A 144,179-nucleotide genomic window follows, 5' to 3' on the forward strand; every position below is an offset into this window, starting at 1 on the left:
AGCGTGAGATGGCTCCTTGACCCACACTAAAACTAGAAAGGGAGATCAGTGGAGCGCAAATGACCACTGGGAGGTACAAGTTAAACCCTACCTCCCAACATACAGTATGTGTTTGTGATGACATTGATTTGGCATTGTGCACATACTGTACATGTATGAAAAGCTACAGACAGGCGTCTTCCCAGACTCACTGAAGACGGCCGTAGTCAGGCCCCTACTAAAGAAACATAATCTGGATCCCTCTGTTTTGGGTAACTATCGACCCATTTCGAATCTGCCCTTTCTGGGCAAGGTTTTGGAGAAATGCATCTCTCATCAATTGGATGTATTTCTACAGAGCAATGATGTGCACAACAAATTCCAATCTGGCTTTAGGAAAAATCATAGCACAGAAACTGCCCTTGTAAAAGTAATGAATGATCTTAGGGTGTCTGCTGACAAGAAACATGTATCCGTTCTCCTACTTCTAGATTTAACGGCTGCATTTGACTCGATTGATCATTCAATTTTAATACAGCGTCTGGAGCACTGGATAGGCCTGTCTGGTACGGCCCTGTCCTGGTTCTCCTCCTACCTTTCAAACAGAAGTTACTTTGTCAATCTAGCCGAGTTTGACTCAGACAAACACGACATCAGTTCTGGTGTCCCACAAGGCTCGATTCTTGGTCCTCTGCTGTTCTCCTTGTACATTCTGCCATTGGGCGAACTCATTACCAATCACGGAGTCAATTTTCATTTCTATGCTGATGATACCCAACTATATCTTGCTGTGGCCCCAGATGATCCCTGTGCTTTAGACCCGCTGTTGACCTGTCTGTCTAGCATCAAATGTTGGATGAGTGAGAACTTTCTCAAACTAAATGAGGATAAGACAGAAGTTCTCATAATCGGTTCTAGCGAGCAAAAATAATCAATAATTAGCAGACTTGGCAACCTGACTGTAGAAAGTAACAGTACAGTAAAGAACCTGGGGGTTATTATTGATTCTGAATTGAATTTTTATTCACACATTAATCATGTTACCAAGATTGCTTTTTTTCACCTTAGAAATATTGCACGGATCAGATCCTATTTGTCCTTGGACGATGCAAAAACGCTAATCCACGCCTTTGTTTTTTCTCGGCTTGACTACTGCAATGCACTCTTTTCAGGACTGCCTAAGAAAACGACTGACAGATTACAACTTGTCCAAAATGCAGCAGCTAGAGTTTTAACTAGAACTAAGATGAGAGAACATATTACTCCAGTTTTGGCATCACTGCACTGGCTTCCGGTTGTTTTCAGGATTGACTTTAAAATTCTGTTACTTGTCTATAAAGCTCTCAATGGTCTCGCACCTCCGTACCTCCGTGACTGCCTACCTAGATATGTCCCTAGCCGCCCCCTCAGGTCCTCCAACGCTGGCCTACTTGAAGTGCCTAAAAGAATGTGCACAAAAAAGTACGGTGAGGCAGCTTTTTGCTTCTATGGCCCAACAGCCTGGAATAAACTTCCATTCGAGCTCAGACACGCACCCTCTGTAGACATTTTTTAATCTCAACTCAAGACTCACCTCTTCACCCTTGCTTTTAGTTGAGTTTTATTTTTTTATGTGTTTTTATTTATTTTATGTTCTTATATTCGGTTTTGTTCTCTGCTATTGTTCTATCATTTTAACTACTTGTGTTTTATTGTATTTTATTTTTGTGTCCTGCCCTGTGAAGCACTTTGAGCTGCATTCTATGTATGAAAAGTGCTATACAAATAAAGTTTATTATATTAAAAGTGCATTGGATGTATGGGGAGGCTATGGTAAAGGATACTGATTGTTGTGTCAATTCTGTTTGTACAGGACCAGACTAGAAACACAAATCAGGGCGAGGAATGATAGCAGACCCCCATGTACTACATTACTGTACAGTACAGTTACAGTATGTACATAGATTGTAAAGAAATTCTGGCCTAAATAACAGACTATATGAGACCAATTCATGTAATACAAATGTTCTGAGATTGAGTTAAAATCTTATCAAATGTAGGTCCATGGAGTAATGCATATCAAATTGGGCAACCTTGAGATTTAAAAGGTTACATCACAAACAGCTCCAAATTGGTGATAGGCCTGGTCACTGATAACAATGAGGTTGAAGACATTTTACTGTGCAAAATGCATGACAAGCATGACCTTGGGTATGTCTTTGTGATGTATTTTACTCGTTAAAACCGCTCTGAGCTAAAAAGCTGTTGTGCTGACTTTCTTTTACTCTATTACTTAACCTTGTCCTGCACCAGTGACAAATGGGTGCGCATAATATTTTTCTTTCAAGGAGAATACCCTATCACAACATTGACAAGACCTCAGGAGCTGATCGCAGACTATGCAGAAAGGAGAGAGGCTGGGCCCCACCTACATCAATGGGTCTGCTGTTTAGAGTCAGTAGTAAGTTCCTCAGCATCCACATCACAGAGGATCCGTGATGCCCGAAGGCTGGCATTTATGTTGGGTGAGTGCGTAGTCTACTGTGGAGCATGCATTTATTATATTTTTTATTTTTATTTCATTTAATAAAAAATAAAGTTTAACACTTGTGAGAGCAAAGGACCTTGGTTTGAACAACTCTATATCAGACCTATATGAATATACAGTACACTGGGGCATAATCTGATAATGTACACATACTATGTAAATTCCCACACATCCATATATCTCATCACACAATTTAGTAGCTATACTGATGAACACCTTCCTTTTAAACAAACAAGTGAAAAATGGAGAGATGACACATGAATAAGACACTTATTCCAGTCAAAATATCTAGAGCAAGTGAAGCATACACCGTAACTACTAAGTACATTAGTACTCTACTTGAGTAAGATTTTGAGGTATTTTTAACTTTACTGGAGTATAGATTTTTCAGTACTTTTACTCCTCTATATCTGAGAGGCAAATATTGTACTTTCACTCCACTACAATTATTTGAAAAGTTTAGTTACTTTGTAGATTTTGATTTATTATTACAAAACATACATTAACCACTTCAAGCCTATATACATTCCGGCCATTTGAAAAAAGCAGATATACAAGTTCACAATAAGTCGCGATGTGATGCATTGCGAGCTTGTAGATCTGCTATTTCCAAAAGATTCGTATACATTTTGTACTGAGTACTTTCTACGGTTGGTACTTGAAGTACAATTTGATACTTTTAGTTAGTTTAATTGTTAGTTTTTTCGCATACAAACCCTACTGAATTTATTTGAATATATTTACGTTGCAAGTAAAACATTTGAATGCTTTTCCCACCACTACTTTTACCCAGCTTAAAGATTATAGTTAATTGATAGGGTGGCCGTCTATGAAGAGGCCTGGAACCCTCCTTTATAATGATTTATCACCACCAATAACCAGCTATCTGATTAATACTGTTTTTCACCCCAGAAGAAATCCTAGTAGGAAATTAGTGAACTTTCAGAATGTATCAATTTGAGTTTAGAGAGTTCCTTCCTGGCTTTTAACTAAGACTCTAGCCCCACCTACTGACAATTCGCAGTATTGCAGTCTTGAAAATCTAGTCTAGCAGGCTCTGTTGAATACTAGGCCTACTCCTGTGAGCTAACGACGTTGACACACATGAGTCTGTCCTATAATGCCTTTTTAATTATATGTTTACTTAAAGATTATTTAGATACCTGTGTAAACATAGAATTATGTCTAGACTCTAGACATCCTAGTAGACTGCCTAGCAACATATAACATAAGATGTATTGTAAACACAACTTATGAAGTTATGTAGGTTATACATTGACCCGTATCGTAGCACTGCATAACTGTTGCCTGCAGCTTTTGGCAAACCCATGTTGACAAGGTACAGTATGTAACAGTCATATCGTCTATCTATGTCGCTGCATGGAGACCTCCAAAACATACTTTTCAGGATTACAAATCCAAAGTAGCACTAGCAGAGCTACAAGCAAAAATACAAAAAATACAAATTAAAGTGTTTCTTCCCACTTGTGGATCTCTCTATCTCCAAATATATTATACTAGCACAAAAGGTTCAGAAATGGTTTGGTAGCCTAATGATATATTGTTTAGTCTAGTAGTGCATAATGTGCATTAATTAATTTATTAATTCATTGAATAGGCCTACTTTAATAATAGTTAGCAAAAAAGGCACAAAAGTAGACCTACAGTTTCATCCAAATGCAATGTTAAAAGTATTGAACCATAGAAACCACTATGGCTTGTTTCCGAATTTGGGGTCCTGTGTATTCAATTCATTGAAACATTGACACACAGAGCCCAGGTGGTTCTCAGTGGTTCTCAACCTTTTCAGGCAATGACCCCCCCCCCCCCCCCCCCCCCCCCCGGCCCGAAATAATCATATTTGAACTGGAGACCCCAACATAATCATATTTGAACTGGGGATCCCCCCAAAATAAATTTAACTGGGGACACCCCACCCTGACAAGCACTTTGGAATTGTAGGAGTTGAGACATTAGATTTAGTTTGACCCAGTTCCACGGTTAAATATCTTATCTAACTATAAATGCACCACGTCTCTACGATACGTCTGTAGCCTACGTCTGTAATCTACGTAACTCGAGAACCGTTCACCCCACCGACTTCAAATTCCACCACAGGGAGTGTAGTGCCGGTCGGACCCAAGGTTGTCCAGAACCGCCACAAAAGGTCTTTGCCTGGACCCCTGCCCAGGCTCCATATATGGAGCTGGCCTGTTCTGACATCACCACACTCCATATTTGGGCATGCCTGATACAGAACTCCATATATAAGAATAAAGAGCCACAGAGAGACAGATAGGAAATCTCCCTATATGGGCATAAAATGGACAGATGCGTGGAACGGGTACTCTGACACGGGTACAACGGGTATTGCATAGCCGGTAAGACGGGTGGGGCATGGATCTCCAACTTCCATCGTTACTGACCCGGTGCTCTACAGCCAGGCACCGGTTTAGTAGTGACAATAGCCGATCTACAAGCTCACAGAAGCTTGCAGTGTTGTTTTTTTGCCTCTTTCTTACATTATATGACAATTCGGGCCAATGTTTGACCAGTGTTATGGTATAGATTGTTGATTACTTACTTTTGATGCAGTAATGGTCTTTTTCCTCACTTAAATTGTCACTTCACTGTCATCTTATAGGAGAGAGGGGGGGGGCAACATCATGTTGGGAGAAGAGGTACAGAACCACTGCTATAGATAGGGCATAGCAGTGGTGGCCATGTTGTGATGCCACAGATAGAAAATAAATTATTTTTTATATTTAAATTATTTTAAGTGTGGAACCAAGCCATCCAGGCTCTTGGTGAATCATGACCATAAAACATTTGATTCTGTGTCAAAAACGCATTTGAATATTTAATTTAATTATATATAGTGTGTGTGTGTGTGTGTGTGTGTGTGTGTGTGTGTGTGTGTGTGTGTGTGTGTGTGTGTGTGTGTGTGTGTGTGTGTGTGTGTGTGTGTGTGTGTGTGTGTGTTAGTGGGATCCTATGGGGAGACACGGAGCCCCCTGTGTACACCATGTACGCCAGGTTGTAATACGGGAGACGGGACTTAGCGACCGACTAAGTCAATGGCCATTCTTGACCTCTTGCTGGAGAGTACAGCAGATAATAAGCTGTTTGGCATTGTATTGGCAGAGATTCTTCATGGGTGCAACCAGCTGTGCTGCTCATCCCACAAATGCATGTTCCCTACAAATAGGGCAACATTTAAAATGGAAATAAACAGACTTAACAACAGTATAAAAGCTATTGCAAAACATACACACACACACACACACACACACACACACACACACACACACACACACACACGTGCATGAACGTGTGCAATGTGCATGCGTGTGTTTGTAGTATTTCTGGAGGGAGACTAGAACAGTGAGTTGGCACTACACGTGTGTGTGTGTGTGTGTGTGTGTGTGTGTGTGTGTGTGTGTGTGTGTGTGTGTGTGTGTGTGTGTGTGTGTGTGTGTGTGTGCCAGATGACCTCACTAATAGGGATTGATTAAGTATGAGTGTCACGTGAAGGGGACGTTGCTGCCTTGTCATCATGACATACACCGTAAAGTCCTCAGTGAGCATTTAACTCTCAGGAGTGTAAGAGCACTCGCAATTTGAATTCACATTGAGGACTTGACCTTGTATGCTTATCCAGCAGTTCTCAGTATGGGGGTCAGGACCACCCACAGGGGCATTAGAGGGTCTTAAAAGGGTCACATTGTGACTTGAGGCAGTGACTTGCATCACATACCATAGAGATACTAATTACCTTTCCCCTCTCTGGTTGAACATGATTAAAATCAGCTGATGCGTTTTTTGGTTGGAACGTTCATCCCTCCTTTGCACCTGATTGGATAGATCTAGTTTTTCATTCTTCTTCAGAGCAATCTGACAATATTGATAAGTCATGTACCGGTAATTTGTTTGATATCATTATTCATCGTTTTATGTGTAAACTATTTATGTTTGTGCTTGTTTGTGTTTCAAGCAGGAACTGTGCCTGTTTAAAATAATTGGGTACACTGAGTACCAGAAAATGATTTGTACTCCGAATGTCAGTGGTGACAGTCGATAGAATTGATAGAACAATCGATAGAACTTTTATGGATGCATTTCTTGCAGTTGAAACACTTGAGTCACAGTCCTGCCTCAGTGCCTGGGCCCCCAGAGCTGTACTGGAGTCAAGTGGCTGTAATGCATAAGTGGCAGGGATTTGAGCTTAGCCACAGCTCCCTGCTTCATTCTTAGAAAGTGCTAATGCTGGCAGGATTTATGTGGTTCATTCACAACAACAGTTCAACTTCTATTGCAAAAGCTTTGTCTCTTGCTGTCACCCTCGATACTGTGTGTGTGTGTGTGTGTGTGTGTGTGTGTGTGTGTGTGTGTGTGTGTGTGTGTGTGTGTGTGTGTGTGTGTGTGTGTGTGTGTGTGTGTGTGAGTGTGAGTGCGTGCGCACACATATATACTGTACATACATAATGTGTGTGTGTGTGTGTGCATATAATGTGAGTGTGAGTGTGAGTGTGAGCGTGTGCGTGCGTGCGTTTCTAAGGTTTATTGCTATTCCACTTTCATCTTTTCCTAATTACTTGTACACAATTGACTAGCTCTCTGGTGTGTTGCTATCGCTCTCTCCCTCCCTTTGTCTATCCGAGTCTTCCTTTTGCTCTCGCGGCATCTCTTTCTCTCCTGCTCTGTTTCTGTCATTCTGGATGTCTGTGTATGTGTGTCGACTCTCCTCTCCCACAGTTCCATCACAGCTTATTCATCCAAGTCTCTTGCTTGATCTTTCATCTCAAATCTCCCTCTGTTAATATAAGGTCTGCAGTAGCTTTTCTGAAGCGTGAGTCTTGAGGCTTTATCTCCCTCCCTCTTAATTTCTACATCTCTGTTTGTTTGTCTGTCTGTCCACCCATCTGTCCTCTCTCTCAACCCCTGTGTCACTCTGAAGGACTTAACAAAACCAACTGTCCCACAATGTTGCGTGTTCCCTCTGTACTTGCCCTACATTTCTGAATAGATGCTGTATGGTGAATGAGCAGACAATCACCCTCGCCATCAGGCAGGGTGACTGCAGTCTCTACGGGCATGGAACCGTTTCACGTGCATTGTATTGTGTACGCCTGTTCGTGTACACGCATGCACTGCATGTATTTGAGTCTACATTTGCACGTGCGTGCGTGCGTGTGTGTCTGTGATGAGTTTGTGCAGACTCGTTTGAAGCACTGTGTGTAGTTTAGAAGTTCCATGTAACAGGATTTTAAATGGCAGAAATTGCTGTAATGATGGTGTGGCATTGTCGTGGGTTTGTGGTACTGTACTGTGGTTACTATGCACAGTATTTATGTATGTACACATGTTTATAGGTCACGCTTGAATGATTGTGCACACAAATGCTATTTACTGTATGTGTGTCGACTACATAAAACTGTGTGTGTGTGTGTGTGTGTGTGTGTGTGTGTGTGTGTGTGTGTGTGTGTGTGTGTGTGTGTGTGTGTGTGTGTGTGTGTGTGTGTGTGTGTGTGTGTGTGTGTGTGTGTGTGTGTGTGTGTGTGGGGGCATGCGTGTGGGTGTGGGTGTGTGTGTGTGTGTGTGTGTGTGTGTGTGTGTGTGTGTGTGTGTGTGTGTGTGTGTGTGTGTGTGGGGGCATGCGTGTGGGCGTGTGCGTGGGCGTGTGCATGTGTACGCTATAGGCCTGTGATAGTGGATTTCTTACAATAAAGTTCTATTTGTGGTCCGTACAATACTGTACTCTGTGTGCCTGTGCGTGCGTGAGTGTGTGCGCACGTCAAGGGATGAGCAGGGTGTCTGCTATAGTCAGTGCACACACGTACAGCTTATGTAACGCGCCCCAGCGTGTTGTGGAACGCTGCGGTATATAGATGCTCGCTCTTGTGCTCTTCGCCCGGTTCCAGAATATTCGTGTATGTGAGTGCATACATTAGTAGTACCCATTGACCTGGGTGGGTGTGGGACGTGTGTGTGGGTGGATGGATTGTGTGTGTGTACGTGTGTGCGTGTGTGTGCGCACGCGCGACAGTGGCAGTCTGCAGTGCTGCATCCTCCCGGCTCTGTATTTAAACACTGACCACACACTGAACCATCTGTGGCTGTCAGCTGTAGGGCCAGCCTGTCGCACTGCTACAACAACAATACCCATGGACGACGTCTCACGTGCACACGCATGTGCATACGTGTGTGCATACGTGTGTGCATACGTGTGTGCGTGCGTGCGTGCGTGTGTGAGTGTGTTTGTTTGTGTAGAAGTGGTGGGTCACATTGGTACAAATACAACACAGACATGAAAGTGTGAGTGTGTGTGTGTGTGTGTGTGTGTGTGCACACACTCGTGCACAGTGAGTGAGTAAGTGTGTGGGCTGACTGTGCTCCTCATGTGATGGTATGCAACTATGCATTAGTGCCTGTGTGCCTTTCTCTAAGCATCTCTTCTCGAAGAAAAAAAAAAGGCATGCTGTTTGTGCACAGCACACGTTTGCATGCTTCACCGACATGCACGTGTCCTGCCTATCCCGTTGTGTGTTTTAACGTGTGTTTGCGTGTGGTGCCGGAATGTATATATGGGTCATTCTGGAAGTGTAATCCCAGGTTTACTTTAGACCAATTTACACTCTGGGTTCCCACTCTTCCTGTTTGAGCAACCTGATGGCAACAAGCTCACAATGACCTCACCACAGCATGCAGTCATTGGCCTAGAGACCTGCCATCTGTCGGCCAATCACAGGCGGCTCTGGTGACGTACAAGCCTCTGAAGTCTGAGGTGATTGGACGGGGAGGCGGGACGTAGGATTCTAATTGGCCGCTCGGCCAGAGAGAGCGTATAAAGCCAAGGCATAGTGAGGATTTGGGAGTTGGTGTTCTTATGGCCACTTTATAAAACTACACCTCATCTACCTGTAGCTTACACACAGTGTGATAAATTGCACTTTAAAGTGAGAAAGCAGGATATAGAATATGTATAGGCTACTGGATGTGGAAACAGTGACGCTATACGAGTTTCTGTAGTCTGGGACTTGATTAAACAAACAAATTAATGCAATGTGATGAAAAGAAAACAAAGACAAACATCACTGACTGTTCCTGCACTTGCATGTCAGTTGCCTGCATGCCTGTCTGTCTGTCCCTGTTTGTTTGTAGACTGGGAGACAGAGAGAGAGAGAGAGAGAGAGAGAGAGAGAGAGATGGAGATGGGGGAGAGAGAGAGAGAGAGAGAGAGAGAGAGAGAGAGAGAGAGAGAGAGAGAGACCGAGGGGGGATAGGGAGGGAGAGAGAAAGAGTTGCTGTGACGCTGGACCATCATTGGCCCTCGCAACCTCGGTCCCTAACAGCTGTTCTGTGTTTTCCCACACGGCGATTGGCCCAAACGGTGCGTCTGTCAATTTTTCTTTGGCCCGCGGCGCCGCCCTGCGAGGCTCCCATTGGCTACTGTATGCGTTCGTGCTTCCCCATTGGCCGAGCGGCCTGGTTGTCAAGGCTTTGCGGCTTCATTCACCATTTTGCGACTGTAGTGTAAGAAGGCACAGGGCAGTCAGCATAGTTTTTCCTCCTTTTAAGTTGCTTTGCTGGAAGAAACACGTAGCGGGCCGTTACATATTCCCAAGCGGCTGGACATTAAGCGCGTGTTCTGCCCCGTCCATCCCGCTGACTCGACAGAGCACCTTGGCTGCAGCAGGACTGTCTTGTTCGGGGTGAGTAATAATAAAAAAGCTTGCCCACAAATCTTTCTCCTCCTGCAGCACTGCAGTAACAGCTTGTTGTTGCCTTTGGTCGGAGGTGCTACGTCGGTACATGTTTACTGTCACAAACAGTCTAACAGTACGGTGGATATATCTATGGGTTCATTGTTGTGTCTGCTGTCATTTCAGCGAGGCTGCGGATGAGGAATATCGAGGGCGGATTGGGTGTCTGGGTGAAAAAAAAGGGAGCGGTGCGGACGGTTGTAGTGAAGCTAGAAACTTTTCCACTAGAAATATATTCAACGCCATAACTGCCATTGGACTTCCTACAACTGTTCTCCCCTGTACAATTGCGACGAAGCTTCCAAAAACTACGCATGTATTTGAGCTCTCCTTTTCTCACGAACATGGATATAAATAGGCTTAGTTTCTTCCTCTTTTAATGAATCAATGTGGCTATTTGGTCGTAGCTTTCGCTTTGGGGCGTGCGATGCGGGGCCTTTCTCTGTTTTTCGGCGACTTTTTCTTGTTTGTTTGTTACAATATTATTACGACTTTCCCCCAGAGGTCTGATACAACGTCGTTACAATAGTACACACACCCGGAGGATCGATACAAAGTTGCACCAGGGCTTCGGCGATGTTTCACAATGACTGTCACTTTCGGATTGGCAACAATAATTACTTTACCTGCTGTTCGCCGCCGCGTATGTAGACTATAAGTGACCGGATTGACAAAGTACGTTGTTTTCCATCGGTGACACTTTGATACCGTCGTGCACAGCGACGCACACAACGCTATTGGATGAGATCACGGCTTAATATAGGTGTTAAAATGCGTTTATTTGCCGTTATTTCCAAGCGGCCTGGTGTGTACCAGTGAGGCCTGCTGCCCTGTGCACGCACCGTCCACGGCCTGTTGTGTAGTAAGCAGATAGTAATCGCAGCACTACGAGGGCTTGACACATATACGGTACTATTGAGCTAAAGCAGAGGTGACGACATTCCTCCGGTTTACTTTGCATTTTGCAGTTAGTGCCTTGGCTTGCACATGCAGATCAAGTTCTCTAACTGTGGTTGGAGTGTAGGCTATACTTATTACACATGTAACCGTTACCAAATGGACCCTCGGATTACATTTGTGTTCGGAGTTTCAAGTGAATAAAAAAAAAACACTGAGGATTTTACTGTGTGTGTGTGTGTGTGTGTGTGTGTGTGTGTGTGTGCGCGCGCGCGTGTGTGTGTTTATTTCAGCCCAAGTGTGGGCTATACAAATACATGTATGATTGCGCCATTAACTTAATCGACGCTATATATGAACTGCTATATGGTCACGTTGCTCAAAAACTATGCTGTCCTAATGTTGTGCTGTAGTATAGTAGCCATTTACTACCACTATTCCACCACACCTATTAGCTGCGCATGCAATAACATGGTCATTACTATTCGAATAGGACTTGTGGGGTCAGTGGTTGCCATAGATAATACAATACGTTTCCCATATAGGCTTCTATCTATCTATGCTCCATATTTCCACCAAGGCAATATATGTGTTGCATCAGTATATCTTGTAAAGCTGTTATCATGACTCTGACACCAGCTGTTGTACACAGTACACTAACCCTACTGAGTAAACACATGGAGCATACTTCTATCGTGACCAAGTAAGGCAGCCTGCCAAATTATTTTATGGCGGCTGTTCTCTACGAGTCCCCTGTCCTAAATAGGAATTTACATATAGCACACATCATGCAGGCAGTGATGATCACTGCTCTCTCTGTGGGCTCTAGAGTAAGTAGGCCTATATAAACTACCGCCTATATCATTGGATAGGTGTTTGCTATCTCTCTCGCTCCCTCCCTCTGTGTGCGTGTGGCCTTGGAACAGAAGGGCAGCTAGCTACTCATCCTCTCTGGAGAGTGGAGATGGATGTTTCTCCAGCCGACATGACGCATCCCACATTGAAAGGCAGGGGTCATCGCCATGCTGGCTTGTGGTTGTGGTGGACATTTTTTCGTCAAAATGCATTTTTTTTCCACGGTCACAGAAATGAGTGGACAATATTATTACCGATAAACACATAAAGAGCTAAAAATTGCCTTTAGAGGTCTGTAACTCTGAGAGTGCACAAATGGAACCAAATGGACCCTATAGTGTCGTAGTAAATCAGTGACATATAGGTCTACAACTCTATATACACGAGGGAAACCTGGAGGCTTACATTCAGTAATTGGGTCTCATGATCAAAATAAGAACATTATAATAATCCATTCTGAACGGGCACCCATTTTGGTGTCAGCATCATGTTATGCTTTAGCTATTGAAAAATAGCAGATCTACAAGCTCATATCGCGCCACCGAGTGGCGCGATACGAGCTTGTAGGTCTGCTATTTTTGAATAAAATCGAAGAACGACTGACATTTTTAGAATCTGATCTCAGGTCAGAATGGGTTAATCAGACCAGTGTGTGTCCAGTGGAAACGTCGTATGAATCTGATCTCAGGTCAGAATGGGATAATATGTAAAAAGAAAATGCCACTTTCCAGGGACACATTTGTCTGTATTGTCAGTCGGACACATTGATGACACCCCCTTTTAAAAGGACATCAGCTTGAACAGAAGATGTGCTGAAGTCAGACTGGCTGTCAAGCAGGCAGACACATACAGTACAAAGAAAGACAGAAGAATGGTGCGAGTAAACAGAGACTAGCCGTATACTTAAAAACCTATAGCCTTTCTTGACTGGAGTCCCACAGGGGTTTACTTTATACTATGGACCTTCCTTTTTGCACTGTTACATAAAATATTATTTTGCCCCAGGAATAGGGATGCTACAGGGTTCATATGTGGTTACATTACAGTAGACATACAGGCTACATGAGGACAGATGTGCAGATAGACAGAGACGTATAGGAAGACAGACAGGCAGACAGACGAGTTGATAATATGATAATAGAGGTAGGCGGACAATGAGACTGGTGGGAGGATACGGGGAGAGGGAGACAGAGAGACCAGCAGACACCTGACCTAGGCAGGGCAGGCAAAAGGGTGTAAGCAAGCAGGTGGACATGCAGGCAGGGGCATATAAGGCAAGAGAAACAGATGGAGATAGAGAAAGACAGGCAGTGTGTAAAATGTCGACAGCCCTAGAGCAGTGGTTCCCAAACGTTTTAGCTCAAGACCCAAAGGGGGGATTTGATTTATTCATTAAATTCTTTTGAAGAATCATTTAATGTATTCCTAGTTCACGAAAAAAAAAACAGCATTTGGTTAAAAAAAAAAAAAAAAAATATTTGGGAAGAAATTGTTTGGGGAAAATGTTTTGAGATAATAATTAAAAACGAAATGTAGGAAACATAATAAATAAAGGGATATTTATACTTGTGACCCATAAAGATGTGTCTGCGACCCACATATGCCTCCCGGCCCAGTGTATGGGAAACAGTGGAAATGGGAAACAAAGAAAATGGACCCGTAAGGGGCGGACAAGAGTGTGTAGAGAGACAATCTTCTAGATATATTCAGACAGAGACGGAGGGGTGTGTAAACAGCCAAGTGATCGATGAGATAAGGCACTGTCGTACAGTTAGTTGTTGTTGATGTCTGGCCGTAGCTCGGAGCTCGATGGAAACTCCTATGCTGGAACAAATGAGGCAGAACACACACACAGTGACCTGGGCATGCCCTGCACATACAGTATCACACACACCCTCACACACACACACACACACACACACACACACGTATACACAGTGCCGGAGGATGGAAGAACAAAGAGCAAACACAACCTACTCCTTTTCGAATTACAGGCATTTCTCACGCAGGCCTGTGTCAGCAAAAAAACAACAAAAACAAAACACACACACACACACACATATATATATATATATATAGTTTTGTTTTTGTTGAATAAGTGTGTGCTAGTAGCCAGAGGGGGGTTGAAGGGAGGGTGGTTGAAGGGCGGGGGGGGGGGGGGGGTGAAGTTAGGTAATGGTCTTTGACAGGAAGTGAAGATTGTAGGGGTGGATTTACTTGGGTATGAAATACACAGATAAAGGTCATCACCGTGTGTGTGTGTGTGTGTGTGTGTGTGTGTGTGTGTGTGTGTGTGTGTGTGTCTGAGTGTGTGTGTGTGTGTGTGTGTGTGTGTGTGTGTGTGTGTGTGTGTGTGTGTGTGTGTGTGTGTGTGTGTGTGTGTGTGTGTGTGTGTGTGTGAGAGAGAGAGAGAGGAGGGAGTACACAGATATGTAGAAATGGAGAGAGGTATACAGATCACACTATGGAACAACAGTGAGAGAGGCATAGTAGACAGACAGAGGGAGCCATAGTCACTATAGGGACAGAGAGAGACAGATGGCAATATCTATAGAGTCGGAGAGAGAGAGAGAGAGAGAGATGTGCACACAGAAATACAGAGAGAGAGAGAGAGAGAGAGAGAGAGGCGTATACAGACAGAATTGTAGAGACAAGGGGAGAGATAGTGAGAAATCTTGCAGAAGATTCGGTAGGGGGAAAGAGACACAGACTGACTACGTGAGAGAAAGAGAGAGAGAGAGGAGGGAGGGAGGGAGAGTTTCAGAATGCGAGTGAACAAGGAATTCCCCTGCCTCTACTGCCCTGGCCAAGAAACCGTGTGTGCGTGTGTGTGCGTGACTGCGTGTGTGTGTGTGTGTGTGTGTGTGTGTGTGTGTGTGTGTGTGCGTGTGTGTGTGCGAGCGCGCATGCACGTGTGCGCGTGTGTGTGTGCGCGCGCACATGCACGTGTGTGTGTGTGTGTGTGTGAGTGAGTGAGCAAGTGTGCGCACATAAAGGCTTGTCTGGGCAAGCACTAGTAAAGTGCTCCTCACTATTTCCATACCGTGTTGTAAGCCCATACTGTGTTTACCCTAAAATATGGCCTTCTGCTTTTAATATGTATCTATCTTGCATGAATGCAGGCCTTGCGTAACGTGAGTAGAACCTATTCTGTAATGATTTAATGCGTAATGAATTTGTAAATAAGTCAAAGATGACTGTAGTACTAGAACTACGGCACATCGTTTTGTAGTGAATGACTAAACAGGTGCCTGAGTGAAGATGTCATCATTTTTACATGTGGCCGATTGCCCGTTAGCTTTTACTTTAAATTCATGTACTTTGAAGTTAACATTTATTCTTTGATACTTTAAATTAGCTTTTTGTTTGTCTGTTTATTCGCTACACTCTTCGTTGAGATTCTATTCAAACAAAAAGGGAAAGGATATGGAATGACCACATTCCGTTTATCAAAGCAATAATTAGCTATGGTTTAGTCGCCTTGTGGTTTTTGTAAAGTAGGCCTACTACAAGAAAAAGACATCTAACTGAAAAGTTAAAAACAAGCAACAACAACAAATGTGGCAAAATGTTGGTTTGGTTTGGTTTTAATTAGCCACTTTCCTTTCAACAGCATACAGTGAGCCCTACCTTATACAGTGAATAGGCTTTGTGCATGTCACAATACGTTTACCACATGAGTAATCCACTCTCGCTGTTTCCCTTCCCTCTCCGTCTCTTTCTCTCTTTCAGAGTCTCTCGAAAAAGGTAGAAAGTCACAAAACAAGGAGGAAAGTACGGCATGAGAGACAGAGGAGGAAAATAGAGACGGCGTGGTGAGAAGACAAGAAATAATAAAAACGAGGAGTGGAGCGAGTGTGAGTGCCGAGACACAGAGAAAGAGAGAGGGGGGCAGAATCTGAGTTAAATAAATAAACAAATCAAAAGGACTTGTTTGGAGGGAAAGCGGGAGGGAAGGAAAACAGAGAGACATCTAGATGAACAGATGAAGCCATTAAAGAAGCAGGGCCGGCGCTCCCCTCCCTCCACCCGGACCAAAGGAGGGAAGCGTCGCGGAGCGGGTGACACCCCCGACAGAGGAGATAAGAGAGACCCAGACGAGCACAGAGACAGGAGCAGGTCCCCAGAAAACAAAAACCACACCTCCTCACCATCATCATCATCATCATCATCATCATCCTCGTCCTCCACCTCTTCTTCAAACTCAGAGTCCTCCCAGGAGGAGCCAATCAAGACGCGGGTCACTCTGGACGGGGAGGGTCTTCACAGAGACGCTCCGAGGCTCTCGGAACCGGCCGGTGGGGCTGCATCGATGGACTCCGGGAGGTTGGCGTCGCCGGCTGTGGGCGTCACCGGCCACAACGACAGCAGCAGCAACAGCAGCACCCCCAGCTCTAACAACAGCCCTAACCCCGCCTCCAGTAGGAAGACAGCTACCTTCAAAGCTCGCATGCCCAAGAAGAAGTACATCTCCGAACATTGCTCGCCCTCCGCCGGTAGCCATAGCAACCCCGCCTCCGGCACGCCCACACCCCCACCCCCTGCTCTTCCTCTGACAGGTGGAGTCATAAGCCAAGGGCCGACAGGAAGTGACGTCAACAGTTCCGAAAATGGTGGTCAGACGAGGAGGCCTATGGAGGACTTTCACAACAACAATGGCGACAGGACCAGCACCAGCGGCACAGGGACCCCTCAGGACAGCTCCCCGGGACCGCCTACCCTGGCTCTGTCCCTGGGAGGGGACAGAGACAGACCGGGGGTCGGGGAGGGGTTGAGAGAGGCGGAGAGAGTCTCGCCCAGCCCGCTGCCCCGCTGCTCCTCCACAGACACGGCCAGCGAGCACTCGGCCGACCTGGAGGTGGTAGGAGACACGCACCCACGTCCCCAGATGCCCGCGCGCCACAACCCCAACAGTCTCCCCGACGCACTCACCGACGCCCTGGCCAAGGGCCTGAAGAACCAGCGAGTGCTCGCCCGTCAGCTGAGGCGGCGGAGCAAGGAAAGGACGGACAGTGGAGACGGAGGAGGAGGAGGAGGAGGAGGAGCAGAAAAGACAAACGGGGAGAGTTCAGAATCGGTGTTTCGCGCCGGCGTGGTCCGTAAGGTCAGCGGTGAGTTCGGCAGCCTGGAGGTGCTGTTAAATGGAGAGAAGGTGCTCTGCTGCTATCCGTACCGCCATCAGCAGGGCACCGCGGCCGGCGAGGAGGAGGTGGACCTTATCCTGGACGCTCCTCCTCCGGGCTCTCACCCGGTACCCATCGGCGCCCGTGTGTGCGTGCCGTTTGGAGACCAGGACAATGGCGAGGGCCAGAAGCAGTGGTACCGGGAGGGCGTGGTGACCCAGGTGGACACTCACCCGGCCGTAGCCCACCCTTACCGGGTACTGCTGACAGAGGACAGGGGGTCATTGATGCCCCGTCCCAGAGACGAAGAGGGGGACGGCAGGGGGTCGGCGGCAGGTTCCACCAAGGCGGTGTGGGTTTCTCGGCAAAGTCTCCGCCTCCTGGTGCCCCCCTGGGACCTGGACCTTCCCGCCATCTGTACCTCCGGTGGAGGAGGAGGAGGAGGGCGAGATGAAATGGAGGGCATCAGGGAAAGGGAGCGTGAGGAGATGGAGGTCGAGGTGGAGCAGGAGTTGTGTCATCGGGGGATGGTCCAGGCCAGCATGGCGTCCATGCTGGGCCATGGCGGCGGACTGCCCTACCCCGGCATGGTCCCGACCTCCTCCAGCACGCCTTCTTCCTCCAACATGAGCTCCCCCATCACTCCGGCCTCCGTCCTCAGTCTGGCGCCGGGCCGGGACTGGGAGAGAGAGAAGGAGCTGGAGCTGCAGAGGCAGCAGGACAGAGAGAGGGAGATCACACATCAGCAGCAGCAGCAGCACCCGTACATGCCGGGCGCCATCGAGGACATGGAGGTGTCCCACTTCAGCATGGTCCCCATGGGGGCCATCATCCCAGGGGCCGTCCCCATGGGGGTGTCCCAGCACCGCCACATCATCTCCAAGCCTCCGCCAGGCTACCTCAGCCCTCACCTGTCGGTGGTGCGGGGCATCGGGATGCCCCAGGCCCACCTCGCTCTGAACCCGCACCCGCCTCCCTCCCCGGTGCTGCTGGGCCTTGACCCCGCCATGGCGGCCGGGGGAGCCATCCTTGCCGTGCCCCAGCTCCCTCCCCTCCCTTCCATCTGCTCTTCCACCTCCTCCTCCTCCTCCTCCAGAGCAGAAAAAGCCTCCTCGGGCGGCGGAGGAGGAGCAGGAGGCTCCTCGGGCGCAGGAGGAGGCACAGGCTCCGGCGCGTCTTCCTCCTCCTCGCGCTCTCGCACGCCACTGACGGCCGCACAGCAGAAGTACAAGAAGGGCGACGTCGTGTGCACGCCCACCGGCATCCGCAAGAAGTTCAATGGCAAGCAGTGGAGGCGGCTGTGCTCCCGCGAGGGCTGCTCCAAGGAGTCACAGCGCCGGGGATACTGCTCCCGTCACCTCTCCATGAGGACCAAAGAGATGGAGGCCAGCGGCGGAGGCAGGGAGCGGGGAGGAGCCAGCAGCACGGGCACCCTGACCCCCTCTGACCTGCGCCTGGGCGGCGGCAGGGCCAGCTCGGAGTTCGACTGGGACGAGACGTCGCGGGACAGCAGCGAGGCGAGCAGCCGGGGGGGAGACTCCCGCCCGCGTCTGGTCCTCCCCTCCCTCCTTCCCCAGGACCTGTCGCGCTTCGACTTCGACGAGTGCGAGGCGGCGACCATGCTGGTCTCCCTGGGGAGCTCGCGCTCCGGCACGCCCTCTTTCTCCCCCATCTCCAACCAGTCGCCCTTCTCCCCGACGCCGTCGCCCTCTCCCTCGCCGCTGTTCGGCTTCCGCCCGGCCACCTTCTCCCCCATCAGCGCGCCGCCGTCGCTGACGCCGCGGCGCCACCGCCACCTCAGCGGGACGAAGATGCCGGGCACGCCGGGCGGCGAGCGTGAGCGCCACCTGTCGGGCATCATGCCCACCTTCCAGACTAACCTCACGTTCACCGTGCCCATGAGCCCCAGCAAGAGGAAGCTGGACAGCCACCACCCTCCTCCGCTCCTGGTGGCCCAGGACTACCAGACCAAGCCTGAGCTGCACCAGCAGCAGGCGCAGCAGCTGATCGGGATTCCGGTCGGCGTGGTGGGAGACCCGACCCTGGGACTCAGCCCCGCCGCCTTCCGCGTCCTCTCCCCCCAGAGCCAGCCAAACACGCCCTCCTCCCTCTCCTTTCCGCGGCCGCGCAGCGCCACCAGCCGGCCCCCGTCCTCCGCCGCGTCCACCCCGCCGCCAATGCTGGTGTCGCCCACCCCTCCCTCGCCTCTGCCCCAGGAGCCCTCCCCTCGACGCATCGTGCCGCTCCGGGACTCGCCCGTCATCGTGAGGAACCCGGACGTCCCCCTGGCCAAATTCTCGGACGGTCCGCTGGGCAGGAGGGAGAGGAGCCGCTCCAGGGAGCACAGCCAGCCTCCCCACCTGGCCGCCCCGCCGCCGGGCCTCCAGGTCCCCGTGCCCATCAACGGGGCCACCACCAACGGAGCGGTGCTCCTTCGTAACCCGGCCTCCACCCTGGTACTGGTCACCTCCAGCTCCGTAAGAACATCACTCTTTAGTTTCTTTCATCACTATATTTAACCCATTCTGACCCGAGATCAGATTCATACGAGGTTTCCGCCGGACACACACTGGTCTGATGAACCCATTCTGACCTGAGATCAGATTCTAAAAATGTCAGTCGCTCTTCGATTTTTCTAAAATAGCAGACCTACAAGCTCGTATCGCGCCACTCGGTGGCGCGATATGAGCTTGTAGATCTGCTATTTTTCAATAGCTAAAGCATAACATGATGCCAACACCAAAATGGGTGCCCGGTCAGAATGGGTTAAGCATATAATAAGTCAAAACGCAGTCATTTCTATGTTCTCTTTATATAAATCGATATTGTTTTTTAACATTGAACAATTATGATCTTAAAGCCGGATTTATATTTTTATTTTATTAACCAAAAATAGCCGATCTAAAAGCTCACACCGCTTTGCAACGCAATGCATTGTGCGCTTGTAGATCGACTATATACGGTGCACGACAACACAGCACATAACTGTCTGTATGAAGCCACTTTGATTTGTTTTTGTGAACTCTCACGAACAAACACGTGGCATTTATGAAATGTATAAAACAAATTCCTATATTTCCAAACTAAGCAGCCCCCTTCACAATTTTGTTGACTAAGACTAAGTCGACTAAGGTTTTTCAGAAGACTAAATGGTGTGTTATTCAAAAAGACTTAAGACTAAATCAAAATATTGTGAAAAATTAACACTGCACTTCACTTCCCTAACAGTCCCTAACACCAGGTACGCCAGGCCACCCTGCCCTGTCCTCGCCCACCACCCTGGGGGTGGTCTGCACCTCCACCGGCTCCACCCTCTCCTCCTCTGGTTCCGGGGGCCGGGAGAGAGAGAGGAAGCCCGGGGGCCACCAGGACGCCTCTGGAGGGGCCCTGCCCCAGCCGCTGGCCTGTCACCCCTCGCCCACTGCCCTCCTGCCCCTCATACTGCCAGCCGAGTCGCCCCACCCCGCCCCGCGGAAGGACATCATCATGGGACGTCCAGGGACAGGTAAGGAGGCAGAGAGGTGGAGGGTGTGTGACTGTGTGTGTGTGTGTGTGTGTGTGTGTGTGTGAGTGTGTGTGTGTGTGTGTGTGTGTGTGTGTGTGTGTGTTTAACCCATTCTGACCTGAGATCAGATTCATAACGAGGTTTCCACTGGACACACACTGGCCTGATTAACCCATTCTGACCTGAGATCAGATTAAAAAAATGTCAGTCGTTCTTCGATTTTTTTCAAAAATAGCAGACCTACAAGCTCGTATCGCGCCACTCGGTGGCGCGATATGAGCTTGTAGATCTGCTGTTTTTCAATAGATAAAGCATAACATGATGCCGACACCAAAATGGGTGCCCGGTCAGAATGGGTTAAAAAAAGTATCACTATGAATTAATCAATTTCTCAGGTACATGTGTACATGTGCACAATTACAATGAAACAAACTGCCCTTTCAGCTAAGGAAACTGGAAAAGGGCTATTGAAAGTAAATGTGACAAAGAGCTTTGTAGACCCTGCCCTGACTGTGGAGAGCACAGGTTACAGAGCAAAACAAAAGAGAGCTAATATCGTTCTTATCAACTATAGATCTCAAGGACAATTGCTTTGAAATGAACAGGCTTAAACTTCCAATCGATTCCTGCAAACAGACACACACACACACACACACACACACACACACACACACACACACACACACACACACCCCCCCCGGTATGTGAATGAGCGCCGTTCTTTCTGGTTCATATGACAGGGATGACTGTGCAGCGATAGCATATCTTTGTGAAGCACAGAGGTGTGGGAGGTCTTAACATTAATTGTGGTGTCTCAGGCAGTGGTACACTATGTGTGTGGGGGTTGACTCAGAGTACAGTGTGTGTGTGTGTGTGTGTGTGTGTGTGTGTGTGTGTGTGTGTGTGTGTGTGTGTGTGTGTGTGTGTGTGTGCGTGTGCGTGCGTGCCCCTGCGTTCGTTTGCGACTGTGGTGAGCGAATCAATGATTTCCACTGTTGTGTGTGTGTTTCTTTGTATGCAAAGGCAGTCATTGATTATGTGCATTGTTTGTATTCCTATGTATGTGTGCATGTTGAGGGGAGTCACCCAATGTAGGTATTCACGTCTGTGGATACACACTCTAATACATCGGCCAGCCTGAGCAAAAGGATACAGTTTATATCCAGCTGTGTAAGCTACTGCATTTTACTAGCTGTGTAGTTTGGTACACAAATTAAGCTGTTATTTTTATTATTATTATTAAAAGGAGCATTATATAAATAGTACTTGATAAATAAATGGTCATTCTGTGAACAACACGTTTTTCATTTCAGACTGGGTAAGTAAGCCTTGCCGAGCCATGGGTCAGGAGCCTATCTCCTGTTTCTGTAGTGTGAATGCGTGATGCAGCTTGACGTACACGTAATTTTTTCTTTCTTTTTTTTAACATCTGTTTATTATGATTTTTTGGCATACAAGCATTTCAGTAATGATTAACCAGAAAATTACAGATCGGACAAAAAATAGCAAAAACATACAAACAAGAGACTTACAATACAAAGACAAAACATAACTACCAAAGAAAAAGACAAAAACAATAAAACAATAACTGACAAGGCTGATGACTACACCACACTCTGAGGACAGAAACAACATCACAATCGATTCTAAAAAAACATTTCTGCTATGGAAAATAAGACATATGTATACAAGTGTACCCCCATAGACAATATAGACATACATACAGTATACACATATCAAACATTCATAGATACATTACTTAGATGACAATACGGGGCAGAACAACATTGAATTCCATCACTTCTTGATGTACAAGTTCACCCCTTGGACATGACGCTAGTATGTCTCAGCCATGGACTCCTCAATCCAACCCATGATGCACAGTGCCAAGTGCAGGGAGGCACTGGGTCCCATTATTAGAGTCTTTGGTATGACCCGGCCGGGGACCAATCCCCGACCTCCCAGACTCGGGGCGGACATTCTAACCACAAGGCCACTGAGCTGGTATTTCAGGCTGAGTATGTGGGCCATCATAACTGTATATTTCAGCCTTACTAAAAGTTAATTAACCGGGTAAGGATGTCGACTAACCGGTTGCAGAACTATCATTATTCCCGTCCCATCTCTAGTGCACGTGTGCAGTGGTGGAAGGAGTACTCAAATGTGTTATTTAAGTACAAGTATCAATACCCTATTGTAGAATTACAAATGCAAGTTCGGAATTCAAAATGTACTTGAGTAAAAGTACAAAAGTAGTGGCATCAAAATGTACTTTGATAACTCAAAAGTTAAAAGTGCTCATTGTGCTCACAATTAGGGTTGTCCGGAAATCGGGGCCGATCACGACATTTTCAAATGATCGGAATCGGATCTGGAGCAAACATACGCGATCGGGACATCCCTAGTATCAAATCAATATTATATCCATATCATCATATTAGACTGGATATTGTCTGCATGTGATTTTGGATATTAATTGTGCTATTGTGATATGGCACAAATCTACAAATAACTAGTAACTAAAGTTTTGTAACAATTGCAGTGACGTAAAGGTATAATATTTGAAATCTACAAATAACTAGTAACTAAAGTTTTGTAACAATTGCAGTGACGTAAAGGTATAATATTTGAAATCTACAAATAACTAGTAACTCAAGTTTTGTAATAATTGCAGTGACGTAAAGGTATAATATTTGAAAGAAAGATACCTCAAAATTGCACTTAAGTACAGTACTTGAGTAAATGCACTTAGTTACTTTACACCACTGCATGTACGGGGTACTGTGTGTGATAATTCTGTGCTAAAGTTCTCGCTGAAGCCTTGAAATGTTGACATGTCTAGACATGCTAGCCTTGATAGAACAAAAGAGAGGAGGGGGGGGGGGGGGGGCAATGAGGACATTTCACATACACATACACATTCAGCCGTGGCGTGTACTCACTCAAACATGCGCACACTACGTGCTCACAGCACACACACACACGCACACACGCACACACACGCATCTCCCACACGTACGCACACACACGCATCACCCACACGTACACCCACACACTCGGTTAAATGTAGCAGCAGACAATCAACAACCTCAGACAGGGCACCAAGGGCAGCTCGGGCGTGATGTGAATGTTTCTCGTCCTCTCAATAGCAAAAAAAAGGGGGGGGGGGGGGGAGTAATCGTATTGCCAGCGTGTTGTCATGGATACGGTGTCTCGCTCTGTAGAATTAGTGCAGTAAAGTGTTCAGGTCTGGGCTGATTACAGGAGGAGTGTTCCTTCTCTATCTCTCTCTCTCTTTCTTTCTCTCTCTCTTTCTCTCTCTCTCTCAAAAGCACACACACACACACACACACACACACACATCCAGATTCATACAATATTAGTACATAAACCCACATTCATGTACTTCAGAGATATTTCCACTTATAGACACCCAGAACCACACACACACACACACACACACACACACACACACACACACACACACACACACACACACACACACACACACACACACACACACACACACACACACACACACACACACACACACACAATATATATACGGTACATCAACACATCCAACCAACGGCTCTCCCTCTGCACAGCACATACAGATATGCACACACACACACACACACACACACACACACACACACACACACACACACACACACACACACTCCTCTCCTTAACACTTTCCCAGCCACCTGTGTGTGCAGTGTAGCGATTGTCATACATTTTTTTTAAACACCTCGGAGACACAAAGAGCGCAGAAACAAATAAAGGCGTCAGGCAGAAGAAGAGCGCCTGTGGCTGTGATACGGCCGCCTGCAAAACGCTTCTTCATTAGCATCAGCAGTTACAGCGGTGCTGCTTTTCCCACTGGCATCTGCAAAGGTTCTGTGAGGACTGCGAGTGTAAGGTTACGGCACCCATGTACTGTATAGCCGCTGTGCGAGTTTCACCTTTTCACATTGGTGTTGCAGCACTTAAAGTCTTACTTTAAATAATATGTGTACTAACAGCGAGGAAACATTATACTGCGTCGCCTGGAAGGGAGTTTCTGGCTCTCAGCAGAGATGCAACACTATTTAGAATCAGAATGAGCTTTACTTTCACATCAGTGGGTGAAATTCCTTGTTGTGCAAGCTCCATCGTTTTGATTGAAAAAGAAAGAAGACCGAGTAGTGGCGGGGTAAATTACACATTTAGGTGTAACCTGTACTGTACATTGCCTTTTGGTGACTGAATTTCCCTCGCGGGATCAATAAAAGTCTTCTCTTTATGCACAGTCACAGTAAGGAGCACCTCCTCAGTCGCCAGGCGGAAGTCATAAATAACATAAAGAAGCATAATCAACGACAACATGTCTTAGTGACCTTGGTGCAGAAACACACTGTTGTATTGACATCTTTACAGAGTGTCACAGTACATGCTGTGCTGACACACTCGGCACAAGGACGACACTTGGACAGAGACAGTGCAGGAGGCCATACTACTACAGACCGGCACACACTGTCCATGCAATGCTTTTTACTAGATATTTAGCTCACACCTCATCTCATCCAGGGGTGACTTCTTCCAGTGAGTACAATGAGACAGAGAACCGTGCCAGAGTCGATATTATTCTAATGCTTAGGTCGGCAGCCCCGGCAGCAGGACAAGCCAAGCTCGCTTCGAATCTCGATATCCATATGAAACGAGCACTGGGGGCAGCCTGTAAATGGCTAGCTATAAATACACTGTTTAAATACTTAAATATCAGCGTGCTGCGTGACACAGTGCTGCTGCTGCTGCTGCTGCAGAACAGAGGTCACTGTCAGTTAGTTTATGGTCTAAACCTGGGAACCTATGTATGATAGGACTATACATTCATTGTGGGAGAGTACACATGATTGAAAATGTGTCATTTCATGTCTTTAGGTTGTCCCACCCCCCGCCCTCACTGGATTCTTTCTGTGTGCTCTTTTGTGGCTGTGTTATTCCCTTGGAAGACTCGACCCAAATCGTGGACCACCCCAGCGGTTCTTGTAATCTTGTATTTGTTTTACTGTGGTTAAGAGTAAGGTTAGGGTTAGGCATAGCTTTACTGAAGTTAAAGATGAAGTGCCGTGATTTATGTACTTTTTCTGTTTTGTATGTGTCTATCGAGTTAACATTACTAGTCTAATAGACTGTGACTGTGGTTATAATATTCAAATATGTCTTCCCTGTGTATTTTTGGCTTCTTCCTGAAAGCTGAAAGCCTTTGAGTCAAAAGACCAAATTGAAATACACAATTTTAGTGACATCATAACCCTAACCCCTCCCTCATTATCATGCAACCACAGCTGTGGGCGAGGCTTAAATTCAGGTTGGTGGTGTTAAGGTGAAAACCAAGTATACTTAATGATCTGGTGGGTATGGCCACATAAAAACATAATTTTAACACTTTCTGTACACTTATTTAAAAACAATATTCCTCTTAGTATATTCATAGTACCTGATAATGTTTTAGGTGGGGGGAAATCATGGCACTCCATCTTTAAGATTAAGAATAAGGTTAGGTTTACTGAGGTTACGTTTAGAAACACCTGGTGCCGACCGTTCCGAGTTCACCGGTTTTGACCTGGGCGAGCGTTCATGTATTCATTATCTTGCTATGAAGAGCTTTATTTCAGAAAAGCTTTTAGTTACGTATAGTTCTGTTAAAAGTGTACTTTAAGTGTAAAGTGTACTTTAATTTGTTCCAATACACATTAGTAACCGCAAAGAAATTAGTTATAAAATGCTGGCATGGTCACAGTGTCAAACATTTGAAACATCAGGAAAAGAAAGGACTTTGAAGTAAAACTTCTAATTTGCACTCTGTTATTTTTAACCGTGTGGCTTTAGTGATTAATGATTCATGATTAATTAAGTCACTGTAGTAAAGTCAGAATGAAAGTCATGAAGTCGAAAATCTAATCATATGTTGTTGGTCAGAAAGTATTCATGACCATGTTTATTAAGGTAATACAGTCTAGGTGAAGTTGGGCCCAATGACAGCGCCACAACAGGCCATTATATGAACTTTCAGGAAGTCCCGATTTCCTTAGTGGCTTCACAAAATATCTGCCTGACTGCCCCCCTGGAACTGGAAGGGATGCATTTTTATTTTCCTTCATGACCCAAATTGATCCATGCATTCTGTAGGTTAATCCAATATACCCTGTCTTTCTGGCTTCTAGTCCTAATTCCAATTTGCCTACAGCCTTTCAATCAGCACACACACATTTGACACAGCAGGCTAAAAGGGGGGGAAATGAGAGCATGTCTATTAGCTTAATGCAAAATTGTCCTGTTGACAAAGTTCTCCTGAACTGACACTGACATCTTTCAACAAATGTTTTATGACATTGGTGTTGAGTACCGAAGTCCGTCGGCGCATTATTCCGACGGAGCGCTAGTCTGACTCGCCCCAATAACTAACCCTGTCCCTAACCCTAACGGAAGTCATTTCTCTATAGAGAATAACATTGAGTCATCTCAGAATCGTCTCATATAATAATTGTGGTCCAAAAAGAAACAAATTGTCCCTCCGATATTGTCAGAGAGGTGGCTCTGTATCGTTTAGGATAGTCAGTCACTCAGTCTGCTCTGGCAGTAGAAGTACTATTCCCTGGACCCCCAGGGAATAGATCCTTGAGGGATCCCTTGAGTAAAATGATATAGTTAAGACAATTTAGCATCAAAATCAGTTTAACTTGATAGCTCACCCCTAAAATTACCTATCTTTTCCTATCGATTACTTACCCCATGGAGCCTTAAATTCATGGAGATTATTTTGTTTTTTATCAATTCCTAAGCCAATTACTTTATGACCGGTGGAGATAAAATGATTGGCTTACGACCAAAACAAAGACATCTCCATGGTGTGTAATTGAAAGAAAATAAGTATATTTTTTTGGATGAACTATCCCTTTAACCCTACGTTATATTTCGGCTATTCAAAAATAACCAACCTACTAGCTCATGATGCCGCATCACATTTGTGATGTGTTGTGAGCTTGTAGATCTGCTTTTTTTGAAAGAACTAATGTTGTGAGCTGCTGGCCTGGTCTTGGTCTTGAGTTGCTGACTCATTCACTCTCAGAGTAATCATATCATATACTACTGTATGTACAGTAGTATAGGATGTATTACGAATACTACCACTACAAGCACTACTGTGTGTGTGTGTGTGTGTGTGTGTGTGTGTGTGTGTGTGTGTGTGTGTGTGTGTGTGTGTGTGTGTGTGTGTGTGTGTGTGTGTGTGTGTGTGTGTGCGTGCGTGTGTTGCGCGTGCGCGTGCGTGTGCGTGGGTGCGTGTGTGCGTAGACTGCAGTCAGTAGACTAGCCTGGATTGTCTTAAAACAACAGGTTTTCTAATCATATCACATCACACGACCCTTCAACTCTACCTTAAGGGATGCTGTGTATGCATGTGTGTGTTTGTTTGGGGGGTGGGGTGGGTGTATAGTGGTGTGTGTGTGTGTGTGTGTGGGAGGGGGGGAGGAGGTCAAACATTTTGTCTGCACTTTGTCATTGATTGGTCACATTTGTACCTGCTCTCAAAATAAATGACAAACCAAATCCACTCCTGCAATCCCATGACTCAGATGCACACAAAAGTTCATTTTGTAATTATTAGTTATTATTAGTTTGCATCTCTGTCTCACTTCTCTCTCTTTCTCTTTCTTCCTGTCTATCCGTCTCTCTCTCTCTCTCTCTCTCTCTCTCTCTCTCTCTCTCTCTCTCTCTCTCTCCCGTCCTACAGTTTGGACCAACGTGGAGCCTCGGTCGGTGCCAGTGTTCCCTTGGCATTCATTGGTCCCTTTCCTGGAGCCCAGCCAACCCGGAGCGCCTGCCCAGCCTGCCGATGGCCAACAACTTGTCAATCAGAGCAAAGGTAAGCTCCTTGCCCCGCCCCTTATTCTTCTTCCACTCTGGAAATGTGACTGACATCATGGCGCCTGCTTCATGCCACACACACACACTGAACAGGAGGCTGAAATGTTTACTGCCTGAGTCACTCTTCATTGTTGTAGGTCTAGTATTATCGTCACTCTTGGGTGGAAACGTTGTAAATGTGGAGAAAAACAAACCTGTGTTCCAGTGGATCAATGTAGTTATTCTTTAGCCACAAGCTCTTGTTGGTGCTAGGATTTTAATGATTCCGGTTCCGTACCGGTTCCGATTCCTTAGCGCTCACCCATAAACGATTCCTAGTATAGGGTTCCAAATGGTCCCTTACAAGTCTGTAACTCCACTGGTATAGTCATTTTATAGCAGACGCCAGGTCCACATAACCAGCTCTGATAGTGTGATAAAAAACGGTTCCATAAACGGTTCCAAATATGATGGAACCGACTCCGGTTCTTTTTCCGACCCAACCACTTTAACTTTCACTTGAAAGGAAAAAAAGGAAAGATCGCCGATCCGATCGGTTATTTTTGCTTCTTTTGTGTGACACTGTAGTATGACTAAGTATGGCATTCATTTTGCAAAAATAAATATTGAAAGTTGAAATATGGAGATACGGTAGGTTTCTGCCCAACAGCAACGATATTCGGTACACATTTCACAGCTTAACCACTCTTAAACCTGGCATCCGTATTTTTGGGCACGTCAGTATAATTGAAAAGGAATAGCAGGTTTGAGTATAAATAAGTCTCAAGTGGGTAAATTCACTTCAGTCGTGAAGAGAATATGTAAATAGCTGGGGGGGGGGACCTTGGGGGAGTGTTGGCTGTTTGGAATTCCGAGCCCAATGACAACATATCACACTGAACCACGGTCTGTAAATCAAGGTGTAATTAGGACCCTTTGAATCATCGCTATTTGTTGCCCCGTTCAGGCAGTGGACATGCTGAACAATTACTTTTTAATTGAGTGCATTACAACACCAGCTCCTAACATACAGCGAGTGAGCGAACGAACGTGAGGCCAGAACGTGTGACAAAGTCTTCTGATATGTGCCGTTCGCAGTGTGGTAAAGTAGCTAAGTACATGTAGTATTGTATGTAGTATTGTACTTACTGCTTGAGAAAATATCCCAACCTGCAATGGGCGGGCTTCAACTCAACTGTGTATAATCTGACTCCAGGTGACGCCTTTTTTATGGACGCCACCTACATTACTGAATAAAAATATTGTTGACACCTATAGTGATCACTTATGTCTGGGTCAAATTGATCACAATAAGGGGATGATAGTATTTATGTAATTAATGAAACGGACAGCTTCGGCCATTACTTGGCTGGTCCTCAAGCCATTTATTTGTGACACTTCAGCAGCCTCCCTGACCAGTGGAGTTTCTTAAAACATCTCTTTGTAAATTACTCAAACCAACCTATGGAAAGCTTGAAATTGTCCTCCCAGGCCCACTGCCAATTCTTCTGCCTTTTCCCTCTCCAAGGGCCCACTTAAGGGGTCATTACGTGACCGGGCATTATCAGTCCACTTGACGAGGGCGGTGTCAACCACATTCATCTTCATCACTTGCAGCCATGACTGTTTGAGTAGACCAAGGGTTCCCAAACTTTTCAGGACGTGACCCCCCAAAATAATTATATTTGAACTTCAATAAGGAAAATATTCTGTGGTTAGTACATCTCTACCATTTTTTGAGGAGCTGTAGGACCTTCAATGTCTGGCTTTCAGAAAATCAGAAAAGGAGCCCACTTCATGACTTTCAGGGCCCTATCTTGTGCGCCGACATTAACAATGTACTATGTCACTTTTTTGTTTTGTTCCAGAGCCTCGTTGTGGTGTAGCACTGGTGAGTGAAGGACGAACTGGCCAATCGGACATGGAGCGTGGATCTCCATCACGCCCGCCCCCAAACAATGACAATCCTCCGACTGACAGGGGCGGAGCTGACAGCGAAACGGAGAGTGACACCGACGACCCGTAAGTTCTAAATATGTTTTCTGCTGGGTTATTTATTTTTTACCCTAGTCCACGGGTCTTCAAACCATGGACCCCTTTTCTGAGAGAGCGATGAAGCAGGAACCCCCACTAGATATTGAATATTGTGTTGCATATTAAACTTTCTTATAGCTTCAAGTCTCAATTTTGAGGACCGTGCTATGCCCTCCTATGTCCACCTTTTGGTGTGTGTGCACAAACTTTGTCCTACACAAACATTAAAATGCCATTGACAATGAATGGACAATTTGTGTAAACACAAACATTGCGTAACACAAACATTGATGACGAAGGTGAGGACGCAAATTGTGATTGCCCGGAATGAGATGATGTATGAGGATGTGCGATGATAAGAGCTCCCCTCACTTCACACAGGTGTGATTTTTTGTTTACACTATCTCTTCTCATGTTAATTTTTCATTTAACCACTTAAACCCTAAATACTTAGCAAGCTTTGTAGTAGCCTCAGGTGTTTTGTTTTCAAAGGAGAAAAAAAGCCTGGGCAAGTCAAGCGGGAAATGTGGCATAGGAGTGGGAGTGAACCTTATATTTCGCTAAACCAATAACAGTGCAGAGGGGCTCCAAATTTGGCAAAGTCAGTGTTCTCCACTGTGTTCTACTGGGGAGGGAAGAGGAGAAGGAGGCGGAGGGAGGGGTGGCGGGCTCATAGGTTGGTGAACCAATAGGAAGTCGGCATCAGTTTCAGTTTCAGTTTTTTGTTGAAGACCCATATGCCCTAGGCCTAGATCATATGTTGGCTCCGTCTCCGTTCTTGCTACAACTGCTACTTTGTTTTCTCACGTGGTATGTGATGCAGTGACAGTGTGATTCAACCCTGTCCATATGCCAGTTTTCTCATATAACAATAATACAGAACTGCACTGAAACGTATTGAATAGAACAGAGGTAATGCATTCACTATTATGTATTGTTTTTATCGCGCAACTACAGCAAAGTGATTTATCTGTATTCCATTATTCATGAATGAACTCATTGGCTTATTAAAGTGGGACAGCGCAAGTCAACATCACAAGCCTTTGTTACCGTCATTAATGCAGCAGTGGAATTTTAATGCAATGACTTCATGCAAAGAGTTCTGCTGGAAATATTCCAATACCTTATAAAGCCATATGTCCACTTTAGAAAAAAAAGGTGGATTTGAAGAATGCAAAATGTTTATCATTTTCAATCTATGGAAGAATATAATAAAGTGCGTGATGGCTTATATAAAGTGTATATATATATATATATATATATAGTGGTTAGTTATTACACCCACACTATTCCCAGGAAAATGTAGGCCTAATCATAAACTCCCTACCTTATATGGATAGTCCCTTACAGGAGCCAGGAGGAGATAACAGTAATACCCGTTCAAGACACAGACACTGTCTGGCGTCTAGTTAAGCTTAATATTTCTGAGGGGCTGTATTCAGCTATAGCTTAGATTGTCTTCTTACACAAACATTACATTCCCATTGACAATGAATGGAGAATTACGTCATATGTAGACAAGCAAATCGGCTATTTTTGTCCTACACAAAATTCCCGTTGACAATGAATGGATGATGTACGATGATAAGAGCGCCCCTCACTTCACACAGGTGTGATTTTTCTTGTTACAAAAAGATAACCAAAATACTTTACATTTGAATAGGCCCACTGTTTGTGCCATATCACCAACTTTATCATGAATATCGTATAGATTGTTTAACACCAGAGTTCAGATTTAACTAGGGCATGGCTCTAGTCTAAGGAACTGTCCACTATGTGTGAGCATTACGTATACTTACATAACTTATAGCACATCTAATGTTTGAATACTGTTAGACTATGACTTTATTTTGATGCTAAGGAACTGTTTTGTATAACGTACTGAAGTGCAATCTCCAAATTCAACTTGGAACTCAATAAGTGCTGTCTGCTGTGGAACTGTCTACTTAACATAGTTTAAGTCTGCGTTGCTCCGCTACATTCATTTCGCACACCATTAAAAAAGATTGTGGTCCAAGCGAGTGGTTTCTGCCCTGGCTCTCTGCAAATGTAATATATTGAAATGGCAAATAGTACATAGTGCATACTGCTGCTGCCCCCAAGAGTTGGCCTTCCCTTGAACGCTATAGAATTCTCGGCATTCACATTATGACTGCAGCTGGTTTGCATCTGTTCTTGCACTAAAATTCATAACTGTGGTTTGTATTGTAAAGGCCCGACAAGAGCATCTGTTTCATCAGCAGTCTTGTCTCACTCCAGGGCTCACTTGCCCTCTCTCTCTCTCTTTGTCTCCTTGTCTGCGTCTACCTCTCTCTCCCTGACCCTGACTCTCTCCCTTGCTTTCGTTCTTAAAAAAACAAACAAACAAAAAGAGGAATATATATATATATATATATATATATATATATATACATATATACATATGTATTTATGGTATTTTGTATTTTGTTAAACTTTATTTCAGATAGGTCAGTATAGAGAGACAGGAAACCAAGGGCAGATAGAGAGTAGAGACGAGACTAGGGTTGAGATCCTTTAAGATTTAACCCATTCTGACCTGAGATCAGATATATGAGCTTGTAGATCTGCTATTTTTCAATAGCTAAAGCACAACATGATGCCAACACCAAAATGGGTGCCCGGTCAGAATGGGTTAAAGATTCCGGTTCATTAAGGGAAATTGAGTCCCTATTCATTACAATGGCGACCGTGGAGCTCGTGCGGGTTGCCTCCTCCTCCGCTGTGTTGTTGTGATCGGCACTTTGGAATGTTTTTGAACACTACGACCTGCGATTACACCGTTTTATAAACACTTTAACCCTGGCATCCCAATTTGAAACATTTAAAGTTATTGTACTAAATTACTAAAACTAAGGTAACGGTGAAATCTAGAAATCTAGAATTGACATTATCGCTCGTCCCACTGGGAGGAGACCCCCTGACAGACCAAGGACCAGATGGGGGTATTATATCGCCACACTGGCCTGGGAACGCCTCGACGCCGTGACCCGACTCCGGATAATGGATGGATGGATTATTAAGTCTAGAAAATAGCGGATTTACAAGCTCAAAATAGTTTTCATATGTAGGCATGATGTGGCCATAGAGAGGAATGTCTGTATATTTTACATTTATCATCAAAGTATGCACAGACTAACCAATCCATACACACAAAAAAACAATCACAAACATAATGCAATGATTGTATAATTCTCCTCTCAATTGCTAGTAAATATATCATACATTTATGTTGGCCTAACTGTATCACACAACATCTCTATCAGTCTTCCTGAGGTTTCACTATAAGGAACACAGTTTAATAAAAGGAAATCGTTAAAGGTAGCACATAAAAAACTAGCCTCTCTTAGAAAATCGACTACTGTTGTTGAAGTTGTCTGTTGTTTGTCATTATCATAGTAGTTATGTTCCTGTATTAGGTTTTGTGTTGATTTGATGTGTTCCCACTGCACCCTAAAATACAGACCATAAATGTGAGACAAAAACTGGCCATGCCTTATATCAGAAGTTCTTGCTGCACTAATACTTGGCCTATACGACTAATGAGATATCATGACTCAGAGTCAAGGCAAGTGTTATTCTCGAATGACTCATTCCTCCTCTCCTTGTAACATAATCCTTGACTTCTGTAGCAAAACTGTCCACGAGAAAGATGAATTAGAAGAGTCTAAAGACAGCCTTGACTGTTTATAGGCAAGCAAACTTTCCAGGTTTTTTGACAAGGCTCTCTGAACGTGCCTATTCCTGTTTTACAGCTATGCTGTGTTGTGTGTACATTCACAGTAGCCTACTGAAAATGTGGTATTATTTTATATCCCTCTGCTTTAGCCTGCGATGTAGCAGATTCTACACCTACCTAAATTTAGCGTACATGCCTTACCACAGAATGGAAAATAGTTGAAAACGTTGACTTTCATTTAACATTTCCATACTACTAGTACTGTACTACTTTTTGTGTTATCTATTTTATACATATTTAGTTAGTCCCAACGGAAATGGTCATAGAGAAACATTAATCATCATCATACATACATCTCATGAACAACTGAATTTATGTTATTGGTTAGCCGATTTGCTCGTCTACATACTGTATGACCTAATTTATCCTTTCATTGTCAATGGCAAATATGAGACGTGTGGGGACAAAAGCTGTATATGTGATTTTTTTGCAGATTTGAACGTCTACATATGATGTAAATCTTCCCTTCATTGGCAATGGCATTTGGTGTTTGTATTGCCACACATTTAAGTCATATTTGACGGACATATGACCTAATTTCTCCTTTCATTGTCAATGGCAAATATGAATCGTGTAGGGAGAAAAACTGTATATAGGATTGGCTAGTGCCCCTCAAGAAACAGGTTAATTTGTATATTTTACCTCCTCCAATGCATGGCTTTTAAATGACATCATATGGCAGCCAAGTCTATGGACTTTTAATGTTTGTTTAGGCGACATGTGGCCAATATAAATACACATCTTGTGACTGGTTTTGTTTTACACAATAGCATACTGTTTAAATGAGTGAGGCGCCCCTCAGTTCACACAAGTGTGATTTATATTTAATTAAAATATTATCTTCCAGTACTACAAATTCACTGAACGTATTAATAATGATTGATACTGACTTGGCACTGACATAAGTCTGAGAACCCATTGTTGTGTGGAACAGCCTCCATCCTCTACTTCAGGTTTCACAAGTAAACAATCTATCGTAGCTTCCTGTGTCTACTGTGGGCAGCCAGTTTCACTTCTGTGTGTGTGTGTGTGTGTGTGTGTGTGTGTGTGTGTGTGTGTGTGTGTGTGTGTGTGTGTGTGTGTGTGTGTGTGTGTGTGTCTGTGTGTGTGTGTGTGTGTGTGTGTGTGTGTGTGTGTGTGTGTGTGTGTGCGCGCATCTCCATAGGTTCTTCCCAGGTGTGGCCAACGATCCTGCACCCTCCACTGGCCCTATCAAGAGACGGACACAGTCCCTCAGTGCCCTGCCCAAAGACGGAGACAGGAAGGTCAGAAAAACAGACATTCAGACACACAGCCTGTCCCACCTTGCAGAGGGATAGTTGAAGGCAGACAGACAGACAGACAGACAGACAGACAGACAGACAGACAGACAGACAGACAGACAGACAGTTCTTTAGTGCCTTTGATGGAAAAAGAAACTAGACAGTCACTGAGTTCCATCCTTCCTTGGTTTAGATACACAGACAGAGAGGCAGATGGTGTGTTGCCGAGTTACAAAACAAAGTAGTCTATTACGTCGCCCACTCGCGCCTTAATTCATGCTTCATTAAGTAACTTCCATATTTCTTAAGCAGTGATGTCTGCCCATCTTTCAACCTTTCACACTTTTGTTCTCTCTGGCACTCTTTCCCTGTCTTACTCTGTCTACCACTCAACTAATAATCCTCTCTACATCTTAAAGCTGGCTACAAATTACTCAACGTTCCTGAAGATGTCTTTCCGCTTTTTACACATCCCGAGGAAAATCACAGCACATGTGCCCCTAACCGACCGTCACTTATTTAGTGTGACAACCCCAGTGGTGCAGTCAGCTAACAGCCCCCGCAGACAAAATCAAACCTGTTTGATGTTCTCGCCAGTCCGACTCCTAGTGGGACGGGCTCTCGTGCCAGCGAGAGTCGACAGCCTTGATTCAAATGAGTTACCCAACCAATCTGAATGCTGCTCTTCTCTTCGCTTCAGCAATGACAGAAAGTAGCAGCCTGTGCTAGTATTCAAAATTTTTGCTCATTCTGATGTGCTTCACATTGATTGGCTACCAAAACAAGGGACATCACATACTCAACAGTCTTGTCAAAACTCGACTATTGTAACTCCCTCCTTACTGGCCTACCAGCATGTGCACTTAAGCCTCTCCAACTGATCCAAAATGCCGCAGCTCGCTTGGTCTTCAACCAGCCAAAATTCTCACATGTCTCCCCCGTGCTCCGATCCCTCCACTGGCTCCCGGTCGCTGCCCGCACAGAATACAAAACTCTGATGCTGTTATTCAAAGCAACCAAAGGTATGGCTCCCCCATATCTTGCAAGTATGATTGAACCCTACAAACCCTCCCGCGCACTCAGATCAGCCAACGCAGGGAAGCTGGAAGTACCCTCACTAAAAATGCCGGGACAACGCTCCACACGTCCCAAACTCTTCTCCCTTCTGGCTCCAAAACTGTGGAATGCACTTCCCATTGCAGTCAGAACTGCAGCATCGCTCCCAATCTTCCGCCGTAGTCTGAAAACCCACCTTTTCAGACTCCATCATGGCCCATAGTACTTACCCTACCCCCTTAGATAGCATTTCTGTAGACTTAGATAGCATTTGATACAGACTTATAGCATGTTATGTAGACAGCACTATAATTGCATTGTATGTAGTCATAGCACGTCATAGTACATATGTATAGCATAGTATAGTATATACATGTATAGTTTATGTATAGTTTCATTATATAAATATTCCACTGTCTTAGCTTACGCATGTTTCATGATAAATGCTTTTTATGTGATGTATTCCCATGCTTTTTTGTTCTTGCTTAATGTAAATCGCTCTGGATTAAGAGCGTCTGCTAAATGCCTAAATTGTAAATTGTACTCACAAAAACGTTGAATTCATTGGGATTGGGGAAATGTTACGAGGGGATCCTGAAATGAGTTCCCCTGAGGTTTCCTAGTTATGTAGTTAGACCGCAGTCTGTAACGTGCCGTGTGGAGTTGTAATAATATACCAGGCATTAACTGTCTATACCTCCATCTGCCCTCCTTCCCCCCCCCCCCAACATCTCTCCGTCCAGAGGGAGAAAGACCACATCCGTCGGCCCATGAACGCCTTCATGATCTTCAGTAAGCGCCACCGGGCCCTGGTGCACCAGAGGCACCCCAACCAGGACAACCGCACCGTCAGCAAGATCCTGGGCGAGTGGTGGTACGCGCTGGGCCCCAACGAGAAGCAGCAGTACCACGACCTGGCCTTCCAGGTACCGCCCCGAATGCCACGGAACCACTTCACGGCTTATCTGGCTTTTACGCGTTTTCATGGTCTATTTTCAGCTTCTCTTTTTACTCTTCATTCTTTATGCTCCCCTTTCTCTGTCTACCCCCACATTCTCCCGTCTCTCTTTATCTCTCTGTATCCATCTCTCTCTCTCTCTCTTTGTCTCTCTCTCTCTCTCTCTCTCTCTCTCTCTCTCTGTCTCTCTGTCCCTCTCGCTCGTCTAAATCTCTGTGTCTCTCTCCAGGTGAAGGAGGCTCATTTCAGAGCCCATCCAGACTGGAAGTGGTGCAATAAGGAACGCAGGAAGTCTCTGTCAGAGGGCCGTGGGACCCCCAAGGAGGCACGGGAGAGGAGTATGTCTGAGAGCACAGGTGTGTGTGTGTGTGTGTGTGTGTGTGTGTGTGTGTGTGTGTGTGTGTGTGTGTGTGTGTGTGTGTGTGTGTGTGTGTGTGTGTGTGTGTGTGTGTGTGTGTGTGTGTGTGTGTGTGTGTGTGTGTGTGTGTGTGTGTGTGTGTGTGTGTGTGTGTGTGTGTGTGTGTGTGTGTGTGTGTGTGTGTGTGTGTGCGTGCGTGCATTCATTCACACAGAGACAATGGGACTGATTGATTCATAGTCCTCATCCTCATCAAACACTTGCTTTTGCATTGATAGAAAATTCATTAAACATTCAAATTAACGCGCTAGCCCCTCCTATGCCCAGCTTTGTGTGTTTGTGTGTATCATAGCGACGATTTGATTGGCTGAGCATGGAATTGAGATGAATCGGCTGAGCAAAGTACGCATTGAGGATAAACAGCGAGGGCAGAAAAGTATGACTGAATTGCGAGAGATGATGTGTGATGAATGTTGATAAGAGCACGTCCCTCACTTCAAAACCGCCGTCACAGTACAGAACCACAAAAACTGTTATTTACCCATGAATCATCAATCGTCGGGCTTTCGGAAATGACGTCATATGACAGCCATCGTTTTTTATTAACCTTTATGGCATGCTTTTAAAAGATATACTGTATTAGATTATAGAACATTGTTATCTGAAACAACTTGAGCGTGAGCAACAGCCTCGGTGAGCTTATACGTATCACATTTGAGCAGCAGTGAGCTTAAACTCCATATATTTTGCCTCCCTCTCCCCACGTAATCTGCTTAACCCATTCTGAACGGGCACCCATTTTGGTGTTAGCATCATGCTATGCTTTAGCTATTGAAAAATAGCAGATCTACAAGCTCATATCACGCCACCGAGTGGCGCGATATGAGCTTGTAGGTCTGCTATTTTTGAAAAATTGAAGAGCGACTGACATTTCTAGAATCTGATCTCAGGTCAGAATGGGTTAATCAGACCAGTGTGTGTCCAGTGGAAACCTCGTTATGAATCTGATCTCAGGTCAGAATGGGTTAAACACTCAATAGCAGGTGCCTCGGATTCCTGGACCGGCCAACATCACACAGGCGAACCTATTAGTGGATGGATTCTGTTGGAATAAATGGCGCACAGGTTTTCATTTACTTGTTTATTTATTTTAACTCTCTCTCTCTATCATTCCTTCCCTCAGAGCTCCACTCCCAGGTGCTGGAGGCGAAGCTGGGAGGAGTGGGGGGGTCGGCCTGGGGGCCGGTGGGTTTGGAGCGCCGCGGTGGCGCCTACGGAGGAGCACAGCACCCCCGGCCCCGAGCCTTCTCCCAGAGCGCCGTGCACGCCCTGGAACGGAGGGAGAGAGAGGGAGACCTGGAGAAGGTATGATGAAAAAGTACTCGCATTTTGTGCTTAAAGGACCACTTCACCACTTTTCAACCTATCTTCATATAATTCGTCCTCACTAATGATCATGATAATTTTCTCATGTGGGATGGCTGTGGGCAGTTCAGAAACCCGTCCACCAGTGACATCATTGATGGGGAATCCAAGCTAATAGAAACGGCAGGCTTTTTATTCCTGAAAAGTTGCGATGTGAAAATGGAAGCCATCGTTCTCACGATAATACAAATCTAAATATTGTTTTGTTTAAAAGAAAATCTGCCTAATAATGATGTCACTGGTGGGCGGGTTTCTGAACTTCCCACAGCCCTCCTATGAGAGTGAGACACAGACTGAGTAGAAAAAAATTGTGCTATTTTACCATGAACATATTAGTGAGGACCAATTGTATGAAGATGAGTTGAAAAGTGGTGAAGTGGTCCTTTAAATAAAAGTATGAATACTGCAATGTAGAAGTACTCTGTTGCAAGTAAAAAAATATTGTAGATCTGCTATTTTCAAATGGCCGAAATGTAGGGCTGAAGTGGTTAATGTTTGTTTTGTAATGAAAATAAAAACTAGTAACTAAAGTTTTCACATAATTGTAGTGGAGTAAAAGTACAATATTTGTCTCAGATGTAGTGGAGTAGAAGTACTTAAGTAAATTTACTTAGTTACTTTCCACCACTGATGGAGTGCGAGGTGTGGTTACTCAAGAGTTTTACAAATATAAAGCATACCATTTCGGATCGCTGGCTACTTAACAACTTAAACCGTGTATACTTCGTTGACTGGATACCCCAAGAGGTGTATTCTGAGCCTCATGCTTTTTTCTCTATTCTTTATTTTTGGTGAAAATTGACGATCTACAAGCCTGCAACGCTTGCAATATTCCAGAATTGGAATGCTAGGGTTCATGTTGTTAAAGGTATATTCAGTGATTTCACTTCATTCAAATATCACTTATTTGTTTGTTTTGTTGTGATAATCCTCCCTACTAGAGTGTGCTGCTGACCATATAAGGAGTTCCTCCCTGTCCCCAGTTAACCCTTGGGGTCAAAAAACCTTAGGTTTCGTTTTTGGCTAGGTGGCCCAGCCTTCATCCAATCAGGATAGAGAGGGGCCTTCCGCCAATCATGATCAAGCGGGGGTGGGCCTTGGTGTGCGTGCCGTTGGCCTGTTGCGTGTCCCCCCACTGTAGTGCGTGCAGATGTGCACTGTCTGCATGTGCACATCTTGTTACCGGGGCAGACCGGGGGGTTTTCCAAATCACTGAATGCTCCTTTAATGACAGACTGCTTCAGGTGGATAGACGGTGGCTAGACGGTGGCTCATGGCTTACCTAAAAAGAACATCGGTTACAACTGGTCCAAAACGCAGCTGCCCGCGTTCTGACAAAGACAAAACGTAGAGCACACATTAGACCGATTTTAAAGTCCCTTGGTTGCCTATACATTTTAGAATAGATTTTAAAATGATTTTACTTGTTTTTAAAACATTGAATGGAAATGCACCTGTCTATTTTTCAGAAATGCTTCCTAAATATGTGCCCGGCAGACCCCTTAGAATAGATCATCTAGTGCTGGTCTCCTAGAGATTCCAGAGACCCCTAACACAAAGAAATATGGAGAAGCCGCCTTTAGCTACTATGTCCCGGGGCAGTGGAACAGCCTGCCAATGGATTTACGGTTCTCTGAATCTGTGGACATTTTTTAAACGAAATCTTAAAACACACCTTTTTAGCATTGCTTTTACCTAGATCATTGCATGTCCTTTTCCTGTTTTAGTCGCTGTTGTGTTTCGCTCTTTCTTGTTATATATTTTTGCTCTTACTGTAAAGCACTTTGAACTGCACTCGTTGTCTGAAATGAGCTATATAAATAAAGATTGATTGATTGATTGATTGATTGATTGATGGTAGAGCGACCTCTTGGGAAGCAGACACTTCCTAGGTTTATTCCCGGTTCCTCCTGGAAGCGTGTCGACGTGTCACTTTCTTAGAAAGTTAGCACCTAACTGCTCCAGATGAGCAGTTTGGTCTCTTGCATATTTCTGCCTGCCGTTGGTGAATGTAATGCACTTTGCAAGCACTTTGAATGAAGGCAATATCGTATAAATGCACCATTAAACATTATTAACATTTTAACATTTCTGCTGATTAATACTAAGTTCTTAGTAATTAATTTCTAACTATTGAGGGGACGTGCTCTTATCAACATATATCACACATAATTTCAGTCACTTTTCTGCCCTCACTGTTTTTCCTCAATACGTACTTTGCTCAGCCGATTCGTCTCAATTCCATGCTCAGCCAATCAAATCGTCGCTATGATACACACAGACACACAAAGCTGGGCATAGGAGGGGCTAGCGCATGAATTTTTCATTTGAATGTTTAATGAATTTTCTATCAATGCAAAAGCAAGTGTTTGATGAGGATGAGGACTATGAATAAATAGTAGTAAAACTAAAACAGCTTAGTGCACAGCATGTACTGCGGGACATGTGGCCTTGCTCATAGCATCTCCATTAACTCATTCTGACCTGAGATCAGATTCATACGAGGTTTCCACTGGACACACCAGGGGGGCAGTCAGCCAGATATTTCGTGAAGCCTCATTTGAAATCGGTAGTTCATAATAATGGCCTGTTGTGGCGCTGGACTGGACCCAAAAAGCCCCATAGCTCCATAGAGGCCCATGTATTTTGGCCCAACTTCACCTAGACTGTATTACCTTAATAAACATGGTCATGAATACTTTCTTCTTCCAGTCACTAGTTTAAAGTCTCATTTCTAATGTCATAATATTCTTTTTGGAAAATTATGGTCCCATTAATTAAAAAAATGACCATAAAGAAAAAAAAACATTGCGTATGTTCTGAGGGGCGTGGCTACCGTTACAGTCTATGATCGGGATTCCCCTCCCACTCGAGTCAAAATAAAAACCAACGGAGAAGAAGGGGGGAAGTCCCGCCTCGTTGTCTGGGCAGCCAATGGCCAGCTGGTCCAAAACGGAGGCAGCCAATGGCCAGCTGGTACCAAACGGATCTAGAAAGATGGCGACTTACAGTGCAGGAATAACAGGCTTCATTTTACGTCCATGTTAGACCCGGCGAACGCTTTGTCCATATTTTTTACAGTCTATGGGACACACGCTGGTCTGACGAACCCATTCTGACCTGAGATCAGATTCTAAAAATGTCAGTCGCTCTTCGATTTTTCAAAAATAGCAGACCTACAAGCTCGTATCGCGCCACCGAGTGGCGCGATAGGAGCTTGTAGATCTGCTATTTTTAAATAGCTAAAGCAAAACATGATGCTGACACCAAAATGGGTGCCCGTTCAGAATGGGTTAAGAATGCCTTGTTTCCACTAAATAGTTTTGGGCTTGAACGGGAATACAGTGATATTATTCGCTCGATATGATTCTTTTTTTTTTCGCCATTCAAAATACTCAATTCTTCATTCCCACTTACAGAGCACAGGACTACAGGATAACATGGGCCACTTGGTAGTTGTACAGAAGTATAACTTTTACAACGCAGAGGATGATGAGATCAAACCTGTCAAACCTAACTTTTAGTTACAGGTTTATGTCATACCACTATAGAACAGACACTGCCACGCTACAGGTGATGTCTTGTCTACCACTCACACTCCACACGATATTGTACGGTTTCAGCTCTGCGACTCACGGTAGACGAGCCGTTTGATTCCAATGGCTGCTGATGCAGAGGCTTCAGCTGGGGCTTTGCTATGGAAAACACCAGCAAATCCCTGTCTTAATCACTCGGGAGCCGAGCCTCCACTTCAAAGCGCTCACTTTCCACTCCTGTGAGGAGAGTGCCTTTGATCGTAGGATGTTGTTGATGTTTGTTTATACACTCGAGACGGAGTACACCCGTATTATTTATTAAAGGGTTTCATTACAAATGGGAAAACCATACGTACTCGTAACTCCTTTGACAACATGGCTTAAAATAATTTCCATATATCGTGGTGGTGGTGGTTGATGTTTTTGGTCACTAACTGAAATGGGTCAGGTGCGTCACAGAAAAGCGTAATGTGTATAGGGATGTGTATAGGGATGTGGGACACTCAGTTCACACAGGTGTGATTTTTCTGTTATCTTGACTTCATGGTTGATGCAAAATGCAGGTCCCCTTTTTCACCCATATTCACCTTTACTGATCTCGGATTGAATCCCCTTCTCTCTTGTCTCTTCTCAATGTTGCCTCGAATGCCACAAAAAGGAGGAGGAGGAATGTCATGTTGGATATCAGTAAACAGACTAGCTGCAGCTAAACAGGCACGATGAAGCTAACCTCTATTCACTATGTTTTCCCAGGAGGACGGGGTGAGTCTGTTCCGTAGCCGGCCTCCGCCTCTGTCGCTGTGTCAGCGCGGGGTGAGCGAGGACGTCACCAGCGACGAGGAGCGCATGGTCATCTGTGAGGAAGAGGGAGATGATGATGTCATGGGTATGTTTGTACAGTCGTCTACTGACCACTTTAAGAAAAAAAAAAAAAAAAAGGAGCCCTGCCCTATATGCTTAGTTTTATGACATTTCACTTCTGATTCTGAATAGTGAAAATTATTTTACCCCCACAAATTCTGAAGAAAAAAAGGGAACATTTTGGAAAATGGCCAAAATACAGATGCCATGGTAGGCCTATATGTGGCTAAGTAAGAAAGACAAAAATAATCTTTATCTTTATCTACATCATGGACTTTTGATCCAGCACCCTGCCTTGAAGGTGTAAGATGTGTATGTATTTTTCTCACTTTCCCACTGTCCCAGACTGTCCCTATTCTGGCCATGAATAATAGTTGAAAAGAGCATTCTGCGAAAATAGCCAAACATTCAGTGAAAATTGCGGGTCTACAGACTCAGATCTTGACAGACATGTTGTGAGATTATAGATCAGCTATCTTTGCTATTCGCCTTTTCTGTGGGCAAACACTCTGCAAAAATAGCCTGTTAAGGCAAGGAGATTCCTGGAGGACTGTTACGTTTTTATGGTTTAGTTTGGGAAACACTGGGTTAAGTGGTAAAAAAAAAAGCTAACTCTGCATTCTCTCTCTATGCCCCTCCCCCATCCAGAAGACTCGTGTCCTGAAGGCTCCATAGATCTCAAGTGTAAAGAACGGGTGACAGACAGTGAGGAGGACGAACCAGATGGACAGGTACACCCTAAGTCATTATCTCACACCATATATATATATATATATATATATATATATATATATATATATATATATATTATGTGTGTGTGTGTGTGTGTGTGTGTGTGTGTGTGTGTGTGTGTGTGTGTGTGTGTGTGTGTGTGTGTGTGTGTGTGTGTGTGTGTGCGTGTGTGCGCGCGTGTGTGTGTTTTTCTGAGACTGATTGACCTGTTTGACCTTGTCAACCAAGTAAAAGTCTGTACTTTAGTAAAAGTACAAAAAGTATTGGCATCAAAATGTACTTAAACGTGTAAACCAAACGTGCAGAATACAGTTTATACTAGTATAGTATAGTTTTTAAATGCGTGATTTGTATAAAAACCCTTTGAAAATAGCAGATCTACAAGCTCACAATGTGTCGCATTGCAACGCATTGTGGCCAAAATGTACATAGGGTTAAAGCGGGTAATGTATGTTTTTAAACTAAAGCTTTCAAATAATTCTAGTGGATTAAATGTACAATATTTGCCTCTGAGTGATATGTACTGGAGTAGAAGTACTGTAAACCGGAAATACTCCAGTAAAGTAAAAATACATCAAAGTTGTACTTGAGTACTGTACTTAGTTACTTTACACCACTGCTCAATAGAGCCAATTGACGTGCTACAAAAGTGCTAACCCTTGTCATTTTGCACAGCAGGAAGACTAAAGCAAATTCTGAAAGTCACTGAAAGTGATTTCTATCGACATTTGACTCCATATGGCTCGATAAATCAAACAACGTCAGTCCTCTCTAGCCCATTCTGACCTGAGATCAGATTCATACGAGGTTTCCGCCGGACACACACTGGTCTGATGAACCCATTCTGACCTGAGATCAGATTCTAAAAATGTCAGTCGTTCTTTGATTTTTTCAAAAATAGCAGACCTACAAGCTCGTATCGTGCCACTCGGTGGCGCGATATGAGCTTGTAGATCTGCTATTTTTAAATAGCTAAAGCATAACATGATGCCGACACCAAAATGGGTGCCCGGTCAGAATGGGCTAGATGCTTACTGTACAATATGTTACGTCAAAGGCAATATTCTGCTCTATGAACAATTTATACGTATGTATAAGACAAATATATAGACCTATTATATACGTATATAATGGTATAACATTGGTGATTACCTTGATGTTCAGTGGATGTGACAGACTGTGTTGATAGCAGGGATATAATTAATGAACTACTGCAATTAAACAAAGGTTCGCAACCTTGTAGCTTAAGATTGCAAGCGTGTAAATCTGCTATTTTCGCTACTTCTCAAACCTCTTTTTAAGTATCATTTATGGAATATTTTAGATTTTATTCATGAACTACTTTTGAAAAAAGTTTGAATTGTTTTTAATTGATGAAACGTTTTTTGAAATGATATATATATATATTCTTTTATGTTAGGAAACTACCGGTATTTACGATAAAAATTGGTCCGCCACCCAACTATTGGGACCCGACCCACTGCTTGGGAAACAGTGCTGCCGTAAACCATAAACATAATTGAAGTAAAGATTAGGTGGGCTGGAACATATTAGTGAGGACCAATTGTATGAAGATGAGTTGAAAAGTGGTGAAGTGGTCCTTTAAATAAAAGTATGAATACTGCAATGTAGCCCAGGCCGTAGCGTAACGGTCTGGGCACCGGACTGGTAATCCAGTCGCAGTGTGCCGCGGGTTCGACTCCCGGACCCGACACGGCCTTTACTGCATGTCATCCCCCCATCTCTCTCCCGTTTCCTGTCAGCCTACTGTCTGTCCCTTCAAAAATCAATAAAAGGCGCAAGCCGCAAAAAAAATATCTTAAAAAAAAAAAAAAAAGATTAGGTGGGCTGAGAAATCACAATTCATCCCTAGTTTATCTACATGAATTTTTGGTACGCAGGCAATAGTAAAGAGCAACATCAGCTAACACATTCTCCTCTTTCACCCCCCCCCCCCCAGCACGGCTTCCAGACGGTGTCTCGCTCCTCGCTCTCCTCCTCGTCTCCCACCGTCACCCACTCTGACTCCTCCTCCAGTAAAGGGAGCTCGGGGGGAGGAGGAGGAGGAGGAGACAGCTCTGAGAGGAAGAGGAAGAGAGGCCAGGGGCCAGACGGAGGGGAGGAGGGGAGAGGAGGAGGAGAAGGAGGTGGAGGAGGAGGGCAGGTTCTCTCTCAGTCCATCCCGGGCTTGATGTCTGGCAGCCGGACTCCGCCCCCCTTCAGCCAGCTGGGAGGCGTGACGCAGGTGTTGGGCGCCGTCCGCATGGCCTCCACCGTGGTGACCAACGTGGTGCGGCCCGTCGCCAGCACGCCCGTCCCCATCGCCAGCAAGCCCACGGAAGGAGCCATCGCGCTCGCCGCCCTCGCCGCCGACAAGAAGGCTGCCCTTCTGATAGGAGGAGGCGCCGGGCCTCAGCAGCTGCCCATCGCCGCAGGGGGTGGGTACCTGTCCTCATCCCCCTCCCCCAGCCCCGTCGGCGTGAGCGGCTGTGGCGGCGGATTGGTCACCGGCCTGTTTTTGGGCGGGGCCTTCCCAGCCGCCCAACCGGTGCAGCTCCTGGTCCCCCAGCAGCCCCACCCCTCCGCCTCCTCCCTCCCCGTGCCCCTGCTTCAGGCCCAGCTCCTCCCCGGTGCCTCGCTCACGCCCCCCGCTGGCCCCAAGCCGCTGGCGCACGTCCAGTACATCCTGGACGGCCCCGCCTCCCCCCGGCTAACACAGCAGCAGCTGGCGGCCGGCGGCGGCATCACCCCGTCCACCAATACCTCCCTGTCCAATGGCATGCACGCAGGGGCGGGGCTAGGGATCAGATATGCATCAGTCAGCAATGGAAGCAGAGGTGAGCTGGGGAGCACTGATTAGCCCCACTGTTTCGCGATGTCTGGTCCGCGGCCTGCCACGCGTCTTGTGAGCCCAATATACACTGTAAATCTTCAGTGTTAATTTAACTCTGAGAGAGGGTATAAATGTCACCATTTATACCTCTCTGAGTTACAGACCTGTAAAGTGCCAATTTAGACCGCCTCGTGGTCCGAGGACCCGGCGTTGAGAGCCAGTGGATTAGCCGACAGATTGATTGAAAAAGACAAATCAATACCAATACAGAGGTCGGGTCTCGAGACACTCCACTAAAAAAAGAACCAAATGATTGGCAGGAGAGACGCTGTTGACGTTTGAACCCAGCACTGGGCTTAATGTAGAGCCATAAGCAACAAATCAGTGCGGTGGAATTGCAAAAGCTCTCAAAATCACTTTCAATTGTCTGAAGGATAGCCCCCCCCCCAACCCCCCCCCCCCCCCTAAAATTCATTATACAGCAGTCACAGTAAACCTGTTCTGGCTTCAGCTCTTTAATCAGCAGCTGAAGGCGATTGACACTGATATATATGCTGTTGACTCGGACTTCCCAATAAAGACGACAACACATTCATCTTCTCAGGGGCCTTGGTTATTCGTCTAGCCGTAGACACATAATGGAGGAGATGGGTTTTGTTTTGTATTTATTGCGTGGAAACTGGAAAGTTTTACATAGTTCACCTTAGGTTTGTTTTATATAATAGCCTACGATAGGCTGCTTAAATGAAAATGTGAAATATTGAGTTGAGTTTTCAGAAAAAAAAAAAAAGAGAGAACACATTGCTCATTTGTGTGGGTGAGATTTTAGAACAAATCCAGATTAATGGTGATGATTTTTGATGATGAAAGATGGCAAGCAAAAGCTCAGCTGAAATACATTGTGGAATCTAAATTAAAGGACACTTACCTTATAATAATTCCTATATATTATATAACACAATATCGGTGCATATTTCAAATCTCCGTGGCTGCTTTTCCTGCCTACCTTCCTACAGTATGCACCTCTAAAAAGTGGGGAAACGCAGGAAACAGATTAGATTGGCTGATGTAGACGATTGACGGGAGAAGTGCTCTTAAGCGTGAGTGTGGTTCTCACGGTGCGCCTGTCTCCACGCCAGCTCCCACCCACGCCTTAATCACCTTCTATTTATATCAGAATCATAAGCCACACAAAGTAGTCCACCTGACATTCCTGCTTTGTATCAATCAATTCACTTCAAGGGAAAGGCTCGCTCGACTCAAAGACAGTCTGTAAGAGTGCAGGAGTACGCTGGGTGCAGATTCTGAATAGAAGGAATGAAATAATAAAATCTGCACTCTCAGTAATATATCAATAGTAATGATGATATAGGATCCGCAGCAGCAGTTAAAAGAAACAGACACGTTTCGGTGCACAGGCATTCGTCGGTGTGGGAATTATTTTCCATGAACCCCTCTTTGTCTCTCCTCCATAATGCCATCATTCCCCTGTTCATCATTTAACCATTACGAACTGAGGCTGATTCTACAAATGCCGTCTAAAATCATACATTTCTTCTGAAGAACTCGTGTTTGTTGCTATATCAGTGGTGCTCAGACATTTTCACGTCAAGGACCCCGAAGAAAAAACTCCTTATAGGTGCAACTTGTCCAAGGCTCGATGATACATGAGAGAATGAAGAAAATGCCAGCACTCAATACATGTCCTTTTCACATGTTTTTATTTACCTCTGACGAGCAGAGGAACGTACGCGTTTCGGCTGAGGATTGAGAGCTGGCATTTTCTTCATTCTCTCACGTCAATGACCCCCAAAATTATATGTATCATGCCGTGGATGCCCCATCTCAAAATATATTGTTCCAGGGACGCCCAGAAGAAAAGGATTTGAGTTAAAAATGTTTGCTTTAAAAAGTGATTATATTCGGACGCCCGCTGGCCAAGTGGTCCAGGGCAGGCGCATGCCGCATCGTGTGTTCGAGTCCCGTTCATGACGACCTTTGCTGCATGTCTCTCCCCTTCTCTCTCTCCCTCTTTCCTGTCCATCTTCACTTTGATACTATCAATAAAGGCAGAAAAGTAAAAAAATAAAAACTTAAAAAGGTGTATATATTCAAAGATTTACATAAAAATCACACCGTGTACTGTGAACTGAGTGTTGCAACTTCCCCCCCCCCCCCACCACCTCTCTCTCATTAGCAGGCAACACAGCATCACTATCCCTCTCTCTGTTTCTGGCGCCCCCTACTGGTACAAATAAGTCATATACTCGTGCTCATGGCCACATAGGCACGGACATTGCTGGTTGTAGGAGTGGTTGCACCACTAAAAAAAAGGATCTACAAGCTCATAGCGCTGCACAAAGTGACGCGCTATGAGCTTGTACATCTGCTATTTTCTGTTTTTATTATTTATGTCCGTCCCTTTCTCTCTCTACCAATATTTAACTCTTACCCTCTATTTTTCTCTCCCCCCTCTCTCGCTCCCTTCTCTTCTCTTCTCTTCTCTTCTCTTCTCTTCTCTTCTCTTCTCTTCTCTTCTCTTCTCTTCTCTTCTCTTCTCTTCTCTTCTCTTCTCTTCTCTTCTCTTCTCTTCTCTTCTCTTCTCTTCTCTTCTCTTCTCTTCTCTTCACCTCTCTTCTCTTCTCTTCTCTTCTCTTCTCTTCTCTTCTCTTCTCTTCTCTTCTCTTCTCTTCTCTTCTCTTCTCTTCTCTTCTCTTCTCTTCTCTTCTCTTCTCTTCTCTTCTCTTCTCTTCTCTTCTCTTCTCTTCTCTTCTCTTCTCTTCTCTTCTCTTCTCTTCTCTTCTCTTCTCTTCTCTTCTCTTCTCTTCTCTTCTCTTCTCTTCTCTTCTCTTCTCCATCAGTCCAAACCCAGTCGCCGGTCTTGCAGAGCAAGATGTTGGTTCCCATGGCAACAGTCAGAACAGCATCCACCCCTCCTCATCCTCCCATCTCCCTGGTGGCTCCTCCTCTTCCTGTGCAGAACGGCCTGGTGGCTCCTCCCCTTCCTGTGCAGAACGGCGCCCCGGCAGGAAACAAGGTAACTGCAGCTGCACAGCAACAGTACTGTGCTGACACCACTCAGCCACCTTTCATACTTTACAAACAACAGTACTGTGCTGACACCACTCAGCCACCTTTCATACTTTACAAACAACAGTACTGTGCTGACACCACTCAGCCACCTTTCATACTTACAAACAACAGTACTGTGCTGACACCACTCAGCCACCTTTCATACTTTACAAACAACAGTACTGTGCTGACACCACTCAGCCACCTTTCATACTTTACAAACAACAGTACTGTGCTGACACCACTCAGCCACCTTTCATACTTACAAACAACAGTACTGTGCTGACACCACTCAGCCACCTTTCATACTTTACAAACAACAGTACTGTGCTGACACCACTCAGCCACCTTTCATACTTTACAACAGTACTGTGCTGACACCACTCAGCCACCTTTCATACTTTACAAACAGTTAAAACATTGCTGATCACGATTTTCAACATAAGCGTTATATTTCTTATGTGGCTGTCTGGCTGATTAGGGGTGCAACAGTTAATTGAACTGATCGATTTAATCGAGTATGCAAAATGATTCTAATTCATGTTAATTAATTAATGTTAATGATGATTTTTTTTTAAGTATAAAACAAGGCTTATGTGCACACGTGCGTGCATCCCCACAGCAGATCATTCAGATCGCCCCGATGCCTGTGGTCCAGACCAGCGTCCAGCCTGCTGCCCCCGCCGCCGCTGCAGTGCACCCTGGGAACCCCTTCCCTGTTTCCATGGCAACGGTGATGACCCCCGTTGTGACGCCCCCACAGACCCTTCTGCTGACCTCGCCACCCACCAGGTATAGCTGTTACTGACCTTTCACCTGGAACACTGGGATGCATGTGAGGGGACACGGAAAGCACAAAGACAGTTCGGCTATACCGCTAGATAACTTGACTTGCCTAGAATTGGGACACTAGGGATTCATGTGATAAAGGGACGTTTATGCACAAGTCACATGATGAGCACATTGCTCTGTCATCTCACCACTTGCACAAACAAAGCTCAGGGTGAGCTTCATATATTATTTATTATATATTTATTGATTGATTGATTGATTTATTGATTGACTGGCTGACATTTTTACTGACAGAAAGCTATTCTGTGCCATATTATTTTCTTCTTTTTGAGTGGTGCAACCACTCCTACAGACAGCTATGTGTGTGTGGCTGTGTCCCTGGGTTTGTCCCTGTGTCCCTGGCTGTGTCACGGAAATAGCGTTATAGCGTTTGTTCACCACCAAGTGTCACTGTTGCACAGCCTAACACACAGACACACACAGGCCAGGGAGGAGGGCCAGTACAGTACAGTACAGTACAGTACAGTACAGTACAGTACAGTACAGTACAGTACAGTACAGTACAGTACAGTACAGTACAGTACAGTACCACTCACTTCAGACGGGTCTGATTTTTCAGGATCACCTACGTCCAGTCCAACCCAGGGGTCAGCATGGCCCAAGAGGCCCCTCCAGGCTCCACCTACCTTCCTTCACCCTTGGCAACCATTGGCTTCACAGCCATTGCCCCGACGGGACAAATGCTGGTTCAGCCAATCGTAGCTGCCAGTCAACAACCACTACTTGCTCCAGTCCCACCCTTCAGCTGTCAATCGCAGACACCGTCACAGGCCTCGGCAACCGCCGGTCGGCAGGTAAAAACATAGTAGGAAGTATAGTATTGTGTTGTTGCCGTCGGGCGGAAATGTGTTTTATCCCCATATTTCAATATTGTCATGTTTGTTTTTGTTCACTGCCAATATCTTTGATTCCATTTCATTCCATTCGTACACTCTGAGAGTTAAAACAACGCTAAGAATGTTTGGTCCCAGAGATATATATTTAACCCTACATTGGAAAATAGCCGATCTACAAGATTGGCTATTTTATTGTAAAGATTTTGAATCATTTTGAAAATGTTTACAAAACTTCTCTTATAGGGGCCCTGAATTCTTTTCAGATGGGGGTATGTGGTTAAATACATGTGTTTGGTTGTTGACATGAAAACCTTTGAGAACCACTGGCTCTAATTAATGCATAACAAACTTGGGGTCTGTGATGTTTTCATTCAATTGGATTTTTATGGACTTTTGATATAAAAATACACGAAGATGGAAAATTTCCAATTGTTTTGGCATAGACTGTTAGACTGATAGCCCATGTGATGCTGAGCTCTAAAAGTGTGAAAACGTAATTTCCCTACGTCTTTAAAAAGGTAAAGAAAGCACCCAACAATGTGCCCATATATTTTTGAGTGGTGCAACCACTCCTACAACCAGCAATGTCCGTGTACCTGTGTACCTGTTTACCTGTGTACCTGTGTGAGCACGAGTATGTGACTTATTTATACCAGTAGGGGGCGCCAGAAACAGAGAGAGGGGTAGTGCTGTGTCTCTAATGAGAGAGAGAGAGAGAGAGAGAGAGGGGGGGGGGGGGGGGGGGGGGATTGCACCACTCAGTTCACACGTGTTTGATTTTTTTTTATATGGTCCGATGTAGGTATGTATATCTGTGTCCTTTGTTTTGCAACAGGTCTGAGCTGAACTGTTTGTTTGTTTTGTCTTCATCATAAAATGTAAAAATTAACCAAAATATTATTATTAAAAAAAAGTAGAGAACCACTGCATGGATTACATCTTGCAGTTCAGCTATTTTCACAATATTTTGGTGAACCGAGTTGTAAATGTAATGCCTACAATTCAAGGTGCTTGTCAGGGTGGGGGGGTCCCCAGTTGAGAATTTTGGGAACCCTTGTTCTTTGAAAAGGTCCTGTTGACATAGCGTGCTCCCTCTGTTGCTTGTGTCGACCAGGTGCTAACCTCCGTCTACCCCGCTCCGACCGTGGGCGTGGCAGCAGCCGGGATGGTCCCCATGACGATGACCATGCCACCGGCCGCGGCGACGGCGGCCCACGGCACGGCGAGCCCCTCGTCCCCGCTGGCCGCAGGTATTCAGGGAGCGGTGACCGCCGCCACGGCCCGGGACAGCCCTCCGCGGGGGGAGCTGGAGCACAAGGTGAAGGTGGAAGTGAAGCTGGAGAGCCAGGTGGATTCTCAGATGGAGTTCGGAGGTCATCACGGCTGGGGGGCGGCTTACTCACGGAGCAGTGCCGCCGCAGGTAACAGCTGGACTGCACCACAGTGTTGCCAGATGGGAAATGTTGAATTATCATAACGAAAAGGCTTAGAATTATCGTCTTTGAAAGAAAGAGAGATCGTACACAGCCAAAAAAGAGAAATCACACGTCCGTGTTTAGTGTAAGAAACAACCTTGTCTGATACCTTGTCTGAACGCATCACATATAAGTGGAAGCAAGCAGGCAACTTCCTGGACTGTACACAGATCAAAGTCTGGAACTGGACTGGAAAGGCGTGACCGGTGTTTTTACTGCCTCCAGCTCTGAGTACAGATCTACTGTCAGATTTACTGACTTATTTTTAAAACCCAAACTGGATCCCGAATCAGCAGCCAGGAAATGTAGTAAATTCACACACTTTTTTGTGATATGGGTAAATTATTGTACATTTGGGCATTTCGGGAATTATTGATCACACATCGTACGGAGGGTAAAATTACCATACAAATACGATAATTATTGTAAATCTGGCACTGGGACTGGAGGAGCAATTTTCCTTTCCACTCTTGTTGTCGTCAATGTTAGGTGCCAAAAAGGACTGTATGAGTGTTCGTCATGATTCCTAAAAGAAAATCACACCTGTGTGAAGTGAGTGGTGCAACTCTGAGTGGGGGTCCCCGGGGGGTCCCCCGCTGGCCCGGTTCCGGCGAGCCGCACCGCGTCCGAAACGGTTGACAAATGACAGAGTTCCCGTGTGGGGATCCCCAGGGGTTTCGTCTACTGTACTGCACTGTACTGTCACACCCAAATCATCATATATACAGTTACTCAGTTAGTATGTGTGTGTTAGGCTGCACAACAGTGACACTTGGTTGTGAAAACCAACCAAATGCAAATTTCATGCTCGGACAGACCCAGCCAGCCAGCCAGCCAGCCAGCCAGGGATGGACACACAAAGCTCCTTGATTGGTTGCACCACTCAAAAAAACAGCAGATACACAAACTCATAGTGGGTCACTAGAAGTGTATATTTGTACGTCTTGAAATGTTCTGATGAACTGAAAATGGAGGACCCTGATGCAAACAAGTCTTATTACTTTTCTGGTTTCATCCTCGTAACAGTTTTTGACTTGTGCTTTTGTTTTAAATGTACCCATTCTACATTTTTCAATCAATCAAACTTCGTGTCACGCTATGAGCTTGTTGATTTGCTTTTTTTTTTAAAGCAAAAAATGTTTAACTCAAATCTTTGCTTGTGGGGGTCCATGGTGTGGTCGGCGGCCAAATACATGTTGGGGAGTCCTTGACATTAAAAATATGTTGGAGCACCACTCATATAATATATAGCGGCATACGTTTTTGGGGTATTTCGTTTTTAGAAGACATTTTTAGAATCGGCCTTAATGGGTTAAAACTAATACACAGCTTATGTTCTTCTCCTGACAGACACGGACGAAGACGTCGCTCATCGCCACATCAAGGAGGAGAACCTGAGCGACGGCTACGGCAGAGAGAGCCAGGGGGAGATGGACGGAGACCATCAGGACAGAGCGCTGGTGAAGAGGGAGAGAGGAGAGACCAGGAGAAGTGAGGCCCACAGCACAGGAGACAGCGGCAGTGGAGGCAGAGAGGTGGGATTCATTCGTTTGTTCGTTCAATTCATTCATTCATTCATTCATTCATTCATTCATTCATTTCCTCTGTCACTCACTGACTCATGCATCTATTCCAGTGGCCCCCAAACATTTTAGGCCGTGACCCAGAAGAGAAATCTGATGTCTCCCCGTGACCCAAACTGTAGCTTTCGCTTAATCGGTTAAGAGGTCAGAGTCTTGAAACAGCTGTTTATTACAGGTTAGGCTATGATTGCCAAACGGCAGTTTGTGAGACACATTGTAGCCTTTCACCGCAACAGGCACAAAGGACTTCCCAAGTCTTTTACACCTTCGTCCCGGAAGGGTGAATCTGTCGTTCCCTCGCTTGCTCCAGTACCCGGTTAATCTTTCCCCCTAACCTCCAATGTCTCTCTCCTCCCATCAGGCTGGACCCTGCTCCCCTCCTCTCCCACCCTCAGGGTTGGTACCCCCTCTTCCCCCTCCCCCCACGGACAGAGAGCCCACCTCTTCCTCAAAGAAGACAAAGTTCCGCCCCCCGCCACTCAAAAAGACACCTGACTCTGTGGACAGGTAAGCGTGTTGGACGATGCTACAAAAGCAGAGCATGTAGGAACAAAGGAAACTTTACTGTTAAAAATGAATTACATTTGGGCATGTCAATTTCCCATATGGATGTTTTCCTTAGGGAAGTGAGTTGTGGATGAGTTTTTAAGAGTGTGTGTGTGTAGTGTACCTTAAGGATATGAACTCGAAAGTACATACTGACACACACACTGACAGGACAATCTCTATAACAATGGCCCCAGTCCGTTGTATGGCAAATTGAGGGTATGCGCATGCATAAAGTGAGTGGCAAAGTGAGTTTAATAAAAGTTTAATGTTGTTTAACATTGTTCACTGCAATTGCAATCAGATGTTTGGATGTACTGTATGGGCTGTCAATGCCTGAGGGTCGTTTCTTTGCCACTCAGTAGGCGTCCCCGCATAACCTCCCGATATGAGGATGATGTCATGTGCGTACCCTCTATACTGCCTACACTGCCTTTGAGCAAGGCTTTGGATCACACTGCATCCTCTGTATCAGTGGAGCTGTACCGGAGCCAACTGTGTCCAACAGTACAAGACAAGCTCTCGGGTTTGAGTGTGTGAACATGAGTGAGCCTTGCTCCCACTGCAGCAACTCGCCCTAGGTCACTGCTATAAATAAGAATGAGTTCATAGTCCACTAGGCTTGCTTAACTACATGAACCCTAGTATCCCTGTTCTTGCTCCGTCATTATAGGCAAACATTCTGTGTTCAGCAAAAATGCCAGATCTAAACACTCAGGACTACTCGCGTTGCGATGCGTTGTAAGCCCATGGATTGTCTGGTTTCTGTGAAGAGATTTGGTATATAGCAGTTGTTCTCAATGTAGGGTCCAGGGACCCTCAGGGTTCTTTTAGGGGGTTCCAAAAGGACCCTTAGAATGGTGGGTCAACTGGTGTAGAGTTCCGATCCCTGGGGCACCCCAGTGATCGACGTATAGGGTCTACATGATTATTCTGATCAACTCATTTAAACCGGGGAAAGTTTCATTTTAGATTTTTGGCGTTGGCTATTCAAAAGTAGCAGATCTGTACAAGCTGACAGCATGTCATTTCATGCCGCACTGCAAGCTTGTACGCTATTTTTTTTTAAACCTTGAAAGTGTGAGAACTACTGATTCACAAAAGGCTTTTGTAGAATCAGCCTCAGGTCTTTCAAGTGATTAACCCATTCTGGGCGGGCACCCATTTTGGTGTCAGCATCATGTCATGCTTTAGCTATTTAAAAATAGCAGATCTACAAGCTCATATCGCGCCACCGAGTGGCGCGATACGAGCTTGTAGGTCTGCTATTTTTGAAAAATCGAAGAGCGACTGACATTTTTAGAATCTGATCTCAGGTCAGAATGGGTTCATCAGGACCAGTGTGTGTCCGGCGGAAACCTCGTGTGAATCTGATCTCAGGTCAGAATGGGTTAAATAAGGGTTCATAATCTGGGTTTTTGTCCACACGGTCGTCATCGCCGGTGTTTGCTCCGTTCTTAGGGTGTTGTCAGGAGCGTCCTTCGAGGAGCGTTTTGCTGAGCTGCCAGAGTTTCGACCTGAGGAGGTCCTCCCCTCCCCCACGCTGCAGAGCCTGGCCACCTCGCCCAGGGCCATCCTGGGCAGCTACCGCAGGAAGAGACGCAACTCCACCGGTGAGAGGGACCAACCTATACCTTCTGTCCTCTGCTCTTTGTCACTGACGGAAACCACGTGGAAACTAAGGCTAAATACTTTGACAATGTTGTTAACAGATCAAAACTGGACTGAAACTATAGTGTACAAAATGTGCTAAAGGCAAAACCTGGGCAAAGTTTGCTTGCGTTCAAGTGGGGGTCTTTTTGTTTTGTTTTTTTGCTTTTTCGATTAATCGAGAACAAAATGTTTTGGGATGATACACTTGTTTTCAATGAAGAAACATTCTAAAACGTTTTTTACCAAATGGATTAGCATGATTAAACACGCCCTATTTTATACTACTAGTTGTACAATAATGTTGCACATAAATAGACAATATCATCTACAAGCTCACAGCACATCGTGAAGTAACTCGTTGCGTAGCTTCTAGATCTGCTATGTATTTATTTTTATGTAAGAGAATTTATTTTATATTAAGATCACGACACTGACCTCATCAAACTCTAGATAGCCATACGTGGTTTGACATACTAGTTCTGCATACTGTATATGGAGCCGCCCAGCAACTCTACATGTGACCTCACTGACACCAGATTAATAGTTTAACTCCTGCGTCTCAACTGTGCCGTGTTAAGAAGCTCTGTTGTTTCAGTGCGCTCTCAGGATGTCTTACTGGTTATTAGAATGTGGATATTATTCATGTGATTTAACACCCGCCGGTGTACGTGCACCTTCTCATAATTACTGCTTTCTCTTTCCCTCCCGTCTCTCTCCCTGCTCCCCTTCTTGGTTACTTTTCTACCCTCTGTTTTCTTCCCCCTTCTTCTCTTTCTTCCTCAAACTGACCCTTTTCCTCACATCACCCTCTCTGCTAACCCTCTCGTATCGTCAACCCTTCTTAAAAACACACACACACACACACACACACACACCCACACACACACACACACACACACACACACACACACACACACACACACACACACACACACACACACACACCCCTCCAGAGCTGATGGAACCCATGGCAGAGGAAGCCACCTCTCCTCGGAGGAAGACCCGCCGGCTCTCCAGCTGCAGCTCGGAGCCCAGCACGCCCAAGAGTGCCGCCAAGTGCGAGGGAGACATCTTCACCTTCGACAGAACCGGTAGGACAGCACACCACCACTGCATCCACAGCTAATGTTACTTACTTACCACCTCAACCCTGGCCTATATACAGTGTTAACCGGGGTCCCCCAGGGATCCGTACTTGTCCCACAGCTTTTTTAGCCCTCTACACCAGATCTCTTTGGCAAAAATAGCTTGCGTTGCGAGCTCGTAGAGCTGTTATTTTGACCGAATGTTCAGCTATTTTCACCAAATATTCACCTATTATGAATAGTGATACTAGTGTTCATCTGGTTAAAACATTTGTAGCCAAGTCAAACCACCTTATTCCAAATAATAATATTAATAATGGGTTTAAATGATAAAATAACAGTATTTTCACATAACATAAACATGTTATCGGTGCAATTAAACATTGTATTGGCCAATGGCCGGTATATACCGGCTAACGAAAACATTGGACTCACCGTATACTTGACTCGCACAAAAATGATATACAGTATCTGACCTAAAATGTGTGGTATTCCACTTGCTGAACAGCGATTTGAATGACATTTCAGTGGAATGGCCCCTTGTTGTGTTAACAATGCGGCTCATTGTTTCCTTAGGTACAGACTCAGACGATGTACTAGGAGAGTTGGACCGGGTCCCCTACTCCTCCCTACGTAGAACCCTGGACCAGCGCCGGGCCCTGGTCATGCAACTCTTCCAGGAACATGGCTTCTTCCCTTCAGGTAAAACCCCCCGCTGTCATGTCCTTCCCCCATTGTTCGTCAGTGCTTGATCTGACCTGCCAGGGTTGGCCTCATTTCCTATTGACAAATAACTGAACTGCTGAATTCAGTGATTCAGAATCAAACATTCACAGAGCCATTTGATAAAATTTGATAACAGACTGGACAACACTTGGTGCAAGAACTCTTCTATTTGCCACTCATCTCTCTCCTATTTTGTGTTATTCTTCCTTCCTTTTCCCGTCCTTCGTTCCCTGTCCCCTCCACCCAGCCCAGGCCACGGCTGCCTTCCAGGCGCGCTACTCGGACACGTTCCCCAGCAAGGTATGTCTCCAGCTGAAGATCCGCGAGGTCCGCCAGAAGATAATGCAGACGGCCACACCGGGACTCATCGAGTCATCACTAGCCGACATCTCGAGTCCCGCCCCCTCCTCCTTCTCCAATCAGCAGGCCCGGGAGGACGGAGGAGTGGAGCAACAAGGAGATAAAGGTCGCGGCTCAGAGGAGCCGAGGAACGAGGCGTCCTAAAGCCTCCTGGAGAGACACGAATGTGAAAGAGACGAAGTTTGGAGGGAAAGAAACGGAGAAGGGAAGAGGAGAGGAAGAGAGAGTGGAGAGAGTGTTCCTGTTATGTGTTAAACCAGTACTCTAGGATTGTTCCAGTGGATCATTTCCACTAGGGCTGTTCTCTGGCAGCCCTGGGCAAAAAGACATGATATGCATAATGTTCTCTCATAGATGAACAGCTCAATGCTGTTTATACTTGGTTGCATGCGGGACTCTCGCACCTACAAGCTTACGACGACGCATCGCACTGTGACTTGTTGTGAGCTTGTAGGTCTTCTATTTCCGGTGCGATGCGCAGTGCGCAGCCAAGTATAAATCAAGCTTCAGGGTGCACTTGATTGCTCTTGTCTGACACTTCAAAAAGCCTCAAAGGTGGGTGCATCGCCTGCAACATAAGATAAATCAAGTGTCCTCTGCCTGTTCTTGTGTTTGGAACATATTCAGTCGTCGTTTTTCCCAGGTTTCGCCTTCAGCACATTTGTACAGTAGTTTGTAGTTTAACACTCAGAGTCTGTGGTACACATTCTCTATCTCTCTGACGCACATGCACACACACGCACGCTCACACACACACACACACACACACACACACACACAGCCCGGTGCATATGTAATCTCCAGCATGCACATAGTCTTTCTCCACACAGACACACACACACACACACACACACACACACACACACACACACACACACACACCCTTACCAAATCAGACTGTTACTCTTGGATGGCAGGCCCCACGTTCTGCCACCAGGACCATGACACACAAAGGCACTTTGTCACTTATTGTGGAGATGCAGTTTGCTGTTGCCAGCCAGCCAGCCAGCCCTCAGATGCCATTGACTTGACCTCCGACCCAAAACCCCCGCCACCCCACCCCCGTTCCACCCCTCAGCACAGTGGTCGGGAGGCAGATACAACCCCAACGACCTCCACTGATATTCCACAGCCCCTCGATGCTGCAAGACAGACAGCACACACACACACACATAACCACACACACACACACACACACACACACACACACACACACACACACACACACACACATCAGTCAATCATGGTCTGACCAAGCCATTGGCCTGCACAGTTTTTAGTGATTGTAGTAAAAGATGAAAACATTTACTGAAAGAAACTGAACTCGAAGCATGAATACCATTTCTCCTGGAAAAAAGGAAAATAAGAGGGCAGGAGTTTGGACTCAGTGTGACCAATCATTGCACCTTCAGTTATTGCCATTTTGACAGACTGAGTGGCTGGAGTTGATGAATGATGTATGTCTGTATGTAAGGTGGGGTCCCCCAGCCCACCCCACCTCCCAACCCCAAATCCGGTGTGGACACTAGGCACCCAAAAAGAGATTATATAAAGACTGACGGACGGTGTATGAGGAGTGGAAGGATAGCGTATGAACACTTTGCTCAACGCTGAGCTGCTCACAGTAGAGCAGAAAGATGAACACACGCAGGCAGGAGAAAACAATGTGACAATGCTCATTGGGCCCGGAGGCTGCGTGTTTCCACCAAACAGGAAGACAAGACACAAGAGAAATGAGTAGAGAAGGATAACAGCAACAACAACAAAACCCACCATCAACAACAACATGTACTTAACCAACAGAGTGCAAAAGTAGAGTTTTTAACCCAACTTCTCCCAAATCCCCGCCCCCTCCCCCTATCCCCCTCCCACCAGTGGATATAATGACGTTGCTTTTTTCTTGTTATCGTTGCCGTGGAAATAATCTGTTTTACCGTGGCCTGTTTTTTCTCTCGTGGCTCTATGGTGTTTCTTCTCCAGCATAAAAAAAATGAAAAAATAAAAACACAACAAACAGACAAAAAAGAAGAAGAAGAAGAAGAAATAAAAAACACTTCTAAAAAGGGGACAAAGACGGTCTGTGGGCCCCCTCCAATCCCCCCCCCCCGCCACACTTATAATCTCCACCCTGGCCCTCCCTCTCTGCCCAGGTCTGCTCACCTGACACACTGAAGAAGGGGGTGACGGGGGTGGGCTTTTCTTGTCGTTTTGTAAAAACGTTGAAATCAGGTGTTTGCACAATATGTGTGGCCCCTCTCGCTGCGGGAGAGGTTGGCCGCAAGTTAAATCAGGAAAGTATTGTTTTTAGAGATTGTTTTAGTAGAAAATAATAATAATAATAATCGTGTTCCATATGTTATCAGTCACCTTTTCCCTCCCATGGGTACCCTTTAGCCCTGGCCTCTTGCCCTCAGATTCCCGCCCCTTGACCACCTTTCCCCATGCGCTATTACTCCCCCCCCTCCCCCCTGTTCTCTGAAGTGTTGATAGAAAGTGCCCTTAAGCACTGGTCCAGGGTCAGTCGTAATGTAGCTCAGGATGGCTCCGGTTAGGGTTAATTTCAGGGAAAGCAGATCCTAGACCAGCCCTGGAGGGCAGTCTCTGGAGCCCTCCCCCCCCCCCCCCCTCTCCCTTCTCTTCCTCTTGACACTTTATCCCTTCCCATAAAAATGGTGCAATAGGACATTTATTATTCCTTTTGGAATTGGGTGGGTTATTTTGTGTTCTTTTGGAGGAAGGCTTTTGTGCCATAGATATTAATTACAGTGCAGTACAGTGAGTCAGGAGAATGAGCTGTCGTGATACTATGGTATAAAAGAAGAAAACACAAATGTATTGTTATCGTCGAAGAGATAGCGCTCGTAACTTACTAAAAGTCAAAGACAAGTTTTTCAAATAGCACTTTTTTTGCACTTCACTTCCTCTGTGAAGACTGAAGAGCAGGGGTAGTTAATACTATGGGTATCTCTTTTATTTCTCTGTATACCGTTGGATGTGTGAAAAAAACAAAAAATATATATATATTTCCATATATGTGCATAGAGGTCTGTGTGTGTGTATGCGTGTTCTTGGGCACACGTATGTACTGTATTGGCACAACCAAACCCCTGGCTCCGCACCATACATTAACATAATATTTCACATTATATTTTTCCTTCTGCATAATCTCTAGAGGCAGTATTTTTATAGTCACCGTGACTATTTTGTTCACCATCTTGACTGTTATGAAAACACAAATGATTCAGGATATATATATATATATATATATATATATATATATATATTAAAATATATACAGGTAGGTAATAAAAGACTATCAATACATATTGCTTTCGGGGTTGAGGTCTGTAATGTGTCCATGTGCATGCATGTGCATACACACGCACATGCACAGATGTACGTACACACAAACGCACGCACACACACACACACACACACACGCACGCACGCACGCACGCACGCACGCACGCACGCACGCACGCACGCACGCACACACACACACACACACACACACACACACACACACACACACACACACACACACACACACACACACACACACACACACACACACACACACACAAACACACAAACAAACACACACACGTATGCGTGTACAGTACACTGTATGATTGTGCTTCAAAATAAACTGTCCTTACTTTGGAGAAGGAATTTAGGATGAGCAAGGTGAGTGTTGACTCATAAACAGGCATGTTGACCATGTGCAATATTTCTAAACAACAAAAAACAACTAAATATTGAAAATATTAAAGACCTAACACAATGTCTTTGGTCCCATGGGTTTATTTTACTTTTTCTTTACTTATTTCAATTTTCAAGTACACTAAACACTGTGCCACTGTACTTTTTTCTGTTAATTGTAGAGCCTATTTAAGTTATTCTCCATTTCAGAACTTTTTTTACATCTCTTTTCTGTTGATTTGCCTGTCCTCCACTTGGAATTATTATTATTATTAATAGTGCGAGGAGCAATGATGAAAGACCAGTCTGAATGTTCACCGTTTGTTCAGCATGAAGTACACTTTACAACATTCTGGGCTGTATTTTGCGTGTCTTAAGTACCAGGTCTTATTCCCTAACTTGAGTAAACTAAAGACCTGGAGGCGTGATCAATGCTCTTTGGCCACTCAGAATAGCCAAATGGCATTGATCACGCCTCCAGGTCTTTAGTTTACTCAAGTTAGGGAATAAGACCTGGTACTTAAGACACGCAAAATACAGCCCTCTATGTCTAATCTAGCACGCACAAGAGCAGGTGGAGGAAGCAGGCAGCTCCCATGTAGTTCCTTGGTAGGTGCTTATATACCATGATTTATTTCCCTATCAGGCAGACAGAATGCTCATATTGAAACACCTTGTGAGTTGGGAGGTAAAAAATAGATGTGCTATTTTTACCTACCAACTCACAAGGTGTTTCAATATGAGCATCCTGCCTCCGTCATCATAATTCATGTTGCTGTCCTAATGTGTCCAGTCTTTAACAGACCTATAGGGCTGTATTTTGCGTGTCATAAGTACCAGGTCTTATTCCCTAACTTGAGTAAACTAAAGACCTGGAGGCGTGATCAATGCTCTTTGGCCACTCAGAATAGCCAAATGGCATTGATCACGCCTCCAGGTCTTTAGTTTACTCAAGTTAGGGAATAAGACCTGGTACTTAAGACACGCAAAATACAGCCCTTAGTGTCTACAAGCTTATTTTGAAATTATTATTTTTTTAAATCTTGAAAGTGTTTGAAAAATACACAAACACAAATATTCTCTTCCGGGGGTCCCTGTCGCAAAACATTTTCAGAAGGGCTGGGTCCACGGCCAAGTACACATCATTATGGGGGGTCATCGGCACAAAAAAGTTTGAGAACTGATTTAGAAGGCATCTGTGGAATCGTCCTCGGTTTTCTTAATGGGTTAAAATCTGTGGAAGGTGCATTTAAGTGTCTTCAGTTTAGTGGGTCATTTAATGCAGGAGGGAGTGCTTAACTGGATTAGTGGCAGTACCTTTTATTTGCCGGTCATATTGGGTGAAAGGTGGGTTAAGGTGCATAAGGGGGACCTGGTCAGGGGAACACTAGATGTGGCTGGTACTAGTGGCAATAACTTGCCCACTTCTAAAATCCTAGATAAGCCTGCATAGCCTGTGCCCCTTAAGTACTTTGTTTTCCCCAAGCAGGGCACATCACTGACCTCAAACTGCTGCCTGGCAAAAAAAATCCTTTACTTCTAGCCAAGCAAGCAAGCATAATCATCACACCTTTTCTGGAGATGCACTTATGAACAAAAGTACAATGCTAGCGGGGGTCCCCATTCCCCATTCCCCAGTCCCATTTTATATACTGTGTGTGTGTGTGTGTGTGTGTGTGTGTGTGTGTGTGTGTGTGTGTGTGTGTGTGTGTGTGTGTGTGTGTGTGTGTCTGTAGTAAGAAAAAAGGGTAGCTTGCAAGTTGCCACAGAAATTACATACTGATAAAGCCATGCTTATTGGTACATGATAATGGAATTAGACAGTCTATCCTAGACTATTAACCTATTAATTGTGCTGAAATAATTGAAGTGACTGGCCTACATTAACAGTCTGTTGTGTCATTTTAGAATTGTAGTTGTTTTGATTTGCGAGGTCCTAGGCAGCAGGCCCTGGTACAGCTAATTGGAACTCCATCTCCCAGGTGACATTGCGACTGGCCAGTTTCTAGGGTGTCTCGTAGCCCAGACAGCCGAGCAGCGTTCGGGAGGACTGAAAAGAAGAGGTGTCCGTCCGTCGGTCTTTTTTCATTCCAACGTTATATTTCATGTCAGAGATCCATAATTGAAAAACACTTGGCCGAGGAAAGGTGAATACCAAGCCCGCCGCCCCGCGACCCCTGCACAGAGATATGAGCGGCAGCGGGCGGCAGAGAACCAGCTCGTTTGCTGAGCCGCCAGGTGTTCCAGGAGCCGCGGCAGCGTCCGCCGGATCAGCCGCTGCCGTGGGGAGTAGCACAGGAAAGTCCGGGGTCCCGCAGCAGGCCTCGGGGAGCAGCTCGTCGGGATGTTCGAACCTAAAGCTGGCCAGTAAGTCCTCGCCTTTAGCCACACGCGTTGACTTTCCTTTCTTTGCAGGGGTAAAAGACGTCGCTGCATATCCATGTCAAATATTCATTATGTTATTTTAAAGCCTGCATGAGGAAAGTTGCACCGCCACCCTTGGATATTAAACGATGCTAATGGTAGCATGCTAGGTTGCTAGCGTTAGCCACTTGTTTTGCATGTTTTGGACACTTTAAGTAACGCTAAAATAGCCTGGCTAATCAGCGCTGTCCCTGACTGCCAGTTACCCGGGAGTCCGAGACTTTCCATATGATACGTTTACGGTTTTACCAGATAACTGCACAGTTTTTAAAGGGTCACTTTGGGCTTGAGCTATTAACTATTATTGAGAGTGCTGCTGGATTGATGTTCCTGAACCTTGTCCCTGGCGTTTAGTCAAAATCACTTTACAACGCTCGGTTCACTGTTCACCTGAGAGTGTACATCAAAGTTCCACGTAAACCCGACCAGCTTGGCTAGAAATGGAGACACAAACTTGTCTTTTTTGCAAGGTCAAGAGCAGAACAGTGATCAGCAGCAGGTGGCTGATACTTTCATTTGGGATGCAAGTGATGCGCAAGAAGAGATGGGCGTCTGTTTAGACGTGGCGGGTCGCTGACTGTCATCCATGGTCTCAAACGGTACCACCATGTCTATTATATCACCATGGTGACAGCTGTAAGACGTGTCATTAAGACAGCAAAGGGGTGTGTGTGCTAATCCGGACTTTATCTGATTAGCAGGCAGCGGTGTGTCAGACTCAGTCTCAGACTTTTGATATTAGAGAGCTAATAGGGGTCAGTCATCAACAGTTCAAAACTTGTGTTGTCTTTCATTCTAAATCAATTGCAGCAGCCTGGCTCCAGGCCTTTCAGATCTTGGTCAGATAATGTGCTTTATTGGCAACTGAGTATACTTCTGTACATGTAGGTGTGTGTGTGTGTGTGTGTGTGTGTGTGTGTGTGTGTGTGTGTGTGTGTGTGTGTGTGACCACATTCTCAAGGTGCATTTGGTTTCTGGATATGTTTGTTTCCACCTTGGTATTATTTCATGGTCGAGTACTCTAGACAGGTCTTCATAGATGTATGAGGGAATGCACATGGGACAGTGTCAATCCAATCAATGTATGGGAGAGATAATCTGTCACAGACTAAATGCATTATACAGTGATTGTTCTTTAAACATGGGCACATTGTACTGTATGCTAGTAAAGCTGCATGATATGTCGTTCATCATATCAGACAGTATCAGCTGATATTTACAAAAAATGCAATATTGGTTTTGGTATCTTACCAATAGACGGTATGCGCGTGACATCATCATACGCGGAGGTTATGCGTGAATGCCTACTGAGTGGCAAAAAACTACTTTATGGCCTTGACAGCTCATACATCCAAACAGAAAAGTCCTATTTGATTGCATTAAATGACTTTAAACAACATTAAATTCTGCTCTGGCTAATAAATTGCAGAGCAGATGCTTGTCGGGTTGAGCCAGTCCCGGGCTCCACCCCAGGTCAGGGGTGGAGTTTTGGGTCTGTGCACAGCTTTAGGGGTGATTCCCTGGTGATGGGTGCAGTAGTTTGTGAGATGGACAAAGACACAAGGACACAAAAAAGCATTTTTGTGTCCATCTGTGAGCCATCTAGAACAGGGTTGGTGCGTTGGTAGTAGACCTATAGATAGTAGACCTATTAACAAATACATCAGTGCTGCACTTAATCGTTTATCAGCCATGTTGATTGTTGGAACACAGAACCATAATTATGATGTTTAATGTAAAACGATTAACGTGGCCGTGTTGCACTGGTGTCGGCATCAGGTCTTACGGTTAGTTTCTCTTATGTTTAGTCTATTCTAAATGTTACATTTTAATATCGGTTAATGCTCGTTAATTAACCATTAATGGGTTTTGGATAACAAGAGTTGTGAATACAATTCCTAATGGTCAATCCCTAGCATGACCCCCATTTAGTTGTCTGGCTGACCCGGTCAGACAGCAGACCTTTTCAACATGGTACAAGAGGTAACGGATATCACCAGCACGCATTGAATGACCACAGCACTTTGTGTGTGGATGCAAGCTTATACACACAATCATAGGATATGATGCTCTGCTTGTAAGAAGGGTGGGTAGATCATGTTGAGATGGCCATTTTAAAAGTAGTTCTCAAGTCAAAAAAGTGTGGACACCCCTGATGTAGCAGAACCATTCTATAACAAAAGCTATTTCCCAGTGGCTCTGGTCACAGTTAAGATTCTAATAAACTAAAGGTGGTTATACAAGGTGTTGTTTACCTGTACAGGTAAATGCCTTGTGTTGACCCCAAACCTTAATGAGGACAGTAGAGTACTGTCTAAATACTCACTGTAACATGATCCTTGGACCGTGTACAGTAATTCCAGTACTGGGTACTGCAGTGCCATGTACTATTCACTGTTTTCTTTTTAGCCTGAATGCAGGCTCTCGGGTATTTTATTGGTGGCTAATGGTGGGAGTCAAAGACTCAAAGTTTAGAATGTTTCCTATTTTTCTCTCTCTGTGAGACTGGTGCTTAAATTGAAACATTTAAATGACAATGTAACGAGTTGGTATACGGTACTATTTACAGACCTACTAATATTTAGGGTTCAAAATGGGACATGGTCGCATCCACTCCACTCTACCCTGTGTCTGTCTCACTGCTCTGCAAGTGAAAGGGATTATATTTGTACTATGTTGAGTTCGACTTGTTCTGAAAAGTATGTAATATGTAGCTTTGTTGTGACTAATCGCTGTACATTTATTGCACTTGAATGAATAATGCGATGCTGTTGTATAAACGAATGTTGTTGTGATCTGTGCTAGGTAAAAGGTTTCCTGGCTTCTAGGGTCATCATTGGGTGCTGGCAGGTTGTGTATATGTGCTGGTGCAGTACAGTCCTCTGAAGAGCTAACTCATTTGCCTCATCATAAGCTGTTTTCTGGGTAGGGTATGCGTGAATAGTTCAGAATAAGGCTGCATGATTATGGCTGATGTAAGCCTCGTTATTTAGCTACAGTACACAGCTTACTGTAATGCTAGTTGTTGATCTCCATTAACAACCCGGGAAAGCATCTGTGTCATTTTAGATTTTTATCGTTGGCTATTCAAATATTGCAGATGTACAAGCTTAATCAAACTTGTACATCTGCTATTTTTTTTAACATTTTTGAAAATTCTTGAAAGTGTGAGAACTGCTGATTTAGAAGGCATTTGTAGAATTGGCCTCAGTTCTTAATGGGTTAATAATACTAATTGCAGGACAAAATTATGTATGTTAATGCAGGTATGTTAAATTTACATTCTTTTGTTTTAAATGTTCCTGTATTTTCTTTCCAATGTATTTTTATTGAGGCTCTGAAATGTCACAGCTGAACATAGGAAAACAACCACAATACGGACATTACAATGCACAGACAAATACAAAAATAAATAAATAAATAAAAACAAGACAAAACGAGTACACCAGTCTTGACATGATTGTACATTACAGGTCACCAGAGTCTTTGTTATTCACTACCGAACAATAAGGTACATTGAAGCGCAGTCTAGAAGTTCCTGTATTATTAAATCCTATATAGTATAGCCTATATTTGTATGGCACTAATTCAGAATGAGCCCTGTGTATTTAGGCCTGTCATCACATCAGCAGCACATTCATTGCAGGGCATGGACCTGGCCTATATTTCCGTCCGTTCCTGTTTTAATTAATTCCTGTGTCTTTACTATGAACTGAGGTCCTGCGTTCTTCTTCCTTGGAGGTTTGATAGGCCTAGCATTGATTCACCATGCCACCATCATTAACCTAATTATTCAAATGGACAGAGCTAAGAGATGACCCAGATGTTAAGGCCTGCTGCTGACCAGGCTGGATCATGTCGCTGAACATAGCCATGTCCAACCCTCTGTATAACAGCACGAAAATACCAGAATGACTATCTATTTCACCTGTACAAAAACGGTTACTGATAACATTTCTTTAACTTACTGTACTAGGCAATGCAGTTGCCTACGCTCATATCACGTAAATAAATGATTTATTTACAACAGATATTGTTTAACAATGTTCAAAAGCTTTCACACAGTTATAGGAGAGTCTGTTGGAGACACTAGTGATGATTCTCTGATCATTCAGTTCGGCCTCAATAAATGGAACATCGCATAGAATGCCAAAAAAGTACCAGCTACTAGAAGTTTGTCCAATGGAATAACAAGTCTCGAGTTGAGAGACAGTACAATGTATAAGAGCCATACGAGGCTCCTACACAATGCATTCAATATCACCGTTCACAAATAGTTAGACGTGCAAAAGGGATGGCAAGCTTCCTTGGTTGGTGTCTCACTAGTCTCTCATAGCCAGAGACTACTATAAGAGGCAACAGTCTGGCCACAAGAGACTAGTGCTTCACAGAAGCTTCCGCGTGCGTCACAGAGCACTGTGATTGGCTAGTAGTCACTTGAGTGGCAGCGTGGCGCTCCAATGAACCAATGAGGCATCCATTTTTCTATGACCGTTCAGAGTGTTGTACTGAAAATTGTGACCTGTATAAACGGGTCTCAGTATGCGCAAAATGTCCGTCTGTGGATTCTTTTTAATAGTTTTCCTATGATTTGAATGAACTATACTATGATGCGTCCATGAAAAATATAAATATTAATAGTTTTTTCTAAGATTTTGTTAACGTAGGATAAAGTTGCATCAGCATGCCATGGATATATTGATTGTTGAGTCTTTTCTTAAGTTGCACCAGAGTGTCAACATCTGACATTTATTGAACAAATGATATTTCTTTTTACATTTTTAAACCATAATGGGGGATATCAGGGGAAGGGGACACGTTCATAAATATCCACTCTAGCTCTCTCCTTCGCTTACCTGACCTCATAGCTGACATTGCTTTGTTTGTGGTCGTTGCCTAGGAGACAGTGGGAAGGTGACGACGGTTGTGGCCACGCCCGGGCAGGGACCGGACCGCCCCCAAGAAGTCTCCTACACAGATATCAAGGTGAGGCACGAATACAGTGGCTGGAGTCTACTAGTCTCTTAGCAAGCGTTGCCTCAAGCTAATACGAGTCCAACCTCATTCGTGTAGCTCATTTCAACAGTTTTACAGGTGGTTCTTCTGTTGCTACCACCACAACCATTACTACTTACTATGACCATTACTATTGCGACTGTTTCTGCTAATGTAATTACCCATTTTTACCATTGCTATAGAGCGTCGCAGTCCCGCCCCCTACGAGGAGTAGGACCCAGGAAATAATTCCCTGTTCATTTTCCCCTTCAAAAAGTATTTATTTAAAGACTGTTACGCCGTGGACAAAGCCAACTCGGATCGTGACAAATCATGACAATAACTCCAATGTTTTGTGCAGATCAAATAATTAGAAGGAAAAAAAGGCAGGGTACAACACTTTTTGTTTTGTTTTTCTTCTTACTAATTATTTGATCGGCCCAAAACATTGTGTGTGTTGTCATGATTTGTCACAACTTGAGTTGGCTTTGTACGAGGCTTACAAGGTCTTTAAATAAATACTTTTTAATGGGGAAAATGAATGGGGAATTATTTCCTGGGCCCTCGTTGTTCTGAAAGGGGGCAGGACTGCGACGCTCTATTTGGACTGGCCAGATATGGAAAGCAACATGACTCTAGACGATTATTTCCTGAAATGCTTTTAACAAAACCTACCGGTACTTTTCTTTGAATCCCTCCTAGGTAATTGGTAATGGGTCATTTGGTGTTGTATACCAGGCCCGTCTCATTGACAGCCAGGAGATGGTGGCCATCAAGAAAGTCCTGCAAGACAAAAGGTTCAAGGTAAACATCTGGCCATCATTCTGACTGTCTGCACACATTTATCTGTCAGTTGTTCTCTTAAGCCAGCAGTCCCCAAACCTTTTTTGTCCGTGCTCCCCTGCTACCTACTAGAGCCCTGCAACGGGAGAGTGAGCCCGCAGCTCCCGCGGGACCCAACTCAAAATGTTGCGGCGCGGGCGGTATTTAAAGGACAACTTTAGTTTTTTTCAACCAAGGTTCATGTTTTAGGTTGTTATTAGAGAAAGTAAAAGATGAATGTATTTTCTTTCTTCATTTGGCTGTTTATGACAAGGGGGGCGGGGGCATTCGAGCATGGGGCTAAATATGTATTTTTTTTACAAAATGTCATAGCGATAAACTTTTTTTATTTACTCTAGTCCTACTAAACCCCAAGAAATTACATCTGGCCACAAAAGATCACGAGATCTACTGAATGTGTCAAACTGACATATTGAGCCTATGACACACAGTGTGGCTTCCCCCCAATACCTTCACACAGTAAATAATAAAAAAATAAATCGCCATAATATTTTGTAAAGAAATACATATTTAGCCCCATGCTCGAATGCTCCCGCCCCCCTGTACAAAACAGCTAAAATCCCTAAAACGAAAGAAAGCAGCAAATGAAGAAAAATGAACACTCATCTTTTACTTTCTCTAATAACAACCTAAAACATGAACCTTGGTTGAAAAAAACTAAAGTTGTCCTTTAAATACCTGCAGGCGGGCGCGGGCGGTCAAGATAAAATAAGCGGGCACCGCAAAATCCCGCATCCTCCCGCAATTAACCAGATACAGAGCTTATATAGCCTAAAGTTTAGCAAAATATAAATGTCTGATGAGAACGTATAATTTCCATGCGCTGGACAAGCACCATAGAGTCAGTCTCACTCTCCAACAATCATCAGGCACGCTTCCAAAGTGGCCGCACCTGTCAATCATTAGTAGGCTAATCACTCTGAGAAGTGCATGCGTGGATCGAGTTCCTTTTACCCACAATGGACATTTTCGCTTCCTTGTTGCTTTTCCGTGTGCGTCAGCGTCATTCACTCAGCAATAACGTGAAACAGAACACAACGATATATATATATATATATATATATATATATATATATATATATATATATATTTGGTTTTTATCTCTCTCTCTCTCTCTCTCTCTCTGTCTGTGACTGTGACACAATAATAATATATATAGGATTATAGGCCTAATATAACACTTTCCCTCTATCTGTGACCAGCTCCTCACACACATATCAACTCTCTCGTGCATGCATGCCTGCTAAATCTCAGCAACTGTTTGGGTAAATGTTTTTTTCCCCCGCTCCCAATGGAAATATTGCTGGTTTAGCGAAACGATATAATTGCGGGATGGTGCGGGACTAAATGCGACTAAAGGCTCTACTACCTACCCCCTAGCCTGGGGTCCACGTATGCTTTCTATGGCACAGGCAGCTCCCGGCGGATCCTGCAGGGAGAATCTAGACACAGCTGCGTGACATGAGACTAATTAATTAGAGCGACAGAGAGAGAGGTGTGTGTGTGTGTGTCAATTTAACAAAGGTGCAGACGATCAGAAATCAGCAGAAGGTGATCGACGTTTGCGCTACTCTATGCCGAATTGAAGTGGACTCTGTCCCAGACTTTTTTTCCCCTCCCTGGAAATAAAAACGTCTGTGTTTCCGAGACTGCCTACCCCCTGACCTAGCTGACGCACCCCCCAACGCCTTGTTGAATTTGGCCGAAAATTATACATTTTTAATATGATTATGGCAAATAATCACAGAATGAGATAAAGAGACAAGCAGCTGCTGTATATACTCCCACAGCTGCTCATCTCCTTACAACAATGTTTTACCGGATTTCGTTGTTTGTGCAAAATAGCACCATAAAACCGCCATTACCCATTTCATGTCACGCACCCCCTAGAGGGCATTCGCGCACCACAAGGGGTGCACGCACCACAGTTTGGGAACCCTTGTCTTAAGCAATTAAGACCTGACAAATGTCTTCTAAATCCTAACAGTTTTCTGTTGGGTCAAGGACCCACAAAATTATATTTAGCTTGTACAGTACAGTACAGTACAGTACAGTACAGTACAGTACAGCACCACTCACTTCAGACGGGTCTGATTAAACAAGATTAAGAAGTTGTCTAAATATCAGATTGGTCTGCTATTTTCACTAGTTTGGGTTCCAGGCAAACTTCTTAATCTTTGGGGTCTTGCGCTAAAGTGTTTGGGAGCCACTTGGCTGTAATCCATTGTTTTTGTGTCTTTTAGAATCGAGAGCTACAGATAATGAGGAAGCTGGACCACTGTAACATTGTCAGACTACGATACTTCTTCTACTCCAGTGGAGAAAAGGTACTGTCCACCGAGTTCTTTGCGATGCTACTTGCAATATGTTGTGCAGTAGTTGAGGTTTGTTGTAATAACAATTCACAATTCATGTCATGCTATTGAATCACTCAGCTGAATCTATACTATACATCTACCCTCAAGTACCATGTCATCATTGATGAGTCTTATACAGGGGTCATCACTGTGTCCGTAGTCCATACACGGACAAATGTGTCCGTAGCAAAGTTTAGACTATATATATATATATATATATATATATATATAAAAAAGGCTGTCAAAGTTAACGCGTTAATCATGCATTAATGCAAATTCCTTTTAACGTCGTCAATTTAATTGACACACGATTAACGCAACACACTGTGGAGTTTGAAAGAGTGCATGCATGTTGCATTCCTCCACGATAGCCCCGCCTCCCTCTCTCTCTCTCCACTCTGATCCTCAGTCATTCAGCAGCAGTGCACCAAGCAGGCAGGCTGCTCTGCCTCTGTGCACTGCTCATAGCTGAGCTAGTTGTCTTTCACCCAACACCGGCAGAGCGGCAGAGCAGCTGTTATGCTCATTATTAATTAACTTGCTCCACGTGTAAGATCAGACGCTCTTTATGGGCATTGGTCAAAAACAAAAGCTCAGACAGTTTTGTTTGACAAAGATAGCAGTTAGTTGTGAAACCTTGAAGCTACACTCATGCTAATGTTGACTGCTAAAGCTAGCAACAGACTCTGCGTGCGGGAGAGAGTTAGGGGGGGGATGTCTGATAGTGTGTGTGTTACGGTGTATTAAAAAACTTAAAAACGATTCAAGTCAGTGGTTCTGAACCAGTGTTCCTTGAGGGAGTTCTCTCTCACCCCCTCTGCTAATTTACCAGACCATTGTTTTTCCTCTCTGTCAGCCCCAGCCTGTGCTCTGCATCCATATATTCCTCTGTCTATCATTCCTCTCATTCAGTGGTTCTCAACCAGTGGTCCTTGAGGGGGTTCCAGGTGGTCCCCAGCTAAATTACTCCCATGAGTTGAATTATTGTTAAACATCAGCATTACTTATTACTGTGTATGTGTATATATATATATATATATATATATATATATATATATACAAATTGCACATTTTCGTCACGTTTTCAGGCATACGATTTTATTTTCCTTTAATCCATGCTTTGTGCCTTTTCCAGAAAGATGAGGTGTACCTCAACCTGGTGCTGGACTTTGTCCCTGAGACCGTCTACAGGGTTGCCAGACATTTCAACAAGGCCAAGAGCATCATTCCTATCATTTATGTCAAGGTAGTCACAGTACTAATTCCTCGTCCTCTACATTTCTGTCTGATATTCATTTGTTGAGTTTTTATTTTAGTTTTTTTTTTGTCTCCTGGCATTGAATACAAATTTATATAACTTAACGTAAAACGTTTTATATTAACACAACCAGTGCCGGGATTCTTTCAAAATAGAAGCTCTGAGGTGCCGGGAAGACATGGCCGCTTTTACTCTGTAAAGCCCCCTCCCCTTCTGTTATGAGAAACAGATATTTTTTTGCTTGCTTACCTTTATCTTGTTTACACATTAATTCGAGGTCCCGGTATCAATGGTTCTATTGCTAGAACACGGCCACGACCATGGCACGAAAATGAACCATTATTACTTCCGGTCATGCGGCCAGGAAACTGCTGTTCTATTGATTTGTCGTGTATTTGGCTGGCACTGGCCAGTGATTGCCGCCTATGGTCACGGAGGCAATGTTTTAATCCGTAGTTTATCTGCTCGGTCATAATCGATTAATTACTATTACTAGTGCTATTACTAGTACCAATTGCATAGTAGCACTTGAGATAGACAATGCTAAAACATTTTGTCCTGAAAATACTGGTGTTTAAATTATCCAAACGACATAATTGTCCCTGTAAGCTAATGTTACATCAACATTATTATTTCTTAATGTTGACATTCTCTCTTTCCCCCCCGTCTCTGCGTCAGGTGTACATGTACCAGTTGTTTCGTAGTCTGGCTTATATCCATTCCCAGGGTGTGTGTCACAGAGACATCAAACCACAGAATCTGCTGGTCGACCCAGAGACGGCCATCCTCAAACTCTGTGACTTTGGCAGGTAAGCATGTTCTGAACACTGAGCCATAAAAACAAACTATCCAAAAATGCATACTAGGACTATTGTTTTTTTTATCTTTTGGTGTTTGTTTATGTGTGATTTTTGAGACCTGTTTCTCCATAAAGTGAGAATGTATTTAATCACTACTAAAGGTTCCTTGATCATGGAGCACAGAACAAAGAGAAAATCATGTTTGGACTTACAGTTAGGTGTATCATGCCTGGCATCGCTAACATCATCTTTGTTGGTTCAGCTATAACAAACACAGTACCTCCAGATACTATTTTTTTCAAGATGGAAATAAGCACAAGGTCATGGGGTCGATCCTGGGCACCACCAACTCAGCATATGAGTATGTGGCAAGTCCTGGGAGCTGGTGGTAGGTGTTGCACAGACTCCAGTGTTCTTGGCTGATGCTGACAGTTGGCCTCTCCAACCTACTTATGAATGGTCTTAGCAGGATTTTGTGCTATTCCATAGTAAGTCTCCAAAATCAGTTGTGAGATCAGTAGGCCTGTCGCAATTCTTGCATAATCGCAATTATTTGAGATAATCACAATGTTTTTGCATAATCGTCATCATTTCCATGTTCATATATTTTCAAACCTTTTCGAAAATAGGGTAAATAGATATACAAGCTCAAAACCCATTATTGTCTGTTTCCACTATTCATATAAAGTTATTAGATTGTGTAAGTTATCTGCCCCTGTGCACAGTTTCATTCATAATGTTCCAATATTTAACGATAGAAAAACGAAGAAATCGTTATTTCTTATATATATATATATATATATATATATATATATATATATATATATATATATATTTCTATAATTATTGTACTTTTTTTTTTTTACTGGTGCAACGTTTCGACCCTTTTAGGTCTTCATCGGGCAAATATTTGCCTGATGAGCTTGACAGAGTGGGGATGTTTTATCCTCTCCTTGATTCTCACCTTGATGTCCAGCACCTGGCCTAACTAGTAAATACAGGCATAAGATGTGCACACAATCTTCTCTGTGAAGAAATCATAACCGTGACAGCCCTTGAGATCAGTTGCCCATCGTTTATGAACCTTAGCACAACCATAAAGCATTCCTCTTTGTCTCCTCCCCTTAGTGCCAAGCAGTTGGTGCGTGGTGAGCCCAACGTGTCGTACATCTGCTCACGTTACTACCGCGCCCCAGAACTAATCTTCGGAGCGACTGACTACACAGCTAACATAGATATCTGGTCGGCGGGCTGCGTGCTGGCTGAGCTGCTGCTGGGCCAGCCCATATTCCCTGGAGACAGCGGAGTAGACCAACTAGTGGAGATTATTAAGGTAAGAGAAGGCTCAGCCGTGTGTAAAATGAGTCGTACAGTCGGTAAGGAATGTCTGTGCTAACCTGTTTTTCACTGACCTGGTTTGTTCTTTGATTAGGACTTTAACCTACACACAACAAAATATAATACTAACATTCCCTTTCACTTGTCAGGTGCTAGGAACCCCAACAAGGGAACAGATCCGGGAAATGAACCCCAACTACACAGAGTTCAAGTTCCCTCAGATCAAAGCCCATCCATGGACCAAGGTAAATACTGACCTGTATCCTCACTGTGCTACACCTGTATATGATTAATCCTTCATTCTTCAATTGAAATATTGTCCCTATTACACACTAAACATTTAAACAGGTCTTTTCCTCCTAAATGCAGATTGCTAGGCTTGTCATGTCCTCTCATAGTATTTACATGTTTGTATGTAGTGGTAGGGTGCATTGCATTTATAATCTACATATGCAAGTACATACAAAGCAAAATAACCTACAACCAGAAGAAAACAGTAAATGTGTATTCGGTTGCAAGGTGTAAATCATGGCTTTTTATCTAGTAAGAAATCTAATCCGGTTTTACCGATTTCAGTCATGGTCTTTGAACAAAAGCATTATGTTTTTACAGTACAAAAAAAGCACAAAAGAGAACAAACGGCTCATAAATCTATTTGTGCACCAGAGTCTGTGTGGACAAATGACTTCCATGAATGTTCCTGTCCAGGTGTTCAAGCCTCGTACCCCTCCGGAGGCCATAGCCCTGTGCTCCAGGCTGCTGGAGTACACTCCTGCCACGCGCCTCTCCCCGCTAGAGGCCTGTTCCCACGCCTTCTTCGACGAGCTGCGCCAGCCCAACGCGCGGCTGCCCAGCGGCCGCGACCTGCCCATGCTATTCAACTTCAGCACCACAGGTTAGACCCCCATCCCAACCCAGCTGAACGTAATTATGGTTGGGATCCTTTAAGATTTTAACCCATTCTGACCGGGCACCCATTTTGGTGTCAGCATCATGTTATGCTTTAGCTATTTAAAAATAGCAGATCTACAAGCTCATATCGCGCCACCGAGTGGCGCGATACGAGCTTGTAGGTCTGCTATTTTTTTTAAATCGAAGAGCGACTGACATTTTTAGAATCTGATCTCAGGTCAGAATGGGTTCATCAGACCAGTGTGTGTCCGGCGGAAACCTCGTATGAATCTGATCTCAGGTCAGAATGGGTTAAGATTAACAATTCCCATTAGTGAGCGATTCCCTCTTAGCGGACCGATTCCTTAACGTTTCCCTTTCACGATTCCTATACAGTGTTCCTATACAGATTTTACCCACTGTTTTACCCCTGTAAATCTGTAATATTCTTTCTTATCCAAGCTTACTTAGTCCTAGCCTGACAACTTGACATTTCATTTTGTTTGACTCCATTATTCAGACTGACAACCCTTCCCACTGCAGCCCAAGGTTTATTAAATCAGGTTAGGAAGCGAAGGCCGTACACTGGACTCCATGTTGCTCCCTGGAAGGAAAGAAACAGACCAGGAAGTTGTACATGCACAAATCATAGATATGGCACAAATGGCCATTTGGCAGATGGTGTGATGCCACTGAAAGGAGGGATGCTTGTACATATGTCACGTTAATCAATCATTGCAAGTGGGTAAGTAAGTCCCAGCATGGATCATCACACAGACAGTAATGTCGGTTGGTACATTATGTGACATATGTACAAGCAATGAAGCACCCCTCCTTTCAGTGGCATCTGCTGGGTCATTTGTGCCATATCTATGATTTGTACAACTTCCTGGTCTCAATTGCGCATGTTTCTTTCCTTCCAGGGAGAAACATGGAGTCCAGTGTACAGTCTTCGCTTCCTAACCTGATTTAATAAACCTTGCTGCAGCCGTTTCTGGGATGGGCGTTGCCAAAGAGGCAGTCTTCGGCGATTGGTTCACCCCCAACCAATCAAAATAGTAGCAAAGCAGCTGACGGCTGGCTAACCCTTTTACTATCAACAAACACAGTGAAATATGTCGTTTCTGTAAAGAAACTATTTATGAAAGGGCGATTTAATAGCCAGATCAATACGATCGCAAGTTACTGCAGTGGGGCCAGGTGCACAAATAAATAAATAATAACGGAAATTCAGGTGGCAAGATAATGTTTCAGATGCTTGTCACATTTATCAAACTTCAGAGAGTGCTCCGACTGCATGAGTCCTGTTTATATCAGTTCTTCTCCAGTGAAAATCTAAAGAGCCACATTAATGGGTTCTAATTTAATTACTAGTCTTAACCATTTGGAACATATCTACTGTATGTAGCTTCTATGTCCATACAGAGACGCTTGGCTCCATTCACTGCAGACAAAGATTGGAGTAGTTTATTACATTCAATTAATTTAAGTAGCTTAGTATTGAGCTATTTCATAGTCCGTTTGATCCATACCCGCTCGACCCTGTCTCTGTATTCTCTGTACTCTTCAGTCGACCCTAGTGCACAGAACTGGGCATAATCCTGTCCAAGGCTGTGGACAGCCCCGAGGTCATGACCAGTGTCTCTTGGTGGTTTGATGCAGTAGTTCAGGACCCCCCAGGGTGTCCCTACATGACCTTGAGTCATGAGTCTTGAGTGACAATTTTAGTGACCTTTTTAATACTACAAAGCTTTTACTCCATCTAAAGTAATCAAAAAACTGTAAAAAAAGGTGACAGTGGCCAAATTGTCAAATTATATAAGAAAGGGGACAACAATTGTGAAAATAGCTGATCTACAAGCTCAAAGTGCCTTGCATTGTGAGGCGTTCAGAGCTTGTAGATTGTCTATTTTTACTATATTTATCTATGAAACCGAGTCAAACTAAATTGAATGCCTCAACTCCTACATGGGTGGGGGCTCCCCAGTTCAAATATGATTGTTATCGGGGGGAGGGTTCATGCCTAAAAGGGTTGAGAACCACTACTTTAATGGTGACCTTTGCCCTCCCTCTCTCTACAGAGCTGTCAATCCAGCCCCAGCTGAACTCCACCCTCATTCCTCCTCACGCCCGTGCTCAGACCGCTGCTTCTTCCCATGGTACACAGTTCACCTGGATTAGTTGTTGTGTTGCATAGGAGTAGCAATAGTAGAAAAGAATTGTCTTCACAAATTGTCTACTATTTATCAAAATAAATATGCATGACTTCAAATAAGGCTACACAAAACATTAAATCAATGGAATGTATGAATGCTATTCTATATCTTTTTACTATCTTTAAATTATGGCTGGGCAATATATGCATTTCCCCGATAATACCTCTAAAAAGAATTATGAAGGATTACATGACCATGTTTTACTTGTATGGCAAAATCATCTCCTGTCTCTCCCTTGCATCTTCTTTGACCCTGGAGCGGTAGCACCTATCAGTGTCAACTGCAAGTATATATAAAACAAAAACGGAGGACAAAATAGGTGACTTCAGCCAGTTAAGATTCAGTCGCCAAGAAAGGTTATCTTGCCCAATGTGATGTCGCCCAAACCACATTTCTTTATACCATATGGTGGTGATGGTAATAAGGATGGGACGATATGAAAATCACTTAACGATTAACGATATTATTGCTTAAACCCCCAGCATCCCTATTCTGGGGCCAACATTTGCCCAAAATAGCCAATCTAGAAGCTACAAGCGTTGGATTGGAACACGTTGTGAGCTTGTAGATCTGCTGTCTTTGCCAAATCGATTTGTATAGAGTGAAATAAGTGTACCAAATGCACTCTTTACAGGTCAGTTTTATCAAGTGTGTGTGTGTGTGTGTGTGTGTGTGTGTGTGTGTGTGTGTGTATATAATATATATATATATATATATGAATGAGGGTTCAAGTGGTACTGAATTTGAAGCTCAACAAAAACAAATTCATCCTAGTGTTTGACAGAGGACAATGGGTGGGACGACAAATGGAAAAGGGAGAAAATGGATTTAGGAATTAGATAGACCCGTTAATGCGAGCTTGTTATAACCAGGCTAACACTACTAGCACTATCCGCTAGTGGCAAACAACAGGCTCTTCCTCAAATTCACAATCCCACCGGTGAGTTGGGGAAACTCACCGATTCCTCATATTCACTGTAACATGTACTGTATATAGTGTATATTTGAAGTTTGTGTTCATAAATATGAGCCATCCCTCTAGCCTGAAACTTATTTGGATGGAGATCTCCCTAGTCCCTACTCTACTATAGAGACATTTTGATTGTGTTCGGGTAGGACCACTTATACAAGTGGTAGTGCAAAATCTCCCCTTCCTAAGGGGGCATTCCGTCTTAGCGGTTAGTGCAGCAGTAGACATTTTGTCCCTCGGAGATCCGGGTTCAAAATCAATAGTACACAAGTCAACATGCTCTTCTCTGTTCCCTTGTCTTCTCCAGATGGTACCGGTTCCGACTCGTCTCAACACAGTTCAGTACCAGGATCTCTCAGCAGCATCTGAAGCAGCGCTCCACCTGTTTGTCTGTCTGCCGGCCCAGCCCAGCCCAGCCCTTTTCTGTCTGTCTCTCACTCACACACACACACACACACACACACACACACACACACACACACACACACACACACACACTACTGCTTCCCTCCACGCTGCTTTGACTGATTCAAACTTCTTTGTCTACCGGTGTCATAGAAATAGCTGATCTACAAGCTTATATAGATGAGCTATTTTCAGCACATTAGACATTACATTAACAACACCCCATCTCTCTTTTTGTACTGTACATAATGTCGGAACAAACCATTTTGTTGTTCTTAGCTATAACCAGGACTGTTGTGTCGCATTCTGTAGAAGCTCGGGAGTACAGCGCTGCGATGAGACTTGCACACGGTGAAACCCTCGGTGTTGCTTTAATGCTGAGAGGGTAACTCTCAACTGTTAAATGAACAGTTGAGGATTTTACTGTGCAACATGCTTTCACGCTAACGTCCACCACGTCACGCACACATGCACAGTAGCAACGTTTTCAGTGCTCTAGGTGCTGTTTGCAGGGGAATATGAAGGTGCAGTCGAGGGGGCCGGTTCCCTATTATGTAAAATGTTTTTAAATCAACATTGTTTTTTTGTTTGTTTGGGTTTTTTTGCTTTTTTTTATTGATTATTTATTTGACTTAACTGAAAAATGACAATGATGACCATGCAACGTTTTGTCTAGATTTTTGTTTTATTTCTCCTGAGGGGATTGTGTGTGTGTGTGTGTGTGTGTGTCTGAGTGTGTCCGAGTGTGTGCGTGTCTGTGTGTCCGTGCGTGCACGTGTTTTTATTCCAGTATTTATGTGGGTGGGCTGCACACTGCCTGACTTTGACCAGATTTAGGACCCATTAGACTGTATCACAAGAACTGATCAAGGTAAAATAAATCATGTCATACCTTTAAAGAGAGGGAACATGTTTTTGGTTTTTTTAGCAACTCGTGCAGTACTGTAGAGAACAACAGTATTATGTTATAAAAAGAAACCTAGCTTATGGCCTTGATCCTGGTGAACACAATTGTTTTAGTGTTTCCTCATGTAGCCTTGATAGTGGTTAGAGTTGCACCAGAACCTCTACTATACTGTTGATGAGAGAAAGAAGATAAGACCTTTATTGATCCAACTGATTACATGTAGAATGTTTAATGTGTTCTCAGAGGAGAGGAATGTCGGTCAAGGATCATGTTCACTTTTCAGATTTTCATATGTGCAGGATGTGTTGGAAATAATCCAGCATTTTCCCCTTTGTTCAGAAAACGTCACAAATTAAACGGCGTGTGCCGTTTCAATAATTGCGTCTCTGTTAAATGTTAGTAGGAAGTGGTGCTGAAGTGGAGAGAGTAGGAATTATCTAGGTAGGTTTTGACTCTTAAATAATATTTTGATTATAAATAATATTACACAAATGACGCTGAGCCCAGACAGGGGTCCTTGTCTAATTTTGATCCCATGATAGTATAAGCAGAAGGCTGGTACAGTACTGATTGTGGTAGACATCGTAGAGGGTTGTCATAATGCCTCTATACAAGAGGAAATATTGCAGGCAATATGACAGTGAGGTATAAAGTAAATACACTACAGTAGGTGTGGTAAGGGTTGCTGGAATGTATGCAATTCCCTCTTGACAGCTGAGAAGAGGAACAAAATTAAAGCTTCCTGCCCTAAAATAACCCCCTTTGTTGTAACAAAAGTGGAGTAATCTGGCGTAATCAGTGTCCTTGTTTGACCCATGATATTCACAGTTTGTTCAGACCCTGGCTGATAATCAAAGCAGGACACCAACGGATGGTTACAGAGTTCCATGTTTCCCAAGGGAAACTTAAACTAAATCAAGTTATCGTTTAACAGAGGTAAAAGATATACCGTTTTCAGTTGTTGGAGAGTTAAGAACTTTCAATACAAAAATATACTGTAAAGTGGCAAATTGGCAATTCTAGGACATTACTGAGTTATTTTTGTTGAGGCCGTTTTTAGAATATGTTTTTATTTGAGGCGTTTTAAAGGAGTAGTTCACCCTAAAAATGACTTATTTATTTATCAATTACACGCCCCATGAAGCCTTGGAGTTTTCTATTTGTTTGTTGCATTCCTACGCATTATTGGCCAATGCGACAAAAACTAAAATCTCCATGAGTTCAAGGCTTCATGGGATGTGTAATTGATAGAAAATAAGTATTTTTTTTGGGTGAACTACTCCTATAACACAGTGAAACAGCCCCCAACCCCAGCACAAACATTGCCTTCAGGCTTGGAAAGTAATTGTACGGAGATTATCTTTGTGCTGCAGTGCTCTTTAGGTTAGTTTAGAGAACTGGACCTTGGGCTTAATAGTGTGTGTTTGTTGCTCCTTTTTTAATCCGTATACAGTAGCAGAGCATATGTATACACACACACACACAGGTATACTGTGTGTGTGTGTATATGTGTGTGTGTGTGTGTGTATATATATATATATACACGCACGCACGCACACAATTTTATTAAGTTATGCCGATAAAAAATGTCTGCTGCTTTTTTATTTTTTAGCAAATGTAATATAAATGTATTTATTGTCTTATCTTTGCAGAAGGAGCTATGAATATTGATTCATAGGGAGGGTGTGTGGAATTGGAAAAGGTTTCTGATATGGCATTATTGCCAGTCTCGCATGTCGTATCAGTGGAAATAAGTGTGAAGACCATTATACAGATGGGTGACAAATTAAAAGAAAAACCAATGTGTTGTGTCTGGTCATCAGACCACCTCTGGCCACCAAAACCGCAACTGGTTCTCTGGGGACCCCCAGGGGTCCTTGAATAATTTCAGGTTTGTAACTCGGAGTGTACAAATGTACTCTGTCTCTGAGTTTAAATTACACCGAGTATTTTACAGTGTGGACTTGGGTCTCAAAGATAGAAATCTGATCAAAATGGGTGTCCTTGAAATAAAAGAAAATGGAGAATCACTGGTGTAGATTGTACAGGTCTCTGGAACTCTATTGATGAGAAGGAACACCATTCTAGCAAAAGATGTTGCCTTATTTGTTTTGTATGATGTTTTTTTATGATAGTGTTGCGGAGCGGGAGCGCTGTCTACCATAGTATTAAATTGGATTGTGATCTGGTGACTGCGAAGGCCATAGCATATGATTCACATAATTTCTACTCAAACTAGTGGACGGCCTCAGAAAACGCCTTTCATCACAGGATAAAATGATTATTTCAGAATAACTTTGTATTGGTTTCCAGCAGTTACCCTTCCCCAAGCGGAAAAGTGGATGCAAACTATTCCAGGATGCTGTCCTTACAGCAAGACCGCCACCCTAAGTGTATGAGTGTCTGTGCCGTCTGGGTGTAACCCCCACACCATGTCTTTGTAATGAGTGTGTCATGCACTGCAACCCTACTATAATTTTTGTATCTATCTAGTCAATGGACTGTTCTTGCTGACACAGTCGGATCATGTCCTACATTGACATTTTCAGTCACTTGAGGAAGGGCTGCCGTTCTGTTTTTCCTTACCTATTGCACTAATGCACAAGCATCAGTCATTGAATGCGCTCTTTTGACCACATTTTCCAACCCTATTTAATGATGTGTTTTCCATAGATCAAAATGGGAATGTCACTGTTCCTATTGAAATACTAGCTAGTTGAGATGACTTCTCATTGTGATTGAAGCTCCTGCCATCTGTGCCCCAATAACAAACCCTCTTTCATAGTCCCTTAGATATTATTCTCTTGTTGCCTTTCGATCAAGGTCAACTGATCAAGATCAAGGTCAACTGAGCCTGCCTAGGATTTGTATACATGCCACAAAGCATGTTAACTGCTGAATTGTATAATACAGTAAACCTTTGGAAGCATCTGTATTTGTTGTTTACTCTAATTTTTTTCAGGTTTTTCCTTGAATTCGTCACCTGCCTGTACTGTCCATTAGATGAGTGGTGTGTGTGTGTGGTATTCAGCTGTGGTTCTGAGGACCCAGGCAACTGCTACTATTTCTTTATTCTGCCACCTAATGCAACGGCAACTACAGTGATTTTTAAACCTGAATCCTATCGTCAAAAGCTGCTTCCCGATGCATCCTGTGTGTGGAGAGCTTGCTCTCAACTGTGCTGGATAATCCCCACTGCTGGTGTTATGCCCCTTTAAGGGGAAAATAGGAAGGAATGAAGCAGAGACATTGTTGCTTCAATCAAGTCCTAAAGTGTAATGAACTGACAAATATATATACATTACATGAAGTTACCCAAACAGTACATGAATGTTAAATTAATGCACAAATCTCAATTATAATTTTGCTTTAGTCAGTGAGGAGATTCTTAATGATCATACTCCAAAATCATACCAATTGACTAGTGTATTGTATGCATGTGCTGACACATTTGTGCATAAATGACCACCACCTGCACACAGACCCACACGGGTGAAGGTTTATATGAAGATCACACCTGTTTTGAGATCAACTAAAATCAGTTGGTTTGCAGTAATATTTCAAGTTCTAAGTTCTTTAGAAAACCATTCACAAGTTTCAAATCCATATATAATATTATATGGATCTTAACACAAACCCTCTCACACTCTGCGGAAATTAACATTAGCAGCCTATACAGTGTATGTACCTAGTTTTCGGGTTTAGATTAGACACTAGAGCAAACGGCACCAGGGAGTTGAGACCTGTGGCATTAAAATACAGGTGCTATGTACTGTACACAATGCAAACACAATGCCATAATGTGTTAACCAGTTAAGCCCTAGCATCCCTTTTCTGGGCATGTAATGTTGGGCGAATGTTCCGTGAAAATAGACTCACATCTTGTTGGCAAAGACTTTGTGTACAGTTGTAGTGGGATAAAAGGAGTTGGCCAAGGTTTGAGTCGAGGGACACCAGTCAACAAAATGTATCAGGTTAAAGGGGACATTTGATTGAATATCTTATCAGTGTTACTGTTGATTGTCATATGGGCTGAAGTAAAGAAAGCAAATGAATGGCTAGTAGTTTTGAAGTAGCTGACAGAAGTCATTTAAAAGAATGAGGGAAATTCCCAATAGTTAAGTAAATACGTGTGCAAGTTTTGTGTGCAGGTTTGGATGTTTGCACACGTTTGTTCAATAGTAATCACTCATAGTTCTGTTACCTCTGTGAAAGAAGTCGATGAGATTTCTCTTGATAACCCTGTTTTCTCCCACTGAGAATAATTGTGTGTGCGTGCGCGCACGTGGCTCCATGTTATCTATAATCTGAACTGCCAGTGTTCTAGATTGATATCAGTTGACAATACTGACCACTTGAAAGCTTCTAGTTTAAGCATTTTATACTATTTCACCATTCCTGTTACACCTACAGTAGCCTACTGTTCTGTTTTATCTGCAGCCCTAGTTTTCTCTGCTTTCTTTTTTATGTATAGAATCCAACCTGAGAATGTTTGATTTTATTCACATGGGGTGCTGATGAGGCAGGGATTTGTGCTCAGAGCGATTTCACTTTGCTATGAAAAGCTGTGAACCCCAGCCCACTGTTCTATCATGTGAAGGAAATCTAACATTTTCCTCTTTCTCAAAGTCAGAAGCCATCTTTTTTTTCCCGTCGAATCCCCCCTTTCCTTTTCTTATTGCACAATGCACATGTGTAAATATCACTGATTTAGAATTCTCTTTTTTATTTTTATTACAGTGTTTATCAGTGTTTTTCTTTTCAGTTTGTCAACAATGTACGTAGATCCTCATTTTGTTTGCTTTGTTTGGTCATTCTTGTTTTCTTTTTGTAAATACGGCTTTCACAATGTTCCTATGATCCAAAATGTAAATAGCAAAGAGGGGGAAAAAATAAAAATGAGGAGGAAAAAATGATTAAACCTATGGCTTTCTTCCCATGTTTTCTGATGATAAATCTTTGTCGCTTTCTCTCTGTCTCTCTCTGGTGGTGACCACTCCAGTATCTTCTATGTGGATTGTACTGTAGTTCAGTCCTATATTTCTTTGCACAACCTCCTATTATCATCTCCTTTGTCTTAGTTTAAAGGGACTAGTCGTGCCATGTTCTTCTTGACCTTTTCATGAACATTTGAAGAGTTCTGTTCCAAAATCTGGATAATAGATAAGAATAATAACATACCTCATGTGATGACATGAGGTCTGTTATACACTATACGTGTACTACTATACAGTGGAGTCTGCAGAAGTGTGATGCCAACCTATGAACTTAACCAGGTTCACCCGGGTGTACTTATTTTGGGCATGTCATTAAAGGCAAAAGGTTAAAAATAGCCAATCTACATGCTGAGCTTTTAGATCGAGGCCTGGGGGTATAAGTGGTTAACCACAAACCTTAGTGTAGTAGTGTCCCTATTCTTGGCATGCCATAGTAGGCAAACATTTGGCAAAATTGGCAAACATCTGCTGCATGCAATGTTTGTGAGTAAATTGGCATTTTTTGGCAAAGGTTTAGAACTTTAGAGGGATTAAAAGGAGGAGACAAAGTACATGCTGCTGGAGTCAATGCATTTCAATGAGGGTTTCAGTGGTTCAGAACACAATGTTTTGTGTATTTTTTTTTATATTTGTATTTTTTGCTACAAGCCATTTAGGAAGAGTTATTTTCTTCTAATGGTAATCGACTTCATTTGGAACAAAGCTCTTCATTTGTGTGTTGTGAAAGAATGCATTGTACAGTACTGTGCACCGCTTGGACCTTGATCTGCTTACAAGTTGTGGGCATTTTCAAAGAAAGTGCACATTATCTCTCATAACTGCACTCGACAAGTATGGGGTTGAACTGAAAATCCCAGATTAGTTTTTTATACAGTATATCCAACCATGTTCACCTGGGCATTTTTGTACTACAATACATGGTGACACAACGCTGTATGGCATTGGTTAGTGCTTATAATTGCCACAAGATGGCAGGCAGACTTGGACATTCATGTAGCAACTGAGCCGACTGTCCTGTATGAGTGTGTGCAAAGCATATAACTATGGCGCAAAGTCAAGTCATGTATGGAACTTGTGCGCGTGCGACTTACTGACGTCAACTTATATCTCAGCATCTTTACCATTGAAGCTTTTGAATTATATTATTTCAATACTGCGTGTTTATACACCCTTCAAGCCTCTCCAGGGAGAACATTATACTTTATTATTGTTGTTTTTACTTTCCATTCCAATGCTGTTCCTCTGGTGTGATTCTGACTGGACTGGAGATGTTAGAGGTGATGGAGGGAGAGAGAGAGAGAGAGAGAGAAACACCACTCTGTCTGTTCTGTGTGTATGATATGGTCATGGACTCATTTAATAAAGTGATTAAACTGTGTTAAGCCGCTGTGTGGCATTCTTTTGTGTGTGTGCGCACTAGTTGTTTGGAGTACATAGATGTTGATTTGCAAATAAGCCACAGGTTTTAATCTGCTTGATATCTTGGCATTGCACAATGTACATCACCCAATTGTATACTGTTCTCTCTACTGTCTGTTGTCAACTTTGCAGAGATGGCATGAGAAAGATACATTTGAAAGGTGTTATAGGCCTACATTGTGTGTGTGTGGATTACATCAAGGGTTCCCAAACTTTGTTTGGGAACAAACAATACTGCACAGCTTGATTAGCTAATCATCTATCTGGTGACCCTCCCTGGGGATCTTGGCTCCCACTCCCAGTTTGGGAATCACTGGATTATATTTTACTTGTGTATTTTGTGCATTTCATTTATCATTTGACAGCCTACTATCCCTACTCAAACATGAAGGCAAACAGGCAAACACATTACATTTTGCACTAGCTCTAGGTCCACTCTAACATATGGACCAGAGCTAACCTTGTACATCCTTTTTGAAGAGTTTTGATTACAACAGTAGGGTAGGGGGAGGGCTTTTTAACTTAATGTTACTGGTAAATCGTCATATACAATATATATTAGTATTACACACAGTCACACACGCGTGGACCCTTGCGGGTAAATTTAACTAGCAATGTCCGTGTATCTATGTATCAGTGGTCTGTCATGAGCACGAGTATGTGACTTATTAGTGCCAATAGGGGGCGCCAGAAACAGAGAGAGATAGTGATGTGCCTGCTGCCTGCTAATGAGAGAGAGGGAGGTGTGTGTGTGTGTGGGGGGGGATTGCAACACTCAGTTCACACGGGTGTGATTTTTTGTTCCATTTGTGAATTTATGCATGTGTAATTTCGGCCATTTGTGAACATTTATTTTCAAATTAACCTGCCAAGTTACCTCTAGCTTTATTATTATCATTTGATGATGTTTGCAGCTTTTGGCCCTCAAGTCGTGCCGCTGCCACCATGCAGAGCAGATGCACGGGGACCATTCTTTCTTTCTCTAGTGTTCTCTCCTTTGTGGCGCACCGCAGCGCACAGGCCGGCGGCTACCAGCAAACAGGAAATGGTCAACATTCTGCTTCCACCAATGGCTCCATGAATGGCTGACTGTTTTACTGGCGCGAGAATCTTCGGCACGCGTTCAGTTCAGTGAGCTCTTTAAAAAAAAAAGAAAGAAAACATGATCGGATTATCAACATTGTATCAATACCTGTGAACGGATCATCAATATCGTGGATAGTTTTCATATACAGCTGATGGTGGTATTATTAGTCGGAAGGAAGGAACGGGCGTGCTAAATGTTAGCTTAGCGGGAGCTAACGCATTCTACAAACTACAGCCCCGGGGGTGACTGTCTGCGGAGACGAGTCTACCAGCATTTCGGAGTTAATATATAACACATTATATATAATCAGCTCTGGAGTCGAGTCATGACTGAAGCAACGGTCGAGGCGCGAATAGAGGTAAACACCTAGCATAGCATTGTTTTAGTCTGCACTGCAGCTCTGCAACAGTGGTGTTTACATACATCCAAGTTAAGCTACACCGCACCGCGGGTGTAGTGTAGCTAGCTGTTAGCATCATTGTTGTGGCTTTATTGGCAACTAATAAACAGCAGATCCAGACAAACCAAGTTCAACACATCATCTGAAAGCCATGGGATTGGTGCACAAGAAGTTTCGTTCAAAGAACACACAGACTCGTTTTGGAGAGGGGACCGTACGTTTTTAACACAACACTGCTTGGCAGTGCCTGTCATGTCTGCAACTGCAACTTTATAGCATTAAGTTAAAGTCTACCACATTTATAGCATATGACATGAGTGGGTGGGCTGTAAGCGGGCACACATGTTTATCGGTTTTCTAACTTATTCATCCCAAACTTTGTATTCGTTTCCACACTCCATTTTGCGGATATGCAAGGGAGATTCCGATTGAAACCCGTGCCAAAGCCAGCTCCAACAGCATCTTCCACGAATCCGCTTTTTGTCTGGCTCCATCCATCCATACGAAAACGGCCAGTGCTGTACACGTCGTCCATGTATGTGTGCGGGGAATTTACCGGATACCGTTTTGGCGTAGGCGGACTCTAGACCGGATGGCACTCTTTAATAAACGGAATGGCAACCAGGCTTGACAGAATCAGAGACACAGTAGATGCGGAAAGTCAGGTGACTCGAGGTTAATGGTTATCTCCTGTATCAATTCAAAGGAGCTTTATTGGCATGAGAAAACATACTTTTACATTGTCAAAGCAAGTGTCAAAATATGACATTTGAAAAATAGGGAAAGTATATATAGTTGGCGGGTACAGCATTGTGTGCTGTAATCAATGGCACATTGCCTTGTCTATCAACAACTTCACGTGCAGTGCAAAGGCCCAGAGTTTTGTTAATCATCCATTGTCAATGAAACATTCTGAGTTTTGACAAACAAAGAACAGAATACATATGATATTTATAAGTTCAGTACTCGAGTACATGTATGGCTGTAAGTGATGAAAGAGTTATAGCCATATTTGGTTGATTAGAATCTAATTGATTAGATTGATTAGAATCTAATCAACCAAATACTTAGATACTATTTAATCATCTAGTATTAATCATTAGATAATAATGATTAGATGTTATGTAAGTAATTAGATAATAGTAATACAGTGATGTGTGATGTTTTGTTCTATGCAGGCAGAGGAGGAGACGGGGGGAGAACCTGTGGACAGCCCTCAGAAGACTGGCACGTCAGTGTCAGGAGACCCTGGACATTCATCTGGACATTCAGATGAAAATGTTGGTTCTAATGTCGAACCTCTGCGTCTAAAAGACACAGCCAGGACCGGTTCAGCTGCACCAGCAGAAGACATTTTTGGTGATTTGGATGATATAAACTCGGCTACTCCAGCAACTGACAAAGTAATAAGTGAAGAAGGAACAGTTAAACAATCTGAAATTGTCAGTTGTTTCACTTCTGCTACCTCAGAGGACTCTTTGGTTAGGATGGAGACGAGCTTTATGCTCGAATCCTTGTGCAAAAATGCACCAGCTAGCCAAGAGCATATTGATGAATTGAAAACTGACAAAGGGGGTGCTGGCCTCCAGAAGAAAATAAGGGAGGCTAACGACATGCAGGAGGACACTCCTGTTGAAAAGGTGGGTGACGATAACGCAGACATGGATCAGGACACTCCTGTTGAAAAGGAGTGTGATGATGACATGAAAAACGAGATTGGCCCCAAAGACACCATTGCTAACGTGGAATCTATTGGCGGTCAAATGACTGATCCCTCTGCCAGTGACTCGAGCAATATCGAGACTGCCAATAACCTGGATGAGATGATGGATATGGGGACGGTGGATGAGGTAGAACAAGAGGCTCAGATGGCAGTTGAAGAACAGGACGACCGTAATTCCTCAGAGTTGTTGATCGTGAATACAGGTAATACAAATAGGAAATTGACAGCATTGTAAAGGTTCGGTTTTCCAATGTGATTCCTTATGGGGTCGAACAAAAAGATGCAGTCCCCCAAATAGGTTTCCTATTCCGTTTCAGGTCTTGACAAGGCTGCAGATCTTGGCAAGTCATCATCTGATGAGGATGAGAAACCCACGGTTTCACCACCCCCTGTGAAGCAGGACCAGTCAGAGGATGCCAAAGCGACTGTGGGTTCACCACTTTCTGGCGAAGGCACAACCAGATCAGGTAAGAGTGCAAGAGGTCAGAGGTTTTCAAACATTTTTGGCTTAGGTCACCCCTGTAAATAACTTTGTGATCCACGGCACCCCTGAATTTATTGTCATATTAATGGTACGTAAAAATATGTAGTAAACTATAGGCCACAAGGAACTGGAGAGAATATTTGTTTCCATTAGGACAGACTGAAAATAACTTCATACTTGGCGTTTAACCACTTAAACCCCAGCATTCCTATTCTTGCCGGAACGCTCACCAAAATAGCCGATCTACAAGCTCACAACGCATCACATTGTGAGCTTGTAAATCTTCTATTTTTGGTGAAGAGATTTGATGTACTGTAGGCTGAAAAAGAACGCACCAAGTACAGATTTACTTGGGTCCATTTTACTAAGTATAGAGGGTTTAAACTGACTGACAAATTCCAAATATTATCCAATTATTCTGATGCACCCCTGGACTCGCGTCAAAGCAGCCCGGCACTAGGTCATAGAGGAGGTTTGGTTACTGTTACGTTACGACTAGTAATAGATAAAGTTACCGCCGTGCCTAGAGGAACCGGGGCGCAACATGAAAGTACGGAAGTCTTTAGCTCCCCAAGATTACTAGGATGACATACAACCCGCCCTACATTTTTGAGGGGTGCTAGCCCCTCCTATGTCCAGCTTTGAGGGTTCGAACATTCCCTTAACACAAACATTAAATGCCATTGACAATGAATGGCCAGCTTTGAGTGTTTGTGTAAATGCAAACATTGAAGACGAAGGTGAGGATGCAGATTGTGAATGGCCGGAATGAGATGATGTATTATGATAAGAGCGCCCCCCACTTCACACAGGTGTTGTTTTAGATTTAGGTTTAGTCTCGGGTACTTTTTATATACAACTCTGGCACATTTCCTGCAGTAGAGTTCTGTTGCCCTACCTAATATGGGGGTAATATGATGTGCGGCCAATAAGGCGGAACCAATCAGCTCCTGGGTACCACCTACACTCACTCACAGACTGTCAATAAGATGCTCAATAAGCACACACAGACACACACACACCTGTAGCACATCACAGACAAGATTATCCAACTATACCCTACACAGGCAGGAACACAAGAAGTTACAGCACATACAACATATTCATGTTATAATGTCCTCAGGGTAACAATACATTATTTTCGGTGTACTTTGCTCAATTAGCCATATTCACTATGCAGCCATTTTCTCAGTTCGTTTAAGTACATGTTACTCTTTTTCCTACAGGAGTCGATAGCAAATCATTAAGTGGAATGAAAGTCAACAGTAAATCGGAACCAAAAGGTGAAGAAAATGTGAGTATATATTTCCTACATTGCTTTTATTGGCCAACTAATAATATATATTCAGGCAGGCAGTGGTCGGCAAATGAGCCAATGGACTCTGTGCATATCTGTAGTTTTGCTTTCCAGAAGTGGTGTTCTGTGACAGTTCTTCATAGCTTCATTTGATTGGTGAGATCTGAATCTGTGGTGCGTGTTTCCAGTTCAAATCTGCTGCTGAGCCAATCAAATGAAACTATGGTAAACTGACACATGCACCCTTACATTCTGAATGAATATGTTACTAATTTCTGCTTTGATCTATTCATAAATATGATAAATGGGTAAATATAATATATGAGAGTAGAATAGGGTTAAAACAAGTTCTTGTTTTGTACAGCGTGACATTTTAATGTTTTTTAAAGCAACCGGAAGTTACGTCATCACTCCAATATGGCGGAGGCACCGTTACTATGGGAGTGTTTTTTTATAGAGGATTAGTTTCTAAGTTAGAAATCTGTGTGCATACAGAAACGATTGTAATCGTTTTGAAGCACTATCCGTGAATGTGGCACTGTGAGAATAATTAGTTAAAAATAAAACACACAGACAGTCATACTCTTTTTCGAATAAGAGCTCTGCCTGAACCAGCAGGCATGCCTTATTAGCTCAGTGGTAAAACACTTGCTGTGGTGACCCAGGTTTTAATCTCGGGTAGGACATGAAAATACAGTGTACAGCTTGAAGTTAGAAGCTTAACTAGTCCTGATGGACTGGTCTTTTCATTCCCAGGAGAGTCCGGATACAGGCCAGAAATCGTCTGACTCTGATGCAGTCAAACCTGACCCTGTTGAAGTCAAGCCGCCCCTGTCACCACAAGTGCTCGTGAAGGTGAAGGATGAGCCCATGGATGAAGAGTACGAGCGTGCTCTGTCCTCTTCTACATCCGCAGCAGGCATCAAAGATGAGCCTGACGCTGCAGAGGTGAGCGAGATGAAACAAACACTGTATATTGGTCCTTAATGTTTGGCTTAAGTTTGGCTTTTCTGAATATAGTTGGACATCTTCAACTAAAATCATGACTTGAAGGGCATCTTTGTCGGGAGAAAGGAAAAGTAATTTTACATAGGCTGGTATACGTCATAGATCAGATTATGTTATTGATGATTGACGTCATACTGTAGAAAAGTTGACGTCATCACAGGCTGGCATAGTTCTCAGACCATATTGGAGCTACACATGTCCGATGTGGACGATTCATTTATTAAAAAAAGTACAATAAATGTTATCTTTTTAGATAAAAAATTTGAAATGTATGGGCTCAAGAGAGCAATCATTGATCTGCCATCTTTGATCTTTGCTGTCCTCAAAAGGAATTGAAGATCAGCTCCGTTTTCTCTGTGGGTGGAAACACCGGCAAGCCTGACTCCACACCCGGACTGGCTTCAAACGCAACGCGCACATATGCACGCACAGCTCCCAAGGACGGCCCCGGCCAGGCCCCAGTCTCCATCTCAGAGTTATACCGTGTTACATGCAACCACTGCAAGAAGACGCTGATGAAAGGGCAGACGGCATATCAGAGGAAAGGGTGTCCCGATCTCTTCTGCTCCACTACCTGTCTTTCTGCTAGCGCTGGCCCTAAGCCTACTAACGGCCGTTGCCACTGCTGCTTTAAGTGAGTACAGTGTTGCCAGCAGGTGCTGCTGCCAATAAACATAAATAAACAAGAATTGAGGTCGGCTAGAGGCAAAAGGTGTGTGGTTGCCTAGAGACGAGGCAGCCAATCAGGACGATAGGTTGTCAGTAGAGCCAATGAGAAACATAGGTCTAAACTACAGCAAGTGGGTGTGAAAGCACCACAGAGAGAACATAGACCAGCTGTGTTTACACAGCAGCTGGTAATAACTATAAATGTTAGCGCTTCATCATAGACCATTCACAAATGTCACAGATTATATTATATATATTAATTTATATGGCAATAGTTCTAGTTTTCTTTGGAGGAGTGATCTTTTCCAACGGTATAGTTTACGGCTGGAAAATAACTGTCTGAAAGATACTGAAAAGTCTTCCAGTTTGACCTTTAATAGCTTCTTCCACCTTATATTTATCACATATCCTCGTATTTATTGTCTGTAAGTTAGATAGATACAAGCAAGAATGGTAAATGTGTGTATAGATGTATTACTGTTCACACACACATATAAAGTTGAGCTTGAATAAGCACACCACAGTAAGCAAAACCTTTGCTTCCCTTCCTGTTCTCTCAGGGTTATAGAGCGCCCGCAGGATAGGATCCTTTCTCCCGTGGATGAAAAAGGCACTACAAAGGAGTTCTGCAGCGATGTTTGCCTTTCCACCTTCAACAGGATCATGGTCAACAAGAATGTTGGTGGTGGTAATATTACCCCACAGTCCTCAACACAATCGTCTCAGTGCAGTGTGTGCAAAAATTACGCCATCGTAAGCACACTTTAAATGTTATATTTTTGTGATCCTTATTCCTTGGGCAATATGAACGTGGGCACCTGCTAGATTCAAGATTCAAGATTCAATAATAGGGTTGGGATCTAGAACCTGAGGAACCGGAATCGGTTCCATCACCTCTGGAACTTTTTCCGGGACCCGCTTAATCACACTGTCAGAGCTGGTATGAGGATTTCAGGTCTGCTATTCAATTACAAAACCAGTGGTTCTAAAACTATTTTAATTTCAAGGACCATCATTCCTCTAAGCGTTTACAAATGGACCTGTAAGGGTCTATTTGGTTCCATTTGTACACTCAGAGTTACAGACCTGTTGAGATCCCTATATAGGAATCCATAAAGGAGACGGTTAACTGCTTTTGGCTAAGGTTGTGTATACAAGTCTTTTATAATCAAACCGCAGGGTGCCTATGATGTGTACTGTATAGGCGTCTTTAGGTCCATTTTATTGATATCAAATGGGATTGCTGGAAAAAAAACCATATATATATATATATAATTATTTTGCCATTCCTTCAGTGATCCTAGACCTGTTTTGCACCCTGCCGTTCACGGCCCAACTAAACTGTCTCTTTTCTCTAAATCTACGGCGCTCTCCATGGTGGTTGAACAAAGCGGCAATGTTCTGTACACATTTCTGACTTAACCTAGCATCTCGTTGGGAATATAAACGCTTCTAGAGAGACACAAGATGTGACAGTGCAAAATGCTAACCCATCCCAACCCTAGTGCCTGCTGCATCTTGTATTTTCTCCCTTTCCCCATGTTTATTTCACTGAAACAGTTATATTTACATTAGATGGATAAGGCATGCCCAGGCCCAACACATTTGTTCTTTGTCTCCTCTGCAGTGTAAACACGAGGTTTTGCATAATGGTCTTGGCCACAAGATATGCACCGACGTCTGCTTCATCCGCTTCCGTGTAATCAACAATCTGAACCTGGCTAACTGTGCGAACTGTGGCAGCTTCTGCTTAAACAACCCCATTACTCTGAAGTTGGAGGATGGCTCCAAAACTATCTGCAAAGCTGAATGCCTGGCTATCTTTAAAAAGGTAACGAAAAAGTCTTCTGTGTTTGCCAAACAAAAGTTCCATTGTGTGATCCACAATCCCTTACCATAAACAGGGAATTACAGTAACAAGCCACTTCAACTCGCATTGTAAATGTTAGTTTTTATTGAGGGCCTCCTATATTCAGCTATAGTGTAGATTTTTGTCCTAACACGAACATTAAATGCCATTGACAATGAATGGAGAATTTACGTCATTTGTGTCTCAGGTTGTTGGGTCTGGACAGTTACACAAATCGGTGGAGCTTTCTTCTCTTGACTAATCTTTATTATTGTGTTTGTTATTCGAGCTGCATTCGGATTTTCTCGTTGTTGTTCTTCTTTCTCGTCAACATTTTGTTGTTGTTGCGTGCACAACAGAGAGTAGGAAATGGTCTTGTCGAGTTAGCATTTCACCGAGACAAGAATCTCGCCTCTGCCATCCTCTGATGACGCCACGTAGCGTGTCATCCAGGCAACCCGAAGTGATTTCTCCTAAATGGCAGATGTCGATCATTTGAGTTGATAAACCTCAAATGTGTGCCCCCCCCCCCTATTATTGACTCCAGTGCATTCTGCCAAACTTCCGGGTAGTTTGGCTCCCATGAAAGTGTCCATGAAAGTGTCATGGCGCAGCCCAGTCACGTGACCACTTATCTTGCTTCTCAAAGCTTCCTTGGGCCTGGTGTCGTCATGAAAGGGGGCGGGACTGCGACGCTCTATAACGGCAGCCAGCCAGCAATGTTGTTGAGCAACCTGCACCGCTCAGTTCACACGGGTGTGATTATAATTTTTTACCTCATTACAGAGAGTCAAGGCACCCTGCGCATGCATCATGTGCAATACATTCCGGACGATGTCGGACATGCTTGAGGGGGAGGACAACGAGGGCAAGCCAGCCCTCTTCTGCAATAGCAATTGTGTCATGGCCTACAAGATCAAGGTTGTTAGTACATCAGGTATGCGTGCGTGTCTCATTCTTACTATACAAGGTGGGGTGCAAGTTTGAACTCTCCTTTGAACCAGGTGAAGTGTTCCATTTTTTGAGTATAACAGTGTGGTCAAATTTCTAGATTGGAGCGAGGCAGGCTGTTTGATGTTCTATACTGCAAATACCTGTGTACCACAGGAAACTGGGGTTCTGCTAAATGAGTTGGCCGGTATATTCTGCCAATGTTTACAAAGTGCTCTAACTAATTGAACAATTATAAGTCAGAAAAATAATAAAATAATTGGAATATTGTAATTATTTCTTCACTTGACGGAATAGGTGTTAGAAGATTATGTTAATGCTAAGTCCATAATAACATTGTTTCTTTCAACAGGTGTTCAATATCCATGTGACAACTGTGGTAAGACCACAACACCAACTTATCACCTGGCCATGTCCGATGCATCCATCAGAAACTTCTGCACTCTAAACTGTGTCATGACCTACCAGGTGAGATGAGATTTACTTTACTTGTAGGGCAATGCTGCGCTTTGTTTAGTGTATTGAAGAGAGAATTCAAAATGAGAGTGGGGTGAAAATTAAATGGATCCCCAATGGGACTTTACTGTCTGGTTGAATGGGACTTTTGCACCTGTACGAGCCATGTTTCCCTATGCTGACGAGGGATTTAAAAATGTTTGTTTTGTTTTCTTCTCTCTCCCATAGGACAAATTCAATAAGATCAAGAACGTGGGAAATGGAGCGCCTGTGGCTAAAACCTCTATAGTCTCCTCAACACACCCCCCCTATACCCCTGCCCAGCCTATGAAAGTATACCCGAATTCAGTTCAACCTAATAGTGCCCCTTCTGTCCTACCCTCTACCCTTACCCAGTCTACAAACAAGAATGTTACCCAGCTGAACCTCTCCACGGCACAGAAAGTGCCGTGTTTCCAGTGTCACAAGGTCATCAAGCATAAACCTCACGTCTTCTACTTCAAGGTATCCGTTTGAAATTTCCATGACTAATTATCGTACAGCAATGGCATCACAGTCCTGGACCAGCACAAATGCTCAGCAAAAGATAAAGAAAATAAAATAAAAACATTGGAGATAAAATTTGCAGATACATTCATGAAAAATAAAATAAAAACATTGGAGATTAACTTTGCAGATACAGTAATGAATTTGGATCCTATCATTGTGTTGAACACCAGCACATTTCAAGTTAAATTCATTGTTTATGTAAAATACATTCACAAATGCACCAGTCTAAACATATATATATATACTATAATATATACAGTATGTATGTATACGGCAAATGCATGTATGTATAAATGTATGTACGTTGTTATCCGTAGGAAAAGGTGGTGTTTCTGTGTAGCTTGATGTGTTCTCAAGAGTATCAAAGGATCAAATGTGTGGCAAGCCTGTGCGAATATTGCAAGATCCCTAAGATCATCCGAGAAGTGAAGAGGATCAACAATAAGGACTGCCAATTCTGCAGTGAAGGTACGAAGAGGGATAGAAATGGTCCTTGGACGATTTTTATTTATTTATTGTGCTACATTGCAATACATCTATAATGTTGATAAAACATATCAATTATTAGTGTGGTTGCCTATAGGCTAGGCAAGCAGACTATTGTTATTGCACTCTAGTGCTTAACTTAAAAACTTTAAAATCTCTATTCTCCCCTCTGATTAGCCCGCGATTCTGAACTCTTCCCAAGGATTTGAACGCTTTGCCCTCATCTGATTGGACAGTATGTGGCGACATACCCAACTCAACTCTTCTAATTGAACAATATTCCTATAGGGATAGGCAACCACACTCGCAATTCCGCAGGATTGCATCTTTCTAGTTCCATTCCCCCTGTCTCTCATTCCTCTCTACCTGCCCCTCCCAATGCCCTGCCTATTTCACACGTCCTCCTTCCGAAGAACACACACTATTCCCTAACCTTGGTTTGCCCATAGATAATGTAATGCCCTCTTACTGGAACCACACTAATTGAATCCAACTAGAATGCTTTTGTGTGCTTCACCTATACGTGTACATGTCTGAAACTGTGGTCCTCTTATCATAACTCTCAGGCTGTAAGCTGCTTTATAACCATGACCTGGCCAAGCTCTGGGGGATACACTGCCGCTGCTGTGCCTACTGCTTGTCCACCACTAGGAATGTGATGACATCGTTCTATGGAGGAAAATCTGAGGAGTTCTGCTCTGAAGAATGCAGGTCTCAATTTGTCTTGCTGTTCTATCAGGTAAGAAGGCCGAAATACTCATCAGTCTATCAATATCTCCCATCTTTTCATCTATATTATGCCTTTCTAACTGCCTATGTATTTAAAGGTTGATTAGTTGATTCATAATATGGTGAAGGCCCAGGCCGTAGCGTAACGTTCTGGGCACCGGACTGGTAATCCAGTCGCAGTGTGCCGCGGGTTCGACTCCCGGACCCGACACGGCCTTTACTGCATGTCATCCCCCCATCTCTCTCCCGTTTCCTGTCAGCCTACTGTCTATGGTGAACATAACTGATGAACGTCACTCTACTATATGTCTTTTTCATCAGGTTGCCAAGTGTCACTTGTGCAGTCGCCTGGGGAAGCTGAAAGAGTGCCTGAGCATTTCAGGAGAGGTCAAGTACTTCTGTGACATCCAATGTCTGCTACAGCACTGCCACAATGTGATGCAGACTCAGAGCGGTGTACGCCTCACAGGTACGTTTTGCTTTGAAAGCTCATCTGTGATTTTCTGAGCAAATGTTTTAATACCATGATATAAATGGTGCTGTGTTCTTGATATTCAGTCTAACAACGTTTTGTTTGGAACATCCCATCCTGTACTGCTTGTATAAAGAACGTATAGTTTTACTCTTTTCTTTTTTAATGCACTGTCTCATCTCTACAGGCCATGTTCCTCAATCCCAGTCTACAGGCCTTGTGTCTCAACCCCAAATAAAGTCAATTGGACATCCTGTAAGTTTTATAAATAAAGTCATGTGCTAGAAGCTTACCAGTTTTACCCACAAAAAATGTTGAGAAAATGTCTACACTCTCCTATATAAATAAAGCATACAAATGAATATTGTTCCTTGTCGTCGTCTCTTCCCTCAGATCAGTACTCAGACAGATCCGGTGCGACCCCCTGCTCTCCCTCCCACTAAAATACTGAAGAACAAAGCCCTCCTCTGTAGACCCATGGTCCAGAATAAAGGAATCACCTGTAAAGTAAATACTGTTCATGCTGAGGCACAGACAGGTAATACTCACAGAAGAATACAAGTTACATTCATTTGTAGAGCACTGTTGCTGTCCAAGAGCTTTACAGCCATATCATAAATTATAATTAAAACATGGATTAAAACATGCAAACATATGACAGTTAGCCAAATTTGTGACAAATCTGCAAAATGAATGCTTACCAATAGCTTTATTCACTTCATAAAGGTGTCTAGTGTCTACTATCACCTCTCAATTTGTTCCAACCCAACTCCCTTTACTTGGGAAACTTTGTACCATTAAAGGAGAATTCCATGCTAGAAGGCTTTCTTACCTTTCATTGCAGTTGTTAGGCCCACACCAAAGTGTTCCAGGTGTCATTTTGTGCAAAAATGCATTATTGAATACCAGACGAGACGACTCGCCCCTTTACCAACTCGCCCCCACGAAATGTGTTAATGTAGTTAACAGTTAATTTAGTATTTTCCTCCCTATCTGAAATTATCTTTTATTTATTTTCTATTTTTTTTCTTCACCCCTGTGTCAATCATCTAATGTGATCCTGGGCTCTACACACCCTCCACCAACCTAGTCCCCATATATGGGGGACAAGGGGAGAGCAACGGACTTGAACTCATGCTTCCTTCATGCCTGAGTGTCCAAGTTGCTCCTTTACACCTGACAGGGTTGGACGTAGCGCGTGGAAGGAACACGTTATTCCAACCAGTTCCTTTCCCCTCCATCAGGCGCCCCGGCTGGCCAGGGGGAGGCAGTTTAGTGACCAGGATTACTGCATGTTCTTTGTGAGGGTAGGGTACCTACCCTAGGGGACACGGGGAGAACATGCAAACTCCACACAGAAAGGCCCTTTCGTCAACCCCGCCTTCGGGTATGGGCACTGATGGCGGAGGAGGAAACACGCCGCCAGCACCCACAGCGTCCCAAGCGGGAATCGAACCCAGGACCTTCTAGCTGTGAGGCTTATCTTGTAAACAGATTTATTTGATTGTATAGTAGTCGATCTTTATACTTTTTAAGAAAGAATAACATGAGACAGAGACGGTGACTGCTTAATTAAGTTAATTTAGGACCTTCTAGCAGTTAGTTTCGTTTTATTAAACACATTTCTTCCATGTAGCCCATGTTTTGTAATGGCATCATCATGCTATTATGCCCATGGATATACAGAGTGAACTTAACAATGATAAATGAATATGCTAATACCTTTTTATATAATCACCAACATGAATTATGTTTTGTTATTTACAGCTAGGTAGAGTAGTGGGGCGAGATGGAAAAGGGGCGACCGTACCTGTCTCACGAAGTCTCGCGATACATGAGACTTCACGGTTGGAACACAGCAACGGGGTTACTATGCTTACTGCATAGTGTCATGCTACACATACTGTTGACATGAAGAGAGGATTTATACCTTTTTTTTTTGTTTCGAGCAATGGAAATAAGCGAATTAGCACTAAAACCCAGCACAAATGTGATGACGTCAATTTGTGATCAAGTCAAGGGAGTTTGTTTGGAACTTGGTGATAGTAGACACATTTGTGAAGAAAGCTATTGGTAAGCATTTATTTTGCAGATTTTCCTCACAAATTTCACTAACCCACTAGCCCTAACTATGAATTATCATGTTCAAGAGTGTAACCGTGTATACATACGCATTGTCCCCAGGCTCCACTGCTCTTAGTCTTAACATGAGCTTTTACTCTGTCCATTTTGCCCAGATGACGCCTACCCCAGGGTGGTAATCATACCAGTGCCGGTGCCTGTGTTCCTTCCTGTGCCTATGAACATGTACAGCCAGTACACTCCACTACCTATGGGCATGCCTATTCCAGTATGTATCCTCATCGCATTCACATGTTTGTCAATAGAAAATGTACAGTACATATTAAATTATGTTAACTAAATCTCTTACCATTTATGCCCTATATTTACAATTTAGGGATTACTAGATTATTTTATCCAGAGCAACCAGTTAGAAGTGGTATTATACTTTTTCCTTGACAAAAAATAAATAAATAGAATAGCCAATCTACAAGATCGGCAATCTTTGCGTCTGTTGTTCTTAGATTCTTCCTCCTATAATGACATTCTCAAATAGTGGAACCCCGGTCCATTCTGGGGATAACATTATGAGCTTGTAGCTATTTCCGGTGAAGAGATCTGTTGTTGTAGAGGGAAATGCTAGCGGGCCTACTAGGGCTTTAAGCAACTAGTCGACTAGTAAATACACTAGTTGACCTTGTTGGTACTAGTTGATAAGAAAATAAAAATCTTGTTTTTGTAGGCCTCAAGATCAGCTACAATTATTATTAGACTATAGTCACCAATGTACAAATATTATTTAAATGGCTAATATGTGTGCTGCACTCTTAGGTGCCTGTGCCCATGTTCCTCCCCGTTGCCACGGCCAATGCTGAGCGCCTTGTTAAGACCATACGAGAGATCAAGGACAAGATTCCCTCCGACCCCTTGGAGGCAGACATGATCCTCATGGCTGAAATGGTAGCCGAGCAGGATAACAAGGAGAAGAGTGGAGCATTGGAGAAGGAGAGGAAAGAGAGGTCTGGCGCTTACATCCCTGATGGTAAGAAGAAATGACAAAATATCCACAGTGTTGTCATTCTCGTCAAACTAATCACACTTCGATTATCCTAATTAATCGAAAAAGTAATCGATAGAGTAATGGCTAAGATTAAGAGGATAACCAATAGTTACAGGCCTAGTTCTCATCCCCCCCATACAAGGAAAGTTTATGCATGTGGAATGTTTATGCATGTACATAGGCCTATGTAAACTCTTAATTCCCATTTTCCAGCCATTCAATTGCACAATTTATACATTCAAGAAATACCCCCCCTGTCGTGACCCTCAGGTTGAGAACCGTTGATCTAGTGGTCCTGTTTGTTATCGTCATAGAGTTGCACGCTCTTTCAGAAAGAGTCTATCCTTAAGCTTTGTAATTTTTGTTTTGCAGACCGCGCCAGTACTTACAGCGACGATTTGGACACCGATGACTTGGAGACCTTGCTCAACATTTGGGACGATCCCAACCTCGCAGCGTCTAATCGGACACCACGTGCCCAGGAGAGGAACACAGACATGCCTATGAATGATGAGCCGGCACATTCACCCCCACCTCCCACCCCGCCTCCTGTCCTGGATGTAGAAGCTGACTTCACAGCTGGTGAGAAACCGAGGCCGTTTTACTTTGTTTGTTGACATTGAAGTAGACGCCTAGGTTTTAATCTGACTGCAATGAGCTCAGCTTCATTATGCAACATCATTGGTGCAACCAGGGCTATTGGAGACCTCCATGGGAGATTTTGTTTGTTAGTATGTTCACTGTGGCGCTCAAAAACTAGCATATATGATGATATATGTTGGTCAGAAGAATTGTAATTACTGTCTCAGAGGCTAGAAGAACCTCCCCAAGACCAACCACTAGGGGTCAGCAGTGATAAGGGGAATTGACATAGGTGACTTGGGAAATGCACAGAAAGTTCCATTGCAATCAACCAATAGTTTTCCACATATCTTATTTCTAATCAACATAACCAGCCTTTGAACCAGCTGCTATTTAAGCTAAAAATGTTAAAGATAAAATAAATATCAGCTAGCAGGACTCCCAAGCGCTACTTGACTTCCTGTGTCTCTGGGTAATGTATTTTTCAAAAGATTTTATGAAAGACAATAAAATATATAGAATAGACCTTTTTGGACAGACAAATCGGGAGGAAGTGATCTTTGTTCGAGACCTGTCTGTATTTAGCAACAGTGATCAGCATAGATCTAGAAACCTAGATACCTCATTCGGCGCTGCAGTTCATTGGAGACGCATGTAATCTTATGGAGGCCGACATATTGAACTCCAATATGGGGACACTGGTGACTATCCAATCACAGCTCGTCTCGGGACTTAATCTAATCTAGGGTGCGTTTGAATACACAAACGCAAATAGAGTGCACCCTAGATTCTGACAAGTCCCGGAAAAGACCTTCTGTGATTGGCCAGTAGTCACTTTGAGTGGCAGCGTGATGTGCCTCCGCCATATTGGAAACAAAAATGGCAGCCGCCATACAATACACATGCCCCAGAGCTGGAGTCTATGGATCGTAACACATTCACATAGGATGTCAAACCGCGCCTTAGTCAGGAAATGTGTACAATTTCCTAGTGGCTGTCTGGCTTCCAAGCATTACTTGACTTCCTGTGATTGGCTATCTTGGTGACATGTCAAGGATCTTTGATGTAACTCACCTGCAAGTTCACCTGTTGATTAGAGCAGAGCGCGTGAGTTCAGTTTGTCAGTGTGTCCTGTTTCTTTTTTGGAGTGTGTGTGTGTGTGTGTGCGTGTGTGCGTGCGTGTGTGTGTGTGTGTGTGTGTGTGAGACTGTGCATCTAAAGTAAGAAGTTTAATGTTTGATGTATTATACAGTGCTTCTGTTGTAATTTTGTGTCATTTGCTTCTTGCGAGTTAACAATTATGACCTTTTAGTTTCCTCTCTGTTAACTTGCTAATTGCTTCTTTCTCACACTGTGACTTATTGTGCAATATTTGTTTATATAATTATAGTTTCTGTTGAATCTATAAAGAATGTATTTTAAGACCATTATTCTTGTTCAGCGTTGAAGTTCATAGCCCATCATATAATGTTTTATTGGGGTGACATAAGCAAGTGATTACTTATTTTCAAGTTTTGCTGAAAGAGAATGTTAAATTAGCAGCTTGAAAGCAAAGTGATTTGCATACAGTACAGTTATTTCTTTGCTAGTACATTTGTACATCTTACCACATAGTTTTTAGACAGAAAAGAGAGAACAAACAAGACAGACAAAAAAAACTATGTACATTCTGAGACTAGGGAAGCACAGTAAACAATAGGATACCCTAATCACCTAATGACTTAGGAGATATATACACCCAATGGCTTTCCACCAACCTTATTTTTGTGTTTATTTTAAACCAAACCTTGTTTGACTTGCATACTTGGCCCATCATTTTGTAAATCTTTCCATTTGTAGGCAAAGTGATTTTTATTTCCCCATTACATGTAATTTAATATATCTGCCCAGTTCTCCATTTTAAGAGGTTCAGGAAGCAACCAATGTCTGGTTATGGTTTGTTTTTTTTGCACAACAAAACAAACAAAACACAGTCAAAACAAGCATTCCATTCTTCAATTGGAAATTCAAGGTTACCTTCATTTTCCCACTTGTTTTTCACATTCTGTCGAGTGAGGTTTCTTTGTCATAAAAGCCCCTATACAGCCTGGATATAATACCCCTGCTTGTCTGAGGAATATGCTTTTATTATTTCATTCAATAAAGTACAATACAATGGATATATCTATTAGTACTTTAAAGTAATGGCGTAATTGCAAATATCTAAAAAATAATAATCTTGTTTCTAAATCATATTATTCTTGTCTGGAAATCTATTGGTTGCAGTACAGTACAGTAGTTTCAGTGCCGGTGTCAGCAATTGGAAAAACCTGTGGCTAACAGTAAAATGTTGTCTTTCCTAGAAACTCTGGAGCAGATAGCAATACAGTTAGCAGCACAGTTAAAACGGCAGTCACAGGAGGAGGAGATGCCTAGCCCCAGCACTGCCCCCACTAGACGCCAAGCTCCCAGGCGTGCCAGAAACAAAGCCAAGGTAACTGTGTAGTGTTGATTTTGACAGCACATTTTGATTTAGTTTTAGTCATAGTCTTTTGAATGAGATTCCATTTAGTTTTAGTAATATTTGAAATGTCATCTGAAATGTTTTAGTGTTAGTCTAGTTTTAGTCGACTAAATCTACAGTTTAATTTGTCGACTAAATGTATTTTGGCGGTGCCTTTCAGCATGCACTTGGTTGCATGCTGAAAATAGTCGATCGCTAGTCGACGAGCATTCTTCTGCTTAGTTTTAGTCAACATTTCACCAAGCAAGCTGGCTTCATGTGGGTTTGTGGCAAACTGCAGGAAAATGCATGCATATGTGACCAATGTTTCAGTTCCTGATTTGTTTACCACTTTATAAAACTAAACATGTAATCCACCTCATGTTCACCTCAAGTTCATCCCTCATGTCCTTGACTCTATGCTGCTCTTTTGCAGGCTCGCAAATCGCGGCGGTTGATGGATGAGGAAGAGGAAGCACAAAATGCTGTTGCCATCGAACCCCCCAAACTAGAAGGCAAATATGGGATCGACGCCTGGAAGTTTTGGATCGAGCGGCGGGAGAAGCCGGCTAAACCAGAAAGGCCCCGTGGCAGATGTGAGTCTTATGAATAAATTGTTGCGAAGTATATTAGACCAGGGGTCCCCAACATCTTTGGCCTCAAGGACCCCTTTTAACCCATTCTGACCGGGCACCCATTTTGGTGTTGGTGTTGGCATCATGGTGTTGGTGTCAGCATCATGTTATGCTTTAGCTATTGAAAAATAGCAGATCTACAAGCTCATATCGTAGCTTGTAGGTCTGCTATTTTTTTTTAAATCGAAGACACTTTTAGAATCTGATCTCAGGTCAGAATGGGTTCATAATGAAACTGTCAGGATGTAATAGACATTTCTAGAATCTGATCTCAGGTCAGAATGGGTTAATATTTTTTTTAAATCACTAGGGATAGTTCTCTGTCCGTGTGTGGTCTAGTAATCACTAATGGCCTATTGAAACCGTATGACCTGAACGTGAGCTCACTAAAATCCACAGAAAACATAAAGAGGATATGATGATACCTATAGGTGTGATCAGAACTTTTCTCCCCCTACATAGAACTAAACAGGATTGTCATTGTGGTAGGTTCACGCCCAATAACCAAAGCTATTTGTTTTTTCGTCTCAATGTCAGCCTTTCATATTGAACCAAAGGAAGACATTCTTCGCTGCACCACGGTTGAGCTGGCCTTCGGACTCTGCCACTTCATCTCTGAAGTGAGGCGACCGAATGGAGAACGCTACTCGCCTGACAGCCTCTACTACCTCTGTCTCTGCATACAGCATGTAAGATGGTCCTATTCAATTGGCAATCACTAGACGGTCATGTTTTGGTTGTGTCATGAACCCTACTCTTGTCTTGAGTATGGCGTTAACGGTAAAACAAATCTCTTGGAAAAGAGAGTTAATCTTAACGCATACTTTTACCCGGTTAAAGGATAAGGGATATGATATGATATTGTGACTGTGAATATTGTCAGTTCATGTTGTGTACAGAAAAACATAACACCACTGCTATGATATGCAAGCATGTGCACACAGTCACAGAGCATAAAGAAAAGCAAACATGCACACTTTGTACAAATTTGTACAAATGTCTTAACCACTTGAACCTCTATATTTGGTAAACTGCACTGGGGTTGGCTTGTCTCTGTACTCTGTCTGCTCTTTGTTTCCCCCCTCTACAGATCTACAAGCTCGCAACACATCTCAAGCTTGTAGATCTGAGATTGTGAGTGAATGTTCCCCCCACAATGGGGATGCTAGGGTTCAAGTGGTTAAACTCAGATGGGGACCTTTGTGTGTACAAAACAAACATGTACTTATTACTGTTTTTATTTCTGTTAACTGTTAACCTATTCACCTTTCATCTTTGCCTAGCACCTCTTTGAGAATGGCCGTGTGGAGAATATATTCACTGACATTGTGTACAGCAAGTTTGCCAGTGAGATCTCAAAGTTGCTGAAAGATTTCACGCCCACAGTAACCGCTAGTGGTAAGAAATCTACATATATTCTCTTGTGTCTTAACCCTGGTTCATGCTCACTATGAAAACTGACATGATAGAGTGCTGTAATCCAAACTCCATTTTCATACCAAGGCTAGGGGTTCAAATCATTTAAGTTAGTTTACCTCAACTATGACTTTATGATTAACAGTTTCCCTTGCAGTGATTAAACAATCGTGTTCCAGTTCTCCCTGCCTAGTTTACACTAACCTTTGAAGAGCCACTGCGCCGACTTTCAAAGGGTGTCATCGCTTGTCCTAGTGTTGAAAAGTATTCAAAAGTGGCGATCACAACAACAGAACGGAGAAGGAACGTTACGTGCGCGCTGTGCGGCACCGCTACCATTGTAATGCGTTGGGCCTCAATTTCCCTTAAGTACTGGTCTTTGGTTTTAAATAGTTGAATTTCCCCACAGTTTTGTGGTGCTAAATGCCTAAATTGTAAATTGCATGAATGGACGCCAATCCACAGAATATAGACCAACCATTCAAATATTAGTAAACCTTTTCCAAGGTTAACCTGCTATCTAATATTGTTCACATACCAGAAGGAGTACAACAGATGAAAACATCACCAACACTGTCTGTGAACCGCAAGTACTTTAACCATATACCGTACAGTACACGTACAAATGAAAAATGGATAGTCAGTCAAGATGACATGCTAAAATAGCCTAGGAGGACGTAGCTACGTTATCCATAACTAAACTAACGTTTTCTGAAAAACGTATGTTGCTATAATACAGCATATATATTTAAAGGTAAAATCTAAAAAGACACGGATGCTTTCCCGGTTGGAATAGGTTATTGAAATGGTTTTAATGGATACGACGTCCCTTCTCTCCCAGGCTACATCCATTCCCGCGTGGAGGAGGAGTACCTCTGGGAGTGCAAGCAGCTGGGCGCCTACTCGCCCACGGTCCTCCTCAACACCTTGCTGTTCTTCTGCTGCAAGCACTTTGGCTTCACCACGGTGGAGCAGAACCGACAGCTGTCCTTCGCCCACCTCATGCGCTGCACCAGGACTGACGCCAAGAACTCGAACACCAGCCTGCTGCGCTTCTACCCGCCCCTCGCCGCCGAGCTGGTGGAGGCGTCTTCCGCTGACACCACCACCGCAGCAGAAGGAGGTACGACCTCGACCACAGAGCCGCGACACGAGACGTCAGGTTTGGGTAAACCTGACTTATACTTGACTGAAAATAACGAAGTGTGTGTGTGTGTCTTTGCACATGGAATTAGTGGTGGAAAATAAATAGATTATCCAATTAATCGCGATGCCGTCATGGACGATAATTCATTGATGCACAAATGTCAAATCGATTATAGAATTATTATTTTTTACCAGAGCTAAAGGGCGGAACTAATCTGCGACTGTGCTGCGGCGTCGTACCGGACTGTTTAGAGTGCTCACGCGACATACCAAAGCTTATACAGGTTGTGCAGTCGACGCACTGTGATTGGCCAGTCGCTGTGATTGACAGCCTAAACCTAACCCTAACCTTAACCTCAGTAAAACTATACCTACTAACCCTAACCTTAACCTCAGTAAACTTAACTTGCCCGAGGGCGTGGTTATAAACACAACCTGTGTAGCAAATAGTATGTAGCCTCGCACACACTTTAGCTTTCAACAACCAAAACAGAACGAGTTACCAACGTAGAGGGGAAGAGAAAAAAGACTAAAGGGAATTTTTGGATTGTATGAGGTTGAGGGGACACGAGAACTCGATAAAACTCACACCATCGACCGTCTGTGAAATGTGGCCGAGATGGGACAATGTAGATCGAATCGTGACCCTCGGAATCGATTTCCGCCCCTACATGGAATGTGTCTTTTGTTAATAATGTGTGTCCCTCTGTGTTCCTCTCAGATGCAGACGGTGCCCCGGCTGCTAAGAAACGTAAGGAGGACGAGACTAAGGAGACGAAGGAGAACGAAGTGACCCTGGAGATGGCAGAGAACAGGACTAACCCTCTCCGCTGTCCTGTCCGACTCTACGAGTTCTACCTCTCCAAGTGGTACGTCTGGTTTTCCCTCTCCATCGGTCATGCACATTAGATCTTCTCTCATTTGAATACATTAACCGTACATAACCTATGTACCGGTATACGTATAGAGAAACTAGCGTTTATCTGACACTAGTGCATAGTGATTTGGCAATGAGTGAAGCAGGCACTATAGGGTTCAATGTGTTTCTTTAGATGAGCTAAACCATTATTGATCCCTGGAGAGAAATTCAGCAGTCGTAGCTACAGATAAGAGTCTACTGTGACAGGACACATGACCACTGGCAGACTTTCAGACACTCTGACCTCCACTGTGATATATTTATCAGCTTAATAAGCCTGAGTTGCCATGTTAGCTGTTGCAACTGGCGTGTCTGCAACATCTTTGATTCTGAGCCAGTACCATGCCTGTGTCAACATCGTCCCCCTACTCTTGTCTGTCCATTTTCACTGAATTTAATTTGATTTGCCTTCAAAATTACAATCATTGTGAACCAACCCTGTCCTACCCAGTTCGAAGAAGTAAAAGTATTGAGAAATAAATGTTATGCATGTTCACCACAAGATGGTAGTTGGCACTGAAGATTTTCAACCAAAAAAAGCTGCTCCAGAGCTAACAATGTCCAGTTATGTGCCATGGACCGTAGTGTGCATGAAGGTTTTTACGCTACGCCCAGAAGACCTTTATTAACGACCAAACCTTTGCCCCCGAGAGGAAGACAAACAAAAGAGTGGATGGAGCGAAAACCTCTGGTCCCTTCCACGGACAGACGCGACGCAGCGACCCCAAACCTAAAGCCTTTTCTCCACTTTCCCCCTCCCCCCAGCTCTGAGTCTGTGAAGCAGCGCGCCAACATGTTCTACCTCCTCCCGGAGCGCAGCTGTGTGCCCACCAGCCCCCTGTGGTTCTCCACCACCCCTCTGGACGACGACACCATGCAGGCCATGCTGACGCGCATCCTCACTGTCCGGGAGATGCTCCGTCTGCGCTCCGCGGAGGCAGCGGCCGAGGAGGGAGGCCCGCAGGAACAGCAAGACCCAGATCATCCAGATGACCCGCTCTTTGTCCCCGAAGAGGAGGATTCGGAATGAACTGAGAGATGAAGAGTCATGACGTTTTTTGTATTTCATTCGTTTTATTTGTTTTGTAGGGCTGGTCATTTTCCACACTTGTTCAAGGTTTGCTCCTCCCCAAGCTGCCACTTTCCTGTCAATCTATGTAGGCACCCGTTTTAACACGCATACATAACCTTAGCACACATACAACCTGGAGTGTCCACAAACTGCATTTGTCCTCTTACAGGACCTTTTGTCTGTGGTAGTTTTCCTGGCTAAAATTAAATATTCTGATAAATACATACTTTATTTTTAATGTGAAAATTTCCATTTACTGTACATTGTATCTCTCAGTTCCTGTGGTACCAAATTGTTAAGGCTATTGGAGTTTAATCAAATTTGGGTTAAATGCAAAGCATGTTAATTGTGAACATGACGAGCTGCTCATAAAACGTGGGTCCAATATTTTTCTACATTTACTCCCCATGGTGCCATTGAAGACGTTAGAGCATGATGGATCATGATTTAAATGTTAATCATAAACACCGCTAGATGGTGATGAGTCATGAATGATTGGAATGTTAATCATAGACACTGTTAATTCCCTGAGTCTCTATATGTTGCATATTTGAACCCATGGGCTTGTTTCTGATAGTTAAACTTTGAAAATGTGTGGAAGTGCTACCCTCTAATGGTTGATTAAAGCTATGTATCTGTAGCCTACTGTATAATCCTTCCTTCTGTTGTCAGAGACTAATGTTGTCTGAGTAGAATTTTGTAATGCATATGGTTTTTAAATAAAAAAACATCTTAAAATAAACACGTTGTATTGTTTTCTGGACAGTAACCCCTTTTGGGGTTTCTGAACACTATATAGGCCTACAGTATTCAAACGTTTAAAATATGTGATGCTGCTATATACATATTTGAAGTTTTTCAGAAAATTTAGGCCAGGATTTACAAGGTGTTTTTAGAATCCCCCTCAGTTCAAAATAAGTTAAGACCACAATTTATCTATTTTTCCCACTGCAAATTTAGATATTTAGCTTTAATATTTTGGTTATAGAACTACTGTAAATGAACAACACAACTGCCCTCATCAATATGACCAAGATCATTTGTTATTTTGACATTCTTTAGAAATAAGTAAACAGCTGCAGGAGAGGTACAGACTGTTGGGGGTGCTGTTTCTCCTTTATTTGCTGATTGGTAAAATGTAAAGAAGTTACATGATACAAAACAGCCATATGACAATGTAGGTCAAATTAAATTAAAAGACATGAGTGTTCAGGCAGACTGAATACTGTAGCCTACTGTAAGCAAGCATGTATGAAGTTTCATGACGTTCTTCCAGGGAACTTCCTCTTTATTTCTTTTGGAAGATTATTTTTTGTGCTTTTATGAGAGTACAGTAGACTTCCAGGAAATGGGGAGTGGCACGCAGGAGAGGTCGTCGCCGACAAAAAGAACAGTATGAAGATTTCAGCCTGATCTGACAAATAAATTGACTTCCATTATAATTACATCTCAAAATAAGTGCTTGAGATAAAGAATATACAGATTTTCTTTTTTTATCAAAGAAAGTGATATTTACTCGTGAGTCGTGACTGATTAAAATGTGTCCAAACCCATTTGCCCTCTTCCTTTGAATCGGTCAGTCCAATCCACTACATGTCTTCAGCTTCAGCCATTTTTAGCATCAGTTTTCCTTGTAGGAATCTGAATATAAAATTGTGATCTAAATTAGAATGTTGTAAATTCTATATTGAAACACCATTCCTTATTGCTGTTAAAACATAAAAGAACGAGGATTATCATGTAACATGTAGGACACAGCACACAGGTATTATGTATCATCATTAATCCCATTTTATACCTGTTCTGTTATTACTGTTAAAACATCTAAAAGAATGAGGATGTAACATGTAGGACACAGGTATAATGTATCATCATTGATCCCATTTTATACCTGTTCGAATGTACTGTCTATTTTAGCGAGGTCCATTCCCTTATAAGTATGTGCCGTCAATCCTGCTCTGATCCCAAGTGTATTTGTCAGAGGAGAACCGGTAACACTTTCTTCCCCGAGACTCCCAGCCTGGTGCACATGGTTTGGCACATTTCAGTCCTTTCATTGAGATTTAGGGGGAAAGTTGATTATTCAGTGTATGTTTTTACAAAATACACAGAGATAATTGCACTTTATTGAGCAATCTCTGACCAAGTCATGTTTTTAATATGCCTTTATCAAATGATATAGAGAGATGGTAGGGTAGTCCCCAAGACCTGTTAGCCATGCAGCCTATATATGATCTGTGGTGCGCTTAGGCCTATACACTCTCAATTAGGGATTTTCCCAGAGGTTAATTTCACTGATGTGTACGACCTTTATTCAAATAGTTTCATTTGTATTGGAGTGTGAAGCTTGAACAATAGGTTAATTGCGGACCGCTACAGAGAAACTGTGGATATTAACCCACCAATAAGGACCCAGGCCAAATGCCATTGCGCAGTAGCCTACACCAACAAGTCTATACATGGTGTTGTGCATAGCCGCATGTGAAACTATATTATGCTGTATTTTGCTTTCCATTTCATGGTCATGGTCATGTGAGGAGAGAGAGAGAGGGTGCAGAGAGAGGTGTGAATGGAATCATCGTGCGTGCGCATATATGGCACATCTCTCTCATGTTTAGGTAATTGTCACGGAAGCCGTGAAGAGCACCGAAGTCTGACGTCACTTTCAGTAGAGGGCGTCAGTCCCCAGGTTCATGTATTTTTTTTGTTGCATTGAAATCACCATAGGAGGATTTTTAGATTGCTTCATATAAGAACTGTGTTTGAAAAATGAACATGTCATCCCGGCCGCTTCACTCATATGGATATGAAGAATCAACTGACTGAGAGAAAACGCTAATGTTACTGCTGCTGAATTAGTTAGATTTTCGCTAGAAGCAGACTGTATCATATATGAGTGACTGACTGTTGCAAACGATACAGAGACACCTCCCTGACAATAACGCCGAGACAGCTTGTTTATTTTTGGACCACAACGCTTATAGTAGACGATATTAAGATCACCCCATGTTATTCTCCATAGAGAAATTACTTCCGTGAACCAGGGAAATCGAAGGGATGAGCGAGTTACGTCAGGACTTCGGTGCTCACGGCTTGGGATATCTTCTATTTCAGGGAACTTCCTCTTTTTACTTCTTGGTTCACCCATTTGCTGTCACTTCTCAGCACATTTGAAGTCACCACATAAATACAATAACAATTACATTGGCTCAGCATCACTCGCAAACTATATCCTATATTGAGTAATTTCATTTGGGTGTAGGCTACAGTAGGCCTATGTGCAATAATGGATTGTTCCTCAAAACAAGTTCCTTTCTTTGTTAGCTTTCGTTCTTAATTGTAAGCATTAATTAAATGTTCCATACTGGATGGTAATTATTTTACTTTAAAGAATTGAACTGAATGTGACACTATCACAATTGTGACCTACTAGTGTACCACAATCAATCTATTATAGGGCTAATGTTCCATATCCAGCCAAATAAACTGAGCTGTCTTCTGTGTATCTCTGAAAGGCCATCAAAGTTGTGTGCTAAAAGGTTTACTCCAGCATGATGTCAGTGGTGTAAAATCTATATGAATGTGAAAATTACAACCCATATGCTTCATGGTTTTTAGCTGCCCTTTGTGGCCATGACACAGGTTGACGTAATGGCAGCCATAGACTGTGTAAACTGTAAAGCATGGCAGAAAGGATAAAACACATTTTCTCTATTTATTGATCGATCGATTGATTGATTGAATACTTTATATCAGCAAATGTGTTAAAAGTAGCCTACAGGTAGTAATCTACAGTCAAAGTTTATGCTAGCAGCTAAAAGCATAACAAATAATCAGTAATACATATACACAAAGAAAAAGAACACTGGCATCAATAGGTTTATTTACAAAGAAAGGAGGGGGCAGGGGAAAGAGGATGCTATTACAGTATAACAAGGTGTTCAAAGTAAAGTAAAAATAAAAGACAAAAAAATAACAATATGAAAAGAATATATATATTTACGAGTGGTGGAAAGTAACTAAGTACATTTACACAAGTACTGTACTTAAATAGACTTGAGGTATTTGTACTTTACTTGAGTATGTACAATTTTCAGTACTTTTACTTCCACTCCACTACATTTCAGAGGCAAATATTGTACTTTTACTCCACTACATTTGACAACTTTTGTTACTAGTAGATTTTGATTATTATTACAAAACATGCAACCACTTCAGCCCCATATACATTTCGGCCATTTGAAAATAGCAGATCTACAAGCTCACAATGTGTCGCATCGCAACGCATTGTGAGCTTGTAGGTCTTCTATTTTCAAAAAGATTCATACATTTGAAAATAGTATAAATAGTATATAGAAAACATTCTGCATAGTAAAGTTAGATTGAGACGCATTCCCTCTTTACCTCGCCAGAGTCTGCTTGTTTCTCACAAATGTATTTGTGTTGTGTGTCACAGAATTTGTCAAACCAAGTATATTCCAGAGGACCTTTCTCCCCCATTCTTGCACAGTCTTCACCGTCAGGACGATTATTTGTGTCATTCCAGTTATCAGGCTCTCCCTTACTCCAGAAACTAAACATAGATAAGATTACAGAGATTGAAAAGTATTACTATAACACCAAGCAAGCCGATTTAATTAAAGGTAGAGTAAGTGATATTTTTTGGTTAAAACTAAGGTATTTCGGTAAATCACTATATTCTGATTGTGAGAGTGTTTCTTCAGTAACATGACTCTCTATTTTCAGGTATAGGTGACGACATTTCAGCCAATCAGGAGAGAGGAGCCATTTATCAGCTTGAAATTCTATAGTGTTCCAGTTCCAATTTTGTCTGCTCATTTCTTTGTGTCAGCACTTTCAATTCCACTTATCCTGACTGCGTTAACGTTCTCTATCCTAATTGGATTAAATTGGTATCCCGACCTGAAAATACATTTATTTTAACCAAAGAAAATCACTTACCCTGCCTTTAACCTACAACAGGAGATCAAAGTTGTCATTAATGAAAACAGTCAAACCTTTCATTCAGTGGGGAGCCATCTGCCCAAACCCAGTTGCCCTCGTCCTTTGAATCGGTCAGTCCAATCCAGAACTTGTCTTCAGCTACAGCCATTTTTTTCGTCAATTTTCCTTGTAGGAATATCTGATTGAAAATTGTGATGAAAATTATAATGCTGTAAATAAATTCTGTATTAGGCCACTGTAACAACTATTGCTAAAACACATCTAAGACATTGAGGATGTAACATGTAGGACAACACTTAGAACAGTATAATGTACAGCTCGAAATCCTTGATCCCATCTTTTTTTTTTATATATATTTTTTATCCCACGATTTTGTAACCCATTTTTCACCCCTGTGTCAATCATCTAATGCATGGGTTTTCACTGGTGGTCCGTGAAGGTATTGCATGTGGTCCCTGGCCATGCATTTAGTATGTTTTTTATCGACCACTAGTTCATTAAGTGACCTGGTGATGTATGATGACATCAATGTCAGTTACTGGGAAGTCGGATGTCAAGAACTTCCACAGAAAGGGAGTTTGAATTTCAATGGAAAGTCAACCGGATTGACTGGTTGAGTCTATTAGGAAATGTCAAATGTGCCCATATAATCATGCAATCGCATGTGTCTGCTATCTATGAGTTTAATATGGAAGGTTAAGAGAACGGAGTAAGGGCAACCATCGGAAAGGAATAGCTCCGGACGACTAGCATATGCCAGTTAAATTACTGACTGTTAAGATTTAATTTTATATTAATTTTAATATCCCCTCACCCAACTCAACAGTGGTCCCCAGGTTGATTCTTCGTCAGGGTCGTGGTCCCTGGTTCATAATCAGTTGAAAACCCCTGATCTAATGTGATCCTGGGCTCTACACACCCTCCACCAACCTAGTCCCCATATATGGGGGACAAGGGGAGAGCAACGGACTTGAACTCATGCTTCCTTCATGCCTGAGTGTCCAAGTTGCTCCTTTACACCTGACAGGGGGGAGTTTCCCTGGTTGGACAACACGTTATTCCAACCAGTTCCTTTCCCCTCCATCAGGCGCCCCGGCTGGCCAGGGGGAGGCAGTTTAGTGACCAGGATTTGATCCCATCTTACCTGTTCGGATTTACTGTCTATTTTAACCAAGTCTGCTCCTTGGTGCCGTGTGCAGTAATTCCTGCAGTCATTCCAAGTGCATTTGTTTGTGGAGAACAAGTAACACTTTCCTCCTGAATCAGGCTCCCAGCCTGATTCACATGGTTTGGTACATGTTTCTTTAAAGAGGTTTACAGTAGGCGGAAAGTTTAACACTTCAAGAAATACTGCACATTATTGATACAGTATGAACTGTTGTTACTTGGCTCTCATATACTTCAGACAAACTTCTTCAAACTGTTATTGATGTTTGAAGAAGCGATCACATCACGTACGGTATAACCTTATGATATTTCATGTCATCATTTACATTGAGAGGATCACTTTATCAAATGTAAATATGTATGAGAAAATGTCATTATTTACCCTTTTGTGGTTGAATACACTGTGGGCAAGAAAACCTTTCTGCTTGGCAGGATGTTAGTTTCTTAGAACAGTCTTTTAAAGCAAGAAAGAAAATATTTAACCAACATTGACTGTCGCAACTCTCATAGTTTAGCTGAAAGGTAATGTTCTTGACGAACATGATAATATAAATAAATTCTGCTGCTGGTGTAATTTCTTAAAATAAATTATTATTTAAATGCAATTAACTCAAGATCATATGCCCTTTTTTGGTTTTGCATATCTGTAAGTTCAAACATTTGTCAGATATTAAAAGTTTCACAACATTTAATACAGTACAAACTCATATCTGATCTTACCTGTGGGGTCTTTGGTTTGCATATCTGAAGAAAAAAAAAACCATTCATCAGATATTCTCTTAATTAAAATAAAATAGATGTGATGGGAGGCCAACAGTGTATGCTGTATACTCACACAGAACAGTTACGACAATCAATGCAGCTAACAGGAGGGCACAGAGAAGTCCCAGTCCCACTTTCACTATATCACAGCTCCATGAGGCAACCTTTGACCCCACTGGCTGAGACGCAGTCGCAGAATTACCTTTTGAACATGTGATGAAATAGGGACAGTATTAATTATAGAATATTTTATTCTTTTCAGTGTTTTCTCTAACCACATTGCCGTTTCTGTCCTTACTGGACACCATGAAGGTCATACAATTAGACTTTCTTACTTTGTGGTTTTAATGTGTCTTAATACATTTCAAGAACATTTCTTATTTTGTACTTCCTTGTCCAGACATTTACTGTACATTGTAATCATTGTATTCCCTATATCTTTTATCATTATCCTCAATATCAACTATTAATATTTCAGTTCAATTTGGCTGACCGGATGTTCTTAGGGATTATTTGACCTCTCAGTTTTGGCCCATAGAAGTATAAGAATACAAACACCTACCAGCGGGGTTTTGGGAAGGATCATTGCTCTGAGCTCTGGGAAATCTGACTTCAGAATATGTGCTCTCATTTGATGTTGAAGCTGACACAGACATGAACAAAAACTGTTATTGAATGCAGCTTTTTTTAAATCATCAAGGTCAAGGTAAACTTTATTGTCCACCCCTGCTGCAGCCACAAACAAAACATCAGTGACAACAAAACATAAAAATACATAACACAGGGGAGACACAACATTACACAAGTGCACACAGTATGGTTAATCTAAACTCTCACAGTTTCAGAGCCTCATTCAACATTTTAGTTGACGCTGGTACAAACGATTTTTAAAAACTGATGTACTTCCACTTTGGTTCTTTGTACCTTCTACCAGAGGACAGAAGTACTACAAACTCTTCATTTAAAACATGGGTAACATCACAGACAATTGTTTGAGCCTAGCTGTCTTACTGTAGCCTGTTCATATAGACTGCAGAGTTGAGTTGAAAGAGCATCAGTTGAAAGCTCTGTCGTTTTTGGTCAGCCAAGAGGCTTTGAAAGCTTGCATTCACAAATAAATATTGTTCATGTTCACTCAAACGTTACTCATATTTCACCTTTCTTCACATTCACCTCCTTTGTTGCGACCGAAGGGCGCAGTTAACTATGGAATTGTGCATTTACTGTCCGTCAGTGTATCACTCAAAATCCCCATACATGGGAAAGCCCTTGGTGCCCAGGTCTTGTGACATCACGTGACATCATCAGTGATGAAGATCCCTGATGTCCTAGTAAATGCGACTTGCTGTCGCAATTAAGCCCATATATGGAAATCCCTGATGTCATCCATATTTACGTTCTCAACAGGCCCAAAAATTAAGGCCCGGTCCTACCTGGGCCCTCATCAAACCCTGTACACTCAAGACACTGCCCCCGCTGTCACCCTTAGATCTCCATATATGGAGCTGACTTGTTCTGACATTCCATATGTTGATCTGACCTCATCAAACCACGCTAAGACACGCTCCATAAAATATGGACAGTACAGAATTGTACATGGATGCGTGCACGGATGCGCTCACGCAAGTATTGTGGTCGGCTGGACCAAAAGTGGTATGTATGTATATGATATGCATGTCTCTAATTGGCTATTGATGGTGACGTAATTAAGATGTTTCAATGTTGGGTGGGTAAAAGGTAACGTATGTATGTATTATGTATGTATCTATGTCCGTAAGAATGGTGGTGGTTTTCAAAATGGAGAAATTAATAACATCCTGCTAAGAACTAGACTAGACAAATCTACGTTACCTTTTTGGAACAACTGGATAGTACATAATGCTCCACTGAGAGCAGACTTTGTGTGATCCTCACTGGTCCTAATTGCCTGCTTTATGATCTTTGTAAAAAAATGTTTAAGACACCCTTCCTCCTCTCATGGTCGAAGTCCTAAGCTTTTTTGTTTTTGTTCCCCTTAGCAATAATGTAAATACTTTTCTTTCTTTGAAAAAAAAACTGGGAAATGCACTTATGTCCTTGTCTATGTCTAAGATAAATGCCTTCTATACTGTTCTGCTTTTTCCAAATAAAATACATATATATATAAAAATAAAAATAAAGAATGGTGGTGGTCCCTTATTGGCTGTTGATGGAGTATACCTTGAAGGTATACAAGGTTGGTATAAGGATTTAGAACAGCAGTTGTGATAGTCTTAGACATTAGTTAGTAGCAGTACTTGCTCACTCTGCTTGTGCACAAGTTGGCACCTCGACAGAGTGCATTTCTAGTTGTCTCTATATTGACATTTCACATACAATTAAAAGCTTACTGCATTGCTTTCAACACCGTTTTCTTTCTTAGTTCAACATGTCCTTTTTTACTTCCTTATTTATATTTATCTATATTCAATAACAATCAACCCCAACGAAACAGAATCAATCAATCAATCATGCATCATTCAATACATTTTCAAACTCACCATTAGCTTTGCGTGTCCCTTTAGGATTGTTGAACTTAACATCAGAGTAAAGCACGTCAGACATAGCAGAGGAGTTGTGTGAACATCACAACTGTTGAACTGAACTGACTGATGATTACAGGACATGCAATGTCATTGTTCCCCAAAACACGTCCCCTTCTCATTGCAAGTTCTTTTTTTAATCACTTCCTTTTTTCAGACAAGCAACAAGTAATATTCTGTACTTTATTTATTAAGACTTCCCCTTATAGCTAGTAAGTACCACATGCCTTAGTCTTTGTAAAGGATGATGCAAGATATTGGATATATTATCAGTGATGGAAATAGTAGGCTACTCCCTATCTCCGTTAGAGATAGGGTGAGAAGTTCAGTCACACGAGAGAGACTCGGAGTAGAGTCGCTGCTTCTTCGCCTGGTGCCAGCTTAGGTGGTTTGGGCATGGTTTAGGATGCCTCTAGGGCGCCTCGCTAGGGAGGTCCTCGAGGCACGTCCCACTGGGAGGAGACCAAGGGGCAGACCAAGGCACAGTTGGAGGAAACACATTGACTCATTAGGCCTATCCATCCTCCTATATCGTATCAAATGGAATATCAGCCAAAATGTCAATATAGTGCATCCCTTAATTGTCTATCTCATAGTCATAACAGAACCTTCTTTAGGCCCATGTAAGATAATGTTTCTCAAGGAAAATACAACTACAATAACTTTTCCAAATATTAGGACAGAACTGCATTCCTGCTTTAGTGTGATATGTGTGAAGATTTGGGAGAAAAAAATTAATAAATTATTTAATAAATAGTCTATTATGCCATAGCCTCAGCCTGTCCTGTTAAATTATTGGACTCTAGCTATTGACTAACTCTGGTCCATAGCCAGCTAAGAACCACTGACATGTCTTCTGGACTTGATATAATGATGTAGTAGCCATTCGTTTGAATTAAATTTGGTGGAAGAGCTCTCACATTTTAATAAAACGCTCCCCGACAAAGTGACAAACATATAATTCAAAATGAATAATCTGAATTCCTGTTTCGTTATTAGATTCTGTAAGCTTCCTTGATTATTTCAAGGAAGTTGTTTAAGGACACGTAAAATACCTTTTGATCAAACCGGCGTAGAGGACAGCTGATTGAGCCCTCCGATGGCCAATAAAACACGCGTATCCTCTCGCGGGGGGCGGGTTCCAATCATTTATTTTGAAAAGGAGGCGGAGGCACTTCCTCGAATCCTCTCAGCTCAGCTCACAGCCCAAAGTGCCACACGGCCGTGAAAGTTTGGGCTGCCCTAGTGTTTTACCCCCCGACTGTACAGACAATGGCCCCCAGCACACAGTTGAAAGAGGCCGTAGCCGATGTGCAAAAGGGGATTCGGGCGATTTTGCTCGGACCGCCCGGGGCCGGCAAAGGGACGCAGGTGAGAGACACTTGTTTCAGTCTTTCAGTCGCTAGCTTGCTAGCCTTGCACCTTAGCAATGGAAAGCGCATGGCCGACACCAGTGTGGGATAAGCTGACTCCGGTTTTATTTGTCATCACAAGTTCACAGATCAGTCGCATCAGTCGTAAAGACAGTTTGCAAGCTAGGAACTTATGTTGAGTGCCATTGGGCAGTCTGGTGGGAGGCTATAGTCACTTGTGACTTTAACTTTGAAGACCAGTTACTTGAAATGTCTTTTTGCGACCATAATCATGACGTATTTCCTAATGAAAAAGGGGCTGGACGCGTCTCAGCCAATCACAGCGATGGGGTTGAAGGCCCCACACAACTACGCTCTTGTCTTTAAACCTGACATGATGCCAATGGCTGGTGTGGCATGATTGGTATCTCACTCATGTTATGGTCATGTCATTTTTCAAAAATCTAGATACAAGCCTGTAGATTGTTATTTTATGTATTAGAGTGACACTATTGTGCAATGTACTGGACTCGAGTATCAAATGGGGCATTATTGTGCAATGGAGTATAAAATATGGCTTAAGTGGTATTACACTTAAATGACCTGGTTGCTGGCTGGTGCTGTGGATACTTACTTGCTGAACTTGAAACCGTTTGATCAGGGTCACTGTAATGAAGTGGCCTGATGTGTGTTTTGTATCGCGTGTGCAAGAGAGAAACAGATAATACTGGTAGGCATAATGTGTACATAAGGTGCCAGACATATTTGGCTGTGTGTGTGTAACATTTGCTGCTTGAGACACCTACTGGTTATTATTATTATTTTTTTTAAGATTTTTTTGCGGCTTACGCCTTTTATTGATTTTTTGAAGGGACAGACAGTAGGCTGACAGGAAACGGGAGAGAGATGGGGGGGTGACATGCAGTAAAGGCCGTGTCGGGTCCGGGAGTCGAACCCACGGCACACTGCGACTGGATTACCAGTCCGGTGCCCAGACCGTTACGCTACGGCCTGGGCCAACCTACTGGTTATTATTAACAGATTTTTCACTCCCAAGTCCAATTTGGTTAAGGCTTCTTGATCAGGTTTTTATTGAAACTTTTATAGAAATCCCATCCAGTGTCATAATTGTTACGCCCACCGACTGTACTAAGTAGGCTACAACATAGAAAGAGGAGCTTTCCCTTGTAACATGCAGTAACTAATTACATTTTTTACTTAGAATTCGAGATACTTTGACTACGGCAATGTTGCCAAAAATATTTAGTTTTCATATCACTTAGCTAAAATGTTTGCTTCATGATTTCTTTGATAATGGTGTATCTCTAGTCTTGCAGTTCCCAAACAGCTTAAAAACAATGTAGGTTAATGTGCAATTGTACCAAAGGCACTGCTGGATAGACTGTACTGCTCCCCTCCCGGTAGGCTATTAGTTGTGGTCTGACTGCATACCAGAGGTTGCAAAATTCACATAAGGCTTTGTGTCGCAAATGTCTAACAAACAGGAAGCTGACTACTCTTGAGTGACCTTATCAGTCAGTGAAACTTGTCAAATGTCCTGTATAAGTGTTGGAAAGTTGGACAGAATGCATATTAATGAGTTTTCCAAATGCCTTTGAATTAAACAATGTGCTTCATAGTTCATACAGGTGACCACTACACCAGTCATTTCTAGTCATTTCTAGTTTGTTTCTGCAATGTGTTGTAGTAGGGGACGAGCACATGATATCTGTGTTGTCTCAATTCTTGGGTTATTCTATAGTTAGTTTACTGTCATTCCCCTCATCCGTGTCTCCTGTTCATGACGGGAATGTACATCAAACCTTGAAGGCAGTGTGTTTGTTGGAAAAAGTAGCTGTTTGTAATTTGGCCATGTACATGTCAAAAATCTAGCAGGCTTGTCCCAGCTTGCAAAATATGTTGTTTAGCCTAGCCAGCCCTATTTGACTTGTACTTTGGTTGGAACCAAATAAGAGCATCTTCACCATGATACAAATTCTGCCCGCCAAAGTGGTTACGGTAGTTAACTTAATGTTAAAATTCACAAGCCAATTGTTTTTTAACTTGCCACTTGACTTTTTTACACCATAATTAATTATAGTTGACTGCCTGCCATAGTCATAGGTAAGGAAGGGAAGACGCATTTACCAGCTGTAGGCAAAATGTGGCTTTTGGTGCTTTCATTTTACTATCATTTATGAACTAGTGGTAGTTAACGTGATGTTAAAATTCACAAGCCCATTGTTTTTTTAATTTACCACTTGAGTAGAGTACGTACAGGCAGCACAAGTACAGTACAGCACCACTCACTTCAGACGGGTCTGAGTTTTTGAGTGGTGCAACCACTCCTATAGACAGCTATGTGTGTCCCTGGGTCTGTCTGGCATGAAAATAGCGTTATAGTATAATATAGTGTTTGGTCACCACCAAGTGTCACTGTTGCACAGCCTAACACACAGGCCAGGGATGAGGGCTTGTACAGTATGTACAGTACAGCATCACTCACTTCAGACAGGTCTGATTTTAACTTGCTACTTTTTTTTTACACCATATCACTACCAAAATTATAGTTTACTGCTTGCTATAGTCATAGTAGGTAAGGAAGGGAAGACACATTTACCAGCTGTAGGCAAAATGTGTCTTTTCTTTTGCTTTCCTTTAATCATTTATTATGTAAGCAAGCCCTTTACCATACATACGCTCTAAATCTGCAGATTTATTTTTTCTTCTGACTAGGTCACAGAAGACTGTTTCTGTCAGATTACCACCTGACCTCACCTAATATCTTGATCCCCACCAATCTCCCCCCAGGCCCCGCGGCTGGCAGATCAGTACTGTGTATGCCACCTGGCCACAGGAGACATGCTGAGGGCCATGGTGGCATCAGGCTCTGAGCTGGGCAAGAGGCTTAAGGAGACCATGGATGCTGGAAAACTGGTAAGATGACTATGGCTTTATTTTCCTCACCAACAGTCGGTGTCTTATTTGTAAGCATGCTGTAATATTTCCAGGACTTAAACAAAATCACACCTGTGTGAACTGTGAAGTGAGGGGAGCTAATATATTAAAGTTTAACTCGTGTTGATTCGGTGATGTAATGGTGATGTAAAACAAACGGTGCCAACACAAACATTAAACGCCATTAACAATAAAGGGACAATATGACGTAGATTTTCCCTTCATTGTCAATGGCAAACATCGAACTAAAGACAAACATTAAACCTGTGTATAGGGCAAAATAATTCTAACCTAACTCCGCCAGATGGAAGAAGCTAGCTTTACACTCGTTTCACAAACCACTTCCATCTGGGCTCACTGTAGCCCAATCGCTGAAGAAGGCGGGCCCTTAATCCGGGCTGTAGTTACTGATTGGTTAGCTGATTGGTCTGAGCCGCGACCGGCTCGGTTCATCGCTACTGTGTCAGCGATGGAGGCTGGAGGCTGTGTTGTAAACTTGTGAATCAATACAGCCCCCATCTGGTGGAGTCGGCTTATCTGGAATCCATATTCCCAAATACTCCTTTGGCATGTTCTAGCTCTGCCGTACTTTCACTTGGAAGCTTTGTTCACACTTGTCTGCTGGGAATAGTAGTACTTTTTGAAGATTTAAAAAAAATGTTTTGTTTAATGTTTTAAAAGATGGTATAATTCAAAGTTAAACACTTTAATTATTTAACTATCATGTGCGTCATGTAGGACTCCTAAGTTGTCAGTCATGGTTGACAAGCCAACTTGGGAGAGTTCGGAGGGAACATCCTGTGTAAGACGTGAAGAAGAGACGCCACAGTACCCGTCTATTTTTATTATAGTACTTGTGGTCCGGGCACCTAGCCTGTTGCGGGTCCGACTGCCGAGCCTGACGACCTTTGCTGCGTGTCACTCCCCATATCTCTCTCCATTTCCTGTCGGTCTACTGTCCACTATCAATATAGGCTGAAAAAAGCTAAAACAACAAACACCACCACCATCACAGTACGTGAAGTACATTGTATAGACAAAAATATATTTACTTTACAAGTCAATCATTTTACACCATCAAAGAACATATATCCCCAAAGTAATTGATCGATTAAGCATCATGCTAGTCGGAGCAAATTATCGTATGAATGAATGAATGAATGAATGAATGGACTGAGGTTATCCTTGTTTTGCTTGTGTAGGTCAGTGACGAGATGGTGGTAGAACTCATCGAGAAGAACCTGGACACGCCACCCTGCAAGAATGGTTTCTTGTTGGATGGTTTCCCCCGCACGGTCAAACAAGCAGAGATGGTGAGGTTTTTTTTGACTGGATACACTGACACAAAGGTAGACAGGAACGCCCACAAAGTCACATCCGGTTTTAGCCTGGGTTAAAGAAAATGGTCTTCCCCATAGAGTTATAATAGCGTACGATCCTTTGGATCACTTTCAGAGTGATTTGTTGGATGATAGAAATACTGACAACCACAAAAAAATCCATCAGGACATATGGAACGCAATCTTTCAGTCCCCCTCGGAAAGTTGACTTATTAACAGATTCACCGCCATTGGCCGAGATCTACGTCAATATTAAAGCTCATTATTTATTTTTTAGTATACGAGACGATTTAGCCATGATTCACATGGCGCTGGTCTGTCATGGCGAAACTTCAACCTGTTTTATGCACTTTTCCCATTTACAACGTTAACGTCTACATACATGTTCGGATTTCAAATGTGATCGCCCCAGAGCCATGGGTGTTACAATCCTCCTCAGGGGGGCTGTACCGGTATCTTCCGCATTGTTCAATAAAAATCCGATCTGTGGCCATTTTATCAGTTATATTATATGTATCCGCATGCACCAACCGATAGGGCATCGTTTAAAGCGCATTGCCAAAAACTGAATAACTTAGGTTTTTATTGAACAATACGGAAGATACCGGTACTTATACCAACCCTAGGAGAATTGTAACATCCATGGCCCTGGGGTGAGCCCATTGTATTTGTAATCTGAACCTTTGTGTAGGCGTAAACCATAAGGACTGTAAATGGAGACTGTGCGTAAAACACTTCAGTCCAGAGCTCCCAGCGCATTGTGATGCATTGTGAGTTTGTAGATTTTTGCTGGGGGACCTGGGGTTCAAGTGGTTTATAGTCAGTCAGATCTGATTATCATTATCTCTTTATACTTTATTGCATGCGTCAAGTTGCACCAGCGAAATCGGAGATCTGCCTCTATCTCCCTCTCCCTCCATGTTACAAAGCATTGTGTTAACGTGGCGCAGTGTTTAATCGCCTGGTAGAGACACTATATGATCAATTAAACTTAACGTAATATCAAAAACCAACAGCCATTAAGTCATCAATAATGTTTATAGAACACATTGTAGTGAATTCTAAGTAGCCTAGTTTAGAGACAGTTGGAACTTGGCACGGAGCCATTATCGTTTGGCAAAGTGCGGTCGCAATGAATGGTGTCGGTAGCCTACTTGGAATTCACTAAATCGTGTTCTATATTCTATATATTTTTAAATGTATATTATGATAAGTTTCAGTGATCATATCTATAGAAATGTGTCTCTTACCTTGAGAATATATCAGGCCATTGTGTTGTGTTGGATCATGTCCAGCAGCCAAGGAAAACATTCCAAACGGACTCTAGCTTGTTTCATTTTCTAAATTAGCGTTCCTTGTCGAGTGGCAACAAGGATCTGTGCCTGTGATCTGGCAAGCTATGGCACCTACTTTCAAATTAGTAGTATTCTGCGACGCGTTTGAAAAACCAACAACCCACTGTTTATTCCCTTTGGGAGAACTCTGAACTTTACCCCAGCTCCACCTCCCCCCCCCCCCCCCCCCAGCTATATTGACACAACGTTGTGTGTATGTATATCACTCTGTCTATACATGATATCTAAAACACGTGAGTGCAGTATTTATGCATAGATCTGTTTTATTGCATCAAGCAATGTTTTTTCTAATTTGTAATATGTCCTTGTCAGCTCGATGACTTGATGGACAAGAGACAAGAGAATCTGGACTCTGTGATTGAGTTTGCTGTTGATGACTCTCTGCTGGTCCGCAGGATCTGTGGCAGGTAGGAGCAGTTCGATTTCATGTTATCATTAATTAAAACGATTAAACAAACAAAGTTTTATTGTGGGGAATTTACATTAGCGGCATAATGGTTATTCTCACATGAGCACTTGAAAAACTGTCATCTCACACAGCAGTAACTAGAACTGCACTCTGTCGAGTGCCTACTTGCAAGTTGCACACAAGTAGGCCATTAAATGGCTGTCGACCGCTACGAACTTTCAACTCTCAGCCTCTCTGTAAAACATTGAAATTAATTACGAAAGTAATTACGATATGTTTCAATATTGATTGGGTCTGGTAAATTTATTTATACAACTATACATGTATGTAAGTTGAAAGTACTATACTGTGGTCGGCTCAGGCTGGCTTTTTTATGTGCGTAATCTTTATTACGTCACCATCAAAAACCAGTTAGAACCCGGCATTGATACATATCTTAATTACGTCACCATCAATACCTACCAAGCATGTTGGGTTATAACTGGCCGTCAATGGTGACGTAATTACGATATGTTTCAATATTGGTTGGGTAACGTATGTATTAGGGTTTAATATTTTCAAATCAAATTGTAGCCTACTCAACTTTTGTGTTCCGTTGCACGCGCACACATGCAGGCAAAAACGTGTTTAGAAGCGACAATGTCCATCACGGGAAAGGAAACTCCTCCTCGCTCCGTTGGTAAAACACACACTCGCAACTCACATTCGCGCCGCTGATTTTATCTTGACCACCCGTGCCCGCCCGCAGGTATTTAAATTCCGCCCGCGCCGCCAATATTTACGCTGGGTCCCGCTGGCTCCCGTTGCAGCCCTCGAGTGTGATCCATAATTCCATATAAATATCATCAAACATGTTTGAAAATGATGGGAGGGTTCAGATTGGACATTTGACCACTCAGATCAGGGGAAAGAATGCGCACTGTGTGCAAACTCCAAGGCCCGGAATCACAGGATTAAACCCTAGTATGTATGTATACATGTATGTAAGTTGAAAGTACTATTCAGTATTTAAGTCCGACGTCATTTTGTAGTGCTACGTTACGTCCGGGTCCAAGTGGCACCACCTCCCGTCCGCATCTCATTGTAAATAGAATATCTAAACACATGAATCTTTTTACAATGACGTTATTTTTCAGAAAGGAAATGGGTCTTAATGCTTCCAACTCGAGTAGAAATATTAATGTTTTGTACATGTATCCATGACAAAGAAAATATATGATGTGGAGACAATAAAGACTATTATTATCATTATTATTGAAGGTGTTAACAGTCCATTTGCTCGGTACAATATTTCGGGGGCATATTTAGAATGTGTGCAGGCTTGAGTATGTTGAATCTAGTTTGCAATTAATGAGGATTTAGTTGACACAATGAAATAAAATAAAATGGTGATTGTATTCCGTGTGGGGCAGACGGCCTGTCACAGCCAGATTTGGGAGAGCAGCAACTTTGTTGTTGTGAGGAAAGTGGTAAAATTAGACTTTCGTGGTTGTTTTCATCTCAGATTTAGTCCGACGTAGCCTCGCAGTATAACTCTATGGGGACACAAAAGCGACACAAAAGTAGGACCCGGAAGTATCTCTGGAGGGGGCACTCACATCACGGCTAAAATACTGACACGACCACAATACTTGCGCGCTCTGCTTGCGCACTCTGCTTGCTGCTACGAACTTTCAAATCTCAGGCTCTCTGTAAAACATTGGAATTAAATACTAAAGTCGGGTTATAACTGGCTGTCAATGGTGACGTAATTACGATATGTTTCAATATTGGTTGGGTAACGGGTAACGTATGTATACACGTATGTAAGTTGAAAGTACTATACTGTGGTCGGCTGGCTTTTTTATGCGTATGCTCGGAGGTATATATACTGATGGTGATGTAATTAAGATATGTATCAATGCCGGGGTATTTACTGGCTTTCGATGGTGACTTAATAAAGATAGGTTTCAGATTACATGTATACATAAACGATGATAAACCCTTATACCTTTAATTCACCACAGTGAAACATATCCTAATTACGTCACCATCGACAGCCAGTTATGACCCTACATTGAAACATATCTTCATTACGTCAACATCAGTATATACACCTCCGAACATACGCACATTCGTACAAGAAAGAGGATGTGAAACATTGCCTTCGATGGTGCATGCACTAGCCTGCGTTAAGTAGATTTGGGTTTGTGTGGTTGAACGATCTGAAATGACCTGTATTGTATGCCCACTAGATGGTGGTGTGTATGCACCCACTGCACATTGCAGACTTCCCTTTCAAACGGCATGAAGGTACTACAGTAAAAACACCTGGGCTAAAAAGATAAAACAAAGTCCTGGAGTCCATTGTGTTCAGTATATTCGATTAGGTATGAGGTCTACTGTACTGTATGCATTTCTGTGCCTACAGTATGTACATGGCTCCTACTGTACATACATTCAATGCACTACCCCTTGGAAAGTCAAACTCGATAAGGGACAACTGCTTCGGAAAACCCATTTTTGGTTATTACTGCTGCGCTTTTGTTGTCTTTACTCGCCATAATCGCCTGACATTACCTGAGCGGCGAGCCCATAGAGTAAACCTGTGGTTGATTGCAGATGGGGCTCCTTTGTGGTGATTGACCGCAGAGTAAGCTTTTAAAATAGGACAAACAAGAGGCATGTGAAAGACTGAGGCAGAGAGTGCAATGTGAAACACTCATATTATTGCTCACCACGACCATCTGACATTCATCTGTCGTCCTCTCTTCCCTCCCCCCCCCCCCCCCCCCCCCCCCCTCCTCTGACCTTTAACACAAACACTGCCCCCCCCCTCCCCCTCCCCCTCCCTGTCCTCTCCTTCTCTGGCCTCTCCTAACACCACCACCACGTTCCCAGGCTAATTCACCAGGCAAGTGGACGCTCCTATCACGAAGAGTTCAACCCTCCCAAAGAACACATGAAAGATGATGTAAGTCATTTCACCATCAATGCTACGAATAAGCTTTCTTGTCTTATCTTATCTTTGCCCATCTATTCTAAAGCTTAGTCTGAACTAAAGTTTAGATCGTTTTAGAGTCTAAACGATGTACTGCTCTCTATCCTTTGAGGACATAACAAATGTTTTAAGCGCAGGCTTAAAACTGATGGTGGTTTTGATTCAGTCAGTGCTTTAATTAAATGCCAGGTGGTTCCTGGGCGCCCCTTTTACCCACGCCAGGCAAAAACTACAAAAAGAGGACCCTGTGACGCGACTCTTGAACCGGAAGTATTAGCCAACGCTGTTTCCGTCATGGTAAATGGTGCATTTATATAGCGCCTTTATCCAAGGCGCTTTACAGAGATTGTGCATTACATTCACCCATTCACACACACATTCATACACAGATGGCAGCGGAAACCATGCAAGGCACCAACTAGCACATCGGGAGCAATTAGGTGTTCAGTGTCTTGCTCAAGGACACTTCGACAGTAACTCTGGGGGAGCCCGGGTTCGAACTGGCAACCTTACGGTTACCATCCAGGCACTCTACCCCTGAGCCACCGCCGCCCATGAAACGCGCTAATCTGCTAACCGGAGCCTTGCGCAAATTTTGTATTGACCTCCTAACATCATACCTCGCCTCATCAAAGCCTCAATTCGGAGATAAACACTGCTAAAGATCCCCGCCATTACAGGAGTCTATGGAGCGTGCCTCATGGCTGCACGCTCCAAGATGGCGGCTCCCTATGCGGTAAATGGTACATACCCGAGATTGGCATTAAAGTGCTGGGTTTTATAGCTCTGTTATTTCCGTTGGAATGTGTTAAAGGGGCATTCCACTCATTTTCAACATTTTACTATGTCATTAATATACCTTAGCTGTTGTGTGGAAATAATAAAGTCCCCCCCCCCCCCCCCCCATTCTGTGAAAAAAATCATTAACCTGGTGAAACACATATTGATGACATCAATTGTTAATGACATAGTAAAATGTTGAAAATTAAAGGTATTCCCCTTTAAAGGTGTATGGAAACGGAAATGGTGGGCATTTTATTTTGAAGTTTGACAACATAACACAGGTAATCACGAACCACGGCATCCAGAGTGGATTGCACTGTCTCGCCAGGACTAATCGGGGGGGGGGGGGGGGGGGGGGGCTTCACAAGGTAAGCTGTAATGACCCGGTGTCCCTTGTCTCAATTAATTATCTAGCGTTTAGCTATACAGGGTACCAGGTTTCATGTAACATGTGAAACCCAGTGGCAATTGGCAAGATTGACTGGTCTCATTCTTCCCTTCTCTCCCCTCTCTCTTTATCTGCTTTTCATGTGTCCCCTTTTACCCTTCCTTGCTCTGTGTCATCTCAAATCCTATTTCCTCTTTTATCCCTCTTTATTCAGTGGTCTGCTGAATGAAAATGAAACTTTTGAATTCCGTGTCCGAGTTGGTTTACCAGGCTAATGTTTTGGCACAACGCCTCTTTCACCATAGCTTTTTCAATCCGCTCTCCTGTCTTTCTCAGTGTCTATCTCCCTCTTTGTCACTTCATTTTACAATTGCACAATATAGACCGCAATGACAACAAAAAAGCCAAAACGAAAAGCCAAACTCCCTCATTGTCCTCTCCTCTCCCAGGTGACGGGTGAACCCCTGATGAGACGCAGCGATGACAATGAGTCGACACTGCGCTCACGCCTGGACGCGTACCATCGCCAGACGGTGCCTCTGGTGCAGTACTACAGCAAGCGGGGCCTGCACACAGCTGTCGATGCTGCCCAGACACCCAACGTTGTCTTTGCCGCCATCGTAGCTGCCTTCTCTGCTACCGCGGCAACCAGTTCTGCTGCCCGTGCCTCCGCCTGTAAAGACCAAGTCTCGTTCATCTAAAACAGAAAACAAACTAAAAGAATTCTAACACTTCACCTGGTGAACCTTCTTCTTCCACCTCAACTAAAACACAACTAGTTTTCTTCATTGTTCTTCTTTCTGCCATCTTTCTTTCGCCAAGGATTGGAGACTGTGCGAGGGTTAAGCAAAACGTCACACCGGCTGGACTGTTCTCTGTATACAGTAAAAGTGCACAGATCACTTCTGTGAGACAGTTAGAGACTACATCACTGCAAGTGATTGTTCTGGCAAACATAATGTCTGCAGTTTAACAAGTTGCAGCTTTCATGCTGACAAACACAGAAATGGCAAATAAAACGTAGTCAAGAAACCATATCAAGGAGAGTGGTTATCAAGAGATGGCCTAAAACAAAGCAGAGTAACACAAATCAGTAGTCATCCATTAGTTTATTCTTTTCTTGGTGTATAACACCGCAACAAGAAGGATGTTTCAGTCACATGTCGTAAAGATGAACTGATTGGCTGAGTACTGGTGATCATTCTCTAAGCTGGTGATATAATGAATTTGGTTTGCTTAACTCATGCATAAACTGGCCCTAAGCCTGATTTACATTATACTTGGTTGTGTGCCGTGGTGTGAAAATAGCAGATGTAGTAGGTCTGTTATTTTCGTTGTACAGCATGGCGCATACAAAATATAAATCAATCGCAGCTCTCTACTTTTCATATACTTGGACTTCACCCACCTGTAAACCCTCCTCCTCCCCCCCCCCCCCCCTCTTTCTCTCTGGACAACAGAACTGATTACCTTCGTCTCCCTAATGGCCCTCCACTACTCAAGAGTATTCCATTTATTTATTTAATTATGTATAGTTTTTGTCTACTCTATATTTCCTCTTCTCCACCTAAATCCTCGCCTCCTCTCCTCCACTTGACCCTTGAAGTGTTCCTCTCACTCTGGGTGATGTTGACTCTGGACTCTTACTGGACACTAGTAGAGACTGTACCGGCTAAAACTGATAAATGCTAATGCCTAATGGATATAAATTCAATGTGATTATATTATGGAATGTATATTACTTTTGATAGTAGAATGTTTGAAAGACTGAGTGGTCTGACTTGAGCTCAGAGTTGCTTACCTCATTTTGGCGTTGACGAGGTTCCCACTAGAGATGCTCCGATAATCGACCATCAATCGGTGATCGGCCGATATTCACGCCATTCGGTGATTGGCAATTTACCCTATCTGTGATCGGCAATTTACCCTATCTGGAGAAACCGATCTTTTACACCATTTAAGTGGTTTAAATGTAAGATATATATATACCGTATAATATAATTTTTCATCTTTGACAGGCCAAAACATTCTCTCATTCCTCCCCACACACAGGAACAGTTTTGACATGGGTTTTGACATAATAATTTAGGATCATGAGAGACACAATCGGGATCGGTCCCAAAACACCTGATCGGAGCATCCCTAGTTCCCACACTAGTAGCAACGTGCTGATGCACTTCCAGTTCCAGTCACTTTGTGCTCTGACACCTAATTAGACCAGATCAGAGATGCACATTAAACCTCTAGGCACAGCCGTTAAAACCTCTTGAGCCCCATTGCCCCCGCCGGCGGGGGCAGCGGCGGCTGTCTACCTCTGAACAGCACTCAATGGTGACCCAATTGGTCTCTGGTTCCAACTCCGATGTTGCGGATTTACCCCCCTGGGGTTTAAGAGTTAAACGGTTTATTTGCAAAAGTCATTACAAAGAGTGCCAGAAAGTTGATGATCACAAGTATTTAAAAATTTAGTATGTATGGAAGTCCATTTATGCAAATGTGGGGGGGATCTTTCTTGAAATTATGACTTCTCTCATAATAATTTAGTATCTCAATAAAATAAAAAATTATAGCTCAAACAGTATCTCAAAATGTCTAAATAACAAACGTTATCAAACTCAAAATAAGTACATCCCTATTGGCACGTAACTACAACATGTAGTTTGACTCTACTATGATGAGCTGTATGGAAGGCTGTGTTAAGTTAAAGTTAGACTTTAGTAAGTTTAGTATTTTCACTGTTCCAAAGCAATAGAATATACCCTTGTTTAATGGACTGGACAAGTTAAGCAACTGAACTAAGGATATTGATTTTACACCACAATTATATTCGTTTCATTCAAAGCATGTATAGATGTTTAAATCTTTTTTTAAAGATAGTCCTATATGCACACTTTCATTGAGACTTTGAGGTTTGAAGGACTTTTTTTTTTTTTTTTAGGTTTGAGGACTTTTTGAGGTTTGAAGGAGTTTAGGCTAGGGTCAGGAGGAGTACATGCAAGTTATAAGTATTAAGTATCTAAGTTTAAGATTAGATATCGGTACAATGTGGCAAGCAAACGCTTACTTTTAAGCTTTTTGTTCATTAATGTAACACCACCACCCCTTAAATTGAAAAGTGATCTGACTAATCTGCAATTCTGGCATATACAATTTGATATGTTGTATCCACTGTTCCCAGCTCAAATGCATGCAGTACTGTATGTGCACTGATCTAGAAGAGATCCAACAGAATAGCCTGCAGTCTAACTGCACATTAGGGTCCCTGTACATGTATTCACCAATGCGAGTTGATTGATGCTGGATTTTACTTGAAATAGACTAGCCAATCTGGCCTTGGATGCCTTTAGACATTTGTAAGGAATAAGGATTTTGTCGTCTTTCCTACTCTTCCCGCTTAGGTTACCCTCCCATATGCCACAGTCACCTGTTGTTTGCATTTGTCTTGAAACGCCTTGACTGCAGACTGTGTCAACTGCAGTTTTCCCTTGAATGGCTGACATATGTCCCTGTGCTCTGCTCTCTGTGCTGGTGTGAAGAAAAACTGAAGCAGATGTTTTTCCAACCTGCTGTGGCGACTGATTTTCAGTGTTCTATTTAGCTTTTGGAGTCATGATTGTTTTTGATGAATTTAGCCAACGAAGCAAGGTTCCTAATTTAGTCTGTTTATGTTTTTGGTTTACTTGAAACTGTTAAGCATCCATGTGAAGGTGATGCAAATAATCGTACTGTTTACTTGTGCTACCTTTCAAGAGGTAAGGAAGACTGGTCCTCTATTTGCAGTAAAATATGGACAGTAGAAAGATGAACAAGGACTGTGTACTCACATGTCCAACACATGGTACTACTAGCCCTGTATTGGTATTTAATTTAGCAATTTGAATGGGGTTTATTTTTTGAACTTTGTTTTGGTGTATATCTCACCCTACACTTTTCTCTTTATCCTCTTTCTTTCCTTTCTCCCCTTCCAGCTGGTTGAGTCCTGCGCTTCTCCATTCCAACCCTGACTACGGCGAGACAGACATTGGTGGGTGAACTGATGGAGAGATGGTTGGGTGTTTGGAGGGAATTAAAGAAACGGAGCGTAATGTCTTGTGACATAGCACTACATAGGAAATGTCCTGTTCTGCTGCTGTGGGTTTTGATGTCAGCCCATCATGTTTCCTTTAGTACACTGACAGAATTATGTGAATTCATTGTACTGTTGACACCCTGCTTTTCCCAAATAATAAAGCTCAAAAGATGCTTTTCTACAATCTTCACATGCTGTTAAAGCACATGTTGTTTTTTTGAGTGGTGCAACCACTCCAAGGGGGGGGGGGACACACTCACTGGGTGTCATTCCATGTTGAGTTGTACTGTTCACATTTATCACATAATAGCTGGTCCTTCTTTGCCATGGGTGAGGGGTAGCAGAGCGGTGATTATCAACCTGTGGGCCAGGCTGTAATAATTGGCAAAACACTACAATTGTTTGATAATGGGGAACACACAGGCGAGGGCGGCACATCATCATTGATGAGGTGCTGACTGCTGACCACCGCAGATTACAATGTTGAGGAGGAGGCTGTACAACTCAGCCACGGTGCAAAAATTTATTAGACCAATGTTTTGACAAGATTTAAAACATTTAGTACACATTTTATATAGTAGAGCTAGTAGTATATGTCATTTATTTTATTTTATATTTAACTAATTTTAAGAACTCCTGGATGAGAGCCTGTCTATTTGAGTCAATATATGAATATAGCATAATGTAATTAACATTTTTCAAGACATGTAGAGAACCCTTTTATAGAAAACTTAAAAAAACCCACATAGAGCCTACAATTCATATTAAAAGATGTTTGGACTTCATGTGGCGATGATCATGCATGTCAGTCATCTTCATCTATGACATTTAGTCTACCGATTGATTGGCCAGATATGGATCTGGCCAATCAATGATCATGTTAGTCCACTTGCCAGAATGTGAACCCAGGCATGTTGAGTACACAAGTTTTACGTTAGAAATGTTGAGTATGGGAAACTGCCGGATGCTAACTTGCATGTTGAGCAATTTTCATAATTGGCATAATATGTGGCCATACCAACAACTTATAGTTTCTACATGCTGGTGACCCATAGTCCATACTCAACATTTCTAACATAAACCTTGGTGTACGCTTTATTAAAGGGTGTATGGGCTGGCAAGTAGACTGTCACTTGTCAGTCATCTTCATCTATGATATGTCATAGACACTAGATAGACTAGTAGTAGTACTCCATATTTGGGCAAGGTTGCGGCTCGCTCTCGTTGCCATTGAATTCACATTGCCAAAGCAAATGTCACAATAGGCTACAATAAAAACAGTTGAAATGGGGGTAGGCCTATACAGTTGAAGGGGATACAGGTACAGCATTTTGTAAACAGAGCTATGTCACATTGCATCAGTATGACTATGTACATGTTCTAACAGCGTATAAAGCTTCTTTTTTTAAGTGAGCTGTTCCAATGAACCCCGGGGCGGGGTTTCCATGTTCTCTAGAATCTCTACGCTATTACGTCACTGGCCGGGGCTTTCCTCCCTGACGTTGGGGCGACGGCAGCGGTGAATGAAGCGCGGAGCGAAAGCGAGAGAAGCTCACATATTACTGGCTACTGCATGGTCCGGTCCTGAGAGTTGACGGACTACCGGGACTACGCAGGGAACAATTCGTTAGCCATTAATAACATATATCACTGAACAGAACCACCGACCACGAGGACATAAACATTGTGGTGTTTCCCGTTGCCGCTTGTCTTGAACGTGTGAACGGTAAAGGCCTGCCCTGGCCCCTGTGTAGACTTGACTACAGCAGCAAAACGAGACGAGGAGGAACCGGAGGAACCCATTCCGCCCCCAAACCACCACTGGCACTGCGCATCTCCTCTCCTGGACATCCATCGCACCGAGGAATCCTGCTGCTGAAAGCCGTCTCGTACCCACCCGAACAAGAGACGTCTACAGCAGTCAACCGCCACTAATAGGCTACTGGGTATGCAACCTGTCATTTCTGTTTTCCCTGAGACAGTGAGACTGTTTTAATCATTTAAATGTCTTGTGTCAAAAATATGAAAAGGGCCGTCTAAAAAGAGGTGTGACACTTGTGACTTGACAAATAAACCGTTGTATGATATCCATCAGTCAAAAGGCGCTATAATTATACTATATATTGACTGTTGTGGACTAGGGTCAGCTGGCTCAGAACACAGCAATGTAAATTCATTGCCATTTAGAGAGGATTGAGGAAGACTTATTAGTTATTACAGTGTGGCTTTTGCCTACAAGCTATCAAGTCTTGCATCATGACTTGGAATGTATGTGTACACTGTACAGTACGTATAATGGCCTACATATAAATTTTTGTGTATTACCATTGTCTCCACGTGACGACACTATATGTTGCTTACTGTCGGGTAACCTAAGAGGAAAGGTTTTATGTACTGTATGACCTAACTTGGTTCATGATACAGTACATCAAACCCTTCCTCTTAAAGCTGTTGTTCCTGGCTGCCCGCCACCACTCCCCTCTGTTAGTGTTGGGTCTGAGAGAGCATTGTTGAATTGAGGCCGGATTAGGGATATTAATATCAATATCATAATGCCACTGAAACTGGATGATGGCATTGTCACTCGAAACAGGAGAAGTGGGGTAGGCTGCCTATACTTGACTTGACATATGCGATCCATGCAGTCAGATACTGAACCGACCAATGCCATATACAACAATGGCTGTAATATTTAGCTACAGCTATATGGGGGATTATAATACAGTTGAATGAGCGAACTATAGAGCCTGTACTATAGAGCCTATTGATCATTTTCATCAAAGTTTAAATTGTATATGGCTGGCTATTGGTGTAGAGCTGTAGAAGTAGTTGTACACCACACAGCACTGTAAAAATACTGGTCTGGTAGGTTGTGTTGTCTGAAGACAAATAGCCTAGCTCTAGTCATCGGATCACACATCAATCTAGTGTTGGTAATTACTGGAATCATGGACCTGCTTGGTCTGCAAAGCAGCAAAAGGTCATTTAGCCTCTGACTATTCAGTTCTTGGCTAAGGCAGTGGTTCTCACACATGTTTGTCTCAGGGCACCCCTGTAAATAACCTCTTCATCCATGGCACTGCTGGATTACATTGTTACTTTATAGAATCCGTTGTCATATTAATGGTAGATAGTTACAGTATGTTGCGAGGAAAACTGGAGAGAATATTTGTTTCCATTAGGACAGACTAAAAATAACAAGTGTATACTTGGCATTCTATTCTGGGGGAAAATTCACCAAAAATAGCAGATCTACAAGCTCACAATGCACCAATTACAGTTTAACTCAGTCCGATTTACAACGGTTTAAGTGGTTAAATTGAAGTGACATTGATAAATTCCAAATATTCTCAAAGTATTCTGAGTCATCCGTGCACTTTGAGAAGCCCTGGGCTACGGACACTGTATTTGAAAAATAATTGTACAGTACTATTTGGATAGGTGTGGGGCATAAGCCCACTATGGATGACACAATGCAATCACTTGTCTTAGACCACTGGTTCTCAAAGTGGGATACGGGGCGGGGACCCCCAGGGCTCCTTAGGGGGGTCCTTGAACGTGTGCAAATCTGAATGAATGCATTTTTTTTAACGAACATTTTTAACTCAAATCTTTGCTTTTTTGAGGTCCCTGGCACAAAATATTTTCAAGTCTTAGTCCGCAGCCATATACATATCATTTTGGGGGTCCTTGACATGAAAAAGTTTGAGAAACACTGACTAATACATGTTTTAGAAATTAGATCATGAGCTCTCCAATTCCTCTGGCTTCTGATATGTGCTACTGTTACCAATACCATGACCTCATCCAGTAGCTTTGTGTTCCTGTGTCAATACAGCATTCACCTTGCACACAATACCCGGGAATTTCAATCCTCCATTGTCAGGCATAGGCTCAGTCTGTGTCCGTGTATTGTACTATAACCCTTTCCTCTTTGAAATGTGAATACCATTCGTCTAATCTTGGTTTTGACACTACCAGTAATTAACCCTGTTCATTTGTATGGATAGTCTTCGAACAATCAGTTGGACCCTTGCAGTGTCTTTGTGTGTGTGTGTGTGTGTGTGTGTGTGTGTGTCAGTGTGTCACATTTATTATAAAAATAATACAGCAAACAAATTTGAGTGTGCATGATGAAGCATGGATTCCAACAGGAATCAAATCCACAATGAGCTTGGCAAAGGTTGGTGTCATCCTCATGGTCGTCGCGCTAGTCTAGTAGTCTGTGTGGTTCCATCTTGTCTTCTCATGCATGTTTCTGCACATCTGCAGTATATGTGTTCAAGCATGTGCATTCTAGTCATAGTTTGCATTTGACTGTGTGTGTGTGTGTGTGTGCACACGTGCGTGTGCGTGTGTGTGTGTGAATGTAAGTGTCGGGGGTTCAGGGAGGGCTTCTCTTCGCCTCAGTACTGCCTGCAGGCTTGACATTAAACATTCAAGAACTCAGCAGTGCGCCTCCCAAACTGTCCTCTAATTATAGAAGCTCAGCCTGATTCCTTACCTCCACCTTCAAATGTCTCGATCTGAACTCAGCCTGTACTTTCTGTGTGTGTGTGTGTGTGTGTGTGTGTGTGTGTGTGTGTGTGTGTGTGTGTGTGTGTGTGTGTGTGTGTGTGTGTGTGTGTGTGTGTGTGTGTGTGTGTGTGTGTGTGTGTGTGTGTGTGTGTGTGTGTGTGTGTGTGTGTAAGAGAGAAATGTAATAGATACAGCTGCCTCTGTTACTGTAGATTTTCGCTCAGTCATTGTAAAGTAGTTTCTCATCATCTCCTTGCTTCGATTCTGAGTGTTGGGTTGCGAGACAGGACAGCTGGCAGAGAGGAGTACAAAATGTTACAGGATAGATGCCCGTTTGAACCAGGAAAAGTCGGGAACACTCACAATCAGGCAGAGAGTATTATTTACCTTTCTCTGCCTGTTCCTGGATATCTACAGTATACCTACAACTTGTATACTGCGGACTGTTCTGCATCAAATCTTGTTTATGTTTAAGACTAGAAAGAGGTGGTGAGTGGTGAATCAAATGCAATCACAAGTATGATCATTGCAGTTTCAGACTTGTAAAGCGTGTAGAGCTTCTTTGGCTTTTGGCAATTGTCCAATCTAGGCTATTTCCTCAGAAAAATGATGAGCAAGCAAGCACTGAACACACACACGCTTTGTTTCTGCCCTCGAGTGTGGTGACTTGTATTCCAAGGAACAGCAGGCCGGTTATGCATCTGTGAGGTCAGTCTTTATCCAGAATGTGGCCGCTATCAAAGTAAGTCCCTCCTTTTACCATTAACTCATCTTCCCTCTCATTATCACTTATATCTGGAATTTGACACAAAAACACTTAACAACAACCATACGTACAGTCCCCCAAATACAAGAAATTAACACATTTGTCTGGGGAATAAAGAGCAGAGAATCCCCACTACCCCAATTACATTTTGTGTTCCATAAAGTTAATTTTCAATATTGAGTACAGGGAACAGAACTATCCATTCTTTAAAGTTCAAGATTGTTTTCCTGTTAGGTGGGGTCTGAGAGACACTGTGAGGGGTAGAGAGGTATTGAGAGAACGAAAGAGAGAGAAGTTGACCAGAGTAATCGCATGCTGAACAAACAATCAGCTAATTGGACGGGGAGGTGGGGTGTGTTTGGAGTGAGATGTCTCTTGTCTTAGTAGTGGTTAGTGAGACTAACAAAAACTGCATACTGCATAGTGCAAGTGCATAGCTTCTCGAACTACAGCTTGGGCAGCTCAATTGTGTCCTTGTGTAAGACACTGACCTGTCCTGCTGCTAAATAGATAATGTAGTGTTACATACATATTGTATATAACCTTTGAGCAGCCAGAGATGAAGCTGCAGTGGCTCAGGAGGTAGAGCTTGGAATCTGAATGTTCCTGGTTCGATCCCCGGTTCCTCCTTGCCAAAGTGTCCTCTTGAGCAAGACACTGAACCCCTAACTGCTCCCAATGAGCAGGTTGGCTTGGCTATGGCTATGGCCAAACTAGGGGGTATATGGCCAAACTAGGGGGGTTTTATGATTCTTAACCCATTCCAAACATTTGTCTTTTGCACGAAAATCACTCCTTGGGCTAAATTTGGCCATAGCCACTTGCCCAAATGTGCCCAAACGTGCTGACCTCATCACATTTGTGATGATGGCTATGGCCATTTTTAGCCCAAGGAGTGTTTTTCATGCAAAATGAATGGATTCAGAATCATGACCCCCCCCCCTAGTTTGACATGTCACATGCTGCTTAAAGCATAATGTAATCTAGAACATTTTGCCTTATATTGGTTGTTGATGGTACCCCAACTTTCAGCAGTTGTCAAAACTCTTCCTATGGTGGTTGAATAGAAACCAATGTGGGATATGTTAGTAGTCACTAGACACCCTTGGGCCTTACAAACACATTGGTGAAGAAAATTCTTGGTAAGAAATGTATTCCCAGATTTGATTAATATCCTCTGACTATAAAGTGCTTTGGAGAAAAGCACTA

General features: G+C 43.2%; 6 protein-coding genes across 16 annotated transcripts in view; 5 read left to right on the forward strand and 1 right to left on the reverse strand.

Annotated features, from left to right (window-relative positions):
• Positions 1–10,047: 10,047 nt before the first annotated feature.
• On the forward strand, positions 10,048–63,326 carry cica (capicua transcriptional repressor a). 7 transcript variants are annotated; one of them, XM_083778769.1, is made up of 22 exons: positions 10,048–10,218; positions 15,754–19,621; positions 20,373–20,649; positions 28,430–28,561; positions 30,411–30,564; positions 35,499–35,598; positions 37,395–37,577; positions 37,839–37,965; positions 39,151–39,332; positions 43,682–43,814; positions 44,438–44,520; positions 46,482–47,358; positions 50,216–50,391; positions 51,049–51,218; positions 51,838–52,072; positions 53,229–53,535; positions 54,940–55,124; positions 55,534–55,679; positions 57,180–57,331; positions 58,325–58,462; positions 59,033–59,158; positions 59,430–63,326. In XM_083778769.1, the coding sequence occupies exons 2-22, from the start codon at positions 16,007–16,009 to the stop codon at positions 59,684–59,686; spliced, it is 7,755 nt and encodes a 2,584-aa protein (XP_083634895.1). In that variant the 5' UTR covers positions 10,048–10,218; positions 15,754–16,006; the 3' UTR covers positions 59,687–63,326. The 7 variants fall into 7 exon arrangements, with proteins under 7 accessions (XP_083634895.1, XP_083634899.1, XP_083634897.1 ...); XM_083778773.1 differs by having other exon boundaries at positions 59,039–59,158; XM_083778771.1 differs by having other exon boundaries at positions 51,052–51,218.
• A 1,946-nt stretch (positions 63,327–65,272) lies between these two features.
• On the forward strand, positions 65,273–81,794 carry LOC310873928 (glycogen synthase kinase-3 beta-like). The gene is made up of 11 exons (XM_083786529.1): positions 65,273–65,611; positions 70,569–70,654; positions 71,366–71,467; positions 73,750–73,833; positions 74,999–75,109; positions 75,800–75,930; positions 77,050–77,254; positions 77,409–77,504; positions 77,968–78,154; positions 80,232–80,309; positions 81,644–81,794. Exons 1-11 carry the CDS (start codon positions 65,434–65,436, stop codon positions 81,703–81,705), a joined length of 1,320 nt encoding a protein of 439 aa, XP_083642655.1. The 5' UTR covers positions 65,273–65,433; the 3' UTR covers positions 81,706–81,794.
• Positions 81,795–90,138: 8,344 nt separating this feature from the next.
• On the forward strand, positions 90,139–113,344 carry LOC310875227 (zinc finger MYM-type protein 4-like). 4 transcript variants are annotated; one of them, XM_083788395.1, is made up of 27 exons: positions 90,139–90,509; positions 91,730–92,191; positions 92,240–92,477; positions 92,592–92,741; positions 93,985–94,052; positions 94,812–95,003; positions 95,393–95,697; positions 96,293–96,485; positions 97,360–97,563; positions 98,368–98,518; positions 98,885–99,000; positions 99,217–99,492; positions 99,855–100,005; positions 100,590–100,762; positions 101,074–101,221; positions 101,412–101,479; positions 101,618–101,762; positions 103,462–103,574; positions 104,117–104,327; positions 104,718–104,927; positions 107,270–107,400; positions 107,846–108,005; positions 108,582–108,733; positions 109,328–109,442; positions 110,302–110,583; positions 111,328–111,475; positions 112,291–113,344. In XM_083788395.1, exons 1-27 carry the CDS (start codon positions 90,477–90,479, stop codon positions 112,553–112,555), a joined length of 4,860 nt encoding a protein of 1,619 aa, XP_083644521.1. In that variant the 5' UTR covers positions 90,139–90,476; the 3' UTR covers positions 112,556–113,344. The 4 variants fall into 4 exon arrangements, with proteins under 4 accessions (XP_083644521.1, XP_083644519.1, XP_083644520.1 ...); XM_083788393.1 differs by having other exon boundaries at positions 91,730–92,477; XM_083788394.1 differs by having other exon boundaries at positions 91,730–92,477; positions 111,334–111,475.
• A 3,630-nt stretch (positions 113,345–116,974) lies between these two features.
• Positions 116,975–117,710, reverse strand: LOC310870971 (hepatic lectin-like; the record flags this gene model as incomplete). Its single annotated transcript, XM_083782378.1, has 2 exons — positions 116,975–117,170; positions 117,616–117,710. 2 exons carry the CDS (start codon positions 117,708–117,710, stop codon positions 116,975–116,977), a joined length of 291 nt encoding a protein of 96 aa, XP_083638504.1.
• Positions 117,711–123,245: 5,535 nt separating this feature from the next.
• ak2 (adenylate kinase 2) lies at positions 123,246–137,876 on the forward strand. Of its 2 annotated transcripts, XM_083769155.1 has the most exons (7): positions 123,246–123,423; positions 126,216–126,341; positions 127,565–127,675; positions 129,370–129,464; positions 132,347–132,419; positions 134,067–134,292; positions 137,586–137,876. In XM_083769155.1, the coding sequence occupies exons 1-7, from the start codon at positions 123,325–123,327 to the stop codon at positions 137,591–137,593; spliced, it is 738 nt and encodes a 245-aa protein (XP_083625281.1). In that variant the 5' UTR covers positions 123,246–123,324; the 3' UTR covers positions 137,594–137,876. The 2 variants fall into 2 exon arrangements, with proteins under 2 accessions (XP_083625281.1, XP_083625280.1); XM_083769154.1 differs by lacking the exon at positions 137,586–137,876 and having other exon boundaries at positions 134,067–134,787.
• A 1,324-nt stretch (positions 137,877–139,200) lies between these two features.
• rnf19b (ring finger protein 19B) overlaps positions 139,201–144,179 on the forward strand; it is a 29,547-nt gene continuing 24,568 nt past the window's right edge. The window contains exon 1 of the mRNA XM_083776278.1: positions 139,201–139,632. The gene's annotated coding sequence lies outside the window, so the exon portion shown is untranslated. The remainder of the gene's footprint in view (positions 139,633–144,179) is intronic.

Source organism: Protomyctophum parallelum, assembly GCF_964188405.1.
Source record: "Protomyctophum parallelum genome assembly, chromosome: 1".
NCBI classification, from domain to species: domain Eukaryota; kingdom Metazoa; phylum Chordata; class Actinopteri; order Myctophiformes; family Myctophidae; genus Protomyctophum; species Protomyctophum parallelum.

Excerpts from the sequence above, each read along its gene's own strand:
- LOC310873928 (XM_083786529.1), top strand. The coding sequence starts at position 65,434 with ATGAGCGGCAGCGGGCGGCAGAGAACCAGCTCGTTTGCTGAGCCGCCA. Across the intron at positions 65,612-70,568 it reads TTCGAACCTAAAGCTGGCCA|GAGACAGTGGGAAGGTGACG; the intron begins GTAAGTCCTCGC and ends GTCGTTGCCTAG. Across the intron at positions 77,255-77,408 it reads AACTAGTGGAGATTATTAAG|GTGCTAGGAACCCCAACAAG; the intron begins GTAAGAGAAGGC and ends TTCACTTGTCAG.
- cica (XM_083778769.1), top strand. The coding sequence starts at position 16,007 with ATGAAGCCATTAAAGAAGCAGGGCCGGCGCTCCCCTCCCTCCACCCGG. Across the intron at positions 20,650-28,429 it reads CATGGGACGTCCAGGGACAG|TTTGGACCAACGTGGAGCCT; the intron begins GTAAGGAGGCAG and ends CCCGTCCTACAG. Across the intron at positions 57,332-58,324 it reads GAAGAGACGCAACTCCACCG|AGCTGATGGAACCCATGGCA; the intron begins GTGAGAGGGACC and ends ACACCCCTCCAG.
- LOC310875227 (XM_083788393.1), top strand. The coding sequence starts at position 90,477 with ATGACTGAAGCAACGGTCGAGGCGCGAATAGAG. Across the intron at positions 101,222-101,411 it reads GAGCGGTGTACGCCTCACAG|GCCATGTTCCTCAATCCCAG; the intron begins GTACGTTTTGCT and ends TCATCTCTACAG. Across the intron at positions 104,328-104,717 it reads TGGCGCTTACATCCCTGATG|ACCGCGCCAGTACTTACAGC; the intron begins GTAAGAAGAAAT and ends TTTGTTTTGCAG.
- ak2 (XM_083769154.1), top strand. The coding sequence starts at position 123,325 with ATGGCCCCCAGCACACAGTTGAAAGAGGCCGTAGCCGATGTGCAAAAG. Across the intron at positions 123,424-126,215 it reads GGGCCGGCAAAGGGACGCAG|GCCCCGCGGCTGGCAGATCA; the intron begins GTGAGAGACACT and ends ATCTCCCCCCAG. Across the intron at positions 132,420-134,066 it reads AAGAACACATGAAAGATGAT|GTGACGGGTGAACCCCTGAT; the intron begins GTAAGTCATTTC and ends CTCCTCTCCCAG.